This window comes from Tripterygium wilfordii, chromosome 5 (assembly GCF_013401445.1).
Source record: "Tripterygium wilfordii isolate XIE 37 chromosome 5, ASM1340144v1, whole genome shotgun sequence".
NCBI lineage: Eukaryota > Viridiplantae > Streptophyta > Magnoliopsida > Celastrales > Celastraceae > Tripterygium > Tripterygium wilfordii.
In genome coordinates this window covers 1,658,849-1,803,027 of record NC_052236.1, presented here as the reverse complement: position 1 = coordinate 1,803,027, position 144,179 = coordinate 1,658,849, and the positions used below count along the sequence as shown (strand labels likewise).

Here is a 144,179-nt window from a genome sequence, read left to right as displayed (position 1 = left end):
TAGTCGTTGTGATAGATATTGCTTTTCAATAAAATTTGTGGATTTATTATGAACCACAAATTGGTTAGGGTATCCACGTCCTTGCACATTTGATTGGAAGTTTAGTTGGGAACACAAGTCGGCAATTGGTGCCACGCGTATTGAAATGTTCCGGTTAGAGCGTGACTAGTGGGCGGTATAACTTTACAAGAATATGAAATTATAATATTCTATTGATTGCAATTAAGAATTTATTTGTAACAAGAATTTAAATATTTATTAAATTATACTTGATGATGGTGTAAATAGGACTAACCTGTCAGACGAATCAGTCGTCATGGGCCTAACTAACCATTGGAAAACTGACTTACCAATGTTAGGATTGTCCAATCTTATAAAGTACTTCATCAAGCCACATCTTTTCGATGTGGGACGTATAAGTCAGACCGAGTTGAAACAGGTGGCTTTCTTCCTTGCTAGTTAGTATTCTTGTTCTCCTGTACAGTTAACAAACGTAAGCTACGGTAGGGCCCCGGGGGTGTGCTTGGGGATCTCTCTGATTCTTAAGTCAGCAAAGAACTTAACTAGGGAGGATGACTCATTGCTCGGGGCTTCACCTCTCTCTTAGTAAGTAATTTAAAGTGCAATAGTTGGAATATTTACTTGTACAGTTAACAAACGTAAGCTACGGTAGGGCCCCGAAGGTGTGCTTGGGGATCTCTCTGATTCTTAAGTCAGTAAAGAACTTAACTTAGGAGGATGACTCGTTGCTCGAGGCTTCACCTCTCTCTTAGTAAGTAATTTAAAGTGCAATAGTTGGAATATTTACCTAGTACTTGAGCTCTTCTTTTTATATGAGCTGAAGTGTTATTGTTGTAGTAGGATCATGACTCTCTCTTATTGGCTCTCATGAGGGTTTCTTGGAGGGTATATCTTATCTATATTCCTCTCCAAAGGGAGCTAGGCTCTGTCAAGAATTGATGTCCTATTGGGACATTAATTCCTTGAAGTTGTGCCTACCTTGATCGGGTGGGTTGAATCCATCTTGGTCACATAAAGGGTGTCACCTCGGTCAGGTAGAAGTAATGTAACTCGATCGATACATAGGAGGGTACGTCAGTCTGTTCCGAGGATCCTTCTCGCCTTTGGCTAGCTAACTTAAGGGTGACACTTGGCCATGTGTAATTGGTGGTGTTATTTCGATCATATCAATACTCACAAATTTTTTAAAAATAAATATTCTTAATTTTATTAATTATTTATTACGTATAATTAGTCTCATATATGATTTCATCAAAAGAATCTTCAACTTACATTTTATTTAACTGAATTGATTATTTAAAATAGTTTGTAAATAAAGAGTTATATTTACAATAATCCTATTATTTCTAATAAAGTTACTATCAATTTTTTCTTCATTATAATTAATAGTTTGAGTTTGAATTAGTTTATTTTAATTTATTTCTTGATTATTATTTTTTTACAAGGTGTCATGTAGTACAATTAAATAACCATAGTGTTTTATTTATAGTAGTATAATTTATTTATTTTTTAAAATTTGTTGACATGGGGCTTTACGTCAGTTGTCAAGGCTTATGGGATTATGATAATGATGATCTAGGTTTCAATTTGGTGGGTCAGTTTTCGGAAACCACGACCGCCCAAAATTAAATACGTATCAATGGTGGAGTCAATGTTAACCACTAGGAGTGATCAAGTTTGTTGGTGATGAATCATATTAGTTGAGATCAACTCTTTGTATCAACACTCTGTGATTTATCAAATATTTGGGGAGAGTCGAGAGATTCAAGTATCTACCGTTTACATACGTCAAAGTGTATGGTCTACTCGGTCATAAAATAAAATAAAATAATGGAGTCAATATCAAGTGTTAGTTAAACTTAGATTTTCTAACTAATACCTACTTTTAGAATCATTTAATGTTATCCTTCAATTGCCCTTGATCACTACAAACCAAAATGACCAAAACTCTCCCAAAAAAACCTCTTGCTTGTGCTTAAGAGAGGAAAGTTTTGTCCAATAAGCTTTAATATATAACAATTAAATTGACAGGTGAATACACAAAACTGAAGTATCACACTACCACATCCATAGAAATGGATAAGGAAATAATTATCCTTGCCATGTGTAGGGGACAAGTGTGTTAACACTTCTGGTGTCATGTTGCTTTTCTGTTCACTTTTATTCACGTGATAAGGGCACTTGTAATGGTAGATAATTATTGAGCCAACAAAGATGTTTGTCTTTTGCTGATGTGGCTGTATTGTAAAACGTGTTTTGCTTATGTGGTTGCATTGAGAGAAGTGTTTTGCTGATGTGGATGTATTGGTATTTGGTGTTTTGATGTAGTTTTGTTGTGGATAATATGGAAGAATGGAATGTTGTTGGGTTGGGTGGAAAGAGAAAGTGTGTGAGAAGAGAAAGTGTATATAAATTTGTGTTTTACTGATGTGGCTGTATTAGAATACGTGTCTGACTTGACTTTTTGTGTAATAGAGATGGGACCCAAAATTAATTTTGTTGGGGACATTTCCCCCTAAACCATTGCAGGTGCCCAATGATGTTAATTGTTCCAATTTCAATGCTGCTTTGTGGACCCTAGCCCTCTATATGTTGTCTTCTTTAAATTCTATTCACACGTGTTTGTACCAAATTAGTGTTTGTGCATTCACACGGTGTTTGTACCAAATAAGTGTTTGTGGGAGTATGAGACCCACAGGTGGACAAATAATTACGCCTTTTTCCAAAGGGTTGGGATATTTGAACCCCTCTCTTAGACACTTTAACTGTCATGTCATAACTAAATGCACATAAAAAACTATAACATATATATATAGATATAATTGATTTTTTTTCTTTTTTTTTTTGGTTCAAGCACATAAACAAAAGTTTCGGAAGAAAATTTGATGAATCCATATGATTACATGTACGCATTGAATCGTTCCGCATACGGAGTAGCCCATGCAGCTGTGCAAGTATGCCTACAGTGAACCCATCCAGACGTGATGGGAGGCATTGGATAATCCTTTGTCAAACCAACTTTGACGTAGTGATTACCATTTACGTGCCCTATAGCGATGACAACGCGCTGATAGGGTGGTGGAGGAGCTGTACATAGTGGTAGATATGTCCAACTCTCTACATGATGAAGAACATACAATATCACATTGTATGCAGAAGCAATCAACAGACTCATGTCTGGCATTGTCATCCAATGCTCAAATGGTGCTACAATATCATCTCGAAAAAAGTTCAATGAGCGTTCAACACTATAGGCACTCCAGCGTCAAGTATTTCAACATATTGTTTTCGAAATGCGTCAAACTCTGCCATCAGGTTATACCAAACATTGGGTCATTCATCTGGAACATGACCTAGACACACAGCTATTAATCGAAAGCCGCAATTTCCATCATCTTTTACATCTTGTATGTCCCTAATGTAAGGATGCAGTATAGCTGGAAACTTATGAATGTAGGATCGTAAAGAGTAGTTTTCCTTTCTCAGCATCGAACTTCCTTGTGTAGAGAGAGACTAAGTACTGTAAATAGAGGAGCAATTGTGTCTCGCTGGTCTATTAGAGTGGAAAAAATCGTACTCAAAGATGTTCAATGCGGGGCGTCGGGATGAGGAACTATGTCTGTGAGGCACCCGAGGCTGAACAAAATCACTCCCATCAACAGCAGATGTAGCTGGATTGTTACGGGTGGTGGTGGCTACCTTTTTCTTTGTGGATGGACGCCCTCTAGTGTTGGTCTTCACAGCCGGTTCGCGGAGAGAAGTTGTTGAAGGTCTGAATATTTCCCTCAATTTCCTTAGCCAACTGACTTTAACATGTCTTATCTGCTGCTTGAACTGTTCTGCGAACATTTGTACATCAACGCTACAGTCGATGTCATCCTCTTCAAGCAACTGACATTGCAATAGATCAAGCTTTCTCCAAAATTTATCGATGGCATCAAGTGGTACAGTATGACCTTTGCTCACGTACATGGCTTGTTCATGAGCACACAGTAGTCCGTAGCTCTTATGAAGGTGACATTCACATTTGTAAGCAATATGTCCAACATCTTTCGACCACTCAAACTCCATCAACATCATATTCAATGCCTCGATTGAAACAAAATCACATAAATCCTGAAGGTGCTGTATATTGAATTGGTGTTGGACGATGGTTTGACTTCTCTCAATGCTAGCTTTGATAGCTATGTCCTGAGACAAGATAACATGATGAATACACGACATGGATCTCTCCAAGTCTGACTGTGACGAGCACAAATATCTTTTCATCTTAGCATGCTGACTCTTGACCCTATTAGTCGTGTGGTTCCCGAAATACAGATATCTGTCGGTCCAAGCGAATACAAACAACTCCTTATATGGTGTCAGCCATACATCTTTCAGATATTTCATTACTTAAAATACACTAAATAAAAATATTTACTTAAAAATATTAAATCAGTATTTGTATTTACATGTTCACTTGAACTGCTTGGCAAGTGGTAGTCGAAAAGATCGCTCAAGTAATCCATATCCACAACATGTGGAGGCTTATACTGTTACGTGTACATGAACGACTACTCCACCACGAAAACTTGAAACCGATGAAATGGACATACAGAGACTATTGTACTGGAGGATATACACATAGAAAGAAAGAGATATATATATATATAGGTGGATATGGTGTGGGTGAAACCGTGAAAGATTAGAGGTGGTCAAAAATCCAGCCCAGAGGTGGAAGTGCATGTTGAGAGAGAGGAGATAGACTGTCAAGATTCTCATACGGTTTAAGCCAACAGTAGCGGCATGCTCATGAATAGTAATCAGTATTTTTGTTTAACGAGTCTTTTCTACCCATCTTTTATACATGAGACACATGCAAAATGTACAAATTATTTGATTGATTGATGAGATGGGATAGGGGGTTTGTATAGAGTTATAGGGGGTTCGAATATTGCAACCCTTTCCCAAAGCTTAGTGAGTTGGGCTTATCCCATTTGCTGGGCTTAGGAGGAACAAACTCATGAGGCTAATCTGATGTATCTACGAGAATCATAACCCTAAAGAAGACAATATAGTATGTTATATGGGCGTGTGGATTTTTGATATGGTGGCATAACCAAATCCACAAGTGCGGGGGAGTGTTAAGAACACAAAAGTCTCACATTGGTTAAACACAATTCTACCAATGGGTTTCTCTGGACAAAGCCCCCCCTAACAAACATCTAGGCTTTTTTCCCAAAGCTTAGTCAGTTGGGCTAAGCACACTTGCTGGGGTTGAGAGGAACAAATTCGTGAAGATAATTCTATCTATCCACGAGAACCTCAACCCCAAAGTAGACAATATAGTTGGTTGTATGGGTGTTTGAATTTCTTAGATGCCTTTTGAACATCCTATATAGGCCTAAACTCGGGTTATCAGGCCCGCAAACAAATAAGTTTCTCACTTGATGATAGGATAAGTTCGGCCAAAATCTAACATGTGGCCACATAGATATTACTTCCAATGAGAATCGAACTTGATTTTTGTTTCGAAAGAAAAAACATCATTGATATCGTAGATCCAATCGATTTAAGAATACATGATTTGTTTATTTATTTATTTATATAACCCATTTTTGGGCTATTGTATACATGAAATATATCTTTTGGGTAGGGATGTACATCGGGTCGGATCCCGGGTTATCGATCTGTGTTGGACCCGACCCGATAACTTTTGAGAGGTAAATGACCCGCCCAATGACCCTATTAAAGAACCTCCGGGTTATCGGGTTTTGGGCCACCGGATTATCAGATTATCGGGTTGGGATCATATTTAACCCTGTAACCCGGATAAAGAAATCTTTTAAGTTAATTGCTAAGTTGTCAATGGGCTTTTGCTTTAAAATATGTTCCCTTTGTTTCTTTTTCCAATTGTTTCGATGTGGGATACTTGTTCAACTCGCTTTATTGTAAAACTGATCAATTTTTAACTTTTTCTTGGGTGTATGGCAATTATTGCCAGAAGACCTATTACTTAGTCCACTTTAGAACTTTACTATGTCTGTCATGCCATACTCCTTTCTTCCTTGCCACTCATTTTTGTATTAAAGTTTTGTATCTAGCACGTGGGACAATTTAATTGTAGAAAGGACCTAGGCCTTTCTATAATTGTAAAAATGTACAATTTAAGAGTAATTTGGTTATCTAGCTTAAGACATTTTTTGATTTATACCTACAATACTCTTCTTCTTCTTCTTCTTCTGATTTGAGTAGCTGCCTTCTTCTCTCTGTTTTTGGTTGAGCTGATCCTTTCTCTGTTTTTGGCCCAGTCGTACTTGCTAATGTACCCATGTAGACCAAGGATCTGAAGTTTACTAGGCCGATGATCAAAATAACATCAACGCAACTCGACCCATCCGCTTAATAACAAATCAAATCCCTAGATCTACAAAAGGCACAAGCTGACGTAGCTCTCCTGAATTTTGGTTGCACTCTTCTTTATTTACTGTGTCACAATCATAGAAACTCTAGACGATGTGCTTTAAAGCAAAGATCTGGTTTCACTATAGTATCAGATAGATCAAAAATCCACAAAAATTAAATCACTTGATCATAAAGATATGTAATGCAAATGGTCTAAGGTAATGCAAATGGACCACAATTGCATCAAAATAATATCAATTTCATGAAATACACATTTACAGCTGCAGAGATGTATCACCATAGTATCACCAACACCAAAAATCCACTAAAATGATACCATTGAACCAACATGCAATGTAATCAAATTTACATTCCAACATTTGTATCAACATTTTGTGAGGAAAACATATAAATTGAACACTAAATTGAATCTTCTGTTTAAAAGTATCACTATTGTATCAGTTCAACAAAATTCCAAAGAAAAATGTCATATCTACACTAAAATTCACTAGTAAGCAAACCAAAAATCCCTCAACCACTTACATTCTCACAAATTGATTGTTGATATCAATTTAATGAAACACACATTTAGTATCACTATAGTATCAATCATTTGCTGCAATTACAAAAGTTTCACTATAGTATCATTTTACCAAAATTTCAAAAAAAAAAATAGTTTCTGCTCCAAAAACAACATTATTCAAACCAAAATTTGAAAATGTTGAAGGAAAATACATGAAAATTAATCACGTGAAAGCCTCAAATGCACAAAAGTACCAGTGTTGTATCAAAAACCCTAACATATTTCAACTAACCCTAACTAGCAAATGTACCAAAAATTAACCAAAATTTTCAAAAATCAAGACATATAAACATGATTTGAAAACGAACAAAGGTTTTCGGTGCACAAATTTCAGATAGTATCACCAAAGTATCAATTAACCGAAAAAAGCTTTGGGTATGTAATATGCTTATCATTTTTCAGAAAATCAGTATAACATCACTTGAGGTTGAAAAAGAAGTGTCGTTATGGGTGTGAAATCTTTGAAAATGGAGGTTTTAAGGTCCGAAAATAGATAGTTTTTTACAGTTCGTGGAGAGAGAAAATCGCGGTGTGATGGAGAGAGAAAATCACAGTGTGAGGGGGGAGGTTTCGTGGGAGGAAAAATGAAATATGAGGTGATTTTGATAAAAGCATGTCCCCATTGGACTTTTTTAAAAGGATGTTTTAGTGGTTGCATCTTTTTACAAATAAGTACAATCTAGTGTACCGGCCCCCATTTTTGCCTAAAATTATTTCTGAATTCTGATTGGGTTAAGTAGTAAGAAGCCCATTAAAACTGGGCCTATTTATCTGAATTTTTTTTTGACTGACCCGATTACCCGAAAATCATGGAAAGAACTACTTGGAACCCGATCCTATTAAAAATTTATTGGGTCAGGTTTGGTTTGGACCGATAAAAAAGTTTATGGGCCTGCCTGATAAGCACCGGGTCGTCGGGTCGGGTTTTGAAACCCGGTGCACACCCCTACTTTTAGGTTTCAAGATGAGTCTCGAAAGGCCCATGTAATGGACCCATGTTGGCCCATTTTTCCGTCTATACTTTCTTATCGATGATATGGAATCTCACAATTATTATTTTTAGGTTGTGCACTGGGTAAACACAATAACACACAACCCACGCGAGCCAAACAAGCACATGATAATACTATTTTCCGCCAATAGTTAAACATTGCACGCAAGCCCAATTCAACATAAAAAAAAATTATTATTATTATTATTATCATAAATCTTTTTAAACCAATTTTTTTTTTCCGAGCATTAATTAGATGATCATACATGCTTTAAGGTCAAAATTTATAAATCTTGTGCGGAGGCCCAGCCCACTCGCAAGGCAAAGTAAATTAAGGAGTGATCCTTGCCATCCCTGCCACTGGTAATACACATTGGCATCTATAAAACAAACAGTGGATGCTTTTACATCTACCACCACATATATAAGGATGGCAATCAGAGTCCTCCTACTGGATATATATGGTCACTAGACCTTTCAAAAAAAGGGTAGGTCAAACTCAGCCTCAGCTACATACACAAAATTTGCCGATCTTTTAAAACATTATATAAGTTTAGTTATATATTATATATATATAATAATAATGAATTTTTCTTAAGTGCGAATGTCCATAAGTTATAAAATACGGAGGTCCGCTTTTTTGTGCATAATAACTCTTTGAAAAAGGGAATGATTGTGGGGTTCACTGTTTCGGGCTCCACTGCTAGTAACAAAAAAAGTGGTGTCTGTAAGTTATAAAATAAAGATATACGTATTAGAACAAAGCTATATATAAAAATAGTTTAAGATTTTAAAAATTGAGAAAAAAAGGAACTTACAAAAGATTGTGATTAGAATGGGCAGCAAGAAATACATCTTGAGTGAAAGTTTCTCCATTTCTTTTGATGTTTTTAGGAATTTTTTGTGTTTGTTTTCTTTATATTTTTGGAGATGTTTAGGGTTATTTATAGATGGAACTTGGAAGGTATATCCCTTAATAGGTAAAATAAAATATTCTCTTTTAGGGTTCGTTTGTTTCGTAGAATCTAGTTTTTTAGGCATAAGAGTTGTCTTTTTTATCAATGCTTCTTATGTTTGGTTGGTAGAATATCTAGAATTCCACGAAAAGTTGGCTTCTTTTCAAAGGAGGAATCCTAATTAATTTCTTCCCAAAAAGAAAGAAATCCTCCTTAAGGATTGTGAATACATTCTCACTTATTCTAATTAAATACCTACAATGCTATTGAGAAATACATAACTTCGACAATATCCCACAATTATAATGGTCGTATTTTAAATGTTATATTTTATATTATTTTGTTTCTTATTATTAAATATGATCCCATAAAAAAATAAGTTTTTTTTTTCATTTTGATAGTTCTAAATATTTATTTCAGTAATCTAAGAATGATTCTATTGTAATTTTTAGACTAAATAAACATGCCAGATCGAGGAAGCTCATGATGCTACAAAAGTAATATGACAGTGATAAAAATATTGGCAAGGAATGAGAATGCCAGAAAAGTTACTTTCTTGACATTCTCTTTCTATTTCCATCTTCATTCTATTAAATAATACAAGGTTTGGTACCAAAATGGGGGACATTCCTTAATTTATTTTAACCAAAAACCTATTTGAGAGGATCAATATTCTACCACCACTCCAATCACATCCCAATTTCTACATCACATCTATTATTTTAATATTTTCTAGTTACTACTTTTAAGATAATGATTTCTTAAGAGAGAACAAAATAATGCTTCTTTTAGTTTTGGGGTTATGGTGGGAGGTACCTCAAATTTGGGATATTCAAAGTACTCAATCCTATTTTAGGGGTATCAGTTGGAATACTCCTTGGAGCATGAAAAATGCAAAAAAAATGTCCCTCAAAATACGTTTCCATAGTTAAGAATTAAGATGTTATGAGTTCGAATGAGGAGATGAAATATTTGTCCAAAATAAATTCCGGAGGGCATTTTTTCGCTTATTTCTTTTACTCTTTGGTTGTGCATTGAATAAACTCATGGATCAGCACAATAATTCGCAAATTACACATATCAGACAATAACATGAGAAATACCATTTTTCCCTCTCTACTTGAATATTCAACAGAAAATTGTGTATTAATTAAGGAAAATTTTATCTACACACCACTAATATACTATCTTTACACCACTTTTTAATGTTTTAGAGTTTACATAAATATCATTGTATACAATGACATATTAACCCTTAACCTAAAATATTTAAAATAAATAATTTCTTAAACCTAAAACACCCAAAAGAGTGACTCCATGATCTATTGATTCAATTTATTGTGCTACGAAATCATGTATTTATAAAGCAAATAAATTCCAAGGAAAGGAGTACTTACACGGTTTTTGATATTCAGATAAATCCCAATCAAATTTCGATGGGAAAACATATTTCTTCCACGGAAAGAACTGGACTACAACATTGTTGAGTGGAAAAAAAAAGTTTCCAAAAAAAATTCTCAGGCCATAAAAGTCTAGTTGCAGCTCGAAATTGCTAAGAGAGAGAACTAATTACAGAGACCATGCAGGGGTTAGTGAAGGAATAATTATATTTATTGTTACTTTTAAATCTTTGTTACAAATTTGTGATGAAAGGACCACAAGGGTATTTTGGTCCTTTCATTACAAATTTGTGTGTAAACTTATAAATTTATAGTGTAAACTTATAAGATGTAAGGAGTGGTGTAAAGATAGTAGATTAATGGTGTGTAGATAAAATTTCCCATTAATTAAACATGACTATTGCAATTCAACTCAAAAAGAAATTATTTTGAGTATTTTTTTGAACCTTTTTTTTTTATTTAGATCGAAAAGATGATCATACATTGGTTTAAGGCCAAAATTCTACATAGGGGGCGGAGGAGGCTCAAGCCACTGGCAAGGCAAATTAACTTGAGGAGTGATCCCTGCCACTGATAATTTACAATAGCATCTATAAACATAACAGTAGGTCCCTTTACATTTATGAGGACATATCGCATCAGTGCAGTCAGAGTCTTTCTTGCAATTGAAGGGTAGCTCAAACTCAGCCTCAGCTACATACACAAAACCTGCCAAATTTTTTTATAAGTTCTCAATATAATTATATATAGTTGAAGATTTTGAAAAAAAAAAAAAAAAAAAAAAACTTACAAAAGATTGTGACTAGTATGGCCAGAAAGAAACCCATCTTGAGTGAAAGTTTCTCCATCTCTTTTGATGCTTCTAGAAATATGTTTGTTTGATTTCTTTTACTTTGGAGGAGTTTAGGGTTATTTATAGATGGAACTTGGAAGGTATGTATCCATTAATAGGTCAAATAAAATGTCCTCTTTTACAATTTAGAGAGAGATACACCAAATTCGTTTTCTTTCCTAGTTTGTACAAATGTCTTTCCTTTATTTTTTGACCAACTCCAAATATAATTCTAATTGATGGTTCTACCATATATATATGGATAATGCTTGAGACCCTCAAAATTTAACTCTCAAAAGACTCTCATTTAATGTGGAGTGTTGGATATGAAGTGAACCTTATATATGTGTTTTTAATCAATGGTTATTTTAATGTCATATAGATTTGGGGAATTTTTGGGGTTTAAATTTTGGGGGTCTCTAGCATTGTCCTATATATATATATATCTTTTGGGTTTTGGGGTGAATGTTAAAAGCCCATTAGCGAATTCAACTTGAACAATGTGATTTATAAGGAAAATACTAAGTACAGGAGACGCTACATAGCCCTAACAAATTCAGCCATAACATATAATTAGACAACGTAATAAAGAAATTCAATGTAATTAGACAACGTAATAACGAAATTTAATGTAATTACACAACGTGATAACGAAATTCAATGTAATTAGACAACGTAATAACATAATACTGTTATAACCGGTTATGGAAGAAATTGTTAGGGATATAAAGAGTTTTCGTACTAAGTATCCATAAGGAAATCATCCATAAACGTCCATAACCAACATGGCATGCCATGTAAGCTAGCCACAATGGAATCTCTAAAAATGGATAGTCGACATATTCTGTACCATTTCTCATAGACGAAATTCATCAAACTTATCGGAGGCGGTAATTCCTCTGCCATCTTAGGTGTTGATACTTCGGATCTCAGTCACAAACCAAATGTGGCAAACCTTGGCGGTGTTGTGTCGTCTTCCTTCCTTTGATCTTGGATCGGTGTTGATGAAGGTTGTTTTCTTTGGCAAGATTGGCTCAGCGATATACATTTAGTACTCGGTTAGGTTGATGTATTGATTTTTTTGCTCATTCTTATTATGGGTTTCGTTTAGTGTTATTGGTGTGAATTTTGGTTGAAATGAACTTGCTCTTTTTGTGACTTCTAGATTTGGGAATTTAGTGGAATTGATTTGATTGTATTGCTGTCTAGAAATGCATTTGATTGATTTGCCTGCTATTTTAGCCTTTAAATGGGTCGTAATATTACATTGTTTCTGATTAAAATAGCCTCTTATTACATTGTTTTTCATTACCGTAAACGGTTATTACATTGTTTTTGTTAAACACATATATAGTTTGTTATTACACTGAAATAAAGGATGTAATAAAACATTGTTATTAAGTGCTCCAGATTTTATACAGTGTTTCAAAAATAATGTAATAAAACAATTTGATTAAGAATGCTCATGTTAAACCTATCAATAATGGGTCTTTTTGGAAAGAGTTTTACATGTTAAATCTGAATATGTAATTTTTTTTTTAAATTTAACATGTATTTTGAGAGAAAAATATTTTGAAATTTTGTTTAAGAAAAGAAAATGTAAAAAGTTGTGATATCATCAGGATTGATTGTTTTGAATAATTAGAGGTATTTTTGTACAAAAAGAATACATGATCGGGCCAATTTGGCAAAATATTTTTACCAACTTTTATACTAGTATTTAGTATAAATGTTTTTCACATGTCAAACAATCATTTCGTGGTGCGAATCCCCAAACATTTTTGCTAGCATTTTAGTGTCAAATGGAAATGCAATCTTGATGGACCATTTTGTTAGCATTTTGATTTGTTTTCTCATATTGTCTCTATTATTTTATTGTTATTCCCATATTACCCCTAAAAAGTCATTCTCTCTTCCTCTTCTTCCCCTTCCCAACTAGAACGATGAAACCACAACCAAATCCTCCACTGTGTCTATTCTTTTAACTATCTCTACGATAGACCTACTGTATTTCCAGTCGTCGTTTCTCGTCTCCATCGCTACAACGTCGCCGCAGTTGATCCATTCATCTCATCATGTCCTGTGATGTTGTGATTTCGTTATTGTTTTACTCTGGACATGGCTCTATTCTTAACTGCAGTTAATGGCTCATCATGGTTATATTTGTCAAAGTAATCTTCTCTTAGTCATGGTTTAATTACTTATTTCTTAAATAATTCTTTCAACAATTTCGGTATTCTTCAAACAATTCTTTAATTAAATATTCTTTTCATAATAATAATAATTAAAATTCTTTAATTAAATACTTCTTTATATCTTTGGTTTTATTATTCTTTAATAATTTTTTAATTATTTTGTTTAAAGTAATACTCCTGCACGTAATTTGCCACAAAATGCTATACAGTATAAATGTTATCAGTAAAAATTGTCCAACATTTATGCTACTACCATTTCTACTAGCATATCTGCTACTTTCAATCATACTTTTTAAAACCGACCCATGTATCGAACGATCAAGACTAAAGGTTCAAGATATTCAAGGTTCACCGCTATGATGAAGGATGAACCACGGGTTTAAATAAATAATAAATATTTAGTTATATAATATATAATAATTAGTAATTTAGTATATACTATATTAGTATATATTATATACTAAATAAGTATATAACTTTATATATTTAGGTTATATATATATCCTCCACATTTTAAGGAAATCCCTTAATTTCAATCAAAACCGTAATTTAAATGTAATATTTATACTTAATGCAATATATAATTCATATATCTATTTATAGGATAAAATTTGAATTGATGTTTTTTATCAGACACCACAATTGGAAGATAACAATCATGGGCTAATGACAGTTGGTATTGCCTTAAAAGATAAGCCCCAATAAAATCATGTCTAGCATCAATTAAGCACAGAATTCATTTATTTATTTTCCTTACATTACCCGAAAAACAAGCAAAGCAGCGGTTTTCTGACCAAACCGCGGTTCACGGGTCACCGTTTTTATGAATTAAATCACGGGTTTTCACGGTTTCGTGCATAAACGGTCCAACAATAAGAAACCGCCCATGTAGGCTGTCGATTCATGAGTTTTACGGTTGAACCAATGATCCGATCCGAGTCTGAAAACGATGTTTTCAATATGCTTTATCAAACTAGCCGATATACTTTGCATGCCACTTTACTTGGTAAGCATGCCACATAGATTATGGATCCTTATGGATGATTTTATTATAAATACGTATCGTTACCGGATTTATAAAATGGCCCAACATAATCATCATTGAGATGCCTTTAACATTTTTAATCGGCCATCTCACATTATTACTATATGGGGGTTACAAAAATTAAAGCATGCCAAGAATTTTATCATGCATTTTTTTGGTAATCAAGAACTATATCGTATAAATTCATTTTTTGGATATTCAATCTGTCATGTATGTTGTGGGTTTTGTGGGGAAGAGTCAATTTAGTAAAAAATAGTGTGCTTAGATTGTGTACTGGGATTAGGTTCCATCCCACATACGAGGAATTGGTGAGACAATATTTGAAAAGTTGATGTTTGCAAATTTGATCCTTGGGACTTGCTAGGTTGGTGGTGTGTATGAGTATATAGACTCAACATTTTCTAAACTCAAAATTTTAAGTCAAGGATATTTTAGATTAATCATTATTAATTTGGTGTAAAATTTATTATTTATTGCTTGTCGCATCTAGATTTCTTATTTATTGCTTGTCCATGTCTTATGACATCCTATGCACTTATCTGTTGTTTCAAAGTAACAATAAAAGATAACCACGAATAGCTCGTATGACACTCATGTGTGTGGTATCTCATAAAAATCTCGAGTTCAAGCCTCATCCCCTTCACTTGTATTAAAAAAAGTCTTAAAAGTGTAAGATTACTGCCTGCACTTATCTCTTGTTTCAAAGTAACAATAAAAGATAACCACGAGTAGCTCATATAACACTCATGTGTGTGGTATCTCATAGAAATCTCGAGTTCGAGTCTCATTCCCTTCACTTGTATTAAAAAAAGTCATAAAAGTGTAAGATTACTGCCTAATAAAAAAAAGTAATAATAAGCCATTGAAATACTAATAAATAATAATGGGGACATTTTGAACAGGCCATTATAAATGTAGTGAAGTTATAACTCATGGAATATGATAACATTGTCAAATCAGCTAAGTTGGTTTTGCCTTTGAGCTATACAGCTATTTCCAAATGATTAGCATCGAATCTGGGCCCAACTAACTTGTCAAGTGGATTTGCTCGTACATAATACGGCCCGATCCGAGTTTGGATTTAGTGGATTATCCAAAAAAGACACGCTCCTCGAGTTATTGTTGGTTATAAAAAAAATAATAAGTGACATATTAGAGATCACAAGATTAGCCACCTCTCAAAAATGAAAAATATGCACTTTCCAATTTACCTTAAATCTATTTGGTAAAAAACAGCTTGATGATCCGGTCTTGAAGCATATTTGTTTCCTACTTTGAAGGATGACCTTACACTAATCACTATCAATCTCTTTAAGAACCAGTCCTCCACAAATCCAAACTGCAATCAGAAAGAAGAAATTCAAGCACCATAGATATATAAAAATGGCTGATGAACAGGCAAAGGCAGAGCGCGAGCGCATATTCAAGCGTTTTGACTTGAATGGCGATGGCAAGATCTCTGCAGCGGAGCTCGGAGACTGCTTGAAGACACTCGGCTCAGTCACGCCAGAGGAGATTAAACGAATGATGTCAGAGATTGATACCGATGGCGATGGTTACATTTCTTTTGAGGAGTTCACAGACTTCGCCAAGGCAAACAGTGGCCTCATGAAAGATGTTGCCAAGATATTCTGATATATCTTCTATCTATCTATGCTGCTGACCATGTGAGAGCCACATTTTGATAGCAATCCAACTGAAGATCATTTCTTTCTTTCTTAGTTAAAAGTGTTTCCTTTTTTATCTTTCAAAGTTATCTCATGTACCAAATATGCAACTCCATAAATTTAGAGTATCTATGAAACTCCTAGCATGGCCAAAGCTAAGTGACTCTTAATCTCAGCCCGCCCCTCCAAGGGTCTAGTGAATATTGTCCGCTTTGTATCAGTGCATACTAGAATTGTCGCTTCAAACCCTGATTCACACCCCACAGAGCCAGGAATACTTCTCAACAAATCACAATCAGTTCAAGAAAAACAGCAAATAACTAATGTGTTCGCATTACCTAAAACTAGAGCATGGGACATCCAAAAAAATAAGAGCTTATGCATCCAGCTTCAACTTAAAGGCCACATAATGCTTCAGAATTAGTCTACAACCCAATCAACTCTAAGAGAAACCATGGGAGAACCCCAAAAAAAGAGAGAGATAAGAAAAGGAAAGCTTCAATAATTATATAACATTTGATCCAAGAGTTTCTATACAGCCCAAATACATAACTACACTTTCAGCATCATACACTTCCAACATTATTAACATTCACCAGTCACCTGATGCCCCCTCATGATGGCCAGGACTGGCATTTTTCACTATTTTTTTCCTGTTCTGGACATTATTCACTGTATCTTTCTCTCTCTTTTGTTCGTTTTTACATTACTATATTTGAAAATTTTATCTCACAGGATTACAATAAGAAAACAAAGCAAATGAACCAAAAACATCATTTTGAAGAAACTTCAGAAGTACAGCTTGCAATAGGCAGATCACTTGGGGTGCATACCATAGCTCTTTGCTGTAAGTGTTTCAAGCTTTGTTCCATGCTAACTTGCACCATGTCAGCCAGCATCTTCCTTGCCTTACTGGATTGATCATCTCCATCTATCTGAGAGATAATTGTGCAAACAATATTCTCGAGTGTGTCAGGTTGAAGCTCCGATCTAGGATAGGGAGAGTCCCTCAGTAACCGCAACAGCATATGTGCTTTTGCCTGAGAATTGGGTGTTCCTTGAACAGTGAGCTCAAGAAGACCAGGAATTACACCTTCTTCGAGAATTGGCTCTCTATATTTACATCTGTCACTGTGACACATAGTTAGCAGTGCCCCAACTGCATGCTCCCGACTTTGGGGAGAGCCATTTTCCAGAACTTCAACAACTGCAAGCACTCCACCTTCTTCTGAAATCAATGCAGTTCTGCACTCATCAAAGCTCACTAGAGATTCTATAAGAGCACAGCATTTCACAGCTGTTTTTGAAGATTTCTTACATGTTTTGAGTAAGTTAACTAATGAAGAAATTGGCTTTGTTTCAAGAATCAATGAGAGACTATTTGGGTGTGTTGAGAGATTCGAAAGAGCCATAACAGCATCCACCTTAGCCTGTGCACTTCCATGTCTAAGGATTTCCGCAAGGAGAGGAATGGCACCAGAAGAACTTATTATTGGTTTGTTCAAGGTAGTTGCTGACAGTGTGAGCAAAGAGGCAGCTGCATACTCCTGCAGGTTTGAATTACTTGACTGAAGAAAGCTAATAATTGGTTCTAAGGCACCGGCTTCAATTATGTTAATCTTATTCCTGCAAATACAAATCAAAGAAAAATGATAAATTTGAAAATTTCATATATAAAGCTGCATAAACTTTTCAGCCTCTGCCTCAATTTAGGATCACATGAACAGCAAATCAAAAGGAGATGAAACTTGATATGGAGAGACAGTTAGAGAAGCAACTATTACAACCTAATAACCTATACTAGTAAAGCCACATAGAGCCTGGTTAGTCACCACCCTTAATGATGGTCAAGAAATGAGTCCCATATGTTGCTTTCCTAAATCATCTCCAATAAGATTTGCCAAGGAATAATGAAACCTAGAGGCACAGTATAACAATCAAAGGCCACTCATGGTACCCTAGTGAGCAAAAGCAAGGCTAGAGAAGGAAGAACAAGCAAGATAGTATGTATCTCCAAAATGTAAATTTCGGTTTATGTTGACAACATTTATTTAAGGTTTTGTATTCAATTATGTTTTAATGGATTACTGTATCTTACAGGGGAAAAAAAAGGGGAAAGAAAATAATAATATATTTATTACACGTGACAGGAAGAAAAAAAAAACAAACAAACAAAACAAAACATACAAAGATATTAGTCCAAGTTACAGAAGCATAGAGACACCATTGCATATGTAATTTGATCCAATTTGCTACCTCAATCAACCAAGCTAAACATATGTACATACATACAGTGTCACTTTAACAAAAAGTAGAAATATTTTATACCGGTTACAAGGTGTTGGGTTATTGGATCCCCAATATACAAGGGCAACCAGCCTTGTCCCTATTATGCCACATTTAGTCTCGCTAAAGCTAGTTTAATCAAACTCACAATGACTCCTCTAAATACAAGGAAAGACCCTCCCAGATGCTTGGGACTAGGACATGATTTTAGCGTCTTCAAACAAAGAGCATTTTTTTTTATGATGAACAAAGAGTATTAAGTACTGGTGGAGACAAAAATTCACCAAAATACAATTTTAAGAGGTAAAGACAGGGTCAACAAGTGTTGTATATACCAATAAAAAGAGAGGAGGTGAAGAAATAAAGTGTGTATGAAAAAAGAAAAAGAAAAAAGAAAAGAAAAGGAGAGAGTATGGTTCACTCCCCAAGTAAGGTATTGAACTCTCCATCACCAAACAAAAAATGAGAGGAGTAAAGAAAAGGGGACGAGTGAACCACACATCATGCACCGGACTTAACCAGAAAGCATCTACTTCTTTCCCAAAGCCTCACAAAGTCAGCACCCACAGGAAGCATTTGGAAATGGACCCCACTACTCTTTTTCTTTGACACAATCAAGAAATCGCAGAATATCTAACATCCCACGCCCATTTAAACATTTTCAGTAAAATCAAAAGAAAAGGTTTGCAGTTGAGAAATTTGAGAAAACCCTATCGAAGATTCCAAGGAATATCCTATATTAAGCGAAACCCAAAATAATAAAGTATAAAAAAATCCAAAGTTAAAAGCTTCAATTCCCAATAAATATATCAACAAAATATTAACCCAATAAAATAATCAACCACCATGATCTCTATTATGTATTATCTCAGAGTGCTCAATTTCAGGAGAAAAAAAACTAAGAAGAATTGAAACAACATGTTGTGAAAACTTCCTTTAACTGTGAAGAGAAGCACTTTATATTAACAGGGAACACAGGAAAAGAAACATCGCTAATTGTTCAAAAATTGGAATAAACCCGTCGCACATACCTCTCGTCTTTAACGGCAAGATTGAGCAGAGCGAGGAGGACGGACTCGTTACAATCGGACTCGTCAACTCGAAGCATGGAGACAAGCGGCTTCACAGCTTGCGCAAGCTGCCGCCGACACCTGTGAGAGGTCTTGGTGAGTTGTCGAATTTCACGAGCGGCTTGGAGCTTGGAATCTAGGTCGTCCGATTCGATAAGCTGGAGCGCTCGATTGACGGAAGCGGACGTGGAGCTGCCCTTTTCCGCTCCTCCTGCATCGGAATCAATGTCCCGGGGCGAGCATGGGCTTAGACTCTCTGCAGAATCCTCCATAGCAAGTCGACTAGTCCTTCGCAATGTGTCTTGAACAAAATATCTGAGTGAGAGATTTAAGACAGAGGGAGACGTAAGGTTGGCGAGGGACGGGGGACCACGGGGTGGAGTAACCAAGTCAAGGGGTGCGGCTGTAGTTGGTTATAAGTCAAGGAATCTTTTTTTTTTTTTTTATTTTGAAAATTTATATAATGATATCATTAAATTCATAAAAGCCATCAAAATAACATGGTTATCAATTGGTCCAATATCCATTTATTCCATATATACTTAGTTAGTTAATTTTAATATTGCAATGACGGTGCTTGATGATATTAATAATATTTCCAACATAAAAACAATCATTTGCGTGTAAAAAGTGGGAGAGTGAGTACACAAGCTATCAATTAAAAACGATATTATCTCACATAAATCTGTGAGATTGATATGGGATGCATCCTATAGGTGTCCAAAACGAACAATATCCGAGTATGAGTTTGAGGAGTCTAGGCCCAAAAAACTCCCCCACAAATGTCATAGTCGAAGGATGACCTCAAATATGTCGTAAATAAATAAAATTTGAATTTGAACTCATGAATTCCCATACTTTCCCATTCAAAAAGTGATACAATTTCTTTTTAACAAATGTCATATAAGTACCATTTTCACAACTATTAGACACATAGGTCCATTTGAAAATCTTTTTTGCATTTTTAAAATTACAGAGTTTTAATACAATTATCATTAACTCTCTAGTACTCAATTTTCAAAATAAAAAACTTATTAGGTGCACATGTTAATAAGTTAAACGATATTTAAAAAAAAAAAAAGAGTTAACCGGTCAATAAAATATACGTGTCAAAATAATTATTTTTTTCAAATACCAGTCATAAATTTGTTTATTATTGGAATCGAATCTTGAACACACATATGACTAAACCAATCCATTGTTAACTAAATCACCTCTGGTTTGAATGGACAAGATAACTTTAGTTTAGGGCACCGAGAGATTGTCAGTCCAGAAACACATTCTATCCTGAAATTTGTTTTTAATTGCAAAAGATTGTTTTATTCATGGGCACAAAGAGAGTGCCACTCAAAGGAAAGTGTTCAAGAAGAATAAAAAATACAACAGAGAAGCAAAAACAAAGTATAGAAACTGATGTTCTTAAAAATATCAAGAACATTTATTAAGCTTCTAAAACATGTATTGGATATCACCCATAAGCTTTACAGTGATTTTTCCAAATGTTTCTATCAGAAGAACATTGGAGAAGAAGGTGATCATGATTAATTGACTGTTATTCTATTCTATTTGTTTTATTTGTCTTTATTGGGTTTATGGGCATATGATCAGTGTGTAAATAGGATGCAAGGTACATTTGCTTTTGGTGGTTGTGAAATTGTGGCTTAGAAACTAATGCCAAAAAGGGACTCGCCTTCTGCTCCTCCCTTCTTTTCATGCTTGGAGATGTTAGATGAATGAACCTCATTTGATTGAGACAAACTGACTTTGTGAGGTTGTGACATATTTCTTTGGCGAGTATACATTAGATGGTGATAAGGGGTTAGTTTACAGTCATAAAATACCCTTATAACGTTGGGCGTTACCCCCCTTGGAGTTTTTTCAAGGGCGGTTGGAGAGCTTTTCTAAAATTTTTCGAATGTGGGACCCACGTGGATTCCACATGCTTAAAGTTAAACTTTTTTCAAGATATCTCACAGTTTGTTTCAGAGCTTTACGCACATTTTTTTTTTTCACAGTTTAACGGCTAGCGTTGAAAATAAATACGACCACTTTACCAAACACGCACAAAATCTCAACACAACCGCTTTACCAAACACACACAAAATCTCACATTGAGAAAGTGCGTGTCTTGGGCATTATAGAGGAATTAAAATAGCTAAAATTTTCTTTTGAAATGGTTAAGACCTTGACTATTTATGTCCGTCTTATTATTTCGCAACTCTTAACCTTGAAAATTATTCATGCCCTTTGTGATTCTCAATTGAAGGTAAAATTAGGAATATGTAACCTCATGAGCCCACCGACTGCTTACATGAATTGAAAAGTGTGCCACGAGGTTTCTTTCTTTTCGGTGTTCATTTCTCTTTTGCTAGATTACGTGTAATTTTGACTATGGCCCTGTTTGGTGAAACTGGTCTCACCAAACACCAGGGTACCGCCCTCCCAAAAGGTACTTTTTTCTGGGGCGGTACCCCTTTTGGCATGAGTCTCACGTCAAAAGGTATGTTTTTATTTTTTTATATATTTTTTTGCTATGGGTCCCATGTCTTTTTGCATTGGACCCACGCCAAAACATGATAGATATATTTTTTAAAAATATTTTTTTGCTGTGGGTTTAATATTTTTTGTTAAATATATTTATATTGATATTAAATAAATTAATTTAATAAAATGAAATAAATATAATAATTAATATGTATATTGAAATGAAATTAAAAAAATACAAACAACATATATTTTACACAACTTAACCACTAACAATACTTCTTTTTTTTTGAAAGGCCCACAGGCCACACACACGCTAAACCATACCCGAGGGGTATGAAGGTCACCACAACGGATGGAAAACTATCCAAATCCCAAACACGCTAAGCCATACCCGAGGGGTATGAAGGCCACCACAACGGATGGAAAACTATCCAAATCCCAAACCTCCTGGTGAGAATAGAACCCTGGACCTCAAGGTCAGACAACTTGACCAACCAGGCTATCTCTCATTCTCTACTAACAATACTTAACAGCTCTATCAACACCTCATAGCTTATTTCAGAGCTTTAAGCTCAGGTTTTTTTTTTCACAACTTAACAATTAGCGTTGAAAATCAATACAACCGCTCTACCAAACACACGCTATTATTCTCGTCTTTACAGATATGACTAGCGTATCTGATTATCTCGCTATGCATAAGTCTTCGGCTACTCAACCCTAGAAAAAAAGAGGTGTGAAGCCTACCTCTGAAGGGACAAACAAGAGAGCTCGGACTGGTGTACCGAGGGAAACAAGGACTTATGAGATTCCCCTTAATGTTCCTACACTTAAGCATAGGGTGAAAGTTTCTGCTACTTGTGCTCCTCCAGTTTCAAGCTCTCCCATTGTGGCCCAGTCAATTAACTGTCCTTCTCTACAGATGTTCTTGAAGAATACCGCTTTGCACCAACCCCAATGGGGGGTGTTGGTAAGCGATAATGCCTCTAACCCCTCGGTGGCTGGTGAGATGATTGCGAAGTTTTTCACCCCGGCTGACTTCAAGCGTGATGTGTCCTTGCCCACTATGGAGAAGTTTTCTCAGATGAACATTTTCATGATGCAATTATGTTTCTATTCACATGATTTTTGCTTATTTAAGTGATTAGACTAACTCATCTTAACTTTTGAGCAGATTGTTTCTCTCCTCATATCCCTTCTCAAGAATTTCTCTAATTTGGTTGCAAATGAAATGGCCGCTCTGGAGAGGGCGTCTACTACTGAGGAGGCAAAGACAAAGTTGGAGACTGAGGTTGAAGGATTGAGGACCGAGCTAGAGGAGGTTAAGGTTGAGATAAGTGCTATTTCTTCTCGCTTCCAAGCCAAGGAGAAAAAGTTTGCAGCCAAGGTGACCAAGCTTAAGGAGGTGGTGAGGATGGTCTAGCAGGAGGCTGATGTTGAAGCGTCTCAGAGAGTTCAGGAGGGGCGCAAACTTGCTGTGGAAGAATTTAACCTCTCCAAGGAGCATAGATTTGTTATTTGTCTAGAGTGATTATTTTGCTGGCAAGCAGCAATTAAATATGCTAGGAAGTTGCTAATCCAAGCTGGGATAGACGCCAACTTACTAATCGAGCTCTGCCCTATGTTGGAGGGAAAAGATGAGGTGGAGGAGAGTAGGGAAGAGATTCTTGAGATTCTTGAGCATTACCGGCTGGTCGAGGAGAGAATGAAGGCTCCCGAGGAGGAGGGTTTCGAAGAGGAGGAGCACGATGATGAAGATATTGATGACTTAAATTGTTCCACCGAGGTGGATCCTCCCCGAGTCCTTTCTCCTCTCATCCTTTCCAATGATGGGGGTGTTGATTCTACAATCACGATCTTTAAGGATCATGTCTCACCTACAAAATCATCTCCTCCTCCTCTGAATCTCCTTGCTGGGCTACCCCCTTCTGAGATGACTCTAGCAACTCCTCCTAATGTGTCGACCTCTGAAACTCCTATTGGTGAAGATATTGTCGATGAGGGCATTCAAGTCTGAAAACTTTGTAATCTTTCTTTATTTTGAATTATTAGTAAACAATTTCCATTTGGCTATGTATATTTTATTTTCATTTTGTCATCTGTTCTTTATGATTGTCAGTTATTTACTTAGATTTCATTTGAACCAAGTAGTTTTATTGAGTTGAACCCCTGGAGTCAAACAAAGAAAGCATAAAAATTATTGTTCCTTTGCTGTTACATCTCGGCGCCAACTCCTTGACTTGCTGGTGTTGAGATTTTTTTTACACAAAATGGTTAAATAAGGCTAACCGGCAATGTTGACAAAATTAGGGTGGTAAAATTGAGAATTTATCTGGTCCGAGTTAAATTAAATTTTGACATAAATTATATATCTGAAATTTGGGTCAAAATATAAATTTTTTATCCTTTTTAAAATCGGATTCGAGTCCAAATACAGAAATCATGTCTAATTTACTTTGTTGTACTCTAACTCGAATTAGGTTATTGTCCGATTTATTTGTCTATATTTAAATCAATTCGGGTTTGGTCAATTACGTATATCTGAAATTCAATGGGTTGAGACATGTAGTTTTTTCTTAAATAAGTGATATTGTCCGATCAGGAAGTGTACTGATTTTTTTTTACCACCCTAGACAAAATTATCATTTTCTCTTGATTTACTGAGAGCAACTTCAATGGATACATTTTCAACACTTGAAAGTGAATTTTATAGAAAATTTTAGAGTACTAGAGCTCTACAATAGATGAAAATGAATACTTGAAAATACACGAGATAATAGTTTCTTGACAATGATACTTGTTTTATAGATTGTTGTGGAAAATGAAGTAGTATATAGTTGATGAAAAGGAAGAGAGAGGTGATGAGAAAGAAAATAAATATGATGAAAAATAAGAGAGGATGAAAATGCAAAGAGAGAAAATAGAGAAAATAAATAAGGAATATTAAAAAATATAAAGGGTTGATGAATAATATATATTGTGACACATACTCATCCAATTAAATTGATCAGTGAACATTTTGGAGTTCTTGATGTTTCTGCCATTGGAGTTGCTCTGACCAAATACAAGTTACACGAACCAGTGTCTGTAAAATACCTTTTGATATCCTCACACCCGAATCGACTTGCTAGTTTCCATCTTTTGTTTACCAGTGAGCAAAATCCAGGGAAGGGACAATCTTGAGAGTTGAGTGATTATATGGGCGATGCCTTGGAGAGATTGGGATCGGAGGGGGCGATGGAGGGCGTGGACACGAGCATGAAGGAGGAACTGTCTATGGAGATCGATCCGCCGTTTCAAGATAGCGTCGCCACCGCTGAGGACTGGAGGAAGGCCCTCAAACAGGTGGTCCCTGCCGTGGTGGTGCTCAGGACCACGGCTTGCCGGGCCTTTGACACTGAGCCAGCTGGCGCCAGCTATGCTACTGGCTTCGTTGTCGACAAGCGCCGGGGGATCATCTTGACCAATCGCCATGTTGTTAAGCCTGGTACTCTTCCTGATGTGAAATTTTTTTTTTCATTTGATTTGTTAGGGCTGTATTTTTTTTTTCACTTGAATGGACAAGAGAAGTTTAGTTTAGGGCACTGAGAGATTGTCAGTCCAGAAATACATTCTATCCTGAAACTTGTTTTTGATTACAAAAGATTACTTTTTCGTGGGCTCAAAGAGAGTTCCACTCAGAAAAAGCGTTTAAGAAGAACAAGAAATACAACGAAGAAGCAAAAACAACTGAAAGAAAAACAAAGGCTAGAAATTGATGTTCCTGAAAATATCAAGAACATCGTTACAATGTCAAGAAAGCCAAGATTGAATTATATCTATACACTTAAGTTTCTAAGCCATGTATTGGGCATCATCACCCATAAGCTTTACAGCGATATTTGAAGAGTTCCTACAAGAAGGCGATTATGATTAATTAATTATTTAACTCTTATTCCATTTTATTTGTTCTTTTGTCTTTATTGGTTTTATGGGCGCATATGATCAGTGTGAAAACAGGCAAGGTAAGACATTTGCTTTTGGTGGTTGTGAAATTGTGGCTTAGAAACTAATGCTTAAAAAAAGAGGAAGGAAACACATAGAGAGATCGATATCAATGGACCTGCCTTCTGCTCCTCCATTCTTTCATGCTTGGAGATGTTAGGATAAATGGACCCCAACTGAGATTCTGAGAAAACCTGACATTGTTAGGTGACATATTTCATTGGTATGTATCAGATGGTGGTCAGGAGGTTAGTCTACATTCAGAAACTTTGCCATAGAATGCAATGCACATTGAGAAAGTGCATGTCTTGGGCATTACAGGGGAATTGAAATAGCTAAAATCTTCTTTAGAAATGGTTAAGACCTTGTGATGCCACGCGTGGTTAAACAAAGGGGAAATTCGAAAACGATAACAGCTTCTACTAGTTTCAATCCACCAAGAATTGAACAAAGTAGGGAAAAGAGAATATTCTCCAATTTGATTATAATTGTCAAATGTTGTCTCTCTCATGAGAGGTTACCATCCTTAAATAGAGAAACCCTAATCAAACCCTAAACCACTCCTAATGGGAAACAAATACTTAGGAGGTATATTTGACCCCTATAATATACTACTTGACTTATAATAGGAAAATAATAAAACTGAAATTATGACCTTTTTTTAGCACACATGGGTCAAAGCCTCTTGTAGATCCCAATCCAAATAGAACTTGTCCGCCTCTCTTGGTTCGTCGGTCCTATGATCCCGCATTATTCCACCCTTGTTGGAGAAAACTCGACCTCGAGTTGAAGGATTGAAGTAGTAAAACACTTGTCTGCCTAAACACCATCGTTGTACCCAGCATACAATGATATAAGATCACCTTGAACTCTTGAATAAATTTAGAAAGAACATTAACAAAAGTTGCTATGTTGTCGAGCCTTTCTGGAATAACAAATTCAACTAAAGGAATGTTTGTGGAGATGCTAATCTCTGTTAATTGAATAAAAGATGGTCATCCCTATTCCCTCCTTCAAATACTCCTCTTTTGTTGCACAATGACCATCATTCTCTTCTAGGTAATTATCGAATGTTGGGACCGATAATTCAACTGTTTCTAGATAAATGGAATTCAAACTCAAGTCTTCCTCTTTTTCTTCATTGGCGATACCAAAAACGGTAGGTTGTATTCCTTCACCTTGTTGTCAGCATCATCCAACGGAAAGTCGACATCCCCGATCTCAATGTAATACAACGGTAAGCCGACCTTCTCAACCTCAGTGTCGAGGCCGTACAATGGCTACTCGTCCGCCTCGCTATTGTCTTCACAGTCACTATCATCATCCCTTTGATTCTTCCCCCGTTCGTGCCAAGGAAAGAATTCTTCCTTTCCGGTATCGTCCGCCCTGCCCCTTCGTTGGTCCCATGACCCCACATCACCTTGCCTATTTATTCCATGTTATTATTCCACAATTCTTAACCTTGAATATTACTCATGCCCTTGGTGATTCTCAATTGAGGGTAAAATCAGTAGAAGCCCACCAACTGCTTTCGTGAATTCGAAAGTGACAAACATGATATTTTGGAATTTCGTATGTTAATATTGGATTGTTTTATTGAAGCATCGCCAAGGGTTTGCAACGCAAAGAAGAAACGGTTGTAATGAGGCCGAATTCTAGCCTCTAGAAAGTTGTTGCAAGTGTTTGAGAGGTGGGAATTTCAATTACTAAGCCAATTATCGGTGGAAACGTGAAAAAGGAGATTCTCTTACGTTAAAGACTCTATTATTATAATTTCTTAGAAACCTCCTTTCATAAGGAATGCAACGGCATGGGAGGCAAATTCATTAACTTATTTTTTTGAGACCATTGACAAAGTTGCAATCAGGAAGAGTGAGGAGCACAATTTGAATTTTATAGGGGTGGGACTTACAGAGTAAAGCCTGTTGTCTCTCTACTTTGTCAAGCCGAGGGAGATGATGAAAGGTTTGGTTTTCCATAGAATGAGATTTGGAAGACAAAGTGCCTCCAAATTTTTTGTTTTTTCTATTGGGAAATGACATGGAAGAGAATCTTGACAAACGATGACCTTCAGCAAGAGTGCTTTTGGCCAGCAGATTTTCTTCGCTGTAATTTGAGACACATGGCATCAAAATTAATGGTTGTGAACTGGGCAGTAATCTGATCTGTTGAAACTGAGCCAAAAGCTTGGTGTTTCTGAAATGGATTAAACTGTGAGGGGACATTTTTTCAAGCCATCATTCCCGGTATTCATAGCTTGGTTTACTTGGAGAGAGTAATACAACAGGGCTTCCAAAGGATTAGAGAGTCTCTTTGATATTCTAAATAATTGATTGTTCTCATTTTTTGGGTCCCTTTTGCATTGGTTCTTGTAACTTGGACTCTTGGAGGAAAGCATTATCCTCAACGTGATAAATCTAATTTCGTATATTTGATTGTACTGGGTTGCACCCCCTTGGTTGGTCAAACCTTTTCTGTTCAAACTTCAAAAAGGAAAAGAAAATCCTATTATTTGGTTTAAGAAAGATTTTTCAATTGTTGTTAGTTCGATGAATTGTGACTTTTCCTGGTCTTCCTAAGAATTTTCTGCTTATTTTGTAAGCAATCGAACTGAAGGTTAAATATCCCTTCTTAAATATCCTTTTAAGGTCTAATGTCTGGTTGTGGTATTCTATGCCTATTTATTAATTATGTTCTATTTTACTTGTTTTGAAGGACCTGTGGTTGCAGAGGCTATGTTTGTAAACCGCGAAGAGATCCCTGTACATCCTGTATATAGAGATCCTGTAAGTGCTTCATTTTGGAATTCAGTATGGTCATGTAGTTATTGACAGGCACTACACAGAAATATGCAAGAATAAACAGCTTAGAATTGGGAAGAACATGTAAGGTTCAATATTTAGAGGAAGTTTTTCCTTTAAACAAATGGATGGAGAGGAGTTATCTATTTGAACTCTAACTTTGGAAAATGTTTTTTTTTGCTTGCTAGTTGTAGTTAGTCACCATTATTGTTGCCTAAGAAGCTCTGGTGATGACTCAAGTACAACCAGGGTGGTTATGCTGCTCTATTGGATATTTGAATTCAAATGTTAAAATTAAGAATTTGCTAAAAGCTTGTCTCTCATTTATTACCCTTGATGTTTTCGCATTACTTCCTGCATAAATGCATTGTAAATTCATAATATACCAAAGAACAATTAATTTTGAAATTTTTATCAATAAAAGTTGCACCGTTAAGTGTTAACTACAAAAATTAAATTTCCCTTGGGTTATGATATGAGCTTACTGCTAATCCCGGCATTAGTCCTGGATCTTCTGCAATCATGAGACTTTTAATGTTTTGGCTTCAGTTCTTAGAATTTATTTTTTGCTTCTTTCTATATTATTCTTCTTTCATGCAATCTTTATGTACTCCTTGTGTACCAGGGCTTTGGCTCTGATTTTCTCGATAATGTTACCTTATCAAAAGAAAACAGATCCAATCAGCCTCAAAAACGTGGTTCCATTGGTTTCAGAAGTGCCCCTCTTCATAGATTTGATGAATAGGAGAGATTGGGTTTCGGTCCTTCGGAGAAAAGGAATATGGAGAAATCTTCTGAGTATATATTGCATTTGGCTCTATATTTACATTAGATTGGGTATTTCAAGAGAGAAGTACTATGGAAAAAGAGTATTCAAGGTTGTTAACATATTGGGCCCCTTGTCCAACCCCTTAAAAGGCCTATTAGGAGGTAGGAGGAAACCCTCATTTAAACCACACACCAGCCCTCTTTCCAACCGATGTGGGATACTCAACAAAGGTAAAGCTGCTAAGTGAATAAAACTAATCAAGAATATGCCAAGTAGCATGTACGAAACAGAGAGGCTACTTTTTTGGATTTCAAATATGACTGTCCGAAGAATCTAATTTACTTGCATTATGCATGAAAACTTAATGTAGAAATGAATTCCTGACCTCACCAAATAGAAGAATCAGTGTCACCGAAATCAGAATAGCACCCCAAGCAGGAACCAGACTATCAATACAGAAAACTTTTGGACATGATGTTGGTTACGAAGATACTATCTTGGTACATAGCAAAATGACATTGATAGTGACAACAGTAATCTCGTGAAAGACGGAAAAATACATGTTTTTTCATATATATATATATATGTATGGAATGGTTTTTGGTAATGAAAGATACTTTTGCATATAACTATAAAGATTGTTTTCTAATGTTGAAATCTGGCTTCCAATCATGTGAGGATGGATGAAACACATTAAAAGTAAACTTAACTTGCATTTCTTTTCCATTAACAGGGCAGACTATGCAATGCAATTCTAGTAGCCTAATTATAGTATGTTGCCTATAGTATACAACTCTGAGAAGCATGTGCATTTTACTCCGTTCTTCTGAATGGTTGTTGATGTCTCTTAGGTTCATGATTTTGGCTTCTTCCGTTATGATCCGGGTACAATACAATTTCTTAACTATGAGGAAATCCCTCTTGCTCCTGAGGCTGCCTGCGTGGGATTAGAAATTAGGGTTGTTGGTAATGATAGTGGTGAGAAGGTACTATTATGTAGTTTTTACTCTTTATGTTTGTCTTGTTCTTTATTCCTTACTGCATGGACTATATATACATATATGCTTTTTTTATTTGAAGGTTGAATCATTATTCTTTACTGAATTCTTTGTACTTGTTTTGTTTAGGGCTATGCCAATTATGTTTTTTTTTATCACCCAATTAAAGAAGGAAAGTTTAGTTGCTTTTATTTGTGAATAGCATTGCTTCTTATTCTGTGCTTGAGAACTGTGAAGTTGTTGGTATCCAGTTATGTATGCTTGCAACCAATTTTCTTCTCTTATATAATTCCAATTTGTTGGTGCCAGCTGTGTTTTTGTTTCTGTTAGCTTTTTGTGGCAGTTTAAAATGATGGAGTTATCATGCCATTGACAAGTTACATAAATATTACATATTTGCCAATTTGGTGTGTCTAAGTGGAGTAGAATAATAAAATATGAAAAGCTTGAAACGCTTTTATATCATTGAAGCAAAGTCAAGGTAAACTAATATGGTTCACAATTTCTTTGGAATGTCAAAATTGGAAATAAATAGAAAACCCATCCGTGACACCAGTTGAGTAACAACAACCCTTCTCAGAGATCGTAACAAGTCAGAATTATTCCCGACTCCCAACAAGGGAAAAAAGAAAGAAAAGGAAAGCCTTGGAGGGATCCTTTTTTTATTAATACATTGAAAATTTGCAATGGATAAACAGTTTCCAAGATGATACTACTCTTTAAGCAGCTCATTATAGCAGTATTTTACTGTAAAGACATTGTCTTTGGTGGGTCATGGGGGTAGAATAACAATTTTGTCTCTGTAAAATTGGCTTTGGGTGTCTAAGATGACAATTTCACTTATAATTTGATAGGATTGTTCCACATCGAAAGATGTGGGAGCTAAGGTGTTGTTTATAGGGGGAGGTATGGGCCTCCCTTAGTACCCAAGGTTTTCTAGTATGGGCTAGGAGGCCTTGGGTACAGCTGGCCCATATGGGTGGGTGTTGGTTGGGCCTTGGGTGCTGAGTGTGTATGGGCACGACCCTATTAATGGTATCGAAGCATGATCCTGTTGTGCCTTCAACTTGGGGCCGCGCCTGCGGAGTGGCCGGTCATGGTGCTTGACCAACGGGGGTGAGCCTGCTGGAGTGGTCGACCACCAACGTGGGCGTTGGTCTTGGAGGGGCTGGTATTGATAGGATTGTCCCACAGCTAAGGTGTTGTTTATAGGGGGGGAGGTATGGGCCTCCCTTAGTACCCAAGGTTTTCTAGTATGGGTTGGGAGGCCTTGGGTACAGTCGGCCCATATGGGTGGGTGTCGGTTGGGCCTTGGGTGCTGAGTGTGTATGGGCACGACCCGATCATAATTGTTTTTGTCTAAACATGCCTTACGAGTCAAGTGATTCAAAATTTTGAAGTTCGGTGAAGTGGAACAGGCCTTCTGGGTGCCCATTTTAATAATATTCTTCGTTTTCATTTGAACAAAAAGAGGTTCCCATATTCAAATGCAAGTTCTCAAGCCTCAAAAAGTTGTTACACCTGTAGAATGGAATGAACCTTGCTGGAAGCATATCTGCCGGGTATTAATAAATTTCCAGAGCAATGCAGTTGACTTTGACATTATGTGTAGACAATGAAAGATCATGGTCGTGGTCTAACAAGAAAATGTGTGTTCTGGAGCTCAAAAAGTTACTGTTGCTTTGAGTTTAAAAGGTGGTTATGTACAGAATTGCTGTTAATTTGTTGCCAACTTGTTGCTAAACCTGAAAATTGTTATGCCGCAGTGTATGTCATTCTCTAGTCCCTCCCCCCCCCCCCCCCCCCCCCCCCCCCCCCCCTTTACTCTCCTTTTTTAATGTCCTACTTTCAGATGTCAGTCCTAATGCTCTTCTAAGCATGATCTGTCTGCGCAATATCATTGTTTCATTGTTGATTTGAACCTGAATTTGCAGGTTTCCATTTTGGCTGGCACACTGGCTCGTTTAGATAGAGATGCTCCACATTATAAAAAGTATGTATTTTTTTCAAATAATTTGTTCTCAAAGCAAAAAATGAACATTGGAAATTATAAATCAAGTGCGGCATATTTCTCTTGCTACACTTGGCGATGATTGTTTCTGGTTGTTTTTTTTTTTTGAATGCAAAATGGATATTTTTTAATAGGAGCACCAAGGTGGCGCTAACAAGTTGCAAGATAACTAGTACTATCAAAGAATTCCAATCAGAAGCATTACTCCAAAGTTTTACAGTACTAGGCAATTATCTATAAAGTGGTCAAAAGAAGTTTCTTTTTCTGAAAAGACCCTGTTGTTCCTCCCTTTCAAGACTAGCCAACTGATAGCCATTGGAATAAGCTGGATAAATGATCTGTTGCTCTTGTTTCTAGACCAAAAATTCCACGTCTTTAGTTTGGAGACAAGATTGTCACTCATATCCTTGCTCTTGTTTCTGGACTGAAACTTCCACGTCTTAAGCTTGGAGACAAGATTGTCACTCATAACCCAGCTTATTCCCAAGAGATAAGAGACTGATTCCCAAACTTTCATAGACGTATTCTTCTTCCCTTTTGCACAAGTATCGTCTACTTACAAGAGGGAGACGTCTTCTTTTCAAATTATCCATCATTAGAATCTTCCCCAAATTGATTCTCACGTGAAAAATGATACTCTCGGAGGAATTATAACTTTAAATAAATCCTCAGGAAAGGAAAATTTTGATTGCCCAAATGAGATTGCTTCTGAGTAGCTGGTTGTGGTAAGACTTCGTAGTGAATTGCTTCTCTGTGCTTAAAGACCAACAACTCTTATCTTCCTGGTCGGAGATGGGGAGATGTTCATAGGCCAGGTTCCAGAAATTGAGTAAATAGCACATTTCCCAGTCTTGTGTTTGTCTAAAAACTCTATGCTACAGGAGGAACGGGCTGAATGACAGTTTTTTTTTTATTTTTTTTGGCTAGAAGGGTCCCTGCTCAATGATAAAAAGTTGGTAGGCTATTGCTCATAACCCAATTAATTCCCATAACCTTCAACATTGTTTTCCAAACTTTCCGGTTCTAGAGCAGGGCATCAAAAGTTGATTAACTGATTCTTCCATCTTGCAGAGACAACATCAATTCACCAGGGAGAAGTCTCTGCTTGTAACCAATTTTTTTTTCCACCCCTCGTTAAAGTTATAATTTTCCCCCAAACAAGTTCCCAAATGAAAAACCAACCTTCGGTGGAACCTTTGTATTCCAAATCACTGCCAAAAAAACTAGGAATTCCCAACCGAGATTTGTTTTCTGAGAAGCTAAGTGCTAACCATAATAAGATTTGACGGTGAATTTCGAACCTGCACAATTGGATCTGCGTAGCCTATCTTCTGGAGTTCTTTTTGGGAGATGATCTTATAACTCTCCCAGAAAGTTAGGAAAGAGTCTAATTCCCAGTCTTGTTTCGCCACAATGAAGGTTATTATGCTATATTCCAAGAATTGCCAGTCTCTGAGCTGGATGACCTGCTCACTAATCATGGCCTCTCTATCACTTTCCAATCTGTAAGGTCAGGGAATTTCATTTCTAGAGGCCAGTCTGTAAGGTCAGGGAATTTCATTTCTAGAGTTGCCATTCCAAAAATCAATTCACAAGCTGACACTATTTGCTCTCCCTACCTTGAAAGTTGTAAACTGTTTCCACAAATAACTGCTATTCCCCAATAAGTAGCCAAAAACCACAATAATGAGATTCTTTGCACTAACTGGTAATCCAACTGTTACAAGCAAACCATTATCGGGCCACAATTAATCTTCTTCATGGATGGTTCTTACAACTATTAAATCGCCAGAGCCATTTACCAAGAAGTGTTCTGTTAAATAGGATAAGGTAAATAATACACTTTCATTGTGCAATTCACCAGCTTACTTAATTGTCTATTCACGCTGCTTTGGGATCTTTCTTCTGTATGATTCTTTCTTAAGGACTTCTAGCCCTTTGACTCATATAAAGTAGAATTTGTTCTGTAGCTGATGAGTTTTAGTCCGTTCATTGGAGTTGGTTACGTGCACTTTTGCTGCATCTATCTTCCTCTTTCCCCCAACTTGTCTTCATTTATCCTATTGGCTGCATTTGTTTTAATGTTAATGCTATGTTTCTGGTAGCCTCTGCACTTAATTGAACTTGCAAACCAGTATCCTATTATAAAGTGCATTTTATTTAAGACCGCTTGATCGCCACATATTCTATTATCTATGTTATTTCATAAACCATGACGCTGCTTGATTTCTTTAAGAATTTAAACTCTTTGGTTTATAAGCATTTGTTTTAATGTTAATGCTATGTTTCTGGTAGCCTCTGCACTTAATTGAACTTGCAAACAAGTATCCTATTATAAAGTACATTTTATTTAAGACTGCTTTGATCGCCGCATATTCAATCACTATGTGATCTCATTAACCGGCACTGGTTGATTTCTTTAAGAATTTAAACTCTTTGGTTTATAAGCATTGCTAAATTGCTGTCGGTAGAATTTGTTGAATTCCTGTTTCCCTGAAATGTTGGCTTAATACAGATGCGGAGAAACTAGCTTAAGTAGATTAGGCTTGATTATTTGCTTTCCTGTCGTAAGCTTTTTAACCATGCCAATTAGTGTTGGGACTTCTAGGTTCGGTCTTGGTTTGCCTGGTTCCGAGTGCACAAAACATAGAGTGTTGTATCACAAGTTTTTATTGGCCAATTATATGCGGAACAACAATTAACGACCTTCCACAGTGGTTAACTGATTGTGTGATTGCTGCAGGGATGGGTATAACGATTTCAATACTTTCTACATGCAAGTAAGTAGCTTTGTTCTTTACTGAAGAACTAATCTTACTTTCAGTCATTATTGAGTTTTTTTTTTTAGTCACTTCAGAAATTGGTATGCTGTTTTTGCGTTTGTCCTCTCTTTTTTGTGAGATTATTGTGTCTAACTTCGTGTTTATTATGGGAAACATGCATAGAATCTCCTCATAAATTTTATGGAAGTAGCTGAATATACTAAAATTTGCAGCTGCAGTAAATTGGAAAGAGTGAATCGTAAGATAAAATGAGTCCACACCCACTTTTTTATCCTCCACTCTATTTCGAATGATTTTTTCCTTGTTGGTGGACTTGGGTGTTAACAAAGGCTCTACCCAAGACTGCTGAAAAGTTGACAAAGATGATTTGTGTAGTCTTCTATGAATTCTATAAGTTGGAAATTTGGGGGTGCCGCCTCATTTATTGCCTCGATCCCTAAAAGGATAGGGGTAGTTGATATAAGGGGGTTTTAGGCCATTAAGTTTGATCTGAAGTATGGTCGTGCTGGCTATTGGCTAAACAACTCAAGAAAGTGTTGGACAGGATAGTCAACGAATCGCAAAATGCCTTTACGAAATGGAGGCAAATTGTTGATGCTTCATTAATTGCAAATGAGATGGTAGAGTAGCCAACTAGGAAAAGGTGGGGAGAAGACAAAGAAAAGCCATCCCGGCGGGCTTTGTCACCATCACAACTCCATCCAACCTCTTTGAGTTATTTGACTTCTTCCAATAAGTAGGAGAGTCGGAATCACCCTCTGGAATGGTATCAAAATGCATGCCTTCCAGTTTGGTCTCATTCAAAATTTTCTGCTAAAAGATCTTTGTAGAAAGTGCAAATTTCTTTTTAAAGCCATCTTTGATATTTTATTACAGTTTCGATGAATAGTTGTTGTCTTCTGGAAGAAAGAAGTGTTCTTATCCCCATGGGACAACCAAATAGCCCGTGATATTTGCTTTTTCGTTTTGGTTTCCAGGAGATGCATCATATCAGGTTTCCATTCTTTGAGAAAGTTGTTGATTATGCTCCTTTATCCCTGCCATTCAAATCCTTCACGTTCCATGAAATTGGTTTGATAGAACATAAATGAGGTAAAACCCCTGATCGTCTTCTAGCCTATCCTCCATCTACACTTTTACCACTCTACTTCTCATACTCGTATCAGTTCCTTTATTCTCATTTTTCACCTTCTTTTGTCTTCTGTTTTTTTTTCCCTATCTCCTCTTTTCTGTGTTGCTTTCTTTAGTTCTCGCAACTTCATAAGCAAATCAAGCACTTTATATTCCATTTCGCCCAAGCCATTTCCCATTCTCCTCCTTGTTTATTGATATTTCACACCACCCACTTCGAAGTGTGACCTTCAGATGCCACACATCGACAACGAAAATTACCCCAAAGAAGAGTCTTTTCATTCTTCTACTTCATCAATACTAGTCTTCACACCCATAAGGGATTAAAGCTTTCAACATTCTACTTTTGTATTCGATCTGACTTTTGTATTCAATCTGACTTGTCCACGCTTCACAATTGTTTTGTCCTTCGAGAGAAGCTTGTTACAGTTTCCTCTTCTTCACCCTAATCCTTTTTTTTTTCTTTCATTGAACGCTCGACTATGTATTCTATTTGTCCTTTTCTCCTTGACATTGGCTCTTCCTCTGTCAGCTCTCTTTCTTCTATTATATCATAACCCTACATTCTTTTTTCACAGTTATCGATATTTTTTCTTCCTCATGATTATATATTCTGCTTTGCTTCTCTAATTTCATTTCTGGCCCTGTGTTGTTCTTCAATTGATTTTTGCTATATTATTGTCTTCCCCATTTTTTTAGGCTCACTTCCTGCCTGTTAGGTCGGTGCCAAAGTCAATGTCTCACTCTCACCTGTCATAGTAAATTCAAATTCTGAGCAATGTTGCCCATTACTTCTCATGGTGACGTTCGCTAAAGGTTTTGTAGTACTTGCCAGTCGAGAACACCGCAGCTCTATGATAGCTAGTCTCGGGTACGGTGTCGAGTATGAGTACATATCTGAGTGTCAGACTCTTGAATTTGAAATTGATGGGTACGTGAACACCATCCAAAAACTAGGATACGTCCAAAACTAGGATTTGAGTATGTGGGTACGTCATCTTAATGTTTTACGATTATTATATAAAAATATTAGTTTTATGTTAACGATTTTCTTATTTTTGATACATTTTTTTTTATCAAATGAAGGTTATAATCTTGTCAACTAATAACTTAATTTGTTTTCTTATACAATTAACGAATATATACTAACTGCTATATATGGAAGAATTGGGACAGTTATAAATTTGTCTTTCTAATTGAGTCTTCGCATTTAAAGAGTAGAATCATAAGGGGAAAAAAAGAAGTGTCGAAATTTTTTTTGGAGGATCCAATACGGATCCCATACCCATATCGTGTCAACGCGGGTATGGCGTAGTATATTGAAGAGTAATCATAGCTGCAGCTTCTCCTCGTGTGTTTTTGTGAGATTTAATTACCTGCTGTTTGTCCCCAAAGTTGTTATGGAAAAGAGTAGGGGTTTTTACACATGTTAATCATACTTACTAAAACGATTTACTTAGAATATGTCGAGTGATTTTTCATGAAAATTGGAACACAGATGTTTTTAGTGTCTTGTTTCATGATTTTTTTCATGTCTTTGAAATTTACACTTCTCTTGGTGTGCTATTAATGACTCCTATATGTATATTCGCTCAGCAGCATATGGCCTGCTTACATTCAGGTTTGTCTATTCCGTATTGTTAATTGTTCTGACTTATAGTTTACTTTCAGGCAGCATCTGGTACTAAAGGTGGTTCTAGCGGTTCCCCTGTAATTGATTGGCAAGGCAGGGCAGTGGCGTTGAATGCTGGGAGCAAGTCATCTAGTGCATCTGCATTCTTTTTGCCATTGGAACGTGTGGGTATATCCTTTTGTGTTAATATAATTAACCTTCTACTTTGCCTTTAGTACTGTCTGAAATGGAATGAAGATTTTCCTCCAGGAAAGGTTTTTCCTTCACTTATATCAGTTACTGTTAGTGTCTTTAGTTTATCCATAGGCATACATTCAGCAGAAACAACACATCAAATCACTTAGGCTATTTTTTTCAATTGTAAAGCTGAATCCTATTCTCCTTATTACGTTGTTCAAGTTTAGTCGTTGTGTCAGTTTTGGACTTTGGAAGTGTTTAATATTGATATTGCAATGGAAGTGATGTCTTTGCGCTGAGTGATAATATTACTCAATTTGCAGGTTGTTAGGGCATTAAAATTTCTCCAAAAGGGTAAAGATTCTTATATAGATAAGTGGGAGGCTATTTCCATACCTCGTGGTACGCTTCAGGTTCGTTTTTGATGTTATTACAATCAAGCATCATTCTTATTTCTATTTTCTTTAGCATTTAAAAACTTTTTTTTAATGCAAAAGAAGAGTAAAGAGCACAAATATAGGGCAACAAAAGAGAAAACAAGACTACAACTAGACAAAACTCAACAAAAGGAAAATACATAAATGCTGTATGACGGCCCAACAGACCAGATTAAGCTACATGTAGAGTAACCCCATAAAAGAAATTATTACAATATCTAGAAAACCAGCGTTGCTCAATTGGAAGAGAAGCTTCTTCTTGGGGGAAGATCCTCTTGCTCATCTCAAGGAAAAAAGCCCAACAAGTCATTATAATTAAACAAACCATTAGCTTTCCTTTACTACTGATTCATACAAAACTCCTGTTCATAACAAACCAGCCTAAGCTAACAGTCCTGAGGAGGATAGGTCGTTGCTAGTGACCATTAATTCCGAAAAGAAACAAAAAAATCATGGAAACCAAAAATCTTATAGAATGTTCTTTGCTCTATTATTTTTGGAAGATATAGGTAGATGTCTCCATTGCTTCTCCATTTCTCTCAAAGCAATGTGAAGACGCAAAATTGTGACATTTGGAAGTTAGTGATGCTATAAGATGGCGGTCCTTCAACAGGAGTGAATGTTGATGGTTGTCTTTACATTTTAAAAGTAGTTTTATGTATCGTTCACGTGATTCGTTTTTGTGTATGAATGGTTCGTGCGAATCGTGCCTCTGAAAGAAAATAGAGGTTCTTGCTGTTTTGTATGATGCAAAAGTCTTGAGGATTTTTACTTTTTCTTGGTTTTATTATTTACAATGTAGACCACATTTCTTCACAAAGGATTTGATGAAACGCGCCGGCTTGGTCTGCAAAGTGAAACAGAGCAGGTATTTAGTTGTTTATTCTCAGCATTGTGTCAATTTTATGGGTAACTAACTATAATGATCAGATGATCAGTGGTGCTTCATTCATGATATATTATGCCTTTAATGTTTTAGATCGTACGACATGCATCTCAACCTGGAGAAACTGGAATGCTTGTTGTCGACTCAGTGGTGAGTTTACCTTTGTTGTGATTGTGAGTAGGGATTGTATATTTATGTTCATCTTGGACTACCATTTCCATACTATAAAAAACTACCAGGTACCAGGTGGCCCAGCTCATATGCAGTTGGAGCCAGGTGATATTCTTGTGAAGGTGAATGGAGAAGTAAGTTCTTACTTAAGGCTGAAGTTTTTTAGTGCAGTCTCCAATATTTGGTCAAGGCATACATAACTTGTGTGATCAATTGGAATCATATTGCAGGTGGTTACACAATTTTTGACCTTGGAGATATTGCTAGATGACAGTGCTGACCGGAAGATTGAATTGCAGATTGAAAGGGGTGGCACACCATTTAACATAATCTTAGTGGTATGAACTTTTGTTTTTCCAAGCTGTTTTGTTAATTATTTATACCTTCTGGTCTATGACTGGGACTGGTTTACTTGATACTCGTTTGAAATACAAATCACTATTTTTGAAGTTAGATCACATCCTATTTATACCTACAAACTTACCCACTCACTAAAACTTTTTTTCCTTCGAACTCTAGCATCTCAAATTTCTGAACTGTAGATCAAAAGGTACATGTCAGAGGAAAATTCAAATCTTTTGTGCGTCTAGATGGCTGCATAGTGTAGCAATAACTATTTAGGCAAAAGTATTTCATATACTGAACCAATTTTGGAATGCTCTCGCCATGGCTACAGGAAGAAACAAGTGAATGCCAATTGCTGAAAAGGTTCGGTTATTGGTACATATGAAGTTATCGATTGATTCTCTCTTAGACTTCTCTATGCTTCACATGCTTCATCTTTTTTGCTGGGAAGGTGTAAAAGTGTCTATACAATGGTACATCCAGCAGTTGTAGTGTGAACCTAGAATGATATGTTATTTATTGACTTTGTTGATATGAAAGTAAGGCTGCAAATAGAGACGAGGAACCCAACTTTTGTGTGTATTCAGTGGCCATTTTAACAGTTGCTTAGAAACAGGGGAACAAAGGAGCTTTTAGGGCCTTGAAAGCCATTTCAGATCATCAAGGATAGATAGTTTTTTTTTTTTTGATCTCTGACTTTGTTTGATCAAAATTATTATCTTCTTGATCATAACCTATCCAATGTTCAGACCTGCTTATTTTGCGTCTTCTTTTAAGTTGTGCAATAAAGCTCCCATATATAACTTGCGTAGTCACTTGGTTGTTGACTGAGAATTGGCATCAATGATGCAGACTTGAAGTTGGTCAGATGTCTTAACTTTTAACCTGTACTGTTGTTTTGGTGTGCTATTAGGACTTAGTTGAGAAAAATGTCGTTATGATCGTCTTTTAGAATTTGTGTCAACTCCATTGATTTGTTATGGCATAAAGGGGCTACATAGATGGCTGGGTTTGTCTCTTTCATCCTTAAAATATGGTTGATCTCTGGCTACCTAGTAGCCAAATGAGACAAAATCAACTTCACAATCATTTATAAAGTGAAACAACCCACATTTAAGTTGGTTGAATCTAAAGAATTGCTCATATGGTGCTCCTTTTTGCTCCTCAGGTTCAGAATCTACACTCAGTTACTCCAGATTATTTCTTAGAAGTAAGCGGTGCAGTCATACACCCTCTCTCTTATCAACAGGTAGATTGGTTCGGCAGCTTCTGCCTAGTATATAAGAGTCACTATTCATTTAAGCCTAACATCATGCATATATTTTTCTCCCAGGAAGAAGCATCTGTATAATTTAATACGCATTTGATCCTTGCATGTCAACAATATCTCCGCAAAAATTTCTCTGACATTTAATAAGATGTTTGCATTAAATAGTTATAGCAGTACATAACTTCAGCTTGCTTGCGTCATGCTCCTGAAATTCCAATTTGCTTTGTTGCTTTCGAAGCTTATATTTTTCTCTCTGAAATCAGCCTTCTTGATGATAGTCCTTGTATTTATTTACCTTCTTCTTTGAGATATACCAGTCCTTATGGATATTTTTAGACCTTTTTGTGCACAATGCAGCCTATTGATGCATCAACATATGAAACATTGCAGAGTCAGGCTTTTTTTCCAATATGTATGGATGCTGTACCGCTAACAACACCCTCTTAGGCAAGGTTTTGTTGATTTTTGCAATGCTGGCGATGGCTCCTTTCTTCATGTCTACCACGTCCCTAATTATGTGCTTCTATAAACTCAACCTCATCCCCCCCAACCCCGAACATGTTCTTTGCACATTAACCTTTTTATTTTCTGAAGCAATGACGTAAATAGTTGTGTAAAAATGAAAACTGAAACCCAGATATAGCATATGATGTCTTATGAAACTCCATGTTAAGGAAGTTAGTTTTAGTGTATGCCTTTGAAGTAAAAATCCAGAACTTAACACCTAAGATGTAAGATCCAGTTGCTATTATATCTTCTAGAAATTTTTCGGTTATAACCTTATTGGAAAATCAAATTCCTTGAATATTAAAATATTTTAGATTTTAGTATAAAAAACAATAAGATCATGCCATCATACTGTTGGGTGTATTCTCTCTTGTAAGCTATTATGTGCTTGAAATTCTTTTATGGAATTCTTTTGCATACCAGTCCTTAAGGTGATCTTTTGAATTTTGATGATGTTATATAATCTTTATTTTCTTGGACCACTTACTCAGCTGATGATTGTGGTTTCCTAAACGAATTACTTGTTTTCCGGCAGGCAAGAAATTTCCGTTTCCACTGTGGCCTTGTGTACGTTGCGGATCCGGGGTAAGTTCATTTGGAACCAGCCTCAAAGTTTTCATATTAGATTTAGTGCTTTGGCGGTATATTGTCATGTATTCTCTGCTCCTATGACCGTTTCCTTGAAATATTTCATCTTTCTAGGATGAAATATGTGAAACTATGATGATTAAATACCCTTTAATCTGAAAAAGTAAAAAGAAAAAAAAATGATAAAGAGGCACAAAATGATATTCACGTATGCTTTGGTGTTTTCACTAACATGAAGAGATCTAATGTGATTTTCAACTATTATTGCTTGATCTTGTACTGTATTGTCTGATATTGTTGGTGACTGTACTTTCGTTTTCGTTTTCTGTTTCTATTTCTTCTTACTTTTTGAAGCAGACTAATTCATCGGAATCCAGAGAACAACTTTTCTAGATTACACAGTAGTTCTATGATAGATTCACCCAATATAAGAGAGAAAGATGAATAAAATTCTTGAGAGAGCTTAATCAGAAGATACAGAAAATGCAGATGCAAAATGCTTCCTGATTTTCTTGATGATGTGGTTATTGGTTAAAGTGGAGGTTAGGGTAGAATGAAATGAACTTCTTCGACATGATGTGTTCATACTGGCAAAGTTTCACTCTGCATTTGACTTGATTAATTTTGCAATCAGCGATTTTGAAGAGTGTATTCTATACATGACAGGCTTGGTATTTGTTAGTAATCTTATTGTTCAATTGCAGATACATGCTATTTAGAGCTGGAGTTCCTCGGTATGCCATAATTAAGAAGTTTGCTGGTGAAGAAATATCAACAATTGAGGAGCTAATTTTGGTTCTATCTAAGATGTCACGGGGTGCTCGAGTACCTTTAGAATACATCAGCTACATGGATCGGCATCGAAGAAAGGTATGATTGGTGTTGGCAGCATCTAATTGTGGAATATTCATTTTTTAATAATAAACTGGAGGTTCTTACGGTGATGATTATCGTTTCCTTGTATGAAATTGGGTGAGTTGATGAATGCTAATTAAAATGCACTGATCCTTATTGTTTCTTACGGACTTGCCAACTTAGTACTGGTATTGACATAGTACAACCAACACTTATGACATGGGTTGTACAGTTGTACTTAATGCTCCTGATGAAGAAATACTGGTATATGGTGATGGTGACGATGCTGCCATGTCTGGGAAATAAGTTGCAAAACATTATGTAGTATTGTCGGACCTTAATAGATGACCTTTCATGTTTCCTATGCTTCATTTTGTGTCCTCAAATTATCAGAGGTTTATTGCACTTAGAATGGTGGCAGAAGTGAGAGTATTTGGCTATGTCAAAATTCATGCCAACTGTTCCCTTGATATAACTGTACATCTCATTTCAGTTTAGCATTTGAAGTTGACAGATAGCCTGGGTAACTGGATTCCAAGACCTTGCGTTCACATCTTCTTACCATCTAAAAATTTGAATCTTCTAATGATTGGTATTGATATATTCTCTCTTGAGTACCGTAATTTGCATGTCCAGTAATATAAGATCCCTTCACCTCTCACCCTTTTCACCACTCAGCACTCCTCTTATGAACCTTCCCTTCTCATTCAAAAATTTGTTTCCCTGTCTCTACATTTGATTTCTATGGGTCGACTTTTTTAAACGAGTTATGTTTCATTCGAGGTTCTTTATGCTTGCTTAATTTGAGGTAAAGGTGGTTGACTTTAATAAGCAACTTCGTCTCAACAATTTAAATTATGGAAAATGGTGGAATGTACTTTCGTGTTAAAACATTGATAAGGGGATTACTGAACTTAAGAATGGATGGAGGTTTCTGGTGTAAGATAAAGATTGCAGTTTGAAGAATCTTTGTAAGCATCTCGAATTATTTGATTACTTGTAAGAAGAGTTGGTGCATTTGGCTGAGTAAATAAATTGGATATCTGTGACTTAGTGGTGGCATCTTTATAGTGAAACCGATAAAGTAGTTTGTCATTGTTTTTATTCCTTCTCTTTTCAAGTAGATAACTGATGATATCCTTTGTCAACTCTTACGTTAGACATGATTGACTTAATTATTATTTTTTTGTCTGATCAATTACTGTTCTTGTGTTTCCTTCTTATTCCATGTAACCTTGTGCACCGACTCCCTCTTTTTGTGTACTTGTTATCAATTTTGCATGCAAGTTTTTCGTCTCTCTCATTTTTTCACTTTTAGCATTTTTTTTCCTTGTAACTAGTTTTGTATAAAATATTGGTTCACTTTTGTTGGCCATCTAATATTTTTAATATTTTTTCAGTCTGTCCTAGTCACTGTCGATCGTCATGAATGGTATGCTGCTCCTCAAATATTCACTCGTGATGACAGTTCTGGTTTATGGGTACCAACACCTGCTTATAAACACGAGTCTGTGCGGCAATCATCTGTTGTCAATTATGTTCCATCCAGTGGTGGGGCTTCTTGTGTTGAACTTGAACATATCCATCATGGTACCAACCATGAGTTGACTGATGGAATTACTAGTATGGAAACCAGTTATGAACATGGTTCTGAGGAAAACTCTTCTCGGGATGAGACTGATGTTGAGGCAAAGAAACGGCGGGTAGAAGGGAATTTATCTGCTGATGGACTTATTACTGATTGTTCCCTAGATGAATCAGGGGAACTTAAGTTGGAGGATCCAAATACCGTGGAAAATGGACTTCTGAGAGATTATCAGGGTGCAACAGCTGCAGTTGCTAATGCTTCATTGGCAGAAAGTGTGATAGAGCCCACTCTTGTAATGTTCGAGGTATAATCTGAGGGCTTTTCAATTGTTATTGTTTAAAATAAACTGCCCTCCTTTAATTGGATGTCTTTGTTTCACGATTCACGACGATCTAGTCAACTTGTTGATAGGTTCTATCTTAATTACTTGTTCTGTTCTGAATTCTCTAGAACCATATCTGCTTCTGAATGACACGAGATTATATTTTTGCTCCTGTTAAGGATTGATGATAGATTCACTGGCTCTTTTTGCGTTGAGCTTGCCCTAGCCTTTTTACAAGTTTTACTTTTCACAACTAGGTTGCAACTATGACCACTATGTACGATCTCGTTTCTTCACCTGGATTTATTGATATAATTTTAATGCTATTGGGGTTATTTGTGCCCCCTTGATGGCAAAGCGGTTAGTATCATTATATATCAACTGGTAACTGGTGGGGATTTTATGGGAGGAAGGGTATGGTATTTGGTCATATGCTTGACAGAGTGAGTCATTTGATTATTCCAAGAAAGTGATGGTTTTAAAGAGTTTATTCTCCTGGACATGCAATTTCATTTTTTTTTGGATAGTTTCTGACTTTTTAGGTTAGATATTTGTTGTCAAAAAGGCGGCAGTAACACCTGTTTGTTCTACAAAATTCCAGCCCTCATGACAAGCCAAATTACATGAATAAAAATGAATAGCCTTAATTTAGATATTCTTGTCAATTGAAAAATAAGTTCATTACTATACTTGCAGGTACATGTACCACAATCCTGTATGGTTGATGGTGTCCATTCACAACATTTTTTTGGGACTGGTGTAATTATTTATCATTCTCAAGACATGGGATTGGTGGCAGTTGACAAGAATACTGTTGCAATAACTGCATCCGATGTTATGCTTTCATTTGCTGCTTTTCCAATTGAAATTCCAGGGGAGGTAAATTTCTGAGATGTGATGTGAATGGTGTTGTACACTTCGTGAACTCTCAAGATTAAGTTCCAATGTTTAATTGTAGGTGGTATTTCTCCATCCTGTGCACAATTATGCTCTTGTTGCTTATAACCCCTCTGCTCTTGGTTCTATTGGTGCATCTGTTGTTCGTGCTGCAGAATTAGTTCCTGGTATGCTTGACTTTCTGTATTACCTCAAAATGGTGTTTGGGTGGGTTCGATCATTTGTCTGTTATTTATCCTGCATCGCAGCATCAGCATTGCCATTAATGATTTGACTGAATGGTTAATTTTGATCATGTGTTAGTTTCAAGCTCATAGAAAGAAAACATTTTGTCATGGTGGTAAATGTGTTCTTTTTTGTGTGCATGTGTGACTGTGATGTCTGTACGAGGGGATTCCTATATTCTGATGGTGTTTCACTATTGCTATTTTCTTGTTCCTCTCGACCTTCATGCACATGTTATATGTTTCTCTTGTTACGAAAACATTTTATAACTGATTCAGAGCCTGCATTACGACGCGGGGATTCTGTCTATCTTGTGGGTTTAAGTAGAAGTCTACAAGCAACATCAAGAAAATCCATTGTGACCAACCCTTGTGCTGCTTTGAATATCGGCTCAGCTGATTCTCCACGGTACAGAGCAACAAATATGGAAGTAATTGAACTTGATACTGGTAAGGGAGACATTCTTAATGGTTAAGTTCTAATTTATACTTCATGTTGGCTGTGTCACAATATTTGCCTGACAGATTTTGGCAGTACATTTTCGGGTGTGCTTACTGACGAGAGAGGAAGGGTTCAAGCTATTTGGGGAAGCTTTTCAACTCAGGTTTATCAAGTCATTTTACTTCTTGTGATCTTTTTTTTTTAGCACTACATTCTGATTCATGTATTCTCATTTCAGTTAAAATTTGGTTGTAATACATCTGAAGATCATCAATTTGTTAGAGGCCTTCCAATATATGCAATCAGTCTAGTTCTTGACAAAATCATTTCTGGTGCAAAAGGACCTTGCCTTCTCATAAATGGCATCAAAAGGCCAATGCCACTTGTTAGAATCTTAGAGGTTGAACTCTATCCTACATTGCTTTCGAAAGCCAGAAGTTTTGGCCTGAGTAATGATTGGGTTAAGGTATGTTTTGTTTTCATTAAAGCATTGTCCTTACTTTATTCTTTTAATCTGTGGTATCAATGTATTATGTATTTAACCTTTGAAGTGCTTTTATCTATGTGATGGTGCATAATCACGGGCCTTCTGATATGATAACAATTCAAACCTTCAGTTCCACTGGGACCTTAGGTAGTATCAACAGAAATTTAAATTCCCAACCTAAAACAATATGGTGCATAGAGGTAAACTTTATGGTCTTTGGTGGTTCAGAGCTTGATTAGCACAGTAAAGTTTACAGCTTTGGTTGCTTCCAAAGCAGTATGGACTGAATACTCACTGGAACTCATCTGGTTACTTAATTTTAGTCAAAATTACAGAAAATGTAAACTGCACCTTAATACATTCAGTTCTGTACTTGAATCTTTTTTAAGCTCCCCCCTAATTAAAGGATATATACCATGACTGTATTTTGGTTTTTGTTATGGACTGCTAGTTTGCATTTTGTAGGCTCTTGTCAAGAAAGACCCAATTAGACGGCAAGTTTTACGTGTAAAAGGTTGTTTGGCTGGATCAAAGGCTGAGAATTTATTAGAACAGGGTGACATGGTGTTGGCAATCAACAAAGAGCCTGTTACTTGCTTCCATGACATTGAAAATGCTTGCCAAACATTAGACAAGTTTGAGGATAATGATGGGAAGCTTAACTTGACCATTTTTCGGCAGGTAGGAAAATGCTTTTGTACAAATGCAGTTTTTATTCTTTGATTTTCTACTCTCCGTTGTAACAGCAATTTCTTGTTTGCTTGCCTAAGTTAAAAATATTTTATCTATAATTGCATTGAATAGATATTTGATTTGCATGATTTGCCAGGGACGTGAGATTGATCTCCTTGTGGCAACAGATGTAAGGGATGGCAATGGCACAACTCGTGCAATAAATTGGTGTGGAGCCATTATCCAGGATCCTCATCCAGCCGTCCGCGCTCTTGGATTTCTTCCCGAAGAAGGTCATGGCGTGTATGTGGCAAGGTAAGTGTTTATTCAGGCTGTGTTATGTCTGGCTCGGGGCGATCAACAAATTTTTGCAGTTATCTGGGTGGGGCATGTTTCATTTACATGAAAAATAATGGAAGTTAATGCTTTCAAAGTTCATCTCACTGATTTATATGTGACATTTTGTTGATTCAGGTGGTCTCACGGAAGTCCCGTACATAGATATGGTCTATATGCTCTTCAGTGGATTGTTGAAGTTAATGGAAGACCAACTCCTGATTTAGATGCCTTTGTTAATGTGACAAAGGTATATCCACTCCCTGTGAGAATATTAATTTTGATTTGCTGATATCATTTGCCACATATTCAAATATATTTAGTTCAGTTTTCTTACTTCCTATTATTATTACCATTATTTTATATTTTTTGGATATTGAATTCGGTTGCTAGAACCTTTTGCTAAGGCTTTCAACCTTAGATGCATGAAGATCCTGTTATGTCCGTAAGATATTTAAGCTGTAATATTAAATAAAATCAGCTGGGATTCAGTACTTATTTTATGAAGTATGCCTTGTGTTTGTCAATAGAAGTTGAGTTTTAAGCTTTCAAATGTCCATTACCTTATGAAAGTGGTGCACCATTTAGGAAATTCTCTTTTCCCTTGGCAAAATTCCATCTGGAAAAATAAAGTGCCTCCTCAAGTAGCTTTTTCCTATGGAAATCAATGTGGGAAAATTTTTTGACCATTGGCAATCGTAAAAATGCTATGAATTGAGATCAACGTGGATTTGTGCTTGGAGATAGTTTGGTAAGAATAAATCAAGCAGAAAGATCTTGCAGTTCACTCCCTTAGCTACTTGCCGGCTAGTGTGGAAGGAAAGGAATTGCAGAATCTTTTATGATCAAAAGTAATCTCTCTCATTCCCTTACAATGCTCCTTAGATTTGTAATCCCACCTACTTGGTGCTTTCCTTAACTAAGATCTCTTTTACATTAAAAAAAAAAGGAACTTCCTTATGTTATCAATCACAACTAAGAATAGTAGTATAGGGTAGTGCGAATAATGGATGCTGTATTAATTAGTGCGTATGCATTGTCCTACCTATCTAGTCAAAATTGCACGGCGTTTGTACATATGAGTTTGTTTTATTTTAAACTGATGTGATTACTTACAATCATTCTTCAATACTTTCCAGGATCTAGGACATGGAGAATTTGTCCGAGTGAAGACCATCCACCTGAATGGGAAGCCCCGTGTGCTGTCATTGAAGCAGGATTTACACTACTGGCCTACGTGGGAGCTCAAACTTGATCCCGACAATGCAATATGGCGTAGAGAAATAATCAAGGGATTGGATTGCGCTAATATCTGAGTAAGGATTCTGGTCTTTGCGCACTCTTCACTTCGAAAGAAGCAGTATACACATTGGATAGTATCATATTCTTCCGCTAGTTCATTACATATGCCTGCTTGTTGGTTAAGTTATGTTATGATAATTTGAGTGCAAGAAATGGTTAAGTTGTGTTATTTATGCTTACCTGTATCGAATAAATGTCATTTCATGTGTCATTGAGAGACGAATAAGATAGGAGTGGTATGTGAATTAACTTTGCTAATAAGACTTTCTTACCGTGTCTATCGGCTGTGCATCTTTTTCGTGTTTGCAATCTATATCGTGTTGTTCTATTTTGTATGTTAAAAGATGGTTAAACGGGATGGTGAATTTGACCGTGGTAACTCTTAGCATAAGCGGGATGTCACGAGCTCAAATCCCATAGATGTTTCTATTATCGCAATTTGCGAGATCGAATCATTGCTCAGCCTAGCGTATACGAATGTCATCATGCTCTGTAGTTAGGTCCATCTCACTCCTACCCTGGGTCGCCTGTCAAGTAAGTGAAGCTCGGAGGAGGCGGGGATAAATGAGTATTACAACAAGGATTCATTGGCGGCAGGAGGCGGCGATGGTGGAGGCTGCTGCTGGGCACATGGGTTCGTACAAGGGCATGTTCCGCACTTTCATATCTGGTTCTTGCGGCACCAACTTTTGGTAGTCATACAAGAGCATTCGTATCAAATTTCAAATCATATCATTTGAAGTTATAAGAAATGAGATGAATTTAATAGGAATGGATGAATGTATGATCCATGATAAAAATGAATGGAGAAATCAAATATATGTGGTGAATCGACCTCCAAATTTTTGGGATAAAGGTTCGGATGATGATAATCATTTGATAACTCAAACATGTAATCATGCAATCGGGTATCAAATTGACAAAGTACTCTTAGTACTAGAATTTGGTCCATAATAAATTTATAGCGCGGTTTATGAAACTTGGTCATTATAAATTAAGCACACATTAATCATGTCAAATTTTAAGTCAATCCATTCACAATTGAGTAAGATATGGCTTAGCCATTGAACTAGTCTAATTAGGGTTTCAACATTTAAGTGACCAGTGAGTACACACTTCGCTTGATCTAAAAAGGTTCTAAAATTTTCGAACACATATTTCGCTCGATCTCACATTACTTCGATCAAGCGAAAATGATTGGAGTTCTTGACATGCAATTTTCCTCCATTGACACTTTTTTCACTCGTGCGATTTTTCCGTCAATGATGTTTTTGATTTTGCGCGACATGACAAATAGTAGCTCAAAGCGATAGATATTAACTCGACATGACATCGTCTTGCTCTTGTCGAGACGATCGACAGGGGCGAAGTTAGGACTTAACATGAGAGGGGTCGTAATAACGGACATAGGATTTTATGTCATGGTAGGCAAAGCTAAGTGGGGGTCCGGGGACAATGCCCTCTGAAATTTTTTGGGTTTTCTATTAATTATACATTCGAAAGTACAAAAAATAACACTAAAAATCAAAAATTTATAAAATATAATGAGTAATATTTGTCATATGTCTTATTGTTTCAACTATGAGCATGATTTTTTAGGACAAGCGGGATCTAAATTGAAAATTCAGGGAGGTCGTTTACATAAATCATTATATAATTAGGGTATAATTTTTTTTTTAAAGATCCCCTCACCATACTGTGGCTTCGCCACTAACGATCAATAAGAGTAGCTCGGCACAATAGCAGACTTGCTAGACACTACACATAATAGCTCAACACGACACAGGGTAGCTCGACACTACACAGGGCATCTTGAACTATGACATCTTAACCAAATGACATAACCAAATATATCATGTGTTTCATGAATGTATGTTTCTTTTTTCCTTTTTTTTAAAACGGGGAGGGAGATTCGAACACTGATCACTAGGGTGATACACACAATCTTTATCACTCCAACTAGTGGCTCAGAATAATGTATGTTTCAAGCATCATCAAATTCATATTTGACCATAACACAATGTGAGTATTTAAGCACAATCATCAATACATGTTTTCGCACATTTTGTAACATATTCAATACAAGCATGCCCACGCACATTTTGATACACAATCATAAAAACACAATGTTGACTTAGACACTACATCTTGGTTCAACAATCTCCTCATTTTTTATGATGACAAAATGTACAACGTAGTTTTTTTTAATGATATACCATTTAACAAAAAAAACTACAATTTCTCTCCCCTTTCTGTTACTATCAAAAAGGTATTAGGGTTAATTTGATAAAATTTGAGAAGTTCTAAGTTCTAACCTTATTTCTTTTTTATATATATATTTTTTTTGTTTTCCATTTGTGTTTTTATTTTTTATTTTACTTAATCGCGAAAACTTGTAGGTTGAGGAGTTTAAATAAAGTTGGAGAAATGTGAAACAGTAGAAGGAAAAAAATATATGTTTTTAATTGTTTTTGGTGAAGTTATCCCAATTTTAACAAAAAAAAAATATTTCTTTTGAAGAGAACAACATATCTATTTACATCATCTTAATTAAAAGGCATGATCTATCCATCCATTTACAAATGACCTTCGAATATAAACTACTGAAATCTTATGTTCTGGAAATATATATGGAAATTATTGGCCAAATTAAATGATGGATAAGCCACATCATATGGATTGGTGAGTACATAAATAAGATCATAACCCTTTTGTGAAGAAATAGGGCAACTTTCTATCATGCATGTTACTCATGATTTTTGTTGACGAATCACAATAATTTTTATAAGAACTTAAACTTTATGATTAGAATTCAATCATGAATATTTTGTGTATAAGACTCTACATTAAACTCTCAAATTTTCTTGAAGTTTACTTATTTTCCTTTGGATAAGCAAGCTTACTAGATGTTATTTAGCCAAAGTTTATGGGATATTGGTGTAAATTAAAAACTACTAGTTTATTATAAAGTTTATTTGTGTTACATGCCAGTATAATCAATGTTTAAGGTAAAGTAGTTGAAGATTTAGGTTGTTGGAGCGTAAAATCACGATCAAGTCAATAATCATGTATGGATTGTCCATTCTGATTTCCATCTTTCTTGACTGAAGTCTGAGCATTAGCGTTTAAACTGATTGACAATGCAAAAATATTTTGTATTTTAGATTATATATACATATCTATATATATATATGTTTTTATTTTATTTCATATTTTAAGAAACAATGCAGATTAAACTGAGAGAAACTGAATGAATAAATGATTTTCATGATATTTATATTTTTGAGTCAAGCCATATATTTTGATTATTGATAAAATTATCCAATGCAAGTGGAAATGAATGTATGTATTGAGTAAGGAAATCAGTTGAGATATATAAATAGATTAATATTTACAATAACAATTACCAGATTAACATTAGAGCGCCTCACCATAAAGAATGGAACTTCGGCCTACTCGAAATTACTGGCCTAATTGCTTTCCAGAGAAATTAAGATCTGACTGGCTAAAGATATATGTCATCTACAGAAATTAAGTTCTAAATTTTAAAAAAAGGGGAAAATATCCAAGCACCTGTAGTATGAGCTAAGCATGTACAAGATCCAAGATAAAAGTCACCAACAGAAGCTGTTTTCATTGATATTCAAGAGTGATCTTCCACCAAATTGACTCATTCGCTCATAGAAGAAGCAAAAACTTCTTCTCATGTAAACGGGTGAAATCACCGGAGACATGATGGTGAGGGTGGAAATTGACTCACCCACTCACTCATAAGAAGGAAAAACAACTTCCCATGTAAACTGGTGAAATCACAGGAGACATGGTGAGCAAATTTCACCAAACGAAAACGATAAAGAATTACCTTTGTTTGCTAATCGAACTTACCGAACGATGGACCGTGCCTAATTGCTTTCCCAACTCACTTCTGCATTATAAGATATTACTAAGTCAAGATATATGTCATCTAGAGAAATTAAGTTTCCCATTTTGAAAACAAGAGGGGAAAAAATCCAAGCACATGTAGTTTCAGCTAAGCATGTAAAAACCCAAACAGAGTCACCATTTCAATTGTAATAAAAACCCAAAATAAGCTGCTTTAACTGCCATTCAAAGAGTGCTCTTCCACCAAATTTACTACCTCATAAGAAGATGGAAAAGCAACTTCTCATGTAAACTGGTGAAATCACGGGTGGAGACATGACGAGCAAATTTCACCGCAACTGGAATTTACTTTTCATTTGACATTAGAATAGCTGACAACACGGACTGAGCAACAATGGCAAGGTGGTAGAACGAAAACGGTGATAAAGAAATACATTCAATTCATGAGGACTGCTAGTGTTCAAATGCCTAACGCCCAACTCCCAAATCCAAAAGAAAAAAAAAAGAACTTGGCGTCTCCATCACTACTAAGTTTAAGGGTTTAAATTGGACCATTGGCAATTCAAAACAATAATCAATTCATAGCCTTTAAGACTACCAGTAAACACAGACTGACTGCTCAAAAGAAGTGGACAAGCTAGATGCAAAAATGGGAAACAGTTGAGACTACCACTAAACACAAATGATGTTTTCTTCTGCAAGCATGAACTATGAAAAAAAAATTAGAAACACAGACAAGACTGAATACAAGCTAACAAAAAGAAACACAAGGAAATAAATCTAGCCATGCCATAAGGACCACATTGAAAAGTGTCCAATATAATTCCACCACAACCACATTATATTAATATTGCATTCAGGCTTCAAGAACATATATGAAAATAAAAAATAAAATTGATAGACATAATCCAATTTAATCAGTCTAAAACTTACTCAGTGAACACAAGTCAAAGATTGTCTTCAGTAATTATTTGTCTGAATAAGCAATCAAATAGAAAGTCATATAATGTAAATGATCAGATTATTCTGTAAACACAATTCAACAACTAACATAATTCCAAACTACAATATCAAAAATACGAAATGCCCTTGACAAGCATCCCTTCCTTCCAAAGTCACAATAATAAGCAAATCAACACTTCATTTGAACTTCAAACACACGTGAACAAACAATTGAAATTGTTAGATGTAACAGACATAATAACCAGCTTATACAGTAAACAAGTTTCAAAGAAAGCTTTCAATCCTGATTCATTCTTAGTTCAGATACAGGTCCAGCCAATTATCACCAGATTACAAATTTAAACACATCCTGTCAACCAGTTAGTTTATGTTAAAGTATATGCAATCACATATACAACTGAACGAATATTACAATGAGCTTAGGAGATTAAATGATTGAGCACTATCAAAAGCGAAGGACTAATAGGTTTTAAAGGATAAAAAAAATGCCAAGATAAACAGCTGAATTGGAAAATAAAAGAGCCCATCATTTACAACTACATAACCAGAAAGAACCAAATCCTTTGCCACAATGAAAGCCACCAAGAGTCGTTTTTCAACTACCATTCTACACAAGTACAAGAAATACCATTTCACCTTCATTAACCACTAAGTATGTAGCCAGGGATCACAAACTACATGAATTCAGAAGGAGAATTGGCGTCAGGCTTCCCGTTATCTCCCAGTCCACCAGAATGCTGTAAGTTCTGCAAGACCTGAGGAGGCAGACCCAATGCTCCGCCCAAACCATCATTTGCAGAACCAAAAAATTGACAAACCAATCTAGCCATAACTCCAAGAATTTGCATCTGGTTCTGGCATGAATCCGCGTGCATTTGCAGCATTGCCTTCTCATGCTCAATCTGCATCCCAACCATCCTCTCCTTCCATTCCATCTCCTCCTCCTCTCTCTTTTCTTCCATTCTCATCCTCCTCCTCCTCTCTTCATCCAACTCCCTCTCAACCCTCGCCCTCCTCTCTGTTTCCCTCCTTGCCCACATCAACATCCTCTCCTCTATGTCCATTTCCCAATTCTCCATCCTCTCTTCTTTCTCATTTTGCCGTGAATCCCTCCGAAATTCTAGTTCTTTCCTCTTCGCTTCCCTGTCTATCACGCCCTTCTCTCTTCCAAACTCTCTTTCCCTTCTTTTCTCTTCCCTCCTCAATACCACATCCTTCAAATCCATCACTTGTGCTCCTAGCAACCTCAATCTCTTGCTTCGCCCCGAGCTCTTCTTCGATTTCTCCTTCTGAGCACCACCCATTTCCCCATTCTCCCTCTCTCCTACGAACTCACCCCCACTTCCCAATCTCTCTTCCCCACTATTACCTTGGTTGCCAACACGACCACTAGCACCACAATCTGCACTATTGGCATCATCATCATCATCCTCTTCTTCCTCCACCTCCATATCCTCACTATCAGTCCCAAACCCTAAATCCCCACAAGTCCCAAATAAATCACTACAGCCACCATCACTAAGCTTCTTACTACTACCCTTGACTTCAAGCTCCACATCACCAAACACCTCCTTATACATCAAGAAGTTCTCCCAGTGGTCCTCCCCGTCTTTCCAATTGAACTCATCCTTGGAAATCCTGATTTTCTGCTTCACACCCAGGTACTGATGCCTCATGTTCTGGACCTTGATAGAGACGTCGCGCCAGGACCACTTGAAGGGGAAGGTGATTGGGTCCTGGATATGGTGAACGGAGTTAACATGGTCGGCGATGGGGCGGAACTTCTTTTCACGGGTTTTGAGTTTGTTTAGGGTACCTGAATTGAGCAGATCGGAGTATTTAGTGAGAAGAGTTTGTTCCTCCAATTCTGACCATTTCTTGCGCTTCATTCTCCAGAGATTTTTTCGGTTCTGTGATTCCGCTTCTCCGGGCGACGACCGGGGACTCGAGCGAAAAGGGGAGAGAACCAACAAGTCAATGTGAAAAAAGTGTAACCCAAACCCAATACTGTTAACGGGCCGGGCTACACTCCCAAGTGTCTAACAAAAATCGGGTTGGCCCGTATAATGAATTAAGAAATTACTTCCATATTCAACAAATTTTGGGCTATCAACCAAACTTCCCATAAAAATAATAGTTGTGTACTTTTGGTCAAATATCTAACCAAGGTAACTCAATCACCTATTTTACAAACGTTTCAATTTGAGTATTCAAATTTCTCAATTAAATGTGCAGTTTTCAAACATCTTAGGTAGTTAAATTAAATATGCGGCATTAAAAAATAAATTTAAAAAAATGAGTTCATGGATAGCATATGTGATTCAAATGACTCTTCCTCCAATAAGGCCTCCAAATCCAAACCATGAGGAAGCCGTAGCATGTGGGTTCCAAATTCAAACCATGAGGAAGAAGAAGTGTATTTTAATTTTTTGGGTTTCTCTACTTTTGTTAGGTTTTGATTTTTTTATGGGTTTATTTTGTGTGTGTCATCATATTGCTTTTTAAAATAAAAGGAATTACCAAGTCACCGACTTTTGTAAGGCCACATCAACCAAAAACAATCGATTTTAAATTTATTTTGCCACATTTGATGATTGACTGCCCGAAATGCCTAGAAACTGCCTGTGTGACTTGTTTGGAACAATTTATAAATTTTGATACTCAAATTGAAACGTTTGTAAAATGGGTGACTGAGTTGAACCTAATAAAATATTTCAATAACCAAAACTTGTCTTTCCCCCTTGTGTCTCACATGATACATATGAAATCGTGTGTCTATCTCAATATTTGAGATAATTGAGACAAACAATACTTGAATCAGTAAGACTACTCATAAAAGAAAAAAGAAATGGTAAGAATCTCAATATTTTTTGTCCCAACAATCCTAAATATTGAGATAAATGCACATAATTCATGAAAAAATGATGAATTACACAACCCGCATGATTCAAAAAAAAAGAAGGTAACAATTGAGATGCTAATGATCACTCAAAAGTATTTGACTCTCTCTTTTGGAGTTGAGATCACGAGAGTGATAGCTGATAGCTAATGATTCAATTGAGACAATGAGTGATGCCATTCCACCAATGGATGACAAAAAAAAATTTGACTCGGACATTATTTATAGGGAATCCAATCCATTTAAAACTCAAAAACTAATCTTATAGATTTTGGTTTTGATTTTTAAATCCATCATAATTTCGAGTTAGGTTTGGTTTTTAACACTGAGTTTAGGGCAATTGGGTTTCAAATTTCCATCTTTGTCATAAGACTCGAATATTAATGCAGGCAAATGAGTAATTTATTATGTATCACTGATTAGCCAATCGAACACTTAATCTTGATGAACATTATTTGCACCCAATTTTTTACTATGTACACCCCACTCTAGTGTGTTTTTAAAGGGTTAATAGGGTGCACTTAATAAAAAAATGGGGCGCAAATAATGTTGATCCTCAATCTTTGAAACACTTTTTGTATTCTCTTCCATTTTATTATTGTAGAGGAATAAAACAGCCATAATTGAAGTTATAAAAAAAAAAACCTTAAAATGGTCAACACGTGTGAAGCAAAAAAGCATTTCAAAAGAGAAGGAAGGGGAAAGAATCCAGCAATAAAAGCATGGGATCAGCCAACTAGGCTGATTTCCCAGATTTGGAGACACTGAATTCTAATTTGAAGGGGAAGCTAATTAGTCCCCTCAATCAAGGAGGATCTCGAGAATCCCTTGAAGGCACTATAAATAAAAGAAAGATGGACAAGATACGGGATATTTTTCGATTACCAAGAAAATATTCTACTTGAGATAAGAGACCGACTTCAGAGTGGAAATGTCTTCAATAAAATTCATGGTGATTGTTAGACTTACTGACCGATTCTCATTTCAAGTATTCAAAGATGGAGGCGATATCAACATTCACCTACCCATTCACATAAGGGCAAATGCAATGGGAATTAATTTGCTGGGCCAACATTTTTGTTGGCTCGGTCCCACCTCTATTACACAAAAAGTCAAGTCAAACACGTATTCTAATACAGCCACATCAGTAAAACCCAAATTTATATACACTTTTTCTTCCCACACACTTTCTCTTTCCACCCAACCCAACAATATTCCATTCCTCCATATTATCCACAACAAAATTACACCAAAACATCAAATATCAATACATCCACATCAGCAAAACACTCATCCCAATACAACCACATAAGCAAAACACATTTTACAATACAGCCACATCAGCAAAAGACAACATCTTTGTTGGCGCAATACCACTTCACCATTGCATTTGCCCAAGGGCCCAAGAAGAAGATAAAATTCGGACACCAACCTAGTGAAGTTAAGAGTTGTAATGAAATTTGGTGATGCGGGTACAGAATTTGGATTCACTGGTCCACATCTAATGAAGCTGGCACAGGCACTTACTTATAAAGCCTGCCATTTGCCATTTGCCATTGACCAAAATAAGATCACCTTATTGTTAAAAGGCTTGTTGCTTAAAATGGTGAAAAGCGCTTAAATTCGTGGCCTATAAGTCATGGTTATGTGATGGAATCTTGAAATCAACAAGATAATTCCTTGTCTAAACTTATTATAATTTTACCATAATTCGCCATTTTTGCCGGAACTCATTAACAAACGCCAAACTCCAAACGAGACCCTAAATTTATGGGTGTGCATGCTCTGTTGGCTCTAATGAGGCTATATTTACATTTTGATTGGTTTTATGAATTCAATCATATATTTTTTATTTTAAAAAAACAAATTCATAAAGAAAAATGTATGGAATATTTTGAAGTGTTTTTTTTGTTTATATCTAAGAGTTCAGAATCGTCATATACTTTTCATTCATGTTGAATTTGATTTACCAATGAAAAAGGTAACTCGGTTAACAATCGACTGAGTCACCACGCATATGTATACTCAAAATTGATTTCAAATGAAAAGTATATTTCTCAATCATATTTAAAAAAATGTTGAATTTAATTTTTATTTCAGAAAAAAACAAATTATTGAATTTGTTAGCGGGGCCTGCCGCAAGCCGCAGCCATCCCTAGATTTGTAGAGTTGTCTTCAGATGGTAAAAAAAAAAAGCAGCCTCCAGAGTCAGCGGCAAAGCGTCTACTTGTCGAATCGGATTCTGTACGCATGCATCGAATTCCCCAAACTACCCTTCTCCTCTGCCCGGATTTGATATCCACCCGAGCTATAAATACCACTGCAAACGCAATTTCAGTCTCGGCCCGGAGACTTCTATGCTAACGACACAGTCTCTGTCCCTTCGCTGCTCTCAGTTTGGGATTTCTGGAGAAAATCAGATTTTCCGGTAGACAATCTTCCCAGAAAAGTGTCGGACCTTTATTTTATTTTATTTTAGTTTTAGTTGGGGTGAGTGTTCGCTTTTTTGAGAGTTTCCTTTGATTTAATTTTGAAGGTGTAGAAGCTCGATACAATCGGAGATGGCGCCTCCAATCCTGTCTTTGGTTCTACCCTCTGAGACTGGCCGAGTTCTTAGCATTCAGTCGCATACGGTTCAGGTAATCGTTTTCTCTTACATTTGTTTTATTTTCTGTTTGGCTGCTGTCTGCCGAGAAAATTGAGGGAAAGGAATCACCAGCAAACCTCAATTCTACTTTTTATTTTTATTTTTTTTTATTTTTAATTTGAAATGAAATAGAAATGGCACAAATTAACTTGCTATGTAATAAAATTGGGAGACAATTAATTTCTCAGTCCTAAAGAATTGTTGTCTGGAACTGCATGTTTGTATCGTACCTTGTTCTATACTCTCTGTTAACTGCTTTTGCTTGCATGTGCTTGTAAGTGGCATAGGAGTAATTTGATCAATTTCAATCTCGTCCGGAAAAATGAATGATGAAGGATTTGCTTCCTCAGTAGTCCCCTGAAGCAAACATCCTTCGAATTTATGTCAATATGGTTTAGTGGAAAGTATTAAGTAGAAAATCCTGCTGGAGTTATGTGACTATTGTTTGGGACAAGTATGCTCTAGCTAGTTAATAGTTATATAGAAAGATGCATGAATAAGGTTAAAGATTTTTATATTCCCTTCTTGTCACGGTCCATATATTTGAGAATCGAATTAATCCATACAACCATGGCAAGTGGCATTATCTGATGTGTATAACTTTTAGATATGGTGTAAATAGATGGATATTCCCTCCTTTTTTTGAAGCATACATGGCTTTCAGATTTTTTTTCCAGTAAATGATATACATTCGTATACATTTGGTATCACTTTATAGAGAGATTCTAGAAAAAGTGGGAAGATGCTGTTTGATCATTTTTGATACTTAGATTTGGTCTAAATATTTTGAAATTCAATCATTGTCCTGCTTTTGTATTTTGTCGTATTAGCAGTATATGGCAGGTTATCCGTATCCTTTTCCGTATCCTGTTTGGTATTTGGTGAAGAATCGGTTACACATGTTATCAAAATCTCGTTCAATTTGAACCGACTGAAGTAGAAACCGTTATCTTTCTCTTCTTTATGTGGTCTAAGCCCAACATCAATCATTTTTCTATCATGAATCCGTGGCCTTTCCTGCAGACACCCATGGAAATAGTAGATTAATTTATCCCAGTGCTGTTAGAGAAAGGGGGAATCTTTTTGAGGGTGTGTTTTTAATATTCAAGATTTGGACTAATTGCTTTGAAAAGAGTGATTGGTTGTGGGTGGGTTGGGTGGCTACTGATGTTGTATAGTGTTGTGTTTAAATTAGCTGCTGATATGAATATGATAAATAAAATTCTATAATATGGAATCAAATGTGCTCATAGGCTCTTAAAGATGTTATTTAATTTCTCTTCCGGCTCATGTCTAGGGGACAATCTTCTTGTGCGTATGAGAAGGGCTGTCTTAACTGTCGCAATTTTGTGATTCCTTCCACTTCATCTTGGCAATTTTTAGTAGAAATAGATAGCAGGGAAAACTGGGAAGTGATATTGTCAAAGATGGCTACTGCCCTCTTCATTTGATTTTTTGGCTTCTGAATGGTTGCTACTACACGTTCTTGAAATTGATGTTAGTTGTAACTTATACCCTTCCAAGATGGAAATATTTTAAATTTTTAACGCTACCAAGATTAGATGGTTGGTTATAGGTCATTTTGTGGTTATTTGTAATTTGGTGGTATTATTGTTCCTTTTGAAAGAAGTGCAAGAATCAGAAAGTTTGTCTGTGACTGTGAGGAATCTACTTAAATGGCACTTACATCTGTGCTATTATTCTTGTGACACATTGCTAGTTGAAGAATGTACCTTTTTTTGTCCATCTTGACAGTAAATATCTCAGAATATGCCAAGATTTGTAGTGAGCTAATTTATTCTCAATCCGGGGACGGAATTAGTTGGACATGCTGCTGGTCTGCTCTTTCTGAGAGCTAAATTGTGTAAACTAAAGAAAAGACTAAGAGGCATATTAAAAGGAGTTATAGATGCTGGCTTCTTAAAAGAATTCCTGTGGGCATGTTTTACTGCAGATTTTTTGAGGAAAATAATTACATAGACGAGTTCCAAATAATAGGATACATTAGGCCACTCTAACGGTTTTGCCTACTTAGTTTTCCCTTTTACCTTTATAGATGAAACACTCGAAATGGCTTTAAGCATCTCATGTGGATTTTGCAACTTGGCTACCACGCTCAGATTAAATTTTTTTAAATGCCATTTAGTTTAGTATGGTACCATCTGGAGATTGAATTCATTGCAATTTTTCATTGAATCCCTTCCTTACATGTAATCTGTGTTGAAATCAAATAATGTAAAACTATCTTTATGTTTTAATATGTGCAAATAACTGAATTTGGTAAATATTGATATATTTTATGCATTAGCTCTTAATGACTGCTTCCATTTCATGTTGCACCATAGCTTTGAAAAAATTTAATATTTGCGTCCTTTTGTTTGTTTGATGGTACAGGAAACCAAATCATCGGTTTACTTTGTAGTAGCATTTCGTGTAAATTTTCTATATTTAAACTTAATGCATTTAAACTCACTGTTTCATGATGAATTCTCCGTATGCTGCTATTGATATTCTTTGCGATAAACAACAAGTACATTCTTTCTAGAGGCAAAGTATTTTATCTTTAAGTTGGAAGAATTCGTTTAGTTTTCTCCTCATGCCATACGAAAATTATTATTGCCAAATTTCTTAGCTATGGTTCCTCTGGTAGATTCTGTACCCCTCCTTAATGTCACTGCCATTGTCTATTTTCTCCTAGGGATATGTTGGCAATAAATCAGCTGTCTTTCCTCTTCAACTATTGGGCTATGATGTGGATCCAATAAATTCTGTGCAGTTTTCAAACCATACAGGCAAGCTGCTTATTCTGCTTCATTCAAAGAGTCTCAGAACTGTATGGGTGTGAGTCACCTGTCTATCTGTATGAGTTCAGGCACACTCTTATTGCCAAGTGCAAGTGAGATCATGGTTTGATCAGTTAAGTTATGCAGGATATCCGACCTTTAAGGGCCAAGTTTTGAATGGACAACAACTATGGGAGTTAATTGAAGGCCTTGAAGCGAATCAGTTATTATACTACACTCATTTGTTAACAGGTACATTATTACAGCTTAATTGGGTTGCGTGTCGCTCAGTGTTTGTGACTTTGTGGTTGGCATGTCATGATTTACAGGATAACAGTTACATTATTTGAAGTGAGAATGATTATTTAGTTCCAAGTACTTGCAATGATTAGAAACTAGCAATTTTCTTATTACTCCTGAATAAGGGAAGATAAAAACTTGTGATACAAATCTTCCTCATGTTTCTTTTTTATGTATATCTTCACTTTTCTCTCATTTTCCTTGCAGTCATATTTGATTTTCTTTTGTGAAATAGTTTATTTGTGCTGTAGCATGATTACTGAACTTTGTACTTGAAGAATTTGATCAGCAGATATAGGGTATTGTTGTGGATGAGGCAAAAACTCTTTTATCTCTGTTGGAATAATGCTCTTGAACCTTTCACCTTCCAATAGCGATGTAAATTAGAATTATCATGGCACTAACTTAGTAGCTTGTCCTGATAAAACTTTGTCTATTCTCTGTGGACTTCCTCTGGGGATATTGTCTTCTGATATCAAAAGAATTTTGTGGTTGAAGCAGGGGTTCCACAGATAGTTGTCTTATCTCATTGTACAAGGACGCAAGTTCATGGCTTCCTGACAGAATGTAGTCAGAGATGTCGATAATTCTTTTCCAATTGCTGCTGTTAAATTGGACTTATAGTCGAAAATTGATTCTTGAGTGCATGGATTGAGGCATTCCACTGATCTGAGGCCTACATTGTCCCACAATAGGAACCACCTGGGAGACTTGTTTGGTCTCTTGCAGGAAATGGACTTTGTTATGGTTTCATTCTTTTTCTACGACAACATATGTGGAAGACAATAATCTATTAAAATTGTGTTATGGACTTTGCTATCATTCCTCCACTTTTACCATAATTTCTTCATTTTTATCCCAAATTTCTGCCAGAACATATGTGGGAGACAATGATCTGTTAAAATTGAGTTATGGACTTTGCTATTTTACCATAATTTCTTCATTTTTTTTCCCAAATTTCAATTCTTGGTTCAACTCTCCTACCATCCTGGCACCTTGTGTATATATGCAGAAGCATCAAAATCTCTATGACTAAATACATCTTTTGAGATTTGTTTAACCAAGCAAACAGGTTAGATGTACTATTGTTTAGAATGAAACAGTGGACTTATTATAGCTCAAGTGACTAATGTGACGTTGTCATGCAAGTGAAAGAAGATTCTTGTAAGGCCAAGAAGGCAAGAAACATTAGGTAATGATAAATGTTTGTGAAAAAAAAGTTCTAAGAAGACACTCAAAAGACAGTTATTATCTTGCTTTGAGACACCTAATTATGGGATATGGTTGTCTTCTATGGCCAATGTGTGGTTTCCACAGGAAAATTAATGGGGATAGTTCTAGTTTATTATGTTCATCAATCAATTTCTCTTTCTGTAATACTGTGCACTTAAGATAAGTTCATTTCTGCATAGAAGATAGGGAGAATAAGAATTGTAGTAAGGATCTAAGAACTATAAAACTTTTTTCTATTTTCTTTTGGCACAAAAGATAGAGAGAGGACAAAAGATAGGGAGAGGTCACAGGTTCAATATCTATGTAGAAGACAGTCGAACATTTAGCCCAGTTGTAGTTGCTGTTGTACAACCTAGAGGTCACAGGTTCAATTCTTGAATCCTGAGAACAACCTCTCCACATATTATATGGGGATAAACTCTACGTACATTTTGCTTGTCCCCGACCTCACCTACCACCAGATTCTTGTGCACATGAGTTGTTTACAGAAGAGGGAGAATTGTCGCATCTAATATATACATTTATCTGATTTATAATTTTAATTTGTTAATTAATTTATTTCAATCAAGATTTTCCTGCAGTAATCAGATTCTTCTAAATTTCTAACTTACCTTGCCCATTGTATATATAGCTTGAAGCCTTGAACTATTACTGGTGTGGTGCAGGTTATATTGGTTCAGCTTCTTTTTTGGACACTGTATTGCAAGTTGTTAACAAGCTTCGCACTATAAATCCGAAGCTCACCTATGGTAAGAAGATTATCAACTTCTACAAAGTTTTCTGGTCTCAGCAAGTGTACCTTTTTTTTTCTTTCTTTGCCATATATTTTCTCCTTGAAATCTTTCAGCTACCTAGATTTACTAAGGATTGAAATACAGTTTTTTTTTGGAATTTCTCTATATGTCTATTTATTTATATGGTAAACAAATCTTGTTCACAAGGCTCCCGCAGTGGACAAGTTCGGAGACATGCATGACTTTACCCTCACATAATATACGGAGAGGTTGTTTCAAGAATTGTACTCGTTGAAACTCTACCACTGAGCCATATGTTTGCCTGTTTACTTATTATTTTATTTGTATTTGTACGAAATCGTTGTTTGATTTGGTTATAGATGGGCATCTTGCTAACTTTTGGAATTCTTATAATATTTTGCCAGCTGAATGATCCAGAGGCAATTTATTAGTACTTTGAAAATTTCATTGATTATCATTTATATGTGACAAAAACTGGAAATATTTTTAAAATGCATGGAAGATAAAATTTGTTTCGTTTCTGAATGAATATACTCTATGAGAGGTGAGAGACCCCTCTACCTGTTGCACTACTGCTTCAATGTTGATGATGACGGTCATGTCCATGATATAAATTAATTTTTTGAGATCTAACGACTTTCGAGTCATTGGTCTGGAGAAAACACAATTGTTTTCAAATTTCAAAACAATGTGGGCCCAACTCCTGCATTGGTCAGATATATCAAAACAGATGTTTCATGTCTAGTTTTTAGGTTTGTCTGTGTATACGCGCAACATTCATGCAACACTGTACTTTATATGCATGGATGGGCGTATTTTCAAAACAAGGTTCCATATTTTTGTACTGATAAATGGGCCACAAAATGGTGAAGGTCAATCATATGTTTTCGACATTTTCCCATGCTTTCTTCCTTTTATGTGTACTTTAGATAAGAACCTGGTTCCTTTTTCGCTATCATTATGTGGAGTTTACCTATTAGAATGTCCTTCCTTATTACTGTATTGTCTGTTGGATTATAGCTCTAGGTAGTGATGCAGATTATGTCTTCTAACAATATTCTCTTTTAAGTCTATTCAAAGGAAAATGAAAACTAAAAAATAAAAAAGCTTCATGAAAGATTATCTCTCTTGTTCAGTTTGTGATCCAGTGCTGGGTGACGAAGGAAAGCTTTATGTCCCGAGAGAGTTGGTAGCGGTATACCGTCAGAAGGTGAGCAATCCAGTTGTTATATCATGGGTTGCATGCGTTTTCTTTATAGTGATCCAATGGTAAAGACAGTGTTTGACTATTAGCGTCCTTATATTTATTGGACAAAACTACATATTAGGTACTATCCTTGCATTCTATGTAGAGAAGTTAAAAAGTTTGTAGCTTCTCAATGATAAAATTGAAATTTGATTTAATCATTATACTATTTGGTACATCTTTTAAACAGGTTGTTCCAGTGGCTTCAATGTTGACTCCTAACCAGTTTGAAGCAGAACAGTTGACTGGTTTCAGGTATCTTCCAATAATATGTAATATTGTCCGACATACTTGACTCTATTTTTGTTTGTATCTCTGCAATTCTGGTCTTCAAAACCAGAATTCATTTGCTTCAGTGGGTTAATTATTGCAAGAAAAATAACTGAATTTTGCTCAGAGTTTGCAGACTAAAATATATATACATAGCTACTTTGATAGATGCCATTCTTTTGCTTCATCAACCTCTCTCATCGTTTGATGTCATGGGGCATTTTACCCAGAACGGGTTTAGGTGTATTTTTCCTTGATTTACACTTGTGGATGGTACTTTTCCGTTCAATCTCATAGGTGTATTTTTCCTGTTTTTGCTGCTGTTGAAAGTGCTTGAATGTTTTTGTTTCTTTCTGATTAATCACAATTTATCATTCTATAACTATATAATTCTGTTGATCATTAGACAACCTGTCTCACTCTCACTTGCGCATGACATCTTCTTACACTGATTGAGAAACTGGAAAAAACATGTTTTGGAATTATCTGAATATTAACCTTTTTGTGCGTCTGGTATGCCCTCAAGGCTGGAATGTATGAAATGGGAATGGTTAACCATTCCCAAAATTGCTTTGCTGTCAGTATAACTTACAAGCATAAAAATAGTTGATATCACTTTAATTATGTAACTATGATAGCAGTGATTATATCATTTTCAAAAAAGATTATATTTTAAATAGCTTACATTTATAGTTATAGATTCTTGTAATTTTGTAATAATAATTTTATATTAATATTTTCAAATTATGTCGAGGAGCATAACAAGCTTAATGGTCAAGCTTCTCATCACCCTGCCTTGAGTGCGGGGTTCAAATCCCCATCTTCCTCTATCAACAAAAATTACTATGATAATATAATATAATGTTGCATAATATTAATAATTTGATAAGCGTGATTATACTAATAATCTGATAAATACAAAATATTTAAGTAGAGGGATTATTCTCAATTTAAACAATAATACGCAGACGTAAATTTAATAACACAAAACTAATAGTGAGGTTGTCACTCGGACATTATTTGCCTTCCATTCCTGCATTAATGTTTTCTATATATTTAACATTTGCAACCATCACTCCCTCTTTGATTCTTTTTGCTACAGAACATTCCCATTCCAATTATCCCATGTCCATTACCATCCCCAATTGATGCCAAAAATTACCTTATTTTTTGAGGTGTTTGAATATAAGTTGCTTCAATTCTCAAATGCAATAGGCGCCTCAATCAGGAAAATATTAAATCCTTTATAGCTTTTCCAAGAAGACTGCTGCTTATATCACTTTCACTTCTAGCTTCATTCCAGAGCAAAGCTTGCCTTATTATTGACCAGCTCGTCTGGGATGTTTTCCTTTTCCAATACAGCTTATACTATTTTCTCCAAATTTTAGTGCATTTTTTCTTCTCCATGTGCTGTCAAAGAGGTTGTAGCATACATAATTTATTTTCCAGTCATTTGTTAACCAATGTGGGTGATATGGATCCTAGTTTCTCGCACGTGCTGCATGAGTTTTCTCTGCCCATCAATTGAGGGTTAGGAGTGTAAATGATTATCGCTTGTGAAACTATTAAATCCGCATAGGGTTGGCCTTGTTATGGGCATCTTGCTGATAAGAATTATTGACTTTCTTTATGTTGGTTATGCCAACATTTATATATTACGGACTTGATGGCAATAAATGACCACTGGAGAATGGGTAGTAGTCAATGTTACAGTAAACAACATAAAAGGACATAAGATATAATATGAAATACTAAGTGCAGATGATCCAACAGTCAATTCCCTACATCTTTTGCTGTCCAAATGCTTTTGTTCTTATGACTTATGATAATGTTTGCTTGTCATAGGATTGTTTCTGAAAGGGATGGCCGAGAAGCTTGTAACTTTCTTCATGCAGTGGGACCTTCTAAGGTGTTGCATTAGTTTTGTGATTTTAACCTATTGCAAGTCCTTGGATCTTTTATTTATTTGCATTCCACATCCTTGTTGTTTTGATATTTATTACCGTTGCTTTTATGTCCTATATATCCTGAAAGGCTGGTTAATTTTTCGACTATTGCTGGGAGGCAATTTCTGAGGCAGTGATGGGATACTGTGTTATGGTGTTTTCCCTCTCTTTCCTTAGCATGTGGTGCAAACTTGCCAGTTAACAAATTCCTATCGAAATGGTTACGAGAGGGGCATCCAGAGCGCAGATTTTAAACTGACAAAAATGTGCTACCGCTGAAGTAGTCTAGACTCTAGAATACATAGCTGAGGAGAAAATCCCATCTCGAAGAAGTAGCACGTGACAAAAAAAATTACTACCATGAGCATAATATGCAGTCTTCATGTCCTAAGACATAACCAGTCTAACCTTTTCACATGTGTCATTTGTCCTGTAATTATAGTTAAAAGGAAATTATTATTATGTCCCATACTAATGTCATGCTGCTGAAGTTACATGAGATGCAGTTTCATAGTGGATTGGTTAAAGTGAGCTGCAATTTCCTCTATTTGAATGGATTATCATCCATTAGATTCCAATACAAAGAAACCCTTCATCCTCACCTTATGACCAATTGAGTTGATTTTGGTTAAATTAGTGTGGAAGGCTACAAATTGAAAACCCAAGATTCTTAAGTAGTTGGTTTTATTACTTACCAATTGATTCTCGACATGAAGGCCATAATGATGTAAATTTACTGCAGAAGCAGAAAAAAAGAAGAAGAAAAAAGAGCCATATATTGCTAAACAGAGAGGTAGCTCTTACATTTGATTTCTTAAGCTGGTAGATGATGGAGAAGACTCTAGTTTCTTTTTATCTTTTCAGAAGTCTTGCATATGCATGTTAAGTATGACTGTATGAGGGTGGAAACCCACGGGGATCGCAATTCTTTTGTTCTTTTTTATATTGCGTTTGTGAAGGCACACACAAATATTTGTTAGTATCATTCTGCGAGATTTTAGAGACACTTTTCTGTGGCTACATATCAATGTTATCCTTTTATATATCTACCTTTTTATTGTATTGTAGTATGAATACATGATTTCAATTGATCTCAGGTTGTGATCACAAGCATTAACATAGATGGCATTCTTCTCTTGATTGGCAGTCATCAGAAGGAAAAGGTGTGTTTTATATAGAATACCAAGGTGTTAGATGCCAACTTTATTTTGATTTGTTTCTTCCATAACTTACACCAACTTGTGAAATTGTGTTAATAATTAATTATGATTAAGTTTTTCTTGTTTGCCTTTTCTTTTGTTTATATTTATGCGAGATGAACTTTTCCTTGAATTTTTTCTTATTTACTGGGATGTGAATTGTAAAAGTTTCTATGAAGATAATCAGCAAATGGGTATACATACCTTTAGGTGAAGTCCATAAAGGAATTAGGAATGATAGAGTTGTACTCGTATCTTCAATGAATTATCAGACAGTTTCACAGAGTTCTAGCAACTAATTTCCTTTGACTGTATGATGCAATCTACCCTTTGGTGTGATGCCAAGGAACCCTAGCTGTGATGCTTAAGTTAGTATTTTAGTTCTTTCTTTGTCCCTAATTCTTCGACAATTCCTTTGCTATTGTTAAAAAAGTAAACAACTCCCATGCACAAGACACTTGTAGTGGGTGGGGTCGGGACAGGCAGGATGAACACAGACCTTACCGCCACATAATAAGTATGGAGATTGTTTCGGGGAAACGTGTGGCCTTTAGGTTGCACCCCTACAACTCTACCACTGCACCACATGTTCGCCTGTATTTCTGTTGTTATTGCAAGCCTAAAAAGTGTTATCTCAAATTACCAAACCATCCTCAAATAGTGTTGTGTGCATTTGTATATTTGCATGATTTCCTAGAGGTTACTTTGTGGTATATACACTTATGATCAGTATCAATTTGTGTTTCTTACAAAGACTCAAGTTGTATATAAAAAGTATCTACTTACTATCCAATACTAATGTCTTAATGGAATATTTGGATATGTTAGGACCAGTCTCCGGAGCAATTCAAGATTGTTATTCCGAAAATCCCTACCTATTTTACGGTATGCAACTTTTTTCCCCTTGCTATTTCAGTATTATCCAGATGCAGTGATGATGAATTCACCTTAAATTTGTTTTACCAACCATATTACTTTGGCTTGTGTCTAATTATCGGGAGATGCAGTCTTTACTATAACCCATGCAGATCGTTTAGGCATGGCATTTGATGTTTATACTGATTATTAGACATACAATGCAAGAAAAATTTTCTAGGCCTTGTAATATATTACTTTTATGTAAAACTATAAATCTGTGGTCTGGTAAATATTTATACTTGCTTTGTTCATCAGGTTATGTATTAGATTCTATGTCTGTAACAGTGGCCTAGGGTGCAGCTGGTCTTATTGTATGATCTTTTCTTGGTAGCTTGCTTGTTTTGCTATAATTGATCGATCCAAGAGAATAGTTAGTTTACATTAAACATATGGTAGTGAATCAAAAGTAAGGAAAAGCTTCGTAGAATTTTTTGTTAGGTGATAATATATTCATCCCCATTATATGGGAATCATCTGATGGGATTTGAGGTGAGACCCATCTATTTAATACTCTTTGATTGCGATTTAGAGGTGTTGGATTCCGCTTAGAGGTCATGGGATCAAGTCATGGAAACAACCTCTCTACTTCTGTGGTCAGGCTGCACACATTTGCACTACCTTGATCCTGTGTTCTCTACTGGAGCTTAGTGCACAGGAGTTGTTACCTTTTTCACCCATCTATGTAATCTTCTGTTGTGGTCGTCTGTTAAAAAAAAATTATTTTGTGATCTTCATGTGAAGCTTTAATCTGTCATAGTGCTCCTTTTGTGCCTAGTGGCCCCAGGTTTCAATGCTATGATTTGAATGCTCTTTATCAATGTACCCCCTCGCTTTGAGGACTGCGATAGAGCATGAAGCAACTTTTTTCCCTCTAAAGAGACATTTTTCTATAAACAAAACCTGACAATAGCAATCTAAAATATAGGTGCATAGCATATATTCCCCCGAATCTAATCGCTCTTATATCTTGAAGTTCCAAGATTGTTGGTTTCCATGTTCATATTTTGTAGAATCTTACAGTTTTGATTAAAATGTCAAAGCCGCGAGTATCTGTTGTGTTTGAGCTTTGATGGCATGCAAATGAATTTAACCTTCGACTCTATACTTTTTTTCCTTGATGTTTAAAATGACTTCTATTGCTAGAAAGCAAATAAGGATCCATCGTTTTGATATTGTTGTTATTTTTTTATCTATAAACCCCCTGGCAGTCCTTTGCATTTTTCAATAATTTTATGTATGGTGGAGTGTAACTGCATCATTCCTCTCCCTTAGGGAATTCCCTCTGTATCATCATTCCTAGTACCACCGCATCTTTTCAAGTTAAGGAAGCACTTGATACAACTTGCTTGGTGAAATTGATCTCTGAGGATATTTGTTCCACTTGTATTATCTACCACATTACTTAAATTTTCATTTGCTTACCTGACTCAGTAGCTATGAATTTACCTTGAGGTACTAGTATTATAGGCAATAAGCTATTATCTCCATTCTCTTGTTTTGATTTTTACACAACGATAGACTGTGCATTTAAGTTTATGTTCATATTCTGGCAGGGAACAGGAGATTTAATGACTGCTCTTCTACTTGGATGGAGCAATGTAATGCTTTAAAGCAAACTTTTAGCTTAATCTAGCACCTCAGCCATTCTTGTCAATTAAATTTTATATTTGATTAATTACAATTCTCTTTTTTTTGTTATTCAGAAATATCCTGAAAACCTTGACAAGGCTGCAGAGCTTGCAGTATCAAGCGTGCAGGTATCCTGCTATGATTCCAATGCTTATTCTCTCGTTTGTATACTAAAATTATCACTAGAGCAATAAGGGGCGTTCAGGCTGTCTACTGGTTGAGGTTTCGATAGTTTCGCAGGATGATTAAAAGTAAAACTAGTACTGCGAGATCTATCACTATCTGATTCCAAATTATTGTTCTACCCATGAAAACCATCCAAAGCTGTAGCGATAGAGATGCCTTCAACTGATTTAAAGTTTGTTATAAGCTTACTTACTCAAACTGTTGGAAGCATGGGTTTGAAAAATGAAATTGTAAGTAGTTTTATCTGAAGGAACCCCAAAACTTGCAAATAGAAAGTGAGGTTTGCCCATAATTTTTCCCCCAGTATGAATTTGAGCAAATAATAAGCTGAAGATGGATCAAACGGTTGCATCTTTATCTGACTTTCTTTGCCAAAATTATTAGATTCACACATTGGGTGATCAAAGGAATTATTTGGATTAGATGTTCCTTACAGCATTATCGAATCAATTCAGCTACCGTCTTTTATAGAGTGATCAAAATCTCTTGATTAAAGTTTGTGCAATGATTATGGTTGCAGGCGCTGCTGCAGCGAACATTGGATGACTATAAAAAAGCTGGATATGACCCCCAGTCGAGCAGTTTGGAGATCCGGTTGATTCAAAGCCAGGACGACATTCGCCACCCCCAAGTTAACTATACAGCTGAAAAATTCAACTAAAGGGATCACACCAAAATATAAACATGCGCAATCTATCTTGTGTTCTGTTCTGTGGTATTTCATTCTGTCAGTTCTGTAGCATAAGCAAAACCCAAATGTTACCTCATTTTGTCTCTGTGCTCCAATAAAATTGTGCAATCATAGCAACATAGAAAACAAGGTTTATAAATAGATACTCAAAAGGAGGTGAAATCGAGTTTTGTTTTTTAAAGATTAAAAGTGGTGGTGGACTTGCCATTAATGCAAGTCGTAATTCCTATGGTGAGATTGCGCTACACTAATTCTTCGGCATGTCAGTAAGCTTTTAATGGATACAAAAGTACTAATATTGCTTAGTAAGTAGATGACGTTAAGGTCGGGAGTTATTTTGAATCAGTTGGGAGCATTTTCATATTAAAAGAAATTAGTACTGAAGGTATCTCAACGCAAAAGATTTCAGGGAGAAACAAATAGAACGCAGAGTCATACAAAACAAATTGAATAGTCTTCTTTTGGGTGCTAGTTGACAAGATTCTATGGAAACTTTCAGTAAAACAATAAAACAAAGTAAATATATTGATTCTCCCTCTGACCCTTCTTTTGGTTTGTGGTTAATACAAATGAGTGCAATGCTGAGCTTGAGTTGTAGTCACAATGGGGAAGAAGAACACAGAGAATGTTTTCTGATTTACTCTTCTTGGATTGATCCACTAATATTGCATATAAATGTTGCTGGGCATCTCTGTACTTGCATAGTTGTGGTAAATATGCCCCATGTTGGTTGACATCCTGGATGGTGGATTAGTCCTGGCAGCATAATCTTGAAACCTGTTTATTTCACTGTCTTGGTAAGCTGCCGGAGCTGAAGCCATTAGAGTCTGACCCATCTCACCACCCACAGTTTCTATTCCAACATTAGGGCCAAAATAGTTCCCAAAACTTCCCAAATCTTCAATTTCATTGCCAAGATATGCCTGGTTTTGGGAGAAATTGAAGCCATTGCTTAGATATTGCATTTGGTTGTTGTCAATGGAATTGGGTTGTTCTTGGACCAGCTTGTTGTTGGGACCTGCAGACCAAAGCTCTGCATGTTTGCCGGATTTTTCCAACTTTTTTATCAGAGTTGTAGAATCTACCCTGCCTGACACTATCACCAGCTGCTGTTCTGCATGTATGTTCACTGAGTAGACACCTGAATATACAAAAACCAGAAAACATGTGTTGTCTTTGTTTAGTCTGAATACATATATATATATATATATATATATATATATATATATGTATGTATGTATATTACCTTCAATTTTCCTTAGCATTTTCTGGACTTTCTTCTTGCAACCTTGGCAGTTAATGTGTACTTGGAGAACATGTGTCTGCAGAGAAGAAAAATGTAGAACAAACCCAGGTCAGAGGAAGCATTTTGCATGGTAAACTAATATATGAAAGGAAGAAAGAAATGTTTTTGTTTATGGAGACCTCAATCTTCATATGCTCAAACCCATTTCCGAACATTTTCATTTGCCCTTGCTGTTAATACTAAAAGGGTATTTTCTTACAGGCTCTTGATGTGTTTCTGCTTCTCTGCTTTATATTATATTAGCCTTATTTGTGTGTCCAGTCACTATTTATAGAAGAGAATAGAGAATGTGTACACAGCATATAGTGTGTGTGTGTATATATATATATATATATATATAGAGAGAGAGAGAGAGAGAGAGAGAGGGGAGGGAGGGAGTTGTTGAGTGAAAAGTGTGTGAACATTGACTAGGCTAACAGGAATTGGCAGTGCTGAATTTTGCCAGGCACAGAGTTCATGTTCTTCTTCTGGTACAAGGTACAGGATTTTCTTGTTAGGATTTGGTATCCATTAATGGAGGTTTTAGAAGCTCCAAATTGGCCTTAATATAGCAAATTAAGATCAATTTAATCCGCATTCTTCACGTTTATTGCATGTTGGAAATAAAAAAAAAATAATCTTAGAACTATTAGTAAAGGGGAAAAAAAAATTGTAACTCGTATGGGGCTCAATTACCAGTCATTACCATCTAATACCTACCTCCCCAATATGATGCCTTATTTGTGCAATCAGGTTCTTCAGTCCAAATCTCACAGTAGACATTTTGTGATGATTTGGTCTATTAACTAAATTTAAAGTGAATCAACACACAATTTTTTTTTCTCTTTTTAGAAGAAAAGATGCACGATTTTGAGTTCTTGTTGGAGTAATGGTACTCTAATGACGTTTTAATAATATTTATTATAGTTAAACAGACTCTTAATCAAGTAGTTTAACACAACAATAAACATTTAAATTTTTGATATAACATAAAATATCCGAGACCAGAATAACTATTATGTCAATTAATATTGCTAAACTCAGATGATGCTCACTGACATGAGTTTGTTTGTTATGTCTATTTGAGTTTTATTAGTTGACAGCCCGTGCGTTGCAGCGGATGACGATTATTTTCTTGAATTCCATTGTTACAGTTAATTTTATGAAGCGAAACGAAGTATTTTTCTAGAAATTTGCTATGTAATTTATCAAAAGAGCTTATTCCAAGAGAAAAGAAACCTAATTTTATGAAGAAAATATTATTTTGTCAAAACTTGCAATGGAGTTTATTAGGAGAGCTTATCCAAGAAAAACAAACCTAATAGCTCCAAAACTTGTACCTCATCAAGATTTGAAAAGAGACCTCATTTTCAGCTATATTTTGTGATTACTGGTTATAATTACAAACAAAGAAATGAAGAAAGATTTAAAAACAAAGAAATGAAAATTTTTCATACAATTATAGTCAGAAAAAAATTTCACACAACCAACACAAATCACAGTAGGCAAATCCACGTCAAGCAAAAGGAAAAATAAAATGCAAGAGCTCCTTTGTTTACCGACCATAACGTTACCATTAACAACATAAGAAATATTACATATAGCTTCATGTTCACAACTGTCGATGACGAGTAGAATCGAACTAGTTGAAGTAACTACTCCACGGGCTTATTGTCGTCTCAATTGATTGGACCATGAACTGTTAGACTGCTCTGCTTCTCTGCACTGGTTATAAATATGAACTATGAGGTCCTTAAGATTTTTTTTCGGGGACACTCCGACATTCAAGTCAGTTCGATGGTAAGCTCATAGTAATAAGTGAAAAAGTAAGAGAGATTTACTTGAATAGATGTCCATTTTTATATGTTGCGGATATAACCGCTCTTTTATTATTGTAACCGCTCATTTATGATCATAGAAACTAAAAATGCGCATCCCATTTATGATGGGATGATTCACCGATCTGTCTTTTAGTGACCAAGGTGATACCTAGGTGACACTCAATAATTATACCGAGGTGTTCTTCAGATCCTTTAGAAATAGACACGTGTCAATATCTTAATTGAGGCGTATTTTGATAGGGTGTTGATATTTACACCCCTTTTCTAATTGTTACACCTCTTTGGAAGTGACATAATAACAAAAAGGATCGTTGATATTTTGCTTGCTTTTTCAGAGATTTTTTTACTTTTCAGATATTCTTTTTATTTTTTAGAGATTCTTTTAATCATACTCATATATTTTTTATTATAATTTTAGAATTAATATTTTTATTCCCATAAAGCCCCTAATATCTCTTCCATAAAAACATTTTTGTCATTCTACAACAAGAGGAGCGTATACTTTTCCAATCAAAACTTCTACTTCAACCTGCAACATCAATACTGATTTCATTATCACTAGAGGTCTTTCTTGAGTTTGGAGATAGTTGAGCTCGGTATATCTTCTTTGTTCTTCTCTTTGGTTTAATTTAAAAGGGGCCTCTGTATGATGTTTAGTAGAAATGATTAGACACTCATTTTATCTACTTGCTAATGCAGATTCCGCATTAATATGGATCATCAGAAACTTTGGGGTGAAGATCTAAGATTGTCAAGTGATTATGATATTATCTTATAAGAAATAAAACAATAAGAGGAACTTATGGATGTGAGTGAAGAAAATATTGAAGTTGATGTTACAAATGAATTTTCCACCGACATGGTATGCTACATAACTAAATTCATATATGTTATATTTTGTTAATTCATACCTAAATTATTACATTTTTAGGTATCCAATTCACGTCAATCGCTAATTGAATGGGTTCAAAATGCTGGACGCAATTTGGGATTTGTTATTGTTATGAAAATGTCAGAGATTGGTGGATTTGGGAGGAGACACAAATTATTGTTACAATGTAAACATGGGGGCACCTACAAAAGTAAGAAAACCTCCACAATGTTAGTTGGCACAAAAGAAATGGAATGTCCATTTAGAGTGAAAGGGTTGAAATTGAACACATATGATGATTGGATGGTAAGTATGGTATGTGGAACGCATAACCATTCCGCGACATTATATATGGAGGGTCATGCATACGTGGGTAGGCTTTCTGTTACTGAAAATGATATATTGGTGGATTTGTCTAAGAATTTGGTTAAGCCACTAAACATCTTGTATACGTTGAAGAACAGGGATCCGAATAGCATGTCCACTATTAATATTATATACAATGCACGTCAGAAGTTTCGGACTGCAGAGAAAGTTGGTAAATCCCAAATGCAACAACTCATGTCATTCCTACACTAGTACGGGTACGTTTTCTTTAATCGAAGCAATGCTCAGACTGATGAGCTTAAAGAATTATTATTTGCACATCCAGGCTCGTTGAAACTATTGCGTGCATTCCAGTATGTGTTACTGATGGATGCTACCTGTAAAACTAACACGTTCAGGATATCTCTATTTGAGATTGTCGGTGTGATTTCAACGAAGATGACATCTTGCATTGTATTTGTATTCTTGCAATCTAAAAAAGAGGACAATTATACTTGGGCATTGAATTGTTTGCGGTCAACAATGGATGAATACACTACTCCAAGAGTAATTGTCACCGATAGAGATTTGACGTTGATGAGGTCGTGTGCCCAAGTGTTTCTCAAGGCGATGAAACTGCTCTGTACATGGCACATCGACAGAGTTGTTATAGCCAACTACAAAAAATCATTTCAAGACAAGCAATCTTGGGATGCATTCTACTCCATGTGGCACACATTACTGGAATCAGAAACAAAAAATGCGTATCTGTACAATTTATCTGCTCTTGAGGTAAATTTACAAAAGTACTTGAAGGTCGTGAATTGTATTAAAGATGAATGGTTGACACCATATAAGGAGATGTTCATATCCGCCTGGAGAGATACGTATATGCAATTCGGAAATGTGACAACTAACAGAGTTGAGAGTCAGCATTCTAAGTTGAAACGATACTTGGGCACATCACAATCGGACTTGGAGTTAGCAGTGTCATCTATTCATCAACTCCTCCAAGGTCAGTTCACATCATTAAAAGCTAGTTTGGCAAAAAGCAAAAATATTGTCCAACATCGATTCAAAATAGAGCAATTCCGAGAATTATGGGGTTTTGTTTCAATTGACGCATTGAATCTGATTTGGTTGGAATTTGAGCGACCTAAAGTTTTCGGAGAAGACGTCTACTCTTGTAGATGTAAACTTCGTACGAGTAATGGACTGCCATGTACGCACGAGCTTGCAGTATATACAAATGAAGGTCGTCCTATACCACTTGCTTGCATTGATAAATTTTGGAAGAAACTTGACTTATTGCCATGTGTTTGTCCTGAAGATGATGATATCGATTGTAGTGTCGAGCTACAAATATTCATAGAACAATTTAAGCATCAGTCAAGGCTTGATAAAGTCAGTCTACTAAGGAAGTTAAGGGAGCTAATTAATCCATCAATAACTACACTTCTTCAATTGGTTGTTAAGACAAATATTCATGGACGTCCCTCCTCAAAGAAGAAAGTACATAGATCTACTCATGGTAATCCATCTGCATTTGAGTTCGTTCAGCATGATTTGAACCATTCTCAGGAACCAAGCAGGCATAGTTGTTCATCAGTACGCTCCTCCTCTTAGAAGAAAATAGACAGATCTACTCGTGGTAAAGCGCATGAGTTTGTTCAGCACGATTTTCTTCATTCTCAGGAACCAGGTAGACATAGTTGTTCATCTCTCTACAGTACTCCACCACTCCCTACACAAACGATTTCAATATCGAGCTTAGTTAACCATGAGCAAGTATATCTTAGTCAGTTCCCACCTACATTGCATCCTTACATTATGTTTGTAAAAGATGTAAGAGCTGATGAAAATTGTGGCTTTCAGGCTATTGTTGGGTTGCTTGGTTTTGACGAGGATGCATGGATGCACGTCCATCAAAACTTGATTGTCGAGTTGAGAACATTCTGGACAGAGCATGCAGATATATTTGGTGATTATTATCGAGCATGTTCCATTTACAACTCACTGAACTTCTGAGAATTAGATAGACCACCACCAGTTCAGAATTGGATGACAATGTCTGACATGGATCACTTGATTGTTTCACGTTACAATGTCATATTACATTTTCTTAGTTCTAAACAGGGGTTGACATTTTTGCTACTGCGATTAGTGCCTCCACCGTCGCATACATGTTACTATCACTATCGGGTTTGTTAATAATAATCACTTTGTCCAGGTTGCCTTGACAGTGGGTTACCCGATGCCTCCCATTATGATTCAATGGTTTAGGTACAGATACGATTGCGCAGCTGCATGTGTTACATTGTATATAGAACAACTTGCATCATACATTCAATGTACTCGTTCTATATTTCCTTTTGAAATCATTGTGTTATAATTTACATAATTTGTAAGAGTGGTGGGAGATTACATTGAATATCTAAGCTTGATAGAAAACCAGACAATTCAATTTCGTAACTTGTCCTTTTTTACCTGAAAAACTTACACAGTACGAATCTTTCTCAATACACATCAAGTCATCATTATTTTTTTTGAAATTATTATAAAAAATAAAAATACAAAAATAATAACAAAAGGACAAAAAAAAATCATCATTATTTTTTTTGAAATTATTATAAAAAATAAAAATACAAAAATAATAACAAAAGGACAAAAAAAATTTGGCGTTCATTTTTGCACCCGCCTTTTTACTTATACACAATTTCAAAAAATAAAAAAAAATGTAGTGTACCCGTGCACAAATGTGCTTAATTTTGCATACAATTTCAAAAAGACAAATTAAAAAAAAAACACATCTATACATATATAATTATGGAGTCCTGAGACGGAAATAGAGCATTCTTAGCCATCCACGTCAGATTTTACAACCGTTTTACGAGTGCCATCTGGAAATTTCCTTATTTAAATTAATGTTTAAAGAAAAAAAAAAGCTGCAATTATTGACGCGTTTTAGATTCATCCTCTCACATCTCTTCCGTCTTCTCTAGAGGAAAGCCCTGATTCATGCATTAAGAGAGTAGAATTGAATATATGCAATAACTACAGATCTTTGAGTCAAAAGGAATGAAGTCGATTTGCATTCCATTTCTACCTAACGGTTCTGCTCCTCAATATTAGATTCATTCTCTGTTCGTTGTCCATCTATATATAGTATACACATGGGTGTCACAACGTCAACGATTTGCTCCTTTGTAAGCCAAGTACCTCTCTTACTTGATTATCCGGCTATATTTATTGAATCCCTCTGATGATTTAACCTATTTTATTCTATTTATGCTTCTGTATTGTGCGATTCTCTATCTCTATTGATTTGGCCATTTGGGTATTGATTTATCTCTGTTCTCAGTGCCTCTTTTTCTCCAAGGGCTACGTCAACGATTTGCTCTTTTGTAAGCCAATTTCCTCTCTTACTTGATTATCCGGCTGAATTTATTGAATCCTCTGGTGATTTAATTCGGGGAACTTAAAATTGTTTATGTATAATCTTCTGAATCCCATTCTTTATCTCTAATGATTTGTCCATTTGGGTATTGGTTTATCTCTTTTCTCAGTGCCTCTTTTTCTCCCTGGGCTATGTCAACGATTTGCTCCGGCTAAATTAATGAAACCCTCTTGTGATTTAATTAGGTGAACTATTAGGCAGGTTCCTCTCTTACTTGATTATGAACTGTCTTCATAAGCCTCCTCTTCACGGTTGTTCTCTCCTCTTGATTTTTATGCTTCTCGATGCAGGTCTCTCTCAATTTCTTACCAGCTCTCCTCTTCTTCACACAAAGCAACGGCGCTACAATTCCTTATCCAGGCCAGGTTCGTCTTCGGATCTTCACTTTCCATCATAATGATTCCATTGTTGTTAAAAAGATGAAGTTGATTTCTCTTGATTATTTTGCTTATGTCATTTAACCCTTTTTGATGATCTCTTTTTGTTACAATTAATTGTTTCAATAGATTCGCTTTTCATTCCCCAACTCTAATCGTCATCGACTCTCTGTACAAACTTTTTAGTCAGCCAATCTCTCCAAGGGTGATGGAAATTCACTTGACTCGCTCATGATCCGTCTTCCTTTTGTGCTTCCTTCCAGGGAGCTTTGGTCATTCTAATGCTTTTTGATTATTGGTAAGATCCTGGCCATCTTTCTCAGCCTCCATTGATTAATTATTTTGTTGATTATGATGATTAAAATCTTATCCGGTCCATTATTCTTCGGTTTTGGAATTGGCAAAAGAGTTCTATGAGAACTGAAAGTTTCAGTCTGCTTATTCCGTGTGGTATGCATGGTTGCTCTCTTTTTGGGTCTCTATGGTTTGTGGAGCCTCATATGCGGAGTAGGAATTGAGCGATCAAGAGAGGTACTCTATTTATGTCTCTTTCTGAAGTGCTTAATGACATTTTTACAATTTTTCTCTGGTTATTTAAATCTGGTGATTATCCTACTCAATGTTAGAAATCACGCAACAGTTCCTACTCTCTGCCATCTTTTATCTGATCATGTGGTATCGAGTTTCAACTCTCTCTGCCTGGGTCTGTTCGCACCTTCAGCCATTTCCCCCTGTTATGCCCATGTTTTTGGTTCCCAACTCGATATATTGGGAACCATGTATTTCGCAGACATTTTTCTTGGAGAATGTAATGTAAATTCGAGTCTTTTGGAAAAAAATTACGCTTATACTATCTTAACAACCTGTGCAAACAATGTTGATTATTTAAAGACTATCAAACTAAACTGAAAAATAGATAAGGCTTAAATATTCTGCATATTATACTTCCATGGTACTCTGGTCATGTTCTATTTGCATTTCGAATGTCTGACATTTGATAGATTCCCTCTTAATTAAATATTTAGTTTTGGGTGAAGGAAGCTAATCCAAATGTCTCACTTGTCTTAGAAGAATATATGTAAGATCAATTGTGGATGTTTGTTTTATTCTGTCATTGTTGCATTGATAGTGCCATGAATTGAATTGTGGATGTTTGAGTGACTTTTGCCGACTTTTGGATGCTCTGTGGTACCCTAGCTGACTTGTCTGCAACTTTGACCCTTTGCTGTTTTAGGTGATTGTGGAGAAAACTGGGAGAAGTGACATAGTGAACATTGACAAGAAGAAGTAAGTAGGCGACAGTTCAAACTTTGATCATTGATGACTGTAAATTCTTTTGTTACATTCTCTTACTCATCTCTCTACTTAATTTCACTTTAAGTGTGAATCAATGCTATAATGCTATTACTTCAATAATTTTTGTACTTTAGAACCCTGCAATAAAAAATCACCTTTAAAAAATAATCTATGAGATGCCTATGCAGGTTATAAGTCGTAACAAACGAGCAATAGTACATTCAGAAACAAGTGTTGAGGTTAGAAGTTTCTAAGATAAATTGCTTTCGTTACTGTACAAATATGAGTTAACGTAATACTATTCGTAACAAAAAAAAAATCGATTTTGCAGGTTGTTGGTGCATCAAGAGATTCTTCTGCTCAACATATATTTCATAGCGATGATGGTAGGTCGATTGAAGAAATTTCAGAGGACAAATCAGCAGACAATGATGAAGGGATATCCGCTAATAGTAGTTTGCCAGACGACATCAATGAGAAGAGATACAAGAGAAAGAAGCTAAACATTGATTCAGAGTAGACTTCCCATGGATGCTAAGGTTTACTTATGTCTAACTGCTTGCTTTGTTAAACACCGTGGGAAGATATCCTGTTGATTAACTATTTAGGCTTAATAATTTCAACAACTATAAAAGAGAATTTTCTGTCAATGGGAAAGTCTAATGATTTCCTCATCTATTTTTTCTAAGTATGGAATTGTTATGTTAAATAATGTCATCGTGAGTTGACAATGATTACATATTGGAAACAACTTATGATAATATTAATGTTAGAAACAACTTATGACCAAAAATGACAAAATCACCGTCATCTGACCAAATCATTTCTTAATCTTAAAAAAAACTAACCAAATACCTTTAATTTAACAAGGCATGAAGGTTTCATAAAAATTGCATTGCATGTCGCGTGAAGCGCGAGCACAAAACTAGTTAATTATCTAAACAAAAAGACACTGTCATGTCAATAATAGGCAAGAGGCAATGTTAGAGATCTAAAAGCATCATGCATCCCTTCTTGTACCGGGTCAACCTTATAGAATGATGTGTACGAGTGTGGCAGAGCTGGACCCCATATTTTATATCTCTGACAAAGGGGGTTGCAACAAGTAAAAAGGAGGGTGCAAAAATGAGCACCGATATTGATATTATCAACTGCAATCACCATAGAACTGCAGAATCAATGAATCATGGGGTTCTTGAAGGGTTGGTCGTTCACCAAAAGAGAAAGAAAGAACGTTTATTTGAATTAAATGGTTTTAAAAAATAATTTATAACTCTCTTAATTTTAGACCGTTAGATTGATTTTGTTAGATTAGAGCCGTAGATTAGGGGAAACATCAGCTGCTGTGTGCCAACTGCCAAGATCCCCTGGATCCCCAAAAAAATGCAATCTTTATCAAATGCCAAAGCCAAGAATAAGATTTTGTCTCCAAAACCCAAATCCAAGCACGAGTGGCGAGTGCTGTGGAGTGCACAGATGGCTTTCACCTTCACACTTGCTCACTGTAGCAGAGTTGCTTCCTTGCGGTTGCCAATTCTACATCAAAGAACAAGCCTAGGATCGCTGAAAGTTGCTGGGATTCGGTGCTCGAACGACAAAACTCTCAGAACTTGCAAGAATTGCAAAACCCAATTCGACCCTTCACTCAATCATCATCGCGCTTGTCTCTTCCACACTGCTCATTTTGGAGGTACCCACTACGGTTTTTTAATGATTCAATCACTCTTATATGTGCATTCATCATCTCAAATTAGTTGTAACTGTGAAAGATATTGATTCATGGCATGGGAGAGGAGATAAAGTTTTGTTCTGTTTTGGACTTAGTAGACCAAAGAGTGGTAGATGCTGAACATGACCCAAACTGACCCAATTGCTTAACAAGATGCGACATTCACCTCATGCCAGTTGAACCTGGAAATCTTATTATGAACTCGAGTTATATTGCCCTGAAATGTTGGGAAATTTGTTGGGATCCATGGCTCAAATATTTTGATTATTGAATTTGAATGTCCCTGACCTTCTCTTAGATTCTATGGGTGTTTCTGATGCAAGAAACTGAGAAAGGAATGGGGAGGTGGAGTTTTCAATATGGCTTATGAAACCTATTTGGCAGTCATGCTTCTGTTTTATATTAGACATTTTGCATTAGGTATCATCCATTTTCTGGAACCACAGACATATTCTTGACTTTCAGAGTTCCTTTCTCACTAACTTGATGGCTTATACAAGAAATGATGTGATGTACATTCTTGCTTGTATTTGTAGGCCGAGGTTTTGAGTTGGATGTTCATGAATCATGATTCATCATATCACCTTTAACTTCAGTGGTTAACATTCATATCTTCCAAATTAGTTTTTACAAACTTATGCCAACTTCTAAAGCCGAATTCTGATTTTAAAACTTAAGGAATTAGCTTTATGCATTTATTAAATCATGTATCTTCTGGCGAACTTTTTTTTTTTGGCTTGAAATCTTATGGACTCACTTTCACAAATCTCCAGTTATACTGCACAAACTGATAAAATAAGATAGAGAGGAGGTGCCGGGAAAGTGGCCCTATTTGTGTCTAAAATCCACGTACTTTGTAAATTGTATCTTGATGTCATTATTTCTCATATGCCCTTTTTCCTTAGTTGCTGTTCTTATGTTGTCCCAACCTTCTATTTTAGGGGAAACAAAACGTAAGTTTGAGAGTGTATACACTGGAGGCACCATGAGTACACCCGACTCTGGCCAGGTTTTCCAGTATTGGCATTGTTGTGGATCTGAAGATCCCTTTGACCCTGGATGTACAGCTGCCCCCCATGCTTCATACGACGATTGAGGGAGGTGACCATCTTTTGAAATACATGCATGCTGCTCTCCTAGACCTCAAATTTTCAATTAATTTCTATATGTCTGCTGTTCTTGTACGTATGTACAAATTTCTTTCTTTGTTCTTGCTGTGAAGCATGCTCTAACTATGTGTTTTACATGAAATTCATCAAATTAATTTGCAAATCTCTATACTTCTGTTCTCGTCCTATCAGTTTGTCCAATGTTTGACTAATGGCGTCACTTGAATGCATTGCCATTTGGCTCTTGTAATACAGATATCCTTTAGAATCTTTTTATTCTCAGCACCGAACACTGGATCTCTCTTCTTTTTTCCCCGTTTTGTCTTGTTGATGTGCACAAGGTGACTAACTGTCAATGAGTCCAGTATGACCATGAAAGTAGATGAGGTTCACTATCATATTCTATAATGTCTTAATATCTGAAAAAGAAAATCTTACAAAATACTTGACAATTAGGCAAATTGATGTCCGGTTATCGTTTCTAGGGTTAAATGTCTTTATTTGAGATTGACATAGACCAGTCTACTCCCGTTTTTAAAAATACAGAATGTGGTATATGAAAATGGTTTGTTTCACTCTGGGTTGGTCAGGGAGAAGAAAATTGAGATTTGCTCATATTTTTTTTACGATGGTCGTGTCATTGGATGAGAAAAAGAACTTTCTACCCCTCACAGAGTTTTTGAAAACAGGAGGTAAGTAAGTAATTCTTGCATCCAGACATTTTATCTTCTTAGAAGACCTCTCTTCCTCTCAAATTCCTTCTCATATTGGCATTCCAGTGCCAAGAGAACTGGTAAGATGTCATCAGATGAAGAAGAGAAGGCCTTTCATGAAAGAAAAGAGCCAACTTGAATAACCAAGGAGATTGCCTGAGAACCCAACAAGTGAGTGTTGGAGTCCCTCTTGGGAAGGATTCAGGCAAGTCATCCTTCGCTACCAAATAAGACCCTTGTCTTCATGAAAAGCCTCTCTTCCTCTCAAACTGGTTCTTGGTTGTTAAATTGCATTGGCAAAAGAACTATGAAGAGTAGCGGCTTTTCATGATAGAAAAGAATCCATCTGATTAGCCAAGCAGAAACAATACTCTTATCTTCATGAAAAGCGTCTCTTTCTCTACAATTCATTCTCCATTGCCAAAAGAACTTTGAAGAGCTTCTGGGGAAGAAGAGAAGGACTTACGTGAAATAAAAGAGCTTATCTGATTAGACAAGGAGACTGCCTAGGAACCCAACAAGACCTTTTATATATAAAAGATTGAGATCCTCTCAAAAAGTGGACAGGCAAGTCATCCTTGGCTACCAAACTAGACTCCCTTCTTCATGAAAGGCCTCTCTTCCTCTGAAATTCTTTCTTCTTTTCAGCATGCCTTTGCCAAATAACTTTGAAGGGCTTCCCACAAAGAAGAGAAGGCCTTACATGAAATAAAAGAGCCTATCTGATTAGCCAAGGAGACTGCCGGGGAACTCAACAAGACGTTTTATATATAAAAGATTGAAATCATCTTGAAAAGAAGACAGGCAAGTCATCCTTGGCTACCAAACAAGACTCTTATCTTCATGAAAAGCCTCTCTTCCTCTACAATTCATTCTCCATTGCCGAAAGAACTTTGAAGAGCTTCTGGCCAAGAAGAGAAGGCCTTACATGAAATAAAAGAACCTATCTGATTAGCCAAGGAGACTGCCTGGGAACTCAACAAGACGTTTTATATATAAAAGATTGAAATCGTCTTGAAAAGAAGACAGGCAAGTCATCCTTGGCTACCAAACAAGACTCTTATCTTCATGAAAAGCCTCTCTTCCTCTACAATTCATTCTCCATTGCCGAAAGAACTTTGAAGAGCTTCTGGCCAAGAAGAGAAGGCCTTACATGAAATAAAAGAGCCTATCTGATTAGCCAAGGAGACTGCCTGGGAACTCAACAAGACGTTTTATATAGAAAAGATTGAAATCGTCTTGAAAAGAAGACAGGCAAGTCATCCTTGGCTACCAAACAAGACTCTTATCTTCATGAAAAGCCTCTCTTCATCTACAATTCATTCTCCATTGCCGAAAGAACTTTGAAGAGCTTCTGGCCAAGAAGAGAAGGCCTTGCATGAAATAAAAGAGCCTATCTGATTAGCCAAGGAGACTGCCTGGGAACCCATCAAGACTTTTTATATGTAAAAGCTTGAAATCCTCTTGAAAAGAAGACAGGCAAGTCATCCTTGGCTACCAAACAAGACTCTTTATTTTCATGTAAGGCCTCTCTTCCTTTTAAACTTATGCTTCATTGGAGCATTCATGATGTCATACCGTGAACCTTTCGAGCAATCTCTCTGCAGTGAGGATTTATTCATATCATCTGTCAGCCACACAGAATTGGCTGCATTGTGTGTGGAGATGCAAAAGGAATATGAACGGTTGGTTGGTAAAGAAGAGGAGGTCTAAGATGAATGAAAAGAGCTTGTCTGATTAGCCAAGGAGGCTGCCTGAGAACCCAAGAGTTTTCAAAACACTAATGCAAGTGTCTGAAACCATCCTAGAGAGCAGGCAAGTCATCCTTGGCTATCAAACAAAACTTATCTTCATCTTAGACCTCTCTTCCTCTGAAACTTGTTCATAGTTTTTATTAGTTGATGCTTAAACCTCATATCAAACCTTGTATTTATATCCTAACAAAGTGTAGAGGACAGATTCAGATTGCCAATAAATGGAATATATTCTCCATACTCTGTGAAGGACCCAAATGAGATATGTGTCAGTCCTTTGCATTTTTCTTCTTTTTTTAGATCATTGAAGGATGTCAATGTATGGGTTGTGTATGTAGAATTAGGCCAACAGTTCATGATTGGGCATCTATATATGCCCCCTGTATGGGTCACTCTTGACCCAATGTCCTATCTTTTTCTAGTGATTTCTGTGGTCTGATTTCCAGTATCTTGTGATGAAGATGATTTTGACTCCTCAAAATGGGAAGAGAATTGCAGAAAATCTAGTAAAGGTGCAAGTAGTTGCAATGTAAATGTTTATTACTTCAATGAGACCTTCCAGTAATTGATATATGGTCTTATGTACCATCTTTCTACTTGGAGACATATATTATTCTGTTTCTACTGGCACCATTTATGCATTTTTAGATGCCGCCACCAAAAAGTTCAATTCAAATGACTCTTGGCCCTTGAAAAGCAAGTTTGTTCTTGTTGACTTTGAATCAAGTTTTTTTTCTTTTCTTTTCCTTTCCTTTATGGGTTTTTGGTAGACATTTTTGATCACATTTATGCGGCCTCAATAGGTATAGAGCATCTAATATATGCCAATACAAGGTGGAAATTCTTCTAGCCAAAAACACTAAAAAAGGCCCAAACTCTCTAGCATTCCTAGCAAGAGTGTGAGCCAAACAAGTACACGTTAACATGTTGAAATTTCACATTACCCATAAGACAAGACCCTTCTCGAATGGCATCAATAAGGTGATAGAAAATGGATAGCTGGAATGACACAGAATTTACGGCGGCAGCCACACAAATTGCAGAATTCGATTCCACCACCATCTCTCGAATACCAGCCTTCGAGCTGAGTTGCAAACCTCGAAGAACAGCCAAAACTTCAGCAACATTGTGGTCACAAAGAACACCCTCTACCCCAATGGACTGCTCCACAGCAAAAACGGCACCATCAACATTCAGTTTTAAAACACTAGGAACTGGAGGTGTATAGCTCTGACTATGAACAAAAGCTCTATCAGGGGTCAGCCTAAGCCGAACTGCATCCAAGGCAGAGAGCTCCTGAATATAGGAGTCAATAAAAATCATAGTCTCCGACGCACTCCTACTTTTTTTTATAGCAATCTGCCATACTTCCCTAGCCTTAGGGCAATGAACCAGAGCATGAGCTGTATCTTCATAATTTGATTGACATCATCAAGAATATAGCTCTATGGATGTGCAAATTTTGATCCAAACGTCCTTCCATATATAATTACAATGAGCAGGATTAGGTCTATATGATCTTGATTTTAACTTTTAGGGAAGGAGAGGGGAGAATAACTATAGAGGGATAGCCTCGTTGGTGATCTCTTTGTGGCCAAACGCTAAATATGCAGGAGGTTCGCAATTTAATTCCAGTCAGGATCAATCCTTAGTGGCCATGCATTGGGCCGAAAACCCATCTCAACTTCTCGACAGATAGTGTGTGGGTATTGTTCGGTTCGAATTTAGATGCAACTTGACTGTTCAAAGGACAAACCTGATGATGTCGTTCTTGTAAAAAAAAAAGGAGGGGAGAAAATCAAAGTCTAAGATTGCGATTATTTAATTTATTCCTTGTCTTTTTCTCCTTCTATTATTAGCAATATTCTCCTTACATCTTAGTGCATGTTGAAAGTGCTCAAGCAAACCCCACCAAGCTGAGGGAATTTGGAAGGTCTTTTTTTTTTTTTTTTTTTTTTTTTTCAAAACCCAAATCTAAAGACATGAAGATATAGCATGAAATGACCTCATTATCCTCTCCTCTTTGTTTATTCCTACTGATCCTTTGAATATCTCCAGGAACCACTTTTTCTATAATGGCTTCCACTTTCTTTAGTAAAACTTAGGGGATTATTCCCTTCATTTGTGAAGGCAAGCGTGCTCTAGACACATATACCAGCTCTTTCAAACCCAACAAGTGATAAAGGCATTTGAACATCCACATCAGATTACCTAAACATGAGTCTGTTTGTAAAATAAGGAACAATTATAGAAAACTTGTCAAAAAACACATTTGCATCAGATTACCTAGAAGTTTCCTATTTTACAGAATATGAATAGTGATTCCCTACATCTATTGTTATGCAACCCACATGAAAACCATACCATCAACAAATATATCAAATAACTCTGAAGGAATATATATATATATATATATAGGAGTGACAACAAGTCTTCAACAAAGATATTACAGTAGTAGAACACGAAGTAAACAAACTAAGACAACAATAAGGTGCCTACTCGAGAGAGACGGCATCTCCATGGAATCAGAATTGTCTAGACATCCAAAATCAACAACCCTAACAACAAAACATACTATAAATAGTAGCCCACACAAGAGAATCTTGACCATCTAACAAACTCCACTATCCAACGGCTAAAGACAGTGACACCAAAATGAGTGTACTTGTGAGGCACGTGACATATTCACTTATCTTAAAATAAAATATTATTTCTCTCTCCTCTGTATACATTCTCTCTCATACTGGTCACACATCCTCTCTCTCCTCACTTTCTTCACACAACTCTGCATACTCCTCTCATACCATCACACAGCTCTGCATACTCTCTCACATATCTTGCTCGTTGATCTCAGTTTGAGACGCTGTCGGAGAAATTTCCGGGTTTCAAGGAGGGCATTCTGAACTTTTGGGTAAGATGTTGATGTTCTGCACACGGGGAAGGAATTTCCGGTCATCAAATTCACCATACAATCTCGTTGATCTCTCTCATATCAAAAATTGGCATTACCCACTCACACACATGAGACATCAAAAAGAGGGCATCTGGTTCTCTCCACAAAAAAAAAAAAAAAGGGATAATTTATATTAATTATTGAGATATTTTAAATAAAATTAAATGTATATTAATAAAATAAGAAAGGGAATAGAAATAAATATTATGTTAATGAAATTGATAGATAATTTAACGTAGTGTTGGTTGGATAGAAAATCTATAAAATAGGAAAAAATGATATTTTATTTGTGTTTTATGGAAGCTGTAGGGCAGAGACCATGCACAAAAGCCACTAGCATTAGATATATAGGACAACATATATACACCTTTAAGAAGAAATAAAGAAAGGGTCATCTCTCTCTAGTGTTGTTCTTGTGCAAATCTTATGGAATCCTATGTGGGTTCTTTTGATCTATAAATAAACACCCTTTGAATCAAATGGGCTTTTTGAATTTTGAGTGAGATTCATGTGCCTTTTTCTTTTGGGATAAGATGAGATTTATGTTCGTTGATTCAACCTTCAAGGCCAAAAAGTTGGAGAGATCCAACATACATCAACTCCATTAAACAGTAATTATTTTTGTGTGTGATAACCTAATTGGTGAATCGTTGTAAAACCAAACCGTAAGGATTCAGGAGGTCTTGAATTCAATTTCAACTGAAAAAAAAAAGATTCTTGTGGGCACAAGCTGAGTTTTAGCTCAACTTATCTGATAGTCAAGAGGAAAACTTTTATGCCCGTGGGTTCGATGACCCGAATTTAGGCTCATATTGGATATTCAAAAGATAAACTTGTATGATGTCGTTCTCGGTTAAAAAAAAAATGTGTATATAGGATATTAGTTTCATATCAAGAAAATAAACATACAAAAAACAAAGTATTAGATACTGCATGGACAGGCGTTCATGAATTGAAAATCTTGACTGTAGATATTATATCTGTTTCAAATCTATAAATATTATATCAGCTTAAATGAAATTGTTGTGTTTCAACCTTCATTGTGATGACATTATCAAATGAAATTCTTGTGTTTCAATATACAAACATATACAATAAAACAGATATAATAAAATTGATAACATATGAAACATATAACATATGAACAAATAACAAGTTACCATATTCGTGGGCATGGTGTACTACCATCGCCCGACCACCGATCAAGGCTGCTGACCAACCAAAAAGAAGCGTTGAAGCACCACGACCAACCCCCAACCATCATTCGTCGTCATCAGCTACTGATTCTACCTGATTCTGACTTTGAAGTCGCAGCAGCCGTGAATAAAAGTGTTTGATCCTACCATTGGAGACGCCGCCTCCGCAAACCACCACCACGGGAGTGTAACTCAGACCTAGGTACACCATTTCTACCTATTGATTAGCCGAAATAGTCATCGAATGAGGAAACTCATATTTGGATGGATGTCAAATGGGGAAGATGAGAAGCTGATTGTATTTTTGCCAATAAAATAAATATTTATCAATTTTTGTCGTTTATAGAATGGAACAAAATTTATGGGAACAAAACTTTTGATGAAGGACTTATCTCCAAATTTCCAAAAAAAAAGAGGTTCTTATCTAATTCTTAGCTCTAATGAGATTCTGTCTCCAAAACCCAAATCCAAGCACGAGTGGCGAGTGCTGTGGACATGCACAGAGGGCTCTCACCTTCACCTCTAAAGTTGCTTCCTCGTGGTTGCCAATTCTACATCAAAGAACAAGCATAGGATCGCTGAAAGTTTCTGGGATTCGGTGATCAAACGACAAAACCCTCAGAATTTGCAAGAAGAGCAAAACCCAATTCGAACCTTCACTCAATCATCGTCGCGCTTGTCTCTTCCACACTGCTCATTTTGGAGGTACCCACTACGGTTTTTTAATGATTCTATCACTCTGGTATGTGCATTCATCATCTCACATAGAAAATTGGTAGAGGAGATAAAGTTTTGTTCTGTTTTGGACTTAGTAGACCAGAGAGTGGTGGATTGTGAACATGAGCCAAACTGACTCAAATTGCATAACAAGATGCGATATTCACCCCATGCCAGTTGAGCCTGGAAATCTTATTATGTACTCGAGTTACATTGCACTGAAATGTTGGGAAATTTGTTGGAATCCATGGCTCAAATATTTTGAATATTGAATTTGAATGTCCCTGACCTTCTCTTAGATTCTATGGGTGTCTCTGGTGCAAGAAAGTAATGGGGAGGTGGAGTTTTCAATATGACTAATGAAACCTATTTGGCAGTCATGCTTGTGTTTTATGTTAGACATTTTGCATTAGGTATCATCCATTTTCTGGAACCACAGACATCTTCTTAACATTCAGAGGTCCTTTCTCGCTAACTTGATCGCTTATACAGGAAACGATGTGATGTACATTCTCACTTGTATTTGTAGGCTGAGGTTTCGAGTTGAATGTTCATGATTCATTCATTTCACCTTTAACTTCAGTGGTTAACATTTATTCATATGTTCCAAATTAGTTTTTACAAACTTATGCTGAATTCTGATTTTAAAACTCAAGGGATTAGCTTTATGCATTTATTAAATCATGAATCTTCTGGTGAACTTTTTTTTTTCTTGAAATCTTATGGACTCACTTTCACAAATATCCAGTTATACTGCACAAACTGATAAAATAGGATAGAGAGGAGATGCGGGGAAAGTGGCCCCATTTGTGTCTAAAAGCCACGAACTTTGTAAATCATATCTTGATTTCATTATTTCTCATATGCCCTTTTTCCTGAGTGGCTGTTCTTACCTTCTCTTTTAGGGGAAACAAAACGTAAGTTTGAGAGTGTATACACTGGAGGCACCATGAGCACGCCCAACTCTGGCCAGGTTTTCCAGTATTGGCATTGTTGTGGATCCGAAGATCCCTTTGACCCTGGATGTACAGCTGCCCCACATGCTTCATACGACGATTGAGGGAGGTGACCATCTTCTGAAATACATGCATGCTGCTTTCCTAAACTTCAAGTTTTCGATTAATTTCTATAAGTGTGCTGTTCTTGTATGTATGTGCAAAATTTTCTTCATTTGTTCTTGCTGTGAATCATGCTCTAACTATGTGTTTTACATGAAATTCAGTAAATTAATTTGCAAATGTCTTTACTTCTGTTCACGTCCTATCAGTTTGTCCAAGGTTTGACTAATGGTATGGCATCACTTGAAACCATTGCCATCTGACTCAATTACTTCTGTTCTCGAACATTGAATCTTTCTTCTTTTTTTTTCCTTATGTGCATAAAGTGACTAACTGTCAATGAGTCCGGTGTGACCATGAAAGTAGATGACTATCATGTTCCTATAATGTCTTAATATCTGAAAAAGAAAATCTTACAAAATACTTGACAAGTAGACAAGTCGATGTCCAGTTATTGTTTCTAGGGCTAAATTTCTTTATTTGAGATTGACGTAGACCAGTCTACACCCGCTTTTTAAAATACAGAATGTGGTATATATGAGAATGGCTTATTTCACTCTGGGTTGGGCAGGGAGAAGGAAATTGAGATTTGCTTCCATTATCTCCTTTTGTGATTATCGTCCGATGCATTTATCAAATTGATAAGATCTGAAGCTTTGCTCATATATATATTTTTTAAGATGGTTGTGTCATTGGATGAGAAAAAGAAGAACTTTCTACCTCTCACATAGTTTTTGAAAACAGGAGGTAAGTAGGTAATTCTTGCATCCAAACATTTTATCTTCGTAGAAGACCTCTCTTTCTCTCAAATTCATTCTCATATTGGCATTCCATTTCCAGTGCCAAGAGAACTGGTAAGATGTCATCAGATGAAGAAGAGGAAGAGGAGGCCTTTCATGAAAGAAAAGAGCCAACTTGAATAACCAAGGAGATTGCCTGAGAACCCAACAAGTGCTTCCATATATTGATGGTCTAGTGTTGGAGTCCCTCTTGGAAAGGATTCACGCAAATCATCCTTGGCTACCAAATAAGACCTTTGTCTTCATGAAAAACCTCTCTTCCTCTCAAACTGTTTCTTGGTTGCTACATTGCATTGGCAAAAGAACTCTGAAGAGCATGTCTGGTGAAGAGCAGCGACTTTTCATGATAGAAAAGAATCCATCTGATTAGCCAAGGAGAAACAATGCTCTTATCTTCATGGAAAGCCTCTCTTTCTCTACAATTCATTCTCCGTTGTAACATTCCATTGCCAAAAGAACTTTGGAGAGCTTCCGGGGAAGAAGAGAAGGCCTTACATGAAATAAAAGAGCCTATCTGATTAGCCAAGGAGACTGCCTGGGAACCCAACAAGACATTTTATATGTAAAAGCTTGAAATCCTCTTGAAAAGAAGACAGGCAAGTCATCCTTGGCTACCAAACAAGGCTCTTATCTTCATGAAAAGCCTCTCTTCCTCTAAAATTCATTATCCATCGTAACATTCAGTTGTCAAAAGAACTTTGAAGAGCTTCTGGCCAAGAAGAGAAGGCCTTACATGAAATAAAAGAGCCTATCTGATTAGCCAAGGAGACTGCCTGGGAACCCAACAAGACTTTTTTATATTTAAAAGCTTGAAATACTCTTGAAAAGAAGACAGGCAAGTCATTCTTGGCCACCAAACAAGACTCTTTATCTTCATGTAAGGCCTCTCTTCGTTTTAAATTTATGCTTCATTGGCGTAAGGATTTAGTCATATCCATGTATCATCTTTAAGCCACACAAAATTGGCTGCTTTGTGTGTGGAGATGCAAAAGGAATATGAACAGTTGGCTGGTAAAGAAGAAGAGGTCTAAGATGAATGAAAAGAGCTTGTCTGATTAGCCAAGGAGACTGCCTGAAAACCCAAGAGTTTTCAAAACACTAATGCAAGTGTCTGAAACCATCCTAGAGAGCAGGCAAATCATCCTTGGCTATCAAACAAAACTTATCTTCATCTTAAACCTCTCTTCCTCTGAAACTTGTTCATAGTTTTTATTAGTTGACGCTTAAACCACATATCAAACCTTGTATTTATATCCTAACAAAGTATAGAGGACAGATTCAGATTGCCAATAAATGGAATATATTCTCCATACTCTGTGAAGGACCCAGATGAGATATGTGTCAATCCTTTGCATTTTTCACCTTTTTTTAGATCATTCAAGGATGTCAATGTATGGGTTGTGTGTGTAGAATTCAAGTCAAGTTAAGCCAATTTCGCTGGCAAGATTTTTGTTCAGAATGGGGTATCTATATATGCTCCAGCATGGGTCAAGAGTGACCCATTGTCCTATCTTTTTCTACTGTTTTTCTGTGATCTGATTTCCAGTATCTTTTGATGGAGATGATTTTGACTCCTCAAAAAGGGAAGGGAATTGCACAAAATGTAGTGAGGGTGCAAGTATAGCCTAGTTGGTGAATCTCTCTAGGGTCAAATCGTATGGACTCGAGAGGTTTTGAGTTCGATTCTCGCAGAGATTCTTTTGAGGCCATGCATTGAGTTTTGGCCTCCCAATTTACCCTGTTAATGGGAATTTTCATGTTCGTTTAGACTCATATTGAATGTTTAAAGGATAAACTTATATGATATTATTATATTTGTTAAAATAATGACGAGAATTAATTCCATGTATTTACAAATCAATGAATTTCAAGGTATTGTCAAGTCAACCCATGTGATGCATTGCACAATGAATTTCAAGGCTTGTCAAGTCAACCAATGTGATGAATTGTAGACAAAACATCCATGAATCGTAGCATGCACGATCATGGCCGTCGATGCAGGAAGTGCAATAACTGCTAGCATCCCAAGAGCCAAGCAAGGTCTAAATTGTTGGACCAAGATTTAGTGTCCAAGTCAACATTGTGTTTTTTATAATTGCATATGATTGTATGTTAAAATGTGTATGAACATGTTTGACTTGAGCATATCCTAAAATCCTAGAAAACATGCTTAAATGGTTGTTTATCAACCTACAAGTCAATTGCTTAATATCTTAATTGTGCATAACATGCCTTGGATTTATGATCATATATATATGTGAATCATATCTTGTACAGATGACCCATGTGTTAAATGTTTATGCTTAAACGATTACATCTTTCAAGTTATTAACTTCATACACTTAAGTGAAGTATGGGCAAATGTGCTAAGTGAGACTTATGCCTATTGACTTGAAACTTGAACCACATGTCCACGATGGTCTAATATATATTCTAGGACAATAATCAAGTGAAATTAAGTGTATTACATTTAGATTTGGTCATATGCTTAAATTTCGCAAAAAACTAGGTTTTCACGCAGAACTTAAGTTTTGTGCATGTGTTCATTTGTGAACATTGTGAATCAAATGAACTCCGATTGACACGAAAATTTATATGAATCTTAGTTTCATATTTATGAACATGTGTTGACTAGGGATGTTTTGAGAGAAAATTTCATTTAAACTTAGTTTGTTGTATGTGCCTTATTTGTATGGTCAACTTGGTTAGGCCATAATTTTGTCATTTGTGAACCAATTGACTTGAAATGTGGTATGTGCACTATATTCACCATGGTATTTCATATGAATTCTTAATGGCCAAATTTCGACCACCACACATAGGGGCTACGTAGTGCAGTAGCTGTACATTTAGAATTTATTGGTACTTTTAAGCTTCTTGCTTCGTTGAGTAATCAAACCTTACCCAAATGCCATGAAACTTTATATACACATTCTAACATGCCTAAAATGATTTATCATGGATGAATTAGAATTTTCTAGACTGGTTTGTATTTTGATTAACCTATGCACTTTATATGAAACTCTTTGAGCTTACATACAATTGGAGAGTTCTACCTCCTATTTCTTTGTAGGTTAATCATCATCCGGTCATTATATCATTCAAGATTCAGTTTGGTCAAGTGGATTGACATCTAGTTTTCAAGAATGAGCTTGGAGCTCTAGAAAACTAAGAAAAACCTAAGTTCATCAACCTTCCACTAAGGATTCATTGCGTTGATTGAAACAAGCCTTAGGATTAATATTTTTGAGTATTTGAGCTGCATACTCAGTATATGTATTGAAGGTTCAGACCTTGACATGAGATTTGTAATATGGTACCTAATTATTCAAGACTATGCTACATGGTTCAACCTTCACATTTTATGTGCATGGATCAATATGGACCAGGGTTCCTAGGGGCTACTGTAGCTTAATCATACGGTTAGTATTGATCTTCACAATCCGATGGCCAACAATTCATTTATTTTTCTAATATTTTTTTATCAAATTAAGTCACTTTTGACTTTTCCCCAAAATCCCTCTTCATCATTCCCTCTTCTTTTGGAAAACTCATTCCCCCTCTTCCATTGTACGACATCCCTCTTCCTTGTTTCCCTATTCTTTTGGAAAACTCATTCCCCCCTCTTCCATTGTACGATTTCGGAGATGCAAAACTCGAGTCCCCCTCCTCAATTGTACGATGTCGAAGATGTATCAAATGGAGGCCGGTGTCAATATGCGAACAGACATCATAGACAATAGTTTTCTCAAAATAACGAGTCTGGTAATGATATTGGCCTTCCCACTAATACTGGATCATGATTACAGGGCAAAACCACTGCAAGACAGGTAATAGTTTTTTATATGTTTATTTTACACAGGACCTTGATTTTGAAGATTTTCAAGAGGATTATTTTGTAGATAAAGAAGTAAATTATCCAGAAAAGATTATTGAGGAAGAAGGGGATGGAAAGCCTAAAATTGGGATGGAGTTTGTCAATTTAGCAGAAGCTTGGGAATTTTGGAAGAAGTATGGGAAATCTGTGGGGTTTGGAGTGCGAAAGGATTACATCAATTGAAGCAAAAAAGATGGAGTGTGTACTAGTGCAGTTTTTGTTTGTTGCAAAGAAGGTAAAAGATAGGAGAACAAACGGAGGATTGGTAGCATTTATCGTTGGGAAACAAGATCACAATGCCAAGTAAAGGTGAGCATAGCTTTGGACAGAGGGAGTCAGAAATACAAGACCAAAAAAAAAATTTCTAGGGACTTTCCCCAATGAATCATCCACAAATGAGCATGTTATGTGAAGCTAGAATGCCACTGCATAACTTGAACCCTTCGTTATATGGTCCCTCCAATGACTCTTCAAAATCGTTCCTAAGTTAGTTTTGTAAGATGACTCATGCCACTGCAACATAGACAAAGCTCCAAGTAAGGATTGGATCAACTTGTGTATATTTTGTGTAAGATGATTGTATATAACTAAATATAACAAGGTTTGTGGAGGTCAAGTGATGCGTCTTTAATGAGAGGTTCTCCATTCCTTGAATCCCAAGAATAGGATTTGGGAATCCTATTCAACGCAAAATCAGAGAATCAAACAGAGAATTTGATAAAAAAAATATTATAAAAATAAATGAATTGTTGGCCATCGGATTGTGAAGATCAATACTAACCGTATGATTAAGCTATAGCTGGGGCTGCTGTAGCACCATGAACCCTATGGACTAATTATGGAGGTCTATATGCTACTGGAATTTAACGTTTAACGTTTAATCCTTATAGAAGATCTCCTACCCTTGAAGGGAAGTCTCATACTTGTTTAAATTCAAGACAAAAGGGGGAGAGGCAAAATACATGGAGGAAAAAGATCCAACAAGGTTATTACTACATATGGACCAACATGGGTACTATTGTTGATATGCCTTTGTACTTCTTTGTAGAATTGGTTAGTTCTTTGTTTGGCTATATATGTTGAAGACTTGAGCTTCATTGTAGATGAATTTGGTGCAACCAGACATGACCTTTGCAAATGAGATATTATTGGATTTCTTGGAGCCAAATTGGAAGGCCAAGATTGCATAGTACATTTCCATCCATGGCTGAGAATCAAAGAGACATTAATGGACAAGATTTGAGATATCTATTCGATCTAAAGGTGGAGCTAGTGACAACTCATTTACTTGCAAAAATGGACAACCAAGAGGTTGTGTCCAAACTCTAGCGACCACTTTATGGAAGGTTGAGATTTCTTGTGTCCATTTCATCAAGGGTTGATATTAGAAGACAAGATTAAAGGCCAAGATCTAATCAAACATCTCATCCAACGATCAAGGTTGCTAGAGAAGATTGAATCAAAAGAGAGGGGTCTCTCTTGGAAAACTTAGAGAAGCCATTTGCAATATTGAATACCTATTTGCTTTCAAGCTTCATCAAGCCTTCTGATTTCATCAAGCTTCTACCCAAAATTCTTCAAGGACTTCACCATCATCTTGCTTTTGCAAAGTGTGAAGGTCCTCTTCATTTGGGCTACTATTTTGAAGCTTCTCCATAGCCTTGCTTTAAAAGACTTCACCACTATCTTGCTTTTGCAAAGTGTGAAGGTGTTCATCCATTTGGCTGTTATTTTCTCAGAATTTGTATTTGAGGGAGTTCCTCACCACATTTGCTTAGTGCAAACCCTGAGTGAACACATTGTACCCAAACACTTGTTGGGCACAAACCTTGAAGAGGTTAAGGGTGGTTTAGGAGCCTTATCTAGCTGCAACAATGACGACACTATTGTAAATTCACACCCCCATACGCATCACCAATAGTGTCCGCTTTGGGTTGTCTGGTTCCCGTGGATACATCGGACTCACACGACTTTGTTTTTCCTTACGCCCAAACAAGTGAGCTAGGCCCAACTCACTCAAGCCTAGAAAAAGGTCTTGTTAGTGGTTTAAGGTGGGCTTGCTCCTTATAAAGGAGGAGTTGTTCCCACATCTTACCGATGTGGGACTTAACACTCCTCCGTACTTGCGGGCTGGGTTATGCTAGACCCAACAAATGGAGTAGAGGTCATGTCCAACTGGACCGAATTGCTCCGATAACATGTTGTAAATCCACACCCCCATACACACCAATAATATTGTCCGCTTTGGGTTGTCCGATTCCCGTGGATACATCGGGCTCACACGGCTTTGTTTCTCCTTAGGCCCAAGCAAGTGGGCTAGGCCCAACTCACTCAAGCCTAAGAAAAGATCTTGTTAGTGGTTATTGGTGGGCTTGCTCCTTATAAACAAGGAGTTGTTCCCACATCTTACCAATGTGGGATTTAATAGACACTGCAACTAGACCTTTTATGGAAAATCAATTGGGAGATAAAAAGGAAGTAGTGAAGAAAAACAAAGAGATGATGCTTCCATATTGAATTTTAAGGCCATCCTAACTGACGCCCTTCTGTTTTTGCTTCTATTTTGGTTCAATAGACTTTGCGGCTTATCAAAAGAAAATTTGACAGGGTACGGGTAAAGGGACAAGGATTCTCTGCTCCAACGATTTTAGGGATGGGGTGAATATTAAAATACTCAACGAATATTTTAATAGTGAGGGATAATCAGTTTACTTAATGGGAACGAGCAAAGGGGTCCCTGCCCCAAACCCACTCCATTGACATCCTTATTCTTGACAAGCCTCAACAAATGGTATCATAATAGACTTGTCGAGTGAATTTTGTAAAGCAAGTTTGATAGCACCTTTCAAACCTAAGTCCTACAAGAATAAGAAATGGTTGCAAAACCCTAAGATTCCACAGAAGAACGAAGAAGAACAGAGACGAGTGAAGAAGAGAATCAAATCTTGTAATATTTCATAACTGCCTTCTCAATACAATGATCAACCTATTTAACAGACTCATAGACCAATTACAAGCTAACAACTGTCCTTATTAGTAACAAATACTTAACAGACTTTCTAACAGAAAGACTAACAGAAAGACTAACTGCCTTAACATGTCAGCATTGGTTAACAGACAATAACAGAAAGTTAACTAACAAGTTCTCAAATCTTATACAACAAGGATCCATGATATTGAATCTTATCAACTACTCCCTCCTGAGATTAAATCTTGTCTACTAAGAACTGTAAATTGTTCTTCATTGATCAACACAGTGGAAAGGTAGGAAACTTAGCCGCAAAATTTGGTAGTCTTCCCAATTGGCTTCTTCCAGATTATGTCTTTCCCATTGCACAAGTAGTTGAGTACCTATAACTTCACCTTTCTTGTAAACTCTTCGCTACAGTATAGCCATTGGAACTTGTTGAACCAAACCAACATCTATTACCTGAGGTAATTCCACATTTGGATGTAGTGCTGGATCCAGATGCTTCTTCAAGCAACTTACATGGAACACAGGATGGATCTGTGACTTCTCTGGTAATTTCAACTTATATGCTACTTGTCCAATCTTTGACAGTACTTCATATGGACCATAAAACTTTGGATGAAGTTTATTGTAAGCATGAGAAGTGAGTGTAGGCAACTGATAAGGTACAAGCTTTAAATATACCAAATCACCTACTTGGAAGACTCTCTTAGTTCTATGCTTGTTGGCCTGTTGTGACATTCTTTCTTGAGCTAAATTCAGGTTATGCTTGAGCAAACTCAACATTTTATCTCTCTCTATTAAAAACTTATCCAACAAGTCCATTTTAGCAGTTCCAACCTCATAACTGACAATAAAAGGTGGTTGATAACCATAAATCAGCTCAAAAAGGAGTAGTTTTAGTTATTGTGTGGAAGGCAGTATTGTAACTCCACCTTGCCCAAGGCAGCCAATGCGCCCATCCTTTATGTTGTGAACTAGCAAAGCATCTTGATGTGCATATTTTTATACACCTTTTTGCTTATATTTTTAGGTTGAATTGATGTTTTGTTTATCGAAATAAGATCGAATTTTACATAAATTATATTTTTTGTGCTTTTTCGGCTCCTTATGCTCAACAGCTGCTCAACCCATGCTCGAGCATAGATGTCACAATATTGGTCAGCAGCTAGCGCTCAACAGATGCTCAACAGGTGTTCAACCTCAACATAGTAAAATCTGAGAATTAGAAGTTTGACTTGTTTTAGGAGTTTCCTTTTAGGTTTACATGCTTTATTATTATTGAAGGAAACCCTAGGAGGTTGGGGAGAGTTTAAAACATACATAAATACCTCATTACAAGTCAAGAAAGGGAGATCTTTGGAGATTGATGGGAGAAGAAAGAAGAAGGATTTCGACAATCAGATTCCATTATTCTTGTGTTTTCTTTCCTAAATTTCCATGGATTCTATTAGTTTTATTTTCTTTTGTTTTGTCGCCTAAGTAGCTAAATCTGTTGCAAGGGGGACGATGTAGCCTCTTTGATTGTGCTTAATGAATTTGATTTGATTAATTATTAGTTTCTTTTTGCTATGTCAAGTGTTGATTGTTGTGCTTAATTGATGATTGAACCGTGATGCTTAGCTACCATCTAGGTTTGATTATTATGATGCAATTCGTAGTAGATGCCATGCTCGGATTGAGAATAGCTTCTGGCAATCTAACACCATGACTGCCTAGACATAGACACCATATGCTAGGATTCATGTGATCGCTACATAAGTTGTCATAGATCCAATTGCTTTCTTGTTTGTTAAACTAGTCTAGACACCATGGATAGTTGTAAATTAAAAATAGACGTAATAAGTTAAAGGCAAGACTACTACATGAATCAGGGGACTTGGTCTTTTACATACATGAAGGAATTGATAATTGACAACTAAAGGATTTAAGTACAATCAAGATGGTGAAATCGGAACCCTAGCTTACCCATTTATTTGTTCTTTGCATGCTTTTTATAATTTTCTCTTTTTAATTTCATAATTTCTCAATCATAAATAATCTTTTGTTTTTATTCGGTGATGTCTATAGTGAATTTTGGAATTAGGATAGATTAATACTCAATCCTCGTGGATTCGACACTTGTGTTTGCTAAGCTATACTACTATTGATTCGTGCACTTGTGAGTATAAACTAAGTTTTGAATCGTTATAATTTTAGTGGTTCAAAATCTCACATCACATCTCAAATACATTTTAAGACACCTATTCACCACTTCTGTTTGTCCATCACTCTGAGGATGATACCCTGAGCTCATGCACAATTTTGATCCTTGCAATTTAAAGAATTCTCTCCAAAAAGCACTAATGAACACAGGATCCCTGTCACTGACTATTATTGCTGGCATGTCATGTAACTTGAAGATATTCTAGACAAATAATTGAGCTACTTCAACTGTTGTATAAGGATGGGACATAGGCACAAAGTGACTATACTTGCTAAGCCTATCCACCACTACCATGATCAAACCTAATACCAAATGATAACACCTTTCAAACCTAAGTCGTACAAGAATAAGAAATGGTTTTGAAACCCTAAGATTCCATAGAAGAACGAAGAAGAACAGAGAAGAGTGAAGAAGAAGAATCAAATCTCTTAATATTTCATAACTGCTTTCTCAATACAATGACCAGCCTATTTAACAAACTAATAGACCAATTACATGCTGACAACTGTCCTTATTAGTAACAACTACTTAACAGACTTTCTAACGGAAAAACTAACATAAAGACTATAACTGCCTGAACATGTCAGCATTGGTTAACAGATAGTAACAGAAAGTTAACTAACAAGCTCTCAAATCTTACACAATAAGGATCCATGATATTGAATCTTATCAAAGATCCGCTATTTTCCACATTAATGGCATGTATGTAACTAGAATGTAAATAGTGGAGGATCATTCGACCTTGTGTTTGATAATGCTTTATTCAAGGCTTTTTGAAGACTAACAACTTCTTTGGTTTGCAAATGAGCCATTGGTTGAGTGGCAATGACTTTGCATGTCCCTGACTGAGGTCTGGGTTCTAGTCTCACCTCCTCCGAATATTTACAAGGAGGTGTGTGAGCTTCGTCTGCCCCTACGTGGGCTTGATAGTCGGCCCCTGCGTGGGCTTGATTTGTGCCTCCTGCGTGGGGCCTGTTGACACCTGTACTTTCATAGGCTTGATCTGGTGGTGTGTCGTACTCCAAAAAAAAAAACAACTTCTTTGGTTTGAAACTCATATTGGATTGTGTAGACAGATCTATTCATGAGTTACCTAGCATAATCTTCGTCATTAGCTACAATGATTGTTCCCTCTAAAGAGACAGAGAAAATGAATGAAATTGTGATGTATTGATCCTCAATATTAGTATATTACACTTCTATATGTACATGAGTTACAAGAGTTTAAGTAAGAAAACTAATCTAGAGATTGACTAAATATACACACATATAAATGATAAATATTACATGGTAATTACACATTGAATACATATTAAATTGAGAATGGGAGGTAGTCTGGTTGGTCAGGTTGCTTGTCTAGGACCTTGAGGTCAATGGTTCCATTCTCATCAGGGAGTTGGGATTTGGGTAGTTTTCATCCGCTGTGGTGGCTTTCATACCCCTTGGGCATGGCTTAGCGTGTGTGTGGACTATGAGCTTTTCAAAAAAAAAAAATGTTGAATTGAGTATATTGATAGCCACAAATCAAGGAGATGATTGTGGCACCACTCTTGCAGCATATCACGTTGCCATTGGTGACGTATCACCCTCCTCATCACAAATAAAATATGCAATCTTCCCCCTAGGGTTTGGCATATTACAATTTTTTGGCGGATAACACACTCCCAAGAACATCTTCACCCCACCATCGGTAAAATCAACTCTTAAACTCAAAACTTTGATATATAAGAGTTTAATCATGGAAACAAAGAAAGAATGGCAAAGTTGCACAGAGAGGATGCTGGTATACATAGTATATACTGACTTTGAAGTTTGATCTAAAGATATATAATAATTCGAATTTACGATTCATAAAGTAATTAGGATTATTGTTCCTAAAAAAATTAGATTTATTGTTCACGGATTGATAAGGTTTTTCTCTATTCTTTTTTTTTTATAGTTGAATTGGTTGATTAAAAGTTCATAATAAATTAATAATGCTCCGTTTGGTAGCACCTATTTACTGTAAAAAAAAAAAGTTAACTTATAAGTAGTGAAAAAAATCTAGTTTAGTTTAAAAGATAAGAATAAAAAAAATAAAGCATAAATGATTGTATTTTGTAATTTTATGATTTATTTTGGTAAATATATTTTATTTTTATTATAAATATTTTTATTAATTTTAATTTTAACTTATAAATTACAAGATATTTTTATATAAATAAAATTAAAATTAAAATGTAAAAAATTTATAATATTATCTTAAAAAAATAAAAGAAGAAACGAAAGAAACCAAAAATTCTAAAATTAAGTTTTAATTTGAAGCATATTATAAGTTAGCTTATTGGGATGTTGGATATAGCATCTGCCACAGCTTATAAATTGTACCAAACATGTACGTAAAATAATCATAAATGGTGTAATAATAATTGTCGATAGGAGTTGGGATTTCCATAGGACTTAAAATTATTATAATTCGCTTGGAAACTTGGAATTCGTGTGATATATAATATAATAATTAATAATAATTGTCAGAAATTCATTGGATTTATCGAGCCTAGAAAAAAGCCTAATTGATTATTTAAAGATGAACTTTACAATATATACCCCATCGGAAGACCTCAATCTTATCAATGTGGAATATATGTCTTAACAAATTGTCCATTATCTAATAGGAAAGTGATTAAATCATAGTTGTTCGTTACACTAATCTAATTCTAATTCAAGTGCTCAAGAACATAGGAATGCAGTTGGTAAAAACTACAGATAGTTACGTAACTTTTTTTGGCACAATTTTGCTGGTAGGCCTTTCGTTGGTACCCAACAAATCTAATGCATTACAACCACTTCGTTCAGTAGGCACTGTACTCCAAATATGAGGAAAAGAAAGATGAAAGAGAGAATCATGGCAAATAAGAAAGGAGACGACAGCTTGATATTTTACATTTTAGACCGTATATATACTACATTTTAAATTATCTCAAACGGACCCCAAAAATATATAGAAATTTTTTAAAGAGCATCTTTCTTTGTATACCAATTCAGTAACTGAACATTCAAATATTTCAACTTAATAACTGAATGTTCAAATTTATTTCGATCTAATAACGAAAGGAATGATATGAAATACAATGATAAGTACTGAGGACCATGTCTATGACATTAGTCACCCTAATTCATATGCAAATAAATTAAGATGTCACCATAACTCATGTTTTTCTTTTAATCCGAGGCAAGAAAGTGGGGTAGTTCGAACTCGAGACTTCTAATCTCTATCTCTGTAAAATACTGAGTATTATCTGAGTTATTCGTATCCCTATCTGTAACTCATGTTAGTCATGTACATGTCGTGCACGTTTTAAAAGAATATCATACACAAATAAGAACAATTTAAGTAGGTAACCCAGCAAAACGCAGATCTACCGTCGTTTTTGGTGGTGGTTCTGTTGTTTGTTTTTGTGGCTCTGTCCTTCTCTGTACATACGCAGATCATCCTCTCTTTCCGGTTCTTCCTCCACCTGCAACATACAGAGGAATTCGAACCTAATCCACATCCAAGAAGAAAAGTTTCTGTCACTGCACTCACAGATACAACAAAGGTATGTGATCTTCGTCTTCAATTTTACAGATCTGTCAACAACCCAAGAGCTTTGTTTGTATCGCACGATTCGGTTGTTTCTCCAATCTTTCCAATGTTTAATGCTGTGAAAACTTACTGTTAATGGAAGAATTAAAATCAAAAAGGAAATCAAATCTTGAATTGAGAGTGAATGCTCAGATGTTTAATATGTATGGAGTCCTTGGACTCAGATGGAAGGTATGCGTTCTTATCCTTCTTTATAAAAATGAAGCTGGTGCAAATGCTTATTATTCCTTTTTTGTTTCATGTCGATATTCTTGCTTGTGGTGATTACGATTCAATCATCTGATTTAAGGATTCGCTTTGATTGGGGATAGATTTGATATATATGCTTTCAATTGAGAAAGAAGATAATGAGATAGGATACCTTTCATCACTTCTTGTTTTAGAATGATTCCAGTGCACAATGTTTGAAAATTGGAAGTTTTTCTTACTAAGAAACGTATAGGACCTCCACAGATATGGAGTTCATTTTGTTTCCTTACGAGACTCTTGATACTCTACGGTTTTCAAAGCTGTGTGAATTTACTTTATGGTACATTGGGATCTTAACAGTGATTTCTTGAAGATCCAGTTATTGAAGGAATTGTATGGTTAAGAAAGATCATGGTGTTGCTGAAGTTGTTAAACCTTTTGGATCGTTAATAAAACAAGGAATTGCTGTTATAGAAGAAGGGGCTACGGGCCTACGGGGTTTCAGCTCATAATAGGTTGTCATGACTCATAGGGTTTAGGGTTAAGAGGTTTGTTGGTGTGGGTTCTATATCGTGTTTAATTAATTCATGCTTAGGTTAATCATTTTTGTGGTTTTTTTGTATCATTGTTGGATCTCTTGCTATGGTTGCTAGCATGTGGCCCTTAAAATTCTTAGTATTAAAGATCACTACTAATTGCCATTGGTTCTTTAGTTTCGGGCTTGTCATTTGAGGATTTTTTTTACCCTGCCCTCAGGGCTTCCATTGGTTGATTTTTTCAATAGGAGTTGTTGAGAATATGGCCTTAGATAGGAATGTATGGCAAGAATGCACTTAAGAGATTCTCCTTAATTTCTCTCATGGTTTCATGGAGCTGACCCCAAATAGTTTGGGACAAGGCTTGGATGAGTATGATGACGATTGCTTGATTTCTTCCCTTTTGTTGTGCATCAATGGCTGTAAGGAATTCACAACAGTTGTCTTGCTTGTGTGCATCTGTTGGCAGAATGCAATATTTATATCAAATGATTTTTTATCAAGACTTCTCATTCCATTGTGTAATACCTTATATAAAAAATCATTTACATGAAATGATTTTTTATGAAGACTTTTCTTTGCCTTTATCATCTTTTTTTCTTGTTCTACTCTTTTTAGGATACCTTTATCTCTCTCTCTAAATAATTTTCTTTGTGAATTCTGTTTCCCTTTTTAGATTTGAAAAGTTTAAAATATTTTATTTCTTTCAACAGCATTTTCAAGGCCTTCCTTAGCTTCTGTGTAGTTTGTGTTTACACCTTTTTCGCCTTAATGAAAAATTTACCATTCAAATGCAATGGAAAAGGGGGCCCAAAGGGATTACAACCCATAGAACAAGAAGCAGAAATAACATTACAAGTAAAAGAAAAGTAGAAAACACATGGAAAAAAAGACAGATTTCAACAAAATCTCTTAAGGACCTAGTATTAGCCCACACCTAAACTGATGTCATGAAAGAGATTATTACAATATCAAGCCAACCAGTCTTACAGCAGCAAGTCAGTTTTCTTCAAAGTGGTTTTGTGTACTTTCTTTGTCATAGAATACTTTGTCGCTCTTTTTCAGCCATATATGCCAGCAGGTGGCCATGTGTGTAAGGTGCTAAGCTCACCAACAATATTCCTTCAGTTCTTTTCCTACCAAACCAGTCCCAAGCTATAATTCAGACACCAAGCTATTTCTGGAGACCCAATGGATCCCAATCAGATGCCAAATAGTGTTTCAGATCTTGTCTCGTCCAAGAACAGACTAGCAGTTATCCCATTCAGTTGCCAAATAATTATTTTTTTCCATTCATTGAAATGTAAATGAAATGTATCTTTCTAGTGCTGCTGCGCTCGTCTTGAAGAAGCCTTTTGTTTGTCATTTTTTTCCTGGTTCACTATGGGATTCTCTTAGCAGTTAGCACTGTTCATTATTCTCATATTGTATTTTAAAAATTGGAAATCTCACTTTTTTGTTAAGTTTAAAATTTGCTGAAATTTCCATGCAAATAACTGATATGCTGTTGCAGCTACTTTTTCTTGAGTGGTGCAAGGGACATAATGTCAGGCATGGAGGATGTTAAAGAGCAAGGAAAAGTAGATGGAAATTCCCAAGATGAGTCTGCAAAGCCCATGCCATCATCTGAAGAGGAGGTTGTGTCTATAATTTGAATATGTTATTTATTATGGCTGAATATCAAAAAATCTATTTCTACTAGGAAAACAGTCCAGAAGAAGGGGTTCTTACTGTGCAATGTTTCTTTTAGGAGGCAGCAATAAAGAAGAAGTATGGAGGAATCGTGCCCAAGAAACCACCACTAATTTCTAAGGTGATCTCTGGCTGGAATCTTTTTATTACGTGAGTTTGAGGAGTTGCTGGTTTATGCTTTATATTTCAGCTGAAGCTTGATTTTGTTGTCAGGACCATGAACGTGCTTATTTTGATTCTGCTGATTGGGCTCTTGGAAAGGTATTATTGTGATACGTTCCTTCGTGATTGTACTTATGCTAAAAGTGCTATAGTTTTGTGCTGGGTTAATCACTTAATATTTTCTGATCCTTTTGGGATAACAGCAAGGGGTAGAAAAGCCCAAGGGACCTCTTGAAGCCCTTCGACCCAAGTTGCAGGTATTAATTTAATACTTTCATATGCAGCTGGATTTGGATTATGACTGTTTCAGTTTGCATAACCTTGACATTTATATATTGTCAATGGGTAGCATGGTCACATATCATTACTTGTGCTTGCTGGACAGCATGAATAGTTTTTGAATTCTTGAACTAATTACATTGAAAGCAATCAGACGTATTAAACCAGCTGGAATTTTAAAACTTGGTTAAATTTACATCAATACCCCTGTTAGCAAGCCAAAAAACTAAAAAAGTCATGTGCTTGCTATATTGGTTCAGATTTCCCTTGGACTAAAACTTTCTTCAACACAACACTCCGTCTCACTGTAAAAAAAGACCTAGAAATTGATGTTTAATTGGGAGTGAGAAGCAGCTTTGTTTAATGTTGGTAAACCTATTCTACCCTCTTATATTTTATTGGGTTTCTGGGACACTGATGAAAGGAAGAAACTTGGTGAAATGATGGTGTTGGAGTATGTAAGGGATCTAAAAGAATTAGAGGAATCAATCATATACTGAAATTTACCGCACATTTATCCCAAATTTTTCCTGTTCGTCAGTGAAAATTACGAACATAATACTATAGTTGGATTTCCTTGACTGTTTGCTCTTCTGTATTTCTAACTGTTTGATTATGAGCAATATTAATTTTCAGTGTATGCCATATGGAATTCCTTAATAAATGAGTTTATGACCTTCGTGTTGCTTTTATAATATCTCAGTTTGAATGTTTATTTGTCAATTTGTGCTTTGTTGGTTATGTTTCAATGCTTCATAATCATGGGAGATACTAATTTGGTTGGTAGTGATGATGGTACAATGAATATATATAACCTGTCTCAATTTTTGTTACTATTCTATACTTCATTCCTGAGTGTGGGTGATGATCTATGTTTGCTCCAGATATGGATAGCTAAATTGTTTTCGAATCATTCACCAATTCAAAATGAAATGAATTGGGCATGCTTTGTATATTTCTTTGTGAGATACTGAGATGCCTATGAAAATGGTTACATGTGTCTTCAATATTTATTGGGTGTTTGATGATTGTTTTTCCAGTTCTGTGTCATAGGCTCATAACCCACTCAAACCTGTGGGAAATCTCCTGCTGGGTTTGGTTGGTGGTGGTGATGGTACAATGCCTCAGATATGGATAACAGCAATTTTCTTGTTTAAGAGTCGGCAATTAATGCATAAAGAAATAAGCTTATTTTTCTTGAAGATGCGTAGGAAAATCGTTCTATATATGTCTTGGGTATGTAATGTTTTTTGGGTGTCTGATAATTTTATATTTCTGTATCAGCCTACACAACAGCAGACACGATACCGGAAATCTCCTTATGCCCCATCAGATGGTGAAGGTTAGCATTCCGTTTTCATTGTGCTCGACTCATTATGAAGCTCCTTTTGTTGTTCTTAGAGCATTTTGTTTTACAGAAAAAAAAAACATTGACTCCTTTTTCCCTCTCTATAGATGGGGGAAGCGCTCCATCTGAGGAGACAGCTGCGAATGAATGAGGGGCTTATGCTGGCTTTTAATGATGTGGGTGATGCTGATTGTTGTTTTAATACCTTTATAGGTAAATGAGTTAAAATTCAACTGTTGTTTCTGAGAATAAATTTGTTCAATATCACCTAAAAAGAAGCAAGAGACAACATTTATGCAATTGAGACCCATGGAACCTAATTTTCCTCGGTGGTTCGTGACTTTTGTGACACGGGATATTATTTACGGGATATTATTTCTTGTCTGTCATGATCAAAGAGCGTACTCGACGAAATGAAAAAGGACCCCTGTGAATCCTTAATCATTCTACCTTCTTTCCATAAATCATTATCATTTGGTGCGAATACATGTTTTTGTTTTTGTTTATGTTTCTTTTGGAATTTGAAACAAGAGCTTGAGAGCTGGCTTCGAAAACTATCACCAAAGAAATTTGTTTTGACAACATTTTCATATATAATGATGCTTACTTTTCATTCTAATGAATTGAATTCCCCCATAATTTAGTCCCGCCGGAGTTACCATAAACCCGACTACTGTAACAGCTTGATCTAGACATGTTCCACAATCCCCACTATATATAGCCATAGACGATGTGAGAAATCTTTGTTATGCAATGCTGTGAATGAAGTGGAAGGGTAATGGTTTCCTTGCAATGTGGGAATACACCCATAAGTGTTTAGCTGGATATTTCATCGTTGTTTTAGACATTCGAGGATTTGGAGGTTCCAGTTGATAAGTAGTTACAGCAATTCCATTGTGTGACAATTGAGTGACTATCAGACTATTTGTTATTGTCTCTTTCTATAGCCAGTTTCACTGTTTTGATGCCCTTTCTAGTTTTTTATTTATCCTTTAACCATTACATTCCATTAAAGAATCTCTCCACATATTATGTGGGATAAGGTTTGGGTACATTTTATCTGTCTCGACTCTGCCTATTGCGGGAACTTTGTGCATGAGAGTTGTTTACTTTTTACAGGCGAATATGTGACCAAGTGGTAGAGTTGTAGGGTTAATGTTTGAGACCCTCAAAAAGTGACCCTCAAAATACTCTCATTTAATGTGGCAATCATTCTAAATGTCCTAACATATTTTATCCCAACTCCTCCCAATCCTATGTGGCATTCCACATAAGCATGCCACATCAGTAATTTGTCTCTATATAAACACTCCCCTCTCTCTCTTTCTTCTCTTTATCTCTCCTCTCTTCTTTTCTCCCTCCCACTCTCACGAGACACCATTGCCACCTGTCAGACCTCCTCCGTCCGGTCATCGTTCGGAGTCGTCGACCCATCTAATGGAAGTTCCCGACCACCATGATCATTTTTTGACTCTCCACGCCACTCATTGCTGTTCGTATCGTCGGGAAAAATGATCCAAAGGGGGAGGTCATCATGGCACAAATCGCGTCGATCTGAGCACCACTGCCGACTACTCCGATAATCGACCCCATATTTGCACTGCACACGTTGAGATGTCCCTTACCCACTCATTTTTCGGGCAGATTGCTCTCGGAAATCGGTGACCCAGGCAATTGCATTGTTTTTAAACAATGTAATTTGTTGATCCAGCCACCTCCACCTCCAACGACATTGCATTGTTTTCTTCTCAATGTAATTCGTATACATTGCACTGTTTTTATTTCAATGAAGCTTGTACTGTTTTTGTGTTAAATAAACGAGTTACATTGTTTTCTTTGTAGGTTTTAGGTTTTAGGTTTTTTTCCAGTGTAAATGTACGTTTTCAGTATAAAAAATAATGTAATCATAGTTTTGTGTGGTAAAAAATAATGTAATCGCAGATTTATATGGCAAAAAAAATGTAATTGTAGGTTTATATGGCAAAAAAAAATGTGCATAAAGACATGAGAGAGAAGATGAAAGTGGGAGAAAATATGGAGATAAAATAAGGATATTTGACTTTCAAATTCTGAACAAAAGAGAAGTGGTGAGTGAAGAGAGAAATTTAAATTTCAAATGTGTTTCATCCATGTAAGCATACTTTCCATGTCAATAAGCTAGGTGGCAATGCCACATGGGATTGGGAAGATTTGTGACAAAAAAAATATTGGGACATTTAGAATTTTTGTTAATGTGGAGTGTTGGATATGAAGTAGGCCCTACATGTGTATTTTTAATTAATAGTTATTTTAATACCACATAGATTTAGAGCTCTTTTGGGATTACAAAATGGGAGATTTAACATTTTCTAGAGTTGCAGTGGTGCAACTTAGAAGTCACATGTTTAATTCTTTGAAACAGTCTTTTCACATATTATTTGGGTTAAGGTTCTACGTACATATTCCATGTCCCCAACCCTATTCATTGTGGGATCATCAACTAAATTTCACATTTCTAGTGACTTCCAACTCCTCCATGTAAGGGCTCGATCAAAGCAGCTAGTTAGCTATTTTGTTCGGGAGGGAAATTTTTTTTGGGGAAATTAGGTAGAAGGACAAAAAGCAACATTTATATCCCACCAAGGACAAACTATGAAAGACTTTATAAAAAAGTACAAATGTTGTTAAGTGACTAAAATGTCCTTCCTATTGTAAACACGTTCTTTTCTTCTTCTTTCTTCTTTCTTCAGTGCTTCTCTTCTTCCTCTCTTCGACGCCTCTCTTTTTCTTCTTTCTTTGCTACTTCTTCTCTTCTCTTCCTTGATCGACTCTTATTCCTTTGCTTGAGATATAGATAGACATTTCTCTTCTTCTTCTTCCTCCTTGCGACTAAGATCGGGACTCTTTATTCTTCCTTCACTTTAGGTAGAGACGGATCTTAAAGTAAAGTTTTGATCTAGAGATAGAAATAGAGAACGAACATGAAAAGGCATTATTCTATCTTCAGTATCTGATATTATATATGTTTTGTATCTGTTAATATTATATCTATTTTGCATCTATCAATATTATTCTGAAATCGAATCTGAATATGTAGATATATCTGTTTTGAATATGTTCTGATATGTCATGTGATATGTTTTTGTCATTTTGGAACTTCAAACATATAACATTTCATTAAAGACAGATAACATTTGACAAAACATATAGCATATAACAGATATCAAATTAATCGAAATAGATAAAATATCACCTATGGTCTGCAGATCTCAAATCAGAACTAAAAAACCACCAAAATCACTACAGAAAATATCGAAAAATAATGATGGGATGACAGATCGAAGAGAAACAACAAGATCTACATTCTACAAGCCTCATGATGAGTATGAGTAGATCTAGTGCAAATACAAAAAAAAGGGGATGAAGTATAACTTAAAAAATGCCATATAATTGTCGAATAAGTCATGAGGGGTGGAGATAAAGCTTCCGACGAAGGTTAGAGATGAATCACATGTAGGAGGAGTATGCCATGTTTGAGGATGAAGATGGCCAATAAAATCACATATTTTAACATTTTGTCCTTTATGGAATAGTGTTTTAAACTTTATGGATTTTATGGAATAAAACTTTTAAGAGTGTCCTTATTAGAATAAAACTTTTAAGTGAGGGGTTTATCACCAATTTTCCCAAAAAAAATTTCTCTAAGTCGACTTTATATGTTGGGTACCTAGTTCAATTGTCATGCCAAAAGCTTTATAGAGCGTATGATAAACACGAAGTTTAAGTTCTTTTCCATACCTTGTCCTATACCATAGACAGGGCATCAAAGGTAGTAGCCAAAGAAAGTTGAGTAGGGGATTAAATTTATTTTCCTTCATGGTGATCACGGGTTTGAATCTTGTGAACGAAAATGACAAAGAACCCAAATTTCAGGTAGCTCAAACAATCCAAATCTATGTGGCATTTCTAACACATTAGCCTACATGTTATGAATAAAATTCAAAAACAATTCTCTAATAAAAACTCTTAACTCTCACAAAACCTAAAAACTCTCATCTCTCCGCCGCCGCTCATCATCCTCCCTGTGAGTCTCTCTCGCACCTCCCCTCCTCCCTTTGCCTTCCAATTCCCGCTACTAGAGCCATTTATTGTAGGTGATTTTCAACTCACGCACATTGTCAAGTTGTCTTCTTTTTTCGACTCCACGAACGGGTGAAAGAGTAATGGATAGGTCAAAGGCTGATGCATAAAGACCTTTATATCTCTGGGTTGGCGCTCCTAAGCACAGGAAGGGGAATCAACGGCCGGCTTTGGTTGATATATGAATAACACATATCTTTGTTTTTAATTGTTTATCACACACGCATATATGTGACAACATAAAAAATGTGAACACAAAATTCAAAATCCAATTTTTGGGATGGTGTGGTTGGTCTGATTGACATTGGGGTCACAGATCCTTTGCTTTGTTTGACGTGTTTTTTGGCTCTGTCGACCTGTGGTGCCAGTTTTGTAGAGCCACCACAATTCTTTCGTTGAAAATGGTTGGCTTCATATTTGACCAGATCTATGTTACGAGGGCATAGAGAGGGAGAGTGAAGTAACTGCAGAGGATTTGTATTAGGACCCTGAGACATCACCACCGTTAAATTGTAAGCTAGTTATTAAATTCTGAATTTTGAATAAGGAAGAGAGATTATTGGTCCCTAAATTAATTACTCTTATGTGCTCCATTAAAATTCTTGTGATTATATCTTCCAAATGCTCGTGGAGACAAGATTTTATTCCGAATTCATGCTAAAACAAGAAAAATAAAGTCAGAAGATCAATATCATTAATTCAAAATTATTGACAATTTAATCCAGTTAGTATTATCAATATAATGTTGTAGAAAAGTAGTGGTTTACCCGACTTCATATAAAGAATGCAAGAAATAAAGGCATTCTGCAAATTAACCACATAGAGAATTATAAGTGTCAAGAATTTGCATGAATTACTGAGCAGAAATATATTTTTGGTTATGATCACCTGTAGCTTGGTTCCAACCAACATGATGATCTGCACATAAATGCATAAATATCAGTCGCTAATTACATAATGATATATTAGGATTGATAATACTTATAATTAATGGGAAATGATAGCCATAGATAAGAATACATGCCTGTCAAAAAAACATTAAAAATATATCAATTTTTCGAAGGACTATAAATTTGTGTTGAGTTTTGTGTTCACACTTTTGATTCACATGTAACAATTTATGATCACATACAAAAATTCTCACATGTGAACACAAAATCTAATGGTTGTACTAAATCACAAAAAAAGTGGAGGCTACACATTTGTGTTGGACCCGCCGCATCTATTGTCGAAAACACAAGTTCACAAAGTTTGTTCAAGTGTGAGATTTTTTGTATGTGATCTTAAATTCTCACATGTGAACCAAAAGTGTGAATACAAAATCTAATGGTTGTAATAAACCACAACAAAAGTGAAGGTCACACATTTATGTGGGACCCGTCCCACTATGTTTGAAAATAAATTCACAAACAGAAATTCTCCCATGTGAACACAAAATCCAAAATCCAGTTTTTGGGATGGTGTGGTTGGTTTAATTGAAATTGAGGTCATCCTTCGCTCTGCTTGATGAGTTTTTTGGCTCTGTGATGCTAGTTTCGTAGAGCCAACACAATTCTTTCGTTGAAAATGGTTGGCTTCATATTTAACCCAATCTATGTTACGAGGGCATAGAGAGTGAGAGTGCGTTGCTCCATATAAAGAATGCAAGTTAAAAGACATTCTTCAAATTAACCACATAGACAATTATAAGTGTCATGTTTGCATGAATTACTGAGCATAAATATATTTTTGGTTATGATCACCTGTAGCTTGGTTCCAACCAACAAGATGATCTACATATAAATGCATAAATATCAATCGCTAATTACATTTGCCAATGACTAACCGCACACATTTAAAACAATAAATTAGTAGGCGAAAACCAAATGATATATTAGGATTGATAATACTTACAATTAATGGGAGAAATGGTAGCCATAGATAAGAATATTGCATGTCAAAAAAAATTAAAACTATATTAATTTTTTGAAGGGCTACAAATTTGTGTTAGATTTTGTGTTCACACTTTTGGTTCATATGTGAGAATTTATGATCACATACATAAATTCTCACATGTGAACACAAAATCTAATAGTTGTAATAAATCACAAAAAAAATGGAGGCTACACAATTGTGTTGGACCCGCCGCATCTATGGTTGAAAAAAAAGTTCACAAAGTTGGTTCAATCGTGAGAATTTTTGTGTGTGATCATAAATTCTCACATGCGAACCAAAAGTGTGAATACAAAATCTAACGGTTGTAATAAACCACAACAAAAAAGAAGGTCATACATTTATGCTTGAAAAATAAGTTCACAAACAGAAATTCTCACATGTGAACCAAAAATATGAACACGAAATCCAAAATCCAGTTTTTGGGATGGTGTGGTTTTTTTGATTGACATTGGGGTCACAAATCCTTTGCTCTGCTTGACGTGTTTTTTGGCTCTGTGGTGCTAGTTTCGTAGAGCCACCACAATTCTTTCGTTGAAAATGGTTGGCTTCATATTTGACCCCATCTATGTTACGAGGGCATAGAGAAGGAGAGTGGCGTAGCTACAAATGATTTGTATAAGGACGTTGAGACATGACCACCGTTAAATTATAAATTAGTTATTAAATTCTGAATTTTGAATAAGGAAGGGAGATTATTGGTCCCTAAATTAATTACTTTTATATACCCCATTAAAATTCTGATGATTATATCCTCCAAATTGCACGTGGAAACAAGATTTTATTCTGAATTCATACTAAGAGTGTGTTTGGATTGAGGGAGTTGGGGGTAAGGGAAGAGAAGGGAGGGGAGGGGAAGGGCAGGGAAGGGAAGGGAAGAATATTTTTCCCTCTCCCATGTTTGGATAGATAAAAAAAAGGAGAGAAAGTTTGTTTAATTTACTAATTTATCCTTATTTTTATGTTAAAATATTATGTACAAGGGTAAAATAGGTATTTAACATATAAATGACTTAATTAGTAATTCATTCCCTCCAAATGGGCTCTATTTTGAGGAGGAAGAATTTTGACAAAAATTTAATGAAATCTTCCTTCCAATTCCCTTCAAATCTCTCCCCTTAATTTTTTATAAACTATCCAAACATTGGAATTTGAAGGAAACTCTCTTTTCATTCCCTTCCTTTCCTCTCAAATCCCTCAGTCCAAACACACTCTAAAACAATAAAAATAAAGTCAGACGATCGATATCATTAGTTCAAAATTATTGACAATTCAATCCAGTTAGTATTATCAATATAATGATGTAGGAAAGTAGTTGTTTACCCAACTTCATATAAAGAATGTAAGTTGAAAGGCATTCTGCAAATTAACCACAGAGAGAATTATAAGTGTCATGTTTGCATGAATTACTGAGCAGAAATATATTTTTGGTTATGATCACTTGTAGCGTGGTTCCAAACAGCAGGATGATCTGCAAATAGATGCATAAATATCAGTTGCTAATTACATTTGCTAATGAGTAACCTCACATATTCAAAACAATAAATTAGTAAGCGAAAACGAAATGATATATTATGATTGATAATATTGACAATCATATATTATGATTGATAATATTATGTTTGTGAACTTATTTTTCAAGCATAAATGTGTGGCCTTCTTTTTTGTTGTGGTTTATTACAATCATTAGATTTTGTGTTCGCACTTTTGGTTCACATGTGAGAATTTATGATCCACTGCTATCATTGATGACAATTCGATATATCTGCGACAAACATTTAGACTATCAAACATAATGATTAACCAAAGATTTCAAAAAAAGATTCACGCATCTACCTAATACATCCTTGCGTGCAAGATGTTGAAACTAGAGACCCTCAAAATATCATCCCAAAAGTCTCCCAAATCTATGTGGCATTAAAATAATCATTGATTAAAAATACACATGGAGGACCCACTTCACATCCAACACTCCACATTAAATAGGATTCTTTTGGGAGTCTCAAGCATTATCCTTTAAAAAAAATACTCCCTCCGTTTCAATTTGTTTGTCATCCTTCGAAAATCCAACTTTTTAAGGAGATTGAAGGCATGATGTAATGCAATTCCACTACGCAAAATAACCATGTTATTCCAAATTTACCCTTATTTATGGCATTACTTTTTCCCCTTGAAACAAGGGTAATTTTGAAATACAATAACAAAATTATTGATTAATGAATAAGAGTGACACTTTTTTTTTAGATAGTCCAAATTAGAAAGATGGACAACAAATGTGGGACGAAGGGAGCATATACCTTGGATGTTGAAGCATTATTGTCTCCACCACTAGACGACAACAAATCAACGAACGGATGAGGAACATACAACTCCACAACCCCTTTCATAGCACAAGTGATGCCCATTTCCGTATAATCTTTTTTCTTCTTTAACATTCAATAAACCATTGCTAAACAATGATGAATTACTCGGGTACCTAAGCGATACTATCTCAGCATCAATTGATAAGTACTGTTTCAGATAACGATTGCAACATTCTTTACACCAGGTTTTCACAGACATATCTGTTATAGGCATTGCTATAAGAACCATTTCCGTATAATCTTTTTTCTTCTTTAACATTCAATAAACCATTGCTAAACAATGATGAATTACTCGGGTACCTAAGCGATACTATCTCAGCATCAATTGATAAGTAATGTTTCAGATAACGATTGCAACATTCTTTACACCAGGTTTTCACAGACGCATTTGTCAAAACAGTTGTTGTGCCACCGACATATCTGTTATAGGCATTGCTATAAGAACCATCATGGTGAACATTGGCCGTAATCTGCGAATGGGGCAACTACTCATGGTAGCGCAAGTGTGATATAGTCATGGAGATGTCCTCTATATATATGTATATTCTCACTATTTCTTTGTTCAAGCTTAAATCTGCAACAATCTGCTGCCCTATTTTTTTGTTTGTGCTTTTTGACTATGATCAAGTAGAAGATAAAAAAAAAAAAAAGGGACTCGCCACAGAATCACGCATTTCTCATGAACTTTATACATTAGTATTGATATTTGATCGTATGAGTGATATGAACTTTCCACTCTAGGAATTCTTCTCCAAATGGAAGACATGGCGGATATATAGGATGTCAATACCAAACATATATTTTAACAACGAAAGCAAAGACAGAGATGGCAAATGCTGCAAACGAGCCATTGGCAATGAGTTTACATGTAAGGACAGATCCATCCATTAAGGTGTGAATTCGAGTCCCGCCTCCTCCCCGTCCCTTGTATCAAAAAAAAGATAGAGATGGTAACATGCTCTCTATATATCAGTGAATGTACTTTGTCGTGATGTCATCCTCATTATATGCACTTTTAGCAGTATTACCAAAACCCAGGCCCTCTTGCAAGCCTTGCATGGCTAAAAATGGATGAATATCACTATCCACGAACGGATTTCAGTACAAAATAGTTGTCTATTTAACCATACTATTTAAACACATTCCCAACTTTCCACAAGCAAGTGAATTACATTCAATGCACTCAAGAATACCCTAAACCATTCAAAAAACTTCCATTAAAAAAAAAATGAAAACCAAAAACCATAACAAAACCTGAGAGTATAACCCACCAATAATAAAGACCTAAAGCTCAATTCCTGAGAAATGCCACAGTAGCAACACGAGATTCCACCACGCCATCAAACATGAATGTCCGATGGGTGCGGACATGACTGTAGTATTTAAATGGAGGATCTCTACACCCTTCTTGGTCCTTGGGGTTCTCAGGATGCCGAGTTGCTTTTATCTTTCTTTGACTGTAAGTTTCCACTTCTTGAACCAATTCATCCTCTGTACTTTTACATGATGTGATGACCTACCAATAGTAGAAGTCGTTTTTAGAGCTCAGAGGAGAACGAAAAGTAAATAAAAGAACGAAACGAAACGTAAAATCTGGGTGGGGTAACAAAGTCAGGAAATGGACAATGATCTAGACATGATATTCTAATGCAGTATGCAACTATGCATAGGTTAAGTCCTCCTGAACCAAAAGGCCCACCTAAAGAGAAATAGATCATGCAGCCTAATTAGAAAGTATAGACACTTACAAAAATTCCACCAGGTGCCAGTAATTTAGAAACAGAATCCCAGTAGATGACCCTGAAATGAAAAAAAAAATCCATGGTGTTACTGCAACTTAACAGTGATTAAATGCCTTTATAGCAAGAGTGACCGATTGTATTGTTAAACATAAGTAGAGTGCAATATTGAAAATGAAATAGAAGAGTCAGGACCATGCGTAATGCTGATTACTTACCTTTTAATAGGCCCATCAGGATGCAATCCAATGACATCTAAGGTCCCTTTGTCCACAACAACTTGAAACTGCCTCTCCATTTTTGTTTCAAGGACGTCATCAACCTTAAACAATTGTCTGGCAAATGTTAAATTTTGAAGATATGATCTGATGCAAATTCACCATGGTGAAATTCAACTTACAGAATTATCAAAACCAAGTACTTTAACCTGAAAATATGTTTCATCAAGTGCACAACACACAAGAAAGAAAGGGAAAGAAAGGAAAAGAAAGGGGTCTTAAATGTCCAACACGATACACATATCTAACCTAGAACATGAAATAATTTTAACAGCTTAAATAGCACTTAATCATTAACTTAGTTTTCTTTTTAAAAATGATAGATTATGGAGCATGTCTAAATAGCGTTATTCATAAAATTCGATAACAATGCAGTATTTCAGAAAATTACAAATGAAAAGATATCATGAATGTAAGTGAAATATTTCATCCTCATCTCTCTCCACGAGAGCAACCAAAATAATTTAGAAGCACAGAAAAATGCTATAAAGAAATAGGAATTTGTTTTCGACATAAGTAATCTTTTAAAGGTATAATTGAAATAATTTTGTAAGGATTCATTCACAACTTCATAAATCAAGATAGGCTTCTTGTCGTCTATTAAGTTCTTGAAGGACTTTCTCATGAGCTTATCAAATTGTAAGTGAAAATAATCAGATTGAAAAGTTAGCTAACATGAATCAAACAATATTTTCTCTGTGCCTCAACTGCCAAAGGAACCCGTTGGGTAAACAAAAACCAAACACAAGGTTGTAATGAATGTCGCGTGTGCTAGCCAAAAGGTGCCAATGGAGGCATAAGAGGCAGAGAAAACCATGGGAGTATCTCCAAAGCAAAAAAAAAAGCACAGGACAGGGGAGTATATATTAGACCTTTAAATTGAAAGTAAGATGCATGGTGCTACGATAAACGATTTCTCCAATGCATAATTATATAACTTGTCTATATCCATCAAACTTGGTTAAATAATAAAAAGGTCTCACAGCCAAGCTTTGCTGCCAACTGATAGCACCAGACAAGACATGCTAGGGGCCTTAGTTAAGACAAGAACTTTCTTTTCACCCATTAGATGGCTTTTATGGGGTGTCAGGTCATGCATGGAGTTAAAAACAATTTCTATAATACCGGAAGTATTCTTTTTTATCAAAAGTGATAACTTGTATATCTTACTTAAAAGTATTAATCCCTGAAATGAAAAGGTCAAACTAATCCGGCAAATAAAGTCACGTGCAAAAGTTCCTTAGCCCAATTGAACCATTATTATTTACTTGATCTTTTTCCTTTTTTGAAGAAAAATTTCAAATCATTTTGACCAACTTCTGATTTACCGCTGGAAATAATAAATGGTTCAACCCCACGTACCTCCCTACCCAAAAGAAGAAAAATGAAAAGCAACACATGCGAAACAGGGTAAAATTTACGGATCAACTGTACAGCGATAGCCGATAAGGTTGAAAAGCATATGTTTCTGTCTTCAAATTATCCGCAACAGTTACAATTAGGCGCCTAAGAAAAAATAGCTTCGTCATATCTCATTAAGTTGAGATTCTCTTGGCTATGCACCAGAAGTTGCCCCTGTTCCCATATGTTTTGTGTATGTCTAAAGGCAAACAACGTAATTAAGCCCACAAAACTAATATATGAACTTCAAAGGCATCATAGATAATATATATATATATATATATATATATATATATATATATATATATATATATATATATATATATATGTGTCTAATGAAAGTTGAGAGATAAAGAAAGAAGTAAAAAAGTTATGAGACCCACGATAGTACATATTAAAAAGCATAGAAACAAATTGGAAAGAACAATTCATGCAGAATATAAACAGACTAGATAACAATTTCATAATATACTAAAGTTGTCATACCAAAAATTTGATATTGGAAAACCCATCATGAACAGCAAGGCTCTGAGCAAGATCAATAGCTGCTTCACTATAATCTATTCCGGTTAAATCACAAAACCTGAACCCAAAAAGAGCGAGTTTTATCTCTTTGATGAGAAATGAACAGTTAAAGTTGTTAAACAAATAACAAATACCATAGCTAGGTTTGGTCAATTCTCTCTCTCTGCTTCTCCGTCTTACTCTATTTTAAAACCAAATTTTACATCTACTTATTTTCCTTCACAAAGAAGTCTTGGAAGTTCCCTTTTCATTATATCTACCTCTTACATCTGACCTACAATAAGGAACCAAATTTTACTTATACTTATTTTCCTTCACAGAGAAGTCTGGAAATTCCCTTATCATTTTATCCACCTCTTCCATCTGACCCACATTTACAAGAATGCTTCTCACACCTGTATTTATTTGACTTGGGATCTCATTGTTTCATTAATTTGAGAAGCTCTCTAGGTGGAAAAAGAATCAGAATCCAAAGACAGTTGCAATCAGGTAGAAATCTATTCTGAACATTTTTATGGGGTGATTCAGCAGTCAAGGGAAAAAAATACCATCTACTTCCGTGGCAGTCTGTCAAAGCTTCCTGAGGGCACTCGTGAGCTGGATATCATCTTTCTGTGTTCAACAAAGTATGAATATGAAATATTATTCTTCCTTTCCTATTTTATCTTCGTTAACCTCTAGAAAAACTAACTATTAAAACATTCACTTAAATTTTAGGGAACAAATCCTTCACGACTGCCACATATCTTGAAAGCCAAAAACTCATATCCTAAGTATGACTCATCTTATAATTTTCACAGTATTTTGTTTAGTCTTAAAGAAAAAATTACTATAAATTTAGAACACTGATACTAGATCCTTCTGAACTAAAAATTTACAACAACTTAGCATGTAATACCAGAACTACATGCAAAATCTCAAAGCATACCCTAGCTTAGCAAGTTCTTGAAGAAGTATGCCATTGCCAGTTCCAATGTCGAGCACACTCCATTCAGACAAACATTTATCACCTTGTTCAACTAGCTCAGATGTGGTATCATCAACAAGATTCGGCATCTGAACTTGAGAAATCTCAATGCACAAGCTTTTGGTCAAGGAGGTAACAACATCCATGACATCAACTCCAAACCTACATTAAAAATTGTAGAAAAAGAAACATCTGACAATTTAAGAGTAAAAATAATCATACCAGAATAAAAAGCTAAAAAACAGTTTAATAGCAAGAGGAAAAAAAACATGTCCATGTCCATAAGATACTAAGATTGATTGGAAAGGACAGTAAGCCAAGTCCCAATACCCCAAAAAATTTCATCTCTAAAAGTAAAGATTAGCAACTGAAGGGAATTGTGGCAAATCTTTGGTTCCCTCAGAAATCGAGATGAACAAGGGAATGGCTTTAGATTTATCATCCTCTACAACAGCTAAAATATTCAACTGAGTCTACATCAAACTACATTACAAAAAAGACTATATGTGCAGGAAAGCAGAAAAACAAAGATAGAGAGAATACAATAACATAACATATGTACTTAAGTTGATCTCTTTCCACCTTTCTATATGTGCAGTTGGAACTTGTAGAAGTTAAAACTTAAGACCACATTGCTATTCTTAACTTCAGATTTGCCGCAGTCAAGATCAGGACAAAAAACGCTCTTGGATTTGAATTCCAAGAGCTGTTTTAATTAGATTAGTGTTTTATCATCTTAGGATTTTTAAGTACAATTTTTATGTAAAATAGCCAGAACAAGAATCAGGTCAATTTCATGGGTTCATTCGGAAGTCGGCTTGGGTTAGGTCAGATTTCCAAGTACATTAGAGTTTTACAGTGAACATGGTGGCCTAATTGAATGACAATGTTTCTGATACAAGTTACAACATCTATATCAGCCATAGCAATTCAAATATAGTCTGACATTGTATGAGAAAAAATTTCAGGCTTAGTCTTTCCCAATTAGAATTTGTTGTTAAGCCCGGCAGTTGGACCCTGCTGAGGTGTTTTTGCAAAAAAATGCAGTCCCTTAAGACGTGTCACTTTTGGTGTCTATATGAATTAACACATCCCAACCTCTATCCATCAGCTCCTAGAGCTAGGGTTCATTAGCATTACCTGTTACTATTTCTCTAAACTCTTCCAAATATTTAGTTTAGGACTACGTTCCTAAAATGAACCGAGTAAGATATGAACCCAGAGCATCATTTTTGAATCAAAGTAACCATTTCAAGATGTTGGGTAGACACAAAGTATCAGATATATTCAGCAAGTATCCAAGAAAGTTTGTGACTGACAAATACTAATTGTGCTCTTATACAGTGCTATAAGGTCAAGAAAAGCTTAAAAAGAGTTATTGGCCTCGTGGTAGCCCACTCCTTAAGACTCAAATCAAAATGAACTCCCAGGTTCCAAGTCCCCTCAGACGCTAACAATGCTGGTAAAAGAACATAACTTACCAAAAAAAAAGGACAAGAAAAATCCGTTGAGCTTCCAAAGTTATTAAAAGAAATCATAAATGACTATCATACAATGTGCGTTATAGAGACTTCACTCGGTTTTGGACTGATGGGCGGATGTGTTTTCGCTATCAAATGGGCAAAAACATTGAAGAGTTCTAGTGCTTTTTAGGAAATTTAACTCACACTGCAATTAGGGTCAAGATCATACTCTTTTTTCTTTCTTTGTTTTTTGATAAAACGGCTTATAAAATAAAAGAAGTGGGACACTGAAGGAGTCAAAGGTGTTGGTGCTGCGGTAATAAAACATGCTGCAAAAGCAAGGCATGTGGGAGCGACCAATGTGCTGATTCGGGCATTCCTCCAATGCTGGGAGTATGAGAAAGCCCCGATTCGATCAGTTCCGTTGCCCAAATCGAATGTTCTACCTGACTCAATCCCCTTCTTCAGGAATGGCGGCATGGCATGGCTTACTATCCAAAAAACAAACCCTGCTAAGATGTCGAGGAAAAAGTTCAATGACATTTAACCAAGTCATGCTGATGATAACAAATTGCTGACAAGGTAAATGAAATTTCTACATTTTAAAAAGATGCCCATTATATTTCCAATTTTGCATTAGGTTAGGAAACATATCATGCTTAATGTCAATTCTAGGAAAAAGAATAAGTTACACATTTGTAATGGAAAAATTACACAAACAAAGCAACCCTTACCAAACTTCACCAGCATGGCCATGTTCACGGAAGTTTGCCAATTCATTTGCATATGCAGAATCCCAATAACTCTGAAAACCGAGCATTGACGTTAATGCTTCAGGATCAGGTTCTTCTTTGTCAGAACTGTGTATATAGCATGTTTCAAATCCATATAAGTGCATTCAACAAAATTTGAGACAAGGGATATGGATTCATAAAATAGCTGTTACGAAACACCACATTTTGATTGGGACGAAATGAGCTTAGATAAGACGGCATCAAAAGTTAACAACTCGTTTTCATAGAAAAGAGTAGCTTGACAAAGCTAGTTTTTACTGTAAGTGTATAACCTAACTTAATGGATTAAACAGACGAAGAGTCGGATCCTAAACATTGAAACAAACTATAATAGATAGGAAAAAAAATTCCATCCGTACAACAAACTATGTAACCTTGTAGCTTTTCTTTACCCTTTCACTGTCTAACCAAAAATGATGTAGGGCAAGCATTAACCTTTCTTCATTCCTCCAATAAAGTACAGAGCAAAAGATATTAGTGCTTTTCCTCTTTTCTCATCTTGCATCCTTTCCTCTCCTTATGTATCCCATCCTCTCATACCTTTCCATATCATATATAGTTTAACAAAAGTTTGGATGGTGCAGAACAGGTGCAGTTAAATCATAAATGGAAAGGGATTCACCTCCCCCTCTTTGGAGGTCTCATCAGGAAGGGGCGAGCTTGAAAGAATACTATAATCCCTTAAATCTCATCACACCACCCATCTTTGTTATGCCCTATGATGAAATTGAACAAGAAAAGTGATGGAGATAGAAAATAATTCAAATTAGTGTCTTCTTCAGGTTGATGTCTATTTTTCAGAATTGAAGAAGAACCTGCATATTATTTTCACGATTATGCAAACGTGAGGTTTTTATTTGTTTGTCTGTAACGACTTTATATAAAAAGCCAAAATCTTCTTTTCCGCAATTTCCTCCCATTTCTAACCATGGACGAAGAAAAAATGCATATTAATTTTCACTTGGTTCGGTCGCCTTCGTTTAATAATACCTACTCCATTATGAAAGTTACATCAGTTTCCTTGATTTCACTAATTTCCTCATTCCTAAGAAAGTAATAGTGTCATAAACTGATAATTTGTACGTAAGCTGCCGCATTTACTGCTTTTACATAAATATCAAATGGCATAAAAATCAATTTATTGGACATCCTATCATTTTCTCTCCTATTAATTTTCAGCCAAATATGAAGAGCGTTATTTTCCATTCCAATCCTCTCCTAACTATTACAATTACAATTCCAAAGTTTGGATCAGAATCGTTCACTCTCCGCCTCCGCGTCATCCCAACTCCTGAAAAAAAAAAAAAAGAGGAAAGAAACAACCCTTTTGGAAACCGGAAGCCATGAGTAACAGATATTTCTTAGGAAGGAAGAGTGACTTTTGCATGAAAAGGATGGACTCTAGCTAAGGGTGGGAAGAAAAGTAGATAAGAAGGATAAGGAGATAGTCAACTGTTTTGTTAAAGTGAAGGTAGATCCAATTATGGATACAAAAGATGATCTTAGAATCTTAAAGCTGCCATACCACTCAAGGATCAAAAAGGTATTAGGAAGCAGTTTGAGCAGTTGCTGGAGATAGTTAGAGAGTTGCCAGAGAACTTTAGTATAAAACTATAAATGTTGCAAGAATTATAAAAATGTTGCAATCTAAACTTCAGCTGTGTATCCATTTCAGGATTCTCGGTTTCCTCAAATTAATCTAGTTGTATCATTTCCTTGAAACACAAATACCATATTAAGATTAGTTACTTTGTCATTCAACCCAAAGTTAAATTATTGGTTTGAGTCGTTTCACATCATTTATATCATATTCTAACATTATTTTTCATTCATATCTTTTTTTATTTCATCCAATTCAAAGGACGTTCACTGCACCACGATTCTAAACCAGAATGCGTCAACCATGAATATTGCATTACATCATCAACATCAACTTCATTACTCGTACCTCTATTAGACAATCAAGTTTGAATTCATTCATATCTTTTTTTATTTCATCCAATTCAAAGGACGCCCACTGCACCACGATTCTAAACCAGAATGCCTCAACCATGAATATTCCATGAAATCATCAACATCAACTTCATTACTCGTACCTCTATTAGACAATCAAGTTTATTAACTCTATAATGTGTGCAGACAATAGACTTCGCGTGATTATGGTCCCCAGTATAATAAGCGAAATAAAAATAAATAAAAATAAAAAAAGTTGAGCAAAGCCATAATTACGTAGCATCACATATAGCTTTTACATGTAAAGAACTCTTAAATCACAATTCAATTTCCTACATTTTCCCGGTACCCAAACATACCTGTAATCTGAGGCAGTGTGGAAATTTCCAAATGAGAGGGCCTCGGCTGCATCGGCATGGCGCTGCTCATCATCGAGTATGCTTCCGTAGTCACTCTTTATAGACCACGAGTCCGCTGCCACAGACCTTTCGTCGTCCGACACCAAATTGCCTGCGCCGGTGACTCTTGTCAGCAATTGCTGCTGCAGTGAGACGTCCGATTCATCGGGTGGAATTTGAATTCCTGCCATGGAAGTAAGGGTTAAAGGAGGGAGGGTTTACAGGAGATTTTGCGTTGACAGAGTCACAGAGATCCAGGAGTACGCCTCAAGACTCAAAGAAAAAAGTCCCGGTTTTGTTGCACTAATTTTAAGGTCATGTAGTACTAATCTCTTAGGCTCCGTTTGGTGCGATGGATAAGATTTCGTATAGTATAAAATTATCTTTTAATGAAGTTATCGATGTTTGGATGTTTTTTAAAAATCTCTAGATAGTATAATTTTATACAAAAGTGGCTCTTATACGATGCAGGTCGTATAATATTAAAACACCTCCAACTCGTTTTTATTTTATACGGAGCGTTTAGTATAAGAGATAACATGTCAAAAGATAAAAAAAAACATTCACCCTCACTTTATATAGGAAGAGAGAAAAAGTAAACCCTAGAACTATACATACCAACGTTGGGGGAGAGCTACCATAGCCGATCAGTAAAGAGAGGTAATTTCTTGACTTGTCGAAGAGCTTACAACTTTTCAAACCACTAGAGATAATGATTGTGGTATCCTAATATTCAACATCTCAGTATATAGTCATAAACCTTTCGTTTTACAAAAAAAATTTCAAGATATTGATGATAATATTTTTTAGGAATAACTTAGTTGCATCTGACATGGCTTGACTTGTTCTTGTTTCCCAATCTTCTACTACTGGATGCACAAACGCAGGCTACGAGTTGTTGAAAGACTTAAGATATTGGAAGGCCAACTTCCTCATCCGGGAGAGGTATGCACTTGTGTAGCACATGTATGCTTTTTAACATCTTTTAATACTCAAATTAATTAGTTTTTGTCTGTTCATGTTGTTGTAGTATCAATTTTATACAATATTGTGTATTATTTTAAATAGGTAAATATGAATATCGAAGAGAACGAGATGGAAGGATGAGGAGGAGATTGCACTAGTGCATTGCTTAGAAGAGTGCATTCTGAAGAGTTATAGGTGTGACAATGGAACTTTCAAACCCCAAGCTTCTGCATTTATGGAGGAGTATATGAGCACATTATTTCCTGAAGCTGGTATAAAATACAAACCTCATATTGAATCGGCTATTAGAAGGTTTTCAAAGAAGTATAATATTGTCAATGATGCAATGAATATGAGTGGATTTGGGGGTAATCTAGACAAATTTGATGGATCGTACTTAACACAAGAGGGGGGGTGAATTGTGTCCCCAAATTCCGATAGGAATCTCTTTTTAAAATTTAAAAGGAAATCAATGTCAATTAACAATTAGCACACAAATTTGGACTTTAATGATTATCTTAATCAATATTCATTTCAATGCAAGATGTGATACAATATGGTGAATGATCAATTATCAAATAATCAAGGAATTGCAAAAACAGATTTTTTTTAAACAACACACTGCGCACAGATTTTACAACTCAAATTTCACCTAGCAAATCAAGTCAGAATTCAATGAAATTTGGTATGCAGTATCACAACACCCTAATGAATACTATATCAAAAATTCAGATTAAAATTCAAAGTTTAGCTATGTGAACAGTGCACGGACAGACTAGTGGTTCAGAAAATTCTGCAATCAAAACACTTAATCAATCAACAAGCAAGCAATGCAATCAAGAAAGTCCACACAGCAATTTATAGTAGTTCGGAGACTCTTCTCCTACATCTACTACCTAGGTTCACCAACCTAGGATTTTTCAACCTCCACTAAGGATGTGGTTTTCTCAAGAGCTCCACAAAACTCACAAGGGTTTTTAGGTCACCCTTAAAACTGAAGATTTCAAGACAATCTTCAAACTTTACAACCAAGGGTTTCAAGCACTCCCTTAAACTCAACCTCAACAAGGTTTTTGCCCAATGAAGGGACTTTTACAAGTGTTCGGTATAAATGGTTCACTCAAGGTTTGCACTAAGCAAATAGGGTTGAGGAACACTCAAGAATCACAATATCACCTCACGGGTTGGATAGAAAATGAAGAATAATGAGGATTTTCGAATCTGAAAATAAGAAGCCAAATGAGAAGCACTCCCTCTTTGCAAAAGCAAAATAGTGAGGAAGCCTTTAGAGTGGCTTGGGTAGAAGCTTGGATTCAATGGCACAAACTAGCTTGAAAGCTTTGAGAGCAAGAATTTCTTCAATATAATTTTGGCTTCTCCAAGTTGGAATGAGGAAGAACCCCTCTTTATAATTTATCAAGCTCTTGTGATTTGCACCATTGGATCTTTTTCTATCTTCAAATCTCGACCTTCAATTACATGTGCAAATCTTGGCCATTGAATGAATAGATCATTAAATCTTGACCTTACAATATGTAGCCGTTGCACTTGCATTATTTTCCAAGTCTAGCTTTCCAAGATTTGAGTTGTCATGTGCACTTGCAACCATTTTTGACAATTTGATTAAACTTGCACCAAATCTTGACCTTGGTATCTCCAACAATTTTGTCATCTTTGACCATTTGATCAAACTTCCACCAAATCTTGGCCTTGGTATCTCCAATGATTTCCTACAAAATGTGTAGCAACTTGCAACCATCTTTGACTCCAAAAATCAAGTAAGATCTTCTTCTAAGTCAAAAATTGCAAGCAAGAATATGGTCTTATGCACAACCATTGGATTCACCTTTTAAATGGTCATCTTAACCCTTCAAGTCTTGTTGTAATCTGATCCATTCATAATTCAAAACAATTCAATCTCGGCCATAGATTAGTGTACCGTTGGAGCTTGTAGTCTTCAAGAATATCTTCATAATCTAAGTCTTGTCTAGTTGCAAAATATACTTTCTCATCTCTTACAAATTTCAACCATTGCATTTGTCCTTTAGCTTCATCAATTTTCTTCTCACAAAAATCTTATCATTGACCTCAATAAAGGAAGTATGTGCAAGATCTTGTTTGATGAAGATAAGAGATCCTTCACATAACCAAACATGTCCCTCCAATCTTGACTTCAAACTCTGAATTTGGCAGCACCAATATATCCATATTATACAGCCCTAAGGCTAGTTCCAATCATCAATCAAAATGCCTTAGTGGAAGGTTGATGAACATAGGTTTTTCTTGGTTTTTCTAGAGATCCAAGCTCATACTCGAAAACCGGACTTCAATTCACTTGAGCATACTGAATTCTGAGTCATATGAGACCACAATGATGATTAACCTACAAGGAAATAGGAGGTAGAACTCCCCAATTGCATGTAAACTCAAAGAGCTTCATATGGAGCGCATAGGTTAATTACATTAGAAACATAACCCAGAAAATTCATATTACTGCATGATAAATCATTTTATATGTATTAGAATGTCCATGTAAAATTTCATAACAATCGGAAATCGTTTGGTCACTCAACCAAACAATTTGATCACTAATAGTGAAACCGATAAATTCTAAGTGCAAATTCAAAGTCATTTTGCAAACTCAGTGTAAATGACATTTTCTCTTGAACTTTACTAAATCAAATATGTTCATAGTGATGAAACTAAGATGCACACGAAATTTCATTTAAATCGGAGTTCATTTGGTTCACCACGTTCTCAAAGAACACATATGCACAAAATTAGGTAGAACCTAGTTTTGGCGGAATTTAAGCATATGACCAAATATATATGTGATGCACTTAACTTCTCATGATTATAGTCCTAGAACATATATTAAACCTTCATGTGCATGTGATTCAAGTTTCAAGTCATTTGGACCTAAGTTGGTTAAGATATGATAATTGGAAAATTGATGCTCTAACTTAGTCCATGTATGTTTGTTTTCAAAACTAAATTTCCAGCACTATCTCAAAAATATATAGATATCAAATTCACACAGAGATATGCATAAGCCTTCATTTAAGTGTATATGCACAATTAAGATATTAAACAATTAACCAAATAACCATTTAAGCATGTTTTCTTGTATTTTAGGATATGTTCAAGTCAAGCATGCTCACACACATTTTAGTATACAATCATACACAATCATCAAAAACACAATGTTGACTAGACACTAAGTCTTGGTCCAACAAAATTATCATAAATCTTATACTATCATTTTGTCTAACAACAAACCAAACACTGTATTGTATAATAATTATACTATACAGGGCTAATATCAGATTTTTTCCAAACACTGGATAGGATTAAATTATATATCAACTTATCCAATGATTAAATTATACATTGGATATTAATATTATACTATCCTATACGATCTACCAAACGGACCCTTAATGGAAATTTTATAACGTTTGGATTATTTTAAAAATTATAACATTCATTATTATGAATTTTATCGGGTAAATTTTAATTTCATTATTTTTTTTAATAAAATTTTAAAAACAATAAATTCATAATTAAAACAATGAATTCTATACTCTGTTTTTAAAAAATAATGGAATCTATATTAAAATAAGGAATTATAGAATAAAAGAGTAGAATAAAGCTAAATAAACATGTTGAGCTCTCATGGATTATCAAATTAATGGGTTACATTTCATTTTCGTTCTAAGGGTTTAGTGTTTTACTCAATGTCGTTAAAATCGACCAGGACATCGACGCGGGTAAGGGGATCAGGTCACTGGTTTATTGGTTCAATCAGTGGATCATCGATTAAATCACAGGTTTAAATAAAAAAATATTATAATTAAACTTAATATTAAAAAATAAAAATAAACACCAAAATAATGAAATATGATCATCCAAAAAATAAATTTGTATATAATATTGACATTTAACAACGTAATAATATTATATTATATTGACATATTGATGTTATCATATTATATGTAAAAAATGAAATACATATAATGAAATTACAAAAGAATTCAATATTTTATAGTCATTTAATCCTAAAAAAATAACCTTTTCGGTTCATATAAAACCGGCCGAGTCATCGAGTGTTTGGTCCGACCGCTCGTTTTATCGATTTTCACCTGGTCACATGCTCAAACGGTAATATTTACAAAACTGTGCCAGTTTGACTGTCGGGTCACCAGCTTTTCGGTCTGATCGACACGATCTGATTATCACAACACTGGTTTTACTTATGAAAAAAATATTATTAAATTAAAATGATATTTTTTATTTAAATTCAACTAAGATTTTATTGTCAAATTTCTCTATCTATTTTTTCCTTTTTTCTAATGGCATTACATATTTTTTTACATTAAACATCATATAAAGGAAGGAGCAATTATCAATAAAGACACCATGAGTAAAACTTATGGAAAATGACAAGTAGCCCATCAGTTTGATAACCTATGGGAGTTCAATAGGCTTATTCCATTGATTTAATAAATGGAATAACTTTGTTTCACTCTTTTATCCCAGAATCCGTTGTTCAAACTTTATTATTTTAATATAAATTCCATTATTTTTTAAAGCACAATCTAGAATTTATTGTTTTTATTCTGAATTCATTATTTTTGAAATTCCATTAAAAAAATAATGGAATTAAGATTCACCCGATAAAATTCATCCACAATGGATCATGTTAAAAAGAGTTTTATGCGCTTATTATGAATATGTAATTTTGTTAAAAATTTAATATATATTTTAAGAGTTAAAACGTTTTAAAATTTCGTTTAAGACATTTGAGCTCTCATGTGCTACCTAGCACTAGAAAACTTATTCCAATGAGTACTACTGAAAAAATAATTATCAATAAATATAGAGATGATCAAGTTACATCATCCAAGACAAGGTCATATTGAACCCCTCTTAATATGATAAACTCCATATACGTGGGTGACAGAGAAATTCTATTTATGAGTTCGATTGGATCCAACCAATATCAACATGGAAACTCCCCATCCTTCTTGATAATTTAAAAATCTAATTGAACCGACTAGCTCAACTACGTACTAAACTGAACGGCCCACTGGTTCAGTTAAGTTCAAAAATTGAGCATATGCCGAAGAGGTCAATATCGGTCCAAAAAAGGGTTGAACCGGTATTAAATCGCTTTTCCGTTGTTAAAATAATATTAGTGAAAATCAAACTTTGACACTAAAAAATCATAAGCTTTAACCACCAAAGCATGCATGAGTATGATTATGTTCAATGTTTTCTGGGTTAAACAGGAGATATCAAAAATTTGACTGTTGGGAACATGAGTATTGGGATTGTAGATGATGAAAATGCAGGTGTGTCAGGATTTGCTGTCAGTCTAAAGGTTTTGATGATGTGTTGCACCAAGTCTGATCTTTTCACCAAACGGACTGTGTGCAGTTAGAGAACATAAATTGCTGGCTCGAGGCTAGCCTTTCGAAAAAAAGAAGACTTAAAATTCATGCAGGGTTAATAGGGAAAAAGCAAGAGACAGAAGACTATCATCAGAATGAAAAGACTTCTAATAGAGGGAAATGAAAAACAATACATTCTTGAGATTCATCAGGAATTTCAATGAAAATTGGTACATCCTGAGATGTAACAAGGCGTGTTTTACAAGCTAAATTAAAGACATAGTCATAGAGGATTTTGTGGAAAGGAAAAGACAAATCTAAACTAGTTGATCGGAGTCATACTAATTGAAAAAACAGTGTTCTGAATCATGCCTAAGTAAGCAATAAATGATTGAAGAAGCTGGGTATCTTCTTCTGTGTAACGCCCCAAATTCTTCACCGGGGTAGTTACACAGCGCAATAACTATTCGCACTTTCTCAGTTTCCCGGGTCCACATGATTAGTATACTGCAAGCCTTAATTATCATATTACATCCTCTTTACTTCAATATTCCAAAATGCTTCATAGTCCATACAAACGTCACAAAAGCAAATAAATACGTATGGCTCTAATATATAAGTTCTCACATCTATTTATAAGATTCTAAATTTATTACAAAACCTTGAACCTTAAAATGCCCGGAATCCTTCACCTAGCACTCTCGTTTATCTACATGTATGAAAAACATGTAGGAGGGTTAGCCAAACTAATCATAGAACAAAACTTATAGATAATAATTTGGCATTCAAGAAACACTATTAAATCAAATGATATCATTCATATTATATTTTTAAAGAAATAGGTGATTAAATTTGAAATTTAATAAGAGATGGACAACGGAATAATGATGGTGAAAAAAAAATGTTCCTGCTACAAAAATGAAATTTCTGTCACAATTCATATGAAAAATATTCCCCGTCCGACATTCCATTGCATAATAATTTTCATATTCTCAAGTACAATTACTCCGGAATTAGTCAATCCAGTTAATAAATGAAAAATTCCATCGGTATACTTTTCCGTTAGAAAGATCGTGGCAAAAATTATTTCAAGGGTGTGGGAGTATAATCGCTTCAACCACATCACCCTAGTTATACTATGGGACTAGTTGCAGAACCCACAACTGGGCCAAGGTTGGAGTGACCATGTGCACAGACATGCATATATCAATCCGTCAATTCCAAAATACTAAAGGAACGCAGAACAAGGAGTTTGAAATCACATTATCAAAGATATAAAATTGTATTTAACAGGGATTAAATATCAAGTAACCATTGATATCATTTCGGGTATATAAATCCCTTTACAGAACTTTTTCACCAACTTGTCACCATCATTCAATTGGCGAATAAATTCATTCTCCATGGAAATTCAAATTCCAATTCCAATTTACTCTTATAGGGCCAGTTGTACACATAATAGTTTCTCAAAAACATAGCAATTTTTTAATCTCAATCAACACTTCAAATGAGTATAAATATATTCACTTAAAATGGATTTCCCATATATAAATATTTTTTTTATTGGGAAAGAATTTATCTTATCAAATAAGCACATAAAATAGATTGCATATCACGTCAACATTTTGAATGTAGTAGCAGTGGCGATGGCAACCCTCACCTTTGCCGATAATTCAAGTTTGAGCGGGGGCTTTCCCTTTTCTTTTATCGTAAACAAGGCTTGACCTGATGTCCTCCTTTCCTAGTCAAATCATTTACTTTTACTTCAACGAGTACACAAAGCTTAATGGACATATTAAGTATATTGTAATTGTATGTATGAGTTCACCAAGCTTTAAACTTTCATCCCGAGTGGCCGTACATTCCCGGTTTTAGAAACACAAGTTTCGCTTGACTTGACTACATCATGTACTTGAACACAATCTGGTTATACTCAGTTTACCACACATCTATATATAAAGTAGCTAGAGGTAAGTTAGTCAATATTTTAATATACTAAAGATATATCATTCATCATATATATATATACACACACACATCTTACAGATTGCATGACTTGTACGAAATTTTGAGGCTATAGGTCTTGTACATCAGGATGAAAGTTCACCTATTATCATGTATTTAATTGAAACTCTTCAAAAATTATTTCATGCATGGACACTCCACTTTTCCTTTTCGGTAATCTATCAAATGCAAGTTTCACTTCACTTATTATAATAATGCCCACTTTATAAATGTCTCATGATTTGCATGCCATCTAATCCCCTTTATTTTCACACTTTAGTATTCACCACTTTTGTGATTCATTACAGTTTCCAAGATTATCATGGATGCATGAATCTATGTTTATTCTTGCATGCATGTACTTAGATCTTACTTAAGACACCTATCTATCATGTTTGCTCCAAACCACACCCAAGGTCACATGCATTACCTCATTTCCTCATAACATTACACCGCTTATTCTAAACCATCTACTAATAGGAATGAATTGACCTTTACTTACACTCTTTCAAGCGTTGGAGAGATTGGATTTTCTCTTACCTGGACATCCGGTGTTCTTGTTGTTCGTATTTTCTTCCTTCTTTTTTTTGACACCATCTTTCTCTCTCCTTTTTTCTCATGCTCAGCTTCGTTCTGTATGAGATTTCTTTACTCAAATGTCTTCTTATGGCCTCTTGATTTTCTCTATTTTCTATAAATCCACCTTTGTTATTTCCTCTCTCGCCAGGAGTCTTTCATGCACAAAGATTTGTTGATTTTCTTCCAACTTCTCCATATTAGCACTTCAAATCAGGGCATCATTAATTCCATATCATCTCTATTAACTCGAGTCATTTCATCTCTTGCTATCACACGACTCTCCATCCACCATCTTTTTTTTCTTTTCTTTTTTTATTTAATCTCATTGGTCTTTCATACGTTGAATTATCTAACCTTGTCCTTACTCTCGGTTCCTTAGGTTAGTATATGTCCAATCTCCTTCCTCACTTTTCATTCTCTCTCTCTCTCTCTCTCTCTCTATATATATATATATATATTTTTATTTTTTTTTTGGGAAGGTAATCATAAATATTTTTCCACCAACCCTTCTTTCTAGTCCATCCCTCATTTCCGATTTTTTTCTTTATTCTCTTGACAACTCTCAAACCATTTGCTCCTTATGTTTTAGCCAAAAATACTAATTTTCCTCCTTCCCAAAACCCAGCAAGCATTCTCCTATTCATTCTCTTATTGGTCAATAATGATTCACACCATAGCATAAAACCTTTGATTTATTCAACTACTTGAGACTAGTCCACTTTACCGGCGCACACACACACGGTGCGACTCCTCATATTTCATCTCATATTAGATTTGTCTTATCCCCATTTGTTCTCATGTGAGACTCACCAAGTTGTCTTTTTAGAAGCTAGTTATCTATTAAATTCATTTTATGCCAATTCAAAGTCCATATTTACTACCATTACTTCGCGTAAACCTATATATGTTCATGCATGCATTTGTTATTTAAACTTAGCATACAGTTATAATTAATTCTCATATATGCATAGTAACAGACTCCTATTTAATTATTTAATTATCATTATTATATATATATATATATTGGCACGTATGTAAAATTTTTCAGTACGTACTTAATAAATTTTTCCTTATGTTACATTTTGTTTCCCAGACACTTCCCTCGCATAATCTGTCGTGGGGAATCATGACCGTAACCTTTTCTTGGAAATGGAGATGATGATAACATCTCTTTGGTTGTGCTCCTTCTTTAAGGTGGATATAAATATTCTAAGAAACCGTGGTATCTTCTATCATCTTAATTAGCAGGCTTCGTGCTTGAGATTATGAAAACATGGCTAAAGATCACCATTATGTTGATGCTTATGCACGAAAGATCGTGGAAAAATGACCTCTTCCTTTAGGTACAGGACGAACGTGGCTCTGGTTTCACAGTGTCATATATCAGCTAGGAACATGTTTGAGAAAAATCAAGGATGTAGGGCTAACATACTATGATTTCTCCTGAACTTTATCTGACATAATCTTGCTGAAATCTCAGTTATTCCTCAACAAACCAACTTTGAAGAGGATAAATCATTAAAACAAAAATCCTCTCATCTGTAGCCTTTTGGACGGTGGTTTTCAGACAACCCTGATCTCGAGAAACTAATCATTGGATTCCAGGTCAACAACCACCAAAAAATCTTACAAAATGAACAAACATTAAAAATAAAAATGACATGTCATTGCTACGTGTCATCAAGAGATTGGAAGTTCCTTGCTGTAGGTCTATTAATACTTATTAGAGGACACCCAAGATGGATCTAAACCCCTCCAATGAAGTTACAAGTGCACATGACACTTGTAGGGAACTCCCAAGGGGAGTTACAACCCCGTAAGGATGCACTTTGTGTGCATACCATTATCAAGAACGAAAATAGACAAAGAAACACTCCAAAAAGGCCCTTTCTCTTTCAAGGAGGATTGCACTTAATATGTTGGCACTAAGGTATACTCCATATATGTGATGTATCATTGATTAACATACAGTTGATCTTGAAAAGTTGTGAAGTTTAGATTTTATTCATATTTTATGCTTAGATCATCTTACAACGTACAAAGTGTGGCACCATCTTCTTGACACGTGTCAAATGATGTGTAAGAGTCGTTTTAGGTACAAACAGATTCATAGCGCTGGATATGCCGCCACCAATAATAGATTGGCCTGGTAGTGCTGGGGAGTCTTTAATTTTTTAAGTTAAAAGGAGTTTAAGATCAAATTTGCTTCCTCGAACTCGAAGTGTAGAAGGTAGAAACGTCTCTTAATCTACCAAATAAAAGACCTCAAACGCCGTCGTTTCAGTTAAGCATACAACTGCAGTACTGCGTATATAAACGCCGGACACGCCGCGTCTCCTGTGATCTCCGAACAACTCAAATCCTACACTTCAGTACTTCACCTCCAATGGCGGACTCCGACTCTCAGCCTTCAAATTCACACAGTACTCAAAATGCGCCCGTCGATGGTAACCTCCTTGCCGCCAAATCCCTGGCACGCTTTGGCGTGTCCCACATGTTCGGTGTGGTGGGAATCCCTGTTACTTCACTAGCGAATCGCGCCGTCTCTCTTGGCATCCGATTCATCGCTTTCCACAATGAGCAGTCTGCGGGATACGCTGCCTCTGCATATGGGTACCTCACTGGCAAGCCGGGGCTGTTACTCACTGTCTCCGGTCCGGGTTGCGTCCATGGGCTCGCTGGCCTCTCCAACGCCATGGCTAACACTTGGCCCTTGGTCATGATATCCGGCTCCTGTGACCAGAAGGACGCCGGCAGAGGCGATTTCCAAGAGCTTGACCAGATTGAGGCCGTGAAACCCTTCTCGAAGTTTTCAATTAAAGTGAGGAGTATCGAGGAAATACCGAATTGTGTTGCTCAAGTTCTTGATATCGCGGTCTTGGGCCGGCCAGGAGGGTGTTATTTGGACATTCCTTCTGATGTGTTGCATCAAACGGTATCAGAATCGGAGGCAGAGGATTTAATACTGGCGGCAGAGAAGTCCAGAAATAAGGAGCCAGTCGAGAAAGTGGAGGGTTCTGAGATTGCAAAAGCAGTGTCTATGCTTAGAGAGGCGCAAAGGCCGTTGATTGTGTGCGGAAAAGGGGCGGCTTATGCAAAAGCTGAGAATGAATTGAAGAAGCTGGTTGATACTACTGGAGTTCCCTTTTTGCCTACACCAATGGCGAAAGGATTGTTGCCTGACACACACGAGCTTGCTGCAACTGCGGCGAGGTCCCTAGCGATTGGTAAATGCGATGTTGCACTTGTTGTGGGTGCCAGGCTGAATTGGTTGTTGCATTTTGGAGAGGCGCCAAAGTGGTCTAAAGATGTGAAATTCATTTTGGTGGACGTAAATAAGGAAGAAATTGAATTAAGGAAGCCACATTTAGGTTTGGTTGGAGATGCAAAACTGGTATTAAATATGATAAACAAGGATATTAAGGATGATCCATTTTGTTTGGGGAGGTCACATCCATGGGTAGAGGCCATTTCAAAGAAGGCCAAGGAAAATGTGGCAAAAATGGAGGCTCAGTTGGCGAAGGATGTTGTGCCATTTAACTTCTTGACACCAATGAGGATCATAAGGGATGCAATTATTGGAGTGGGGAGCCCAGCGCCAGTTCTGGTTTCTGAAGGGGCAAATACCATGGATGTTGGTAGAGCAGTGCTGCTGCAAACAGAGCCAAGAACGAGGTTGGATGCTGGGACTTGGGGGACAATGGGAGTTGGATTGGGATATTGCATTGCAGCGGCAGTTGCTGCACCTGATCGGCTTGTGGTAGCTGTTGAAGGGGACTCAGGATTTGGTTTCAGTGCCATGGAAGTTGAGGTATGATCCCTCGCGTTCGAATATGCATGTACCAATATTCTTTCACCCTAATATGCCTTCCTGTCTTCATGAACTATAACAATGAGATAGCTATAATTGTAGGGCTTTAATATGGGATTTTGCAAAGTTTCCGATTCCCTTTTACTCTGAGTTTCACCCACATAGCTGTTGCATATATTTAGTCTTGATTCTCATTTGATATGGTCGAATATGCTTTCACACTGATGTGACTTCACCGTTTCTTCTAGTGAAGATGTTTACCATTGTAAGAATCTCTGTTTTTCCAAATCTGCGACAAAGCTATGGGAGTAGGCTTCTATTTCATTTTTTACTACTGCCTTCTGAATTATTTCCTCTTTATGGTATTCCTCTTTTAAATAAGCAGTTTTATCAGATAATTTATTGATGAACTATGATAATGTGATAGCTATAATAGTATAATTGTGGGGTCTGAATACCATCGATTGAAATGAACATACAAAGGCTTGGGCACTTTTCAATTTGAATAAACATATTTTTTTGAAATATTTATTTGCTTCCATTCACAGTGCAGAGACTATTTGAGTGAGTTAAGAATTAAGATATGCAAAAGGATTACCCTCTTTTCTCCCTATCTCAGGATGCCCGATATGGTTTCTGCTGTTGATGTCTGAGTGATAAAGTGCTCTTTAAGTTGCATGACGTAGCTCTAAAAGTTAGTTATAGTGACCCCTTTCTGCACATATCCATTGATTAGTGTAATTGAGAGTAGAAGCCTCAGGATTTGGATTTAGTTTGATGTTGTTGCTTGTGGCTACGCACTTTTAGTTCCTTGTTCTATACCGGAAGGTTTGAAAGGACTATTAGTAAGAAGCAATATGAAAACCACTCTTTTAGAAGTATTTTTTTAAAGTTGTATTGGTTAGCAGACACTTCCTATCTTGCCTGTTGTTAATAACATTTTCATCATTCTAAATTTACCTTACCAGATTGAGCCTGGGATCTTCTTGTAATAGGAATATCTAGATGGGCAGACAACCCCTTGAAGAGAGCGATTGTATTGCCAGTGAGTAGGGATGCAACCTAAAATTTTGGCATTAAAAAAGAAGAAAAGGTTAATGGTAGAAGCTTGGATATCTTTAACAGTGCTCAATTGAAGAGAACTTCCGTATGCTTTCAGCCCCATCATAATTGATTGGCTAGCTCTTCAAAGTTTTTCCATTTTTCTCTGTGAATTTTCAATCTTCAATTTTCTTAAACAACGTTTCTCCTTGCTATTTTATGATTTTCTTAACATATTTAGTAATTTTGGGTGTCAAAAGTGTCCTTCCCCTAGTTTTTGTTTGGATAGTTGGTTATTTAATGATGCATGTAATTCATGTTGACAATGGTTTGTAATTCTTCTGAAAACTGTGCAGACATTGGTTCGATATCAGTTGGCTGTGGTTGTAATAGTTTTTAACAATGGTGGTGTTTACGGTGGTGACCGGAGGACTCCTGAAGAAATAACTGGGCCTTACAAAAAAGATCCCGCACCAACTTCTTTTGTCCCTGGTGCTGCTTATCACACACTAATTGAAGCTTTTGGTGGGAAGGGTTATCTTGTTGGGACTCCTGATGAACTCAAGTCTGCCCTTACTGAATCCTTCTCTGCACGAAAGCCTGCTGTAATAAATGTCACTATTGATCCTTATGCTGGCGCTGAAAGTGGGAGACTGCAGCACAAAAATTGAGGTATTTTTTACCTGCCTCTTCATTTAAATCTTTGCTTTATCTTCTTACTGCCTAAGCTGATGTTTTATGATGCTGTTCATTAGTAGCAATGGGAATGAGAGTTGCAGCTGATCTTTTTTTTTTTATCAGCAATGAACTGCACAAGTGCACATCACCCACTGAACCCCTATAATTTTGAAGGCAATCTCCTAGAGACTCCTAGACCAGCTGCAGGGAAGAAGAAAATGATTCCCTGATCCTCTTGTGATTAGCTAAGATAACATGTATATTGATCATGGGCCTATCCCTCTTGCAGAGTGTATCAATCATTAAGATTTTACTCCAAGTGGCCGCCCAAGTAAAAAAATTCTACTT

At 35.8% G+C, this 144,179-nt stretch overlaps 10 protein-coding genes and 2 long non-coding RNA genes across 22 annotated transcripts in view; 9 read left to right on the top strand and 3 right to left on the bottom strand.

The window, feature by feature from the left end:
• Window positions 1-2,920: 2,920 nt before the first annotated feature.
• LOC119999133 lies at window positions 2,921-4,413 on the bottom strand. The gene is made up of 3 exons (XM_038846650.1): window positions 3,599-4,413; window positions 3,058-3,138; window positions 2,921-2,981 (listed from the first exon to the last, which is right to left on the bottom strand). The coding sequence occupies exons 1-3, from the start codon at window positions 4,411-4,413 to the stop codon at window positions 2,921-2,923; spliced, it is 957 nt and encodes a 318-aa protein (XP_038702578.1).
• An 11,371-nt stretch (window positions 4,414-15,784) lies between these two features.
• Window positions 15,785-16,241, top strand: LOC119998260 (polcalcin Syr v 3-like). The gene has a single exon (XM_038845543.1). It carries the CDS (start codon window positions 15,794-15,796, stop codon window positions 16,043-16,045), a length of 252 nt encoding a protein of 83 aa, XP_038701471.1. The 5' UTR covers window positions 15,785-15,793; the 3' UTR covers window positions 16,046-16,241.
• A 318-nt stretch (window positions 16,242-16,559) lies between these two features.
• Window positions 16,560-19,749, bottom strand: LOC119998259 (U-box domain-containing protein 3-like). The gene is made up of 2 exons (XM_038845542.1): window positions 19,395-19,749; window positions 16,560-17,703 (listed from the first exon to the last, which is right to left on the bottom strand). The coding sequence occupies exons 1-2, from the start codon at window positions 19,703-19,705 to the stop codon at window positions 16,851-16,853; spliced, it is 1,164 nt and encodes a 387-aa protein (XP_038701470.1). The 5' UTR covers window positions 19,706-19,749; the 3' UTR covers window positions 16,560-16,850.
• Window positions 19,750-24,940: 5,191 nt separating this feature from the next.
• LOC119998721 (protease Do-like 7) lies at window positions 24,941-49,813 on the top strand. The gene is made up of 24 exons (XM_038846097.1): window positions 24,941-25,404; window positions 28,617-28,687; window positions 30,323-30,457; window positions 32,404-32,462; window positions 35,224-35,260; window positions 38,066-38,191; window positions 38,528-38,617; window positions 39,444-39,509; window positions 39,621-39,677; window positions 39,767-39,832; window positions 39,929-40,036; window positions 41,212-41,292; window positions 42,356-42,405; window positions 43,113-43,278; window positions 44,664-45,155; window positions 45,870-46,052; window positions 46,132-46,237; window positions 46,574-46,744; window positions 46,820-46,899; window positions 46,975-47,202; window positions 47,689-47,904; window positions 48,053-48,210; window positions 48,370-48,481; window positions 49,371-49,813. Exons 1-24 carry the CDS (start codon window positions 25,116-25,118, stop codon window positions 49,545-49,547), a joined length of 3,324 nt encoding a protein of 1,107 aa, XP_038702025.1. The 5' UTR covers window positions 24,941-25,115; the 3' UTR covers window positions 49,548-49,813.
• A 9,710-nt stretch (window positions 49,814-59,523) lies between these two features.
• Window positions 59,524-73,246, top strand: LOC119998892 (pyridoxal kinase). Its single transcript, XM_038846365.1, has 13 exons — window positions 59,524-59,705; window positions 59,814-59,916; window positions 62,623-62,716; window positions 62,855-62,959; window positions 64,906-64,989; window positions 66,132-66,205; window positions 66,432-66,496; window positions 68,357-68,420; window positions 69,555-69,620; window positions 70,485-70,541; window positions 72,128-72,172; window positions 72,278-72,331; window positions 72,910-73,246. Exons 1-13 carry the CDS (start codon window positions 59,635-59,637, stop codon window positions 73,048-73,050), a joined length of 1,023 nt encoding a protein of 340 aa, XP_038702293.1. The 5' UTR covers window positions 59,524-59,634; the 3' UTR covers window positions 73,051-73,246.
• Window positions 73,247-77,008: 3,762 nt separating this feature from the next.
• Window positions 77,009-79,411, top strand: LOC119999129. The gene is made up of 6 exons (XM_038846647.1): window positions 77,009-77,068; window positions 77,138-77,383; window positions 77,498-77,615; window positions 77,730-78,398; window positions 78,714-78,991; window positions 79,079-79,411. The coding sequence occupies exons 1-6, from the start codon at window positions 77,009-77,011 to the stop codon at window positions 79,409-79,411; spliced, it is 1,704 nt and encodes a 567-aa protein (XP_038702575.1).
• A 934-nt stretch (window positions 79,412-80,345) lies between these two features.
• On the top strand, window positions 80,346-83,274 carry LOC119998445. 8 transcript variants are annotated; one of them, XR_005468254.1, is made up of 9 exons: window positions 80,346-80,589; window positions 80,745-80,787; window positions 80,950-81,025; window positions 81,131-81,205; window positions 81,347-81,515; window positions 81,625-81,748; window positions 82,452-82,504; window positions 82,702-82,752; window positions 82,845-83,274. It is a non-coding gene; the product is annotated as an uncharacterized LOC119998445 (long non-coding RNA). The 8 variants fall into 8 exon arrangements; XR_005468253.1 differs by having other exon boundaries at window positions 80,950-81,041; XR_005468251.1 differs by having other exon boundaries at window positions 80,347-80,589; window positions 81,404-81,515.
• A 618-nt stretch (window positions 83,275-83,892) lies between these two features.
• On the top strand, window positions 83,893-85,526 carry LOC119998939. Its single transcript, XM_038846419.1, has 2 exons — window positions 83,893-84,203; window positions 85,184-85,526. Exons 1-2 carry the CDS (start codon window positions 83,897-83,899, stop codon window positions 85,336-85,338), a joined length of 462 nt encoding a protein of 153 aa, XP_038702347.1. The 5' UTR covers window positions 83,893-83,896; the 3' UTR covers window positions 85,339-85,526.
• A 6,834-nt stretch (window positions 85,527-92,360) lies between these two features.
• On the top strand, window positions 92,361-93,934 carry LOC119998488. Its single transcript, XR_005468267.1, has 2 exons — window positions 92,361-92,672; window positions 93,590-93,934. It is a non-coding gene; the product is annotated as an uncharacterized LOC119998488 (long non-coding RNA).
• A 13,034-nt stretch (window positions 93,935-106,968) lies between these two features.
• On the top strand, window positions 106,969-111,876 carry LOC119998268. The gene is made up of 7 exons (XM_038845551.1): window positions 106,969-107,174; window positions 109,460-109,583; window positions 109,697-109,759; window positions 109,852-109,899; window positions 110,004-110,057; window positions 111,364-111,421; window positions 111,535-111,876. The coding sequence occupies exons 2-7, from the start codon at window positions 109,491-109,493 to the stop codon at window positions 111,576-111,578; spliced, it is 360 nt and encodes a 119-aa protein (XP_038701479.1). The 5' UTR covers window positions 106,969-107,174; window positions 109,460-109,490; the 3' UTR covers window positions 111,579-111,876.
• A 9,007-nt stretch (window positions 111,877-120,883) lies between these two features.
• On the bottom strand, window positions 120,884-129,653 carry LOC119998145 (EEF1A lysine methyltransferase 2-like). 4 transcript variants are annotated; one of them, XM_038845374.1, is made up of 7 exons: window positions 129,321-129,653; window positions 126,949-127,074; window positions 124,713-124,913; window positions 123,746-123,842; window positions 121,799-121,902; window positions 121,590-121,641; window positions 120,884-121,357 (listed from the first exon to the last, which is right to left on the bottom strand). In XM_038845374.1, exons 1-7 carry the CDS (start codon window positions 129,548-129,550, stop codon window positions 121,133-121,135), a joined length of 1,035 nt encoding a protein of 344 aa, XP_038701302.1. In that variant the 5' UTR covers window positions 129,551-129,653; the 3' UTR covers window positions 120,884-121,132. The 4 variants fall into 4 exon arrangements, with proteins under 4 accessions (XP_038701302.1, XP_038701303.1, XP_038701305.1 ...); XM_038845376.1 differs by having other exon boundaries at window positions 121,217-121,357; window positions 121,541-121,641; XM_038845375.1 differs by lacking the exon at window positions 126,949-127,074.
• A 10,904-nt stretch (window positions 129,654-140,557) lies between these two features.
• The window catches only part of LOC119998680 (2-hydroxyacyl-CoA lyase-like), a 4,475-nt gene continuing 853 nt past the window's right edge, over window positions 140,558-144,179 (top strand). Inside the window, exons 1-2 of the mRNA XM_038846047.1 lie at window positions 140,558-142,112; window positions 143,510-143,825. Coding sequence (XP_038701975.1) covers window positions 140,688-142,112; window positions 143,510-143,824 — 1,740 coding nt within the window. The 5' untranslated portion in view covers window positions 140,558-140,687 and the 3' untranslated portion in view covers window position 143,825. The remainder of the gene's footprint in view (window positions 142,113-143,509; window positions 143,826-144,179) is intronic.

Bases quoted from the DNA above. Each gene is read 5' to 3' on its own strand.
- LOC119999133 (XM_038846650.1), bottom strand. From the start codon at position 4,413: ATGAAATATCTGAAAGATGTATGGCTGACACCATATAAGGAGTTGTTT. The intron at 3,139-3,598 runs GTACGATTTTTT...TTCATCATGTAG, and splicing joins CCCGCATTGAACATCTTTGA to AGAGTTGGACATATCTACCA. The intron at 2,982-3,057 runs GTAATCACTACG...GGTTCACTGTAG, and splicing joins CGCTATAGGGCACGTAAATG to GCATACTTGCACAGCTGCAT.
- LOC119998260 (XM_038845543.1), top strand. From the start codon at position 15,794: ATGGCTGATGAACAGGCAAAGGCAGAGCGCGAGCGCATATTCAAGCGT.
- LOC119998259 (XM_038845542.1), bottom strand. From the start codon at position 19,705: ATGGAGGATTCTGCAGAGAGTCTAAGCCCATGCTCGCCCCGGGACATT. The intron at 17,704-19,394 runs GTATGTGCGACG...TTGTATTTGCAG, and splicing joins CTTGCCGTTAAAGACGAGAG to GAATAAGATTAACATAATTG.
- LOC119998721 (XM_038846097.1), top strand. From the start codon at position 25,116: ATGGGCGATGCCTTGGAGAGATTGGGATCGGAGGGGGCGATGGAGGGC. The intron at 46,053-46,131 runs GTAAATTTCTGA...GTTTAATTGTAG, and splicing joins CAATTGAAATTCCAGGGGAG to GTGGTATTTCTCCATCCTGT. The intron at 46,900-46,974 runs GTTTATCAAGTC...TTCTCATTTCAG, and splicing joins GGGGAAGCTTTTCAACTCAG to TTAAAATTTGGTTGTAATAC.
- LOC119998892 (XM_038846365.1), top strand. From the start codon at position 59,635: ATGCTAACGACACAGTCTCTGTCCCTTCGCTGCTCTCAGTTTGGGATT. The intron at 62,960-64,905 runs GTACATTATTAC...GGTGTGGTGCAG, and splicing joins CTACACTCATTTGTTAACAG to GTTATATTGGTTCAGCTTCT. The intron at 72,332-72,909 runs GTATCCTGCTAT...TTATGGTTGCAG, and splicing joins TTGCAGTATCAAGCGTGCAG to GCGCTGCTGCAGCGAACATT.
- LOC119999129 (XM_038846647.1), top strand. From the start codon at position 77,009: ATGGATGTGAGTGAAGAAAATATTGAAGTTGATGTTACAAATGAATTT. The intron at 77,069-77,137 runs GTATGCTACATA...TTACATTTTTAG, and splicing joins ATGAATTTTCCACCGACATG to GTATCCAATTCACGTCAATC. The intron at 77,616-77,729 runs GTAAATCCCAAA...TTGCACATCCAG, and splicing joins TCGGACTGCAGAGAAAGTTG to GCTCGTTGAAACTATTGCGT.
- LOC119998939 (XM_038846419.1), top strand. From the start codon at position 83,897: ATGCAATCTTTATCAAATGCCAAAGCCAAGAATAAGATTTTGTCTCCA. The intron at 84,204-85,183 runs GTACCCACTACG...CTTCTATTTTAG, and splicing joins CCACACTGCTCATTTTGGAG to GGGAAACAAAACGTAAGTTT.
- LOC119998268 (XM_038845551.1), top strand. From the start codon at position 109,491: ATGTCAGGCATGGAGGATGTTAAAGAGCAAGGAAAAGTAGATGGAAAT. The intron at 109,584-109,696 runs GTTGTGTCTATA...TGTTTCTTTTAG, and splicing joins TGCCATCATCTGAAGAGGAG to GAGGCAGCAATAAAGAAGAA. The intron at 109,760-109,851 runs GTGATCTCTGGC...TTTTGTTGTCAG, and splicing joins AACCACCACTAATTTCTAAG to GACCATGAACGTGCTTATTT.
- LOC119998145 (XM_038845374.1), bottom strand. From the start codon at position 129,550: ATGGCAGGAATTCAAATTCCACCCGATGAATCGGACGTCTCACTGCAG. The intron at 121,642-121,798 runs GTAAGTAATCAG...TTTTCATTTCAG, and splicing joins CCTGATGGGCCTATTAAAAG to GGTCATCTACTGGGATTCTG. The intron at 121,358-121,589 runs GTAAGTGTCTAT...TACTATTGGTAG, and splicing joins TGGCACCTGGTGGAATTTTT to GTCATCACATCATGTAAAAG.